We start from the raw sequence: 119980 nt of genomic DNA on the forward strand, positions 1-119980 counted from the left end.
CCTGTTTCGAAGACAAATTGGCAACTGGAATAACCCTGTTATTCTTGCAAACCCAGGCTGCATCTGCACTGCCATATAATGCAGTTTGGAACTGCATTATATGGTCAGCACAGACCCATATAATGCTGTTCAATGCAATTAAACAGCATTATTTGACAGGGTAGATCCAGTCCTAGACTGCAGAGAAGACTAAGACTGTTGAGAATAGCAATTGCTAACATTGCTTCATAAGTTGTCATGGGTGTTACCACTGTCTTGTGTTTGCATGGAAGTAAGGTTGATAGACAATGTCTCGCAACAACAAGCCGTAATAAGGCCTTTCAGAGCTGTCACCTTCTCTTCCTTTATTGGTGAAATACAATGTTACAGATAGAAGCTTCCACTTGACATGTTATGCAGAAGCAGACAGTTGAACAATTACATACCAAGATACTCAAGAAAATCAATTCATTCACTAATAAGCTTTATCTGTTTAACAGTTTAATCCTATACATGTCAACTCAAAAGTAATTCTTATTGAATTCAGAGTGACTAAGTGTCCTTCTACACAGTTATATAACCCAGAATATCAAGGCAGATAATCCACAATATCTGCTTTGAACTGCGTTATCTGAGTCCACACTGCCATATAATCCAGTTCAGTGTGGATTTTATACCGCTGTGTGAAAGGGGCCTAAGGCCCTTCCACACTGCCCCTATATCTCAGGATCCCCAGGTCTTGTTTATCCCAGATTATCTGGCAGTGTAGACTCATATAATCCAGTTTAAAGCAGGTAATCTGGAATCAGATCCTGGGATATAGGGGCAGTGAGGAAGGGGTCTAAGGCCCCTTCTACACAGCTGTATAAAATCCAGATTATCTGCTTTGAACTGGATTATATGACAGTGTGGACTCAGATAATCCAGTTCAAAGCAGATAACCCATGTGGATTATCTGATGTGATATTCTGGATTACATGGTAGTGTAGAAGAGTCCCTAAGACCCCATCTACACTGTCATATAAAATTCAGATTAATTTCCTTTGAACAGAATTATATGAATCTCCACTGCCATCCAGTTCAAAGCAGATAATCTGGATTTTATATGGCAGTGAAGATGGGACCTTAATGTGCATCTTCACCACACACTCCGATATAATTTTTACTGTCATGCCACCATACTATTACTGAGATTTATAGTTTATTGAGGTACAGCCAGCTCTCATATTGGCTGGGGTTATGGACCTAGGACACTTGCAAAGGTGAAAAACTATCTATCTATCTATCTATCTATCTATCTATCTATTTAAATATGGGAGAACATTTCTCTATGAATCTCTAGCGCCCCTTCTACACTGCCATATAAAATCCAGATTATCTGCTTTGAACTAGATTATATGGCAGTGTAGCAGGGCCCTCATATAATCCAGATGAAAGCAGATAATGTTGACTTTGTATTGCAGTGTAGAAGGCGATTTAGGCTGGATCTACACTGCTTTATAAAATCCAGATTATCTGATTTGTATTGTATTATATGGCAGTGTGGAATATGGCCCCTTCTACAGTGCCATATAAACCATATTATCAAAGCACATAATCCACATTATCTGCTTTGAACTGGATTATATGAGTCTACACTGCTATATAATCTGGTTTAGCATACGCTTGCCAGGCAAGGACTCTCAGTGGTTCTCAGCCTGGGGTCCCCAGATGTTTTTGGCCTTACAGAGATCCTAACAGCTGGTAAACTGGCTGGGATTACTGGGAGTTGTAGGCCAAAAACATCTGGGGATCCCAGGTTGAGAACCACTGCCAGTCCTAGCTAAATCATGACAACTTTATCCGTTTTATCTGCTGCTCTGATTTTTAAGAGCTTGCCTTAAGGATGTTAGATTCAGCACCATTCTCAGCCCCCATCTAAGGCTGGATCTACACTGTCCTATATCCCAGGATCTTGATATCGAGCTCTTTTGGGGGGTTCTCCCAGCGAGGGGAGGCCCAAAGGACCGCAAATGGGGTCCTGACCTTGGCGAGCGACCAGCGGAGGCCAATTCAAAAAGACGCAAAAACGTTGAAAATCAATCTCACCAAGGCTGAAGAGGAGATCTGCGACCGAAGTGTTTATTTTTGCGATTCAGCTGAAAAGGATGCGTTACAGGGATGAATCCTCAAGTAAGCATGCAATACAGTGATTTTCAGGCATATTTATACAGTCAGAACAAAGAAATCCTGGTTTGAATCTCCCGCCCGCCTCCTGTCAGTTTCCCTTGTCCTGATTGGCCGGCCCCGGAACAGCTGGGAGGAGGCTTGGCCGCTGGTCCCACCCTCCCTCCAATCGCCGGCCGCTGTCGCCTCTAAAGGGCCAATCGGAGCCCTCAGAGCGCCTCCAGAGATTGTCCAATCAGCGGCCGGGAGGCGGGCTCTGGTTTGACAGCACAGGAGGGCGGAACGCCCGGGAGGCGTTCGCCAGCTGATTGAACACTTATTGTCTCCCCACAGCAGGGGAGACGGCTAGGAGAACAAAGGATTTCCTGGTCTCAATAAAAGATGTGTATAGGCAAAAGAGGGTGGCTATGGGCGATGTCTGGATCTTCAACCTTGCAGGCAAAGGGGTCCTTTGTCACAAGGGAGCATGCACAAACACCGTGATTGATGCAATCAGTCTGGTTTTCCGGCTTCTGGCTGATCAAATCTCTGGCTTTTGTTTGTCTGAACTCTGAAAAACAAAGCCACAGATTTGCCAGTATTTTCCATGCAATGTCAATATGGATGGAGTTCCTTCCAAGGAAATTGAATTTCCTTAACTGTAATCCCCTGGTCGCATACTCTTTTATAGGGTAAAGTTCAAGAGGGGAAAGACAAGGGAGGGGGGAGGCGAAGATACATCTTATTTCATTTCATATTACACATACTTCATACATACATTCTTTTCAGTCCATCATAATTCATAGTTTTCATAGGAAAGATCCCCATCCCAGCAAACTTTATTAGAAAACCCACAGCAATTAATAAAAGCAATCATCAGAGTCTCTGAGGTTTTTCATTCCTTGCAACGAAGGCATGCACCCACAGGCGGGGGCCATGCTTCTCAAGCGGCTGGTTTGGAGTTCATAGGGGAAGTCCGTGGCGCTAGGGCACTAAGTCAATCAGAGAAGGCAGAAAAAGTCCGTGAAAGAATCTGTGAGTGGCGGCAGGCGGGCCAATGTCCCTTGGAGAACTGCATCTCCCAGCCAAGACCTGGGACTCATCTGGCCTCCCTCCCCGGGGCCGCTGCGGCCGGCTGCTGCAAGTCCCAGGCGGCCTGAATTCACGTGGAGCGAGGGCTGCCGCGGAGAAGCGGGGAGCCCCGGTTTGACAATCAGCTGTTCCTCTGCAAGACAGAAGTTCTAAAAACAAAACTAATTTCTTCCCGGGAGGAGCAGCCCAAAGCAGAGAAACTGGGATGGCAGATAGACTTAGAATTAGTCACTGAACAAGCCAAAATTGGAACGGCGGCGATCCGCCATGTTAAGTGTTTAGTGGATAGCGGGGCCCGAAATGGCGGTTTCCTTATCCGCGTTTTGGACGAACGCAGATTCGGGGTCCGGGGAGCACCTGGAGGTGCCCCCCGCGGGCTCACGGCTCTCCGGAGCCCAGAAAGGAGTCTATGGAAACGTTTATGGAGTGCTGAGCCAGGAAGGGATACAAAAGTATCATGTGGAAAGACAAAAGTTTCAAGTTTCAAGTGGTTTATTAGGGAATGATACAAAGTAAGGAGAGGGGAAAGTTAACTGAGGTTTGCAGGCATTCCTGGTCTTGGAGCTGGCGGCTGAGGCACATTCCATCTGCTGGCCTCAAAGTTCGGCCCAGGAACTGCGGAACTCCCTGCTGCAGCTCAGACTAAAGTAAAAGCTGGGCTACCGCCAGCGCCAGCTGTCAAATCCCCACTCGGAGGCGCTGGAGTCCGCAGGAGGCGGCCTCCTACAGCCTCCGCCCACGCACGGTAGCCCACTAACGGCAGCATGGCCATCTGTCTAGACGGATCTGCACGTCCCCTTTTTTGGCAAATTTTGAACAGAGAGGGAATGTGCGACCAGCAGCAGCTCAAGACCAGCAAGAGAACGATAAGACCCAGGAAGACCAGAAAGCCCTTTCTAAGCCATGCCAGTGAAGGAAGCCAGTCTGTCAGAAAACTGAGATCAAAGCCTACTGATTCCTTTATTCCTGCCGCCAAATCGTTCATGCCCTCTATGGCTTTCCTAACTACAGGGGTCCGGTCTGTCAAATTGAAGCAACACATGTGTCGCACACTCTCACAGCCATAGTGATTCTTCAACAAAAGAAAATCAATGGCAGCCCGATTGTCCAACACGGCCTCCCTTAGCTCATGCATTTCAGTAGCTATGGAGGCCAAGGCTTGTGAGGTGTAATTGATGTTCTTGACCAGAGCACAGGCCAGGTGTTTAATGGCCCTGTAGTTCATGGCCGCTGCAACCCCAGGGGTAAACAGGGCCGCTGCCACAAATTGAGGGATGCCCTTAATTACCATAGAGGGATCACAATTTGGGTCCAAGTTTTGTATGGACCTAGCCTCTCGATCTAGGGAGTGTGCCAGCTCCAGATCGCTTTTGGAAGGCAAAAAGATAGACAGCCTGCCCAAGGCACAATTCCCAATGGTGGAATTGGCTGGGAGGTAGCTATAGGCTGTCTGCCCGCACAGGAAGAACCACCCAGGGGGCAACACCAAATGGGCATTCATGTAAGGCAGCACTTCAACGGAAGAACAATTTAAAAGATTTTCTTTTGGCAAATCATGGCACTTCCCCACACACTTGGGGATTTGGAAGCAATGATGGGCATGTGGCTGATGTGCCAATTTAATGACCACCATGCCCGGCTCCCTTTCCCTGACGGCCCTGCCCCACACAGAAATGTCTCTATAGGACATGGCCTTCGATGGGATATTTTGGAAAACTGTAAAATTTCGAAAAATCTCCAGGGGCTCTGGAACCCCTATTAGGCAGGAAGAGAAGATATCAGTGGCTGAGGCCCCACTAGTCAGACAGAAATCGGAAACATTTAAGACTCGGTATGCCAACTGTTGCCAAAAATTAACCTTAGTTGACAACCACTCATACAGTACAGGGCTGGAAGTCATGCATTGGGAAGGGAAAAGCAGGCAAAATAATAGGGGAATAATCATGCTGAAAGGTGTTGGACAGCTCCTCCCCCTAGTGGCCAAATAGACTTACTGTTTGCAGAGAGTGCTGAATTGCTGGACAGCTCCCAGCGGTCCTGATAGAGCAATGGAGAGGCGAAAGCGGCAGAGATGTCTCAAGCGCGCCTGTCAAAATCAGCTGATGGTGAGTTTGACAGCTGTCAGGAGCTGTCAGTGGAACTTCTGAACCCGGAAGTAGGCGGAAAAGGTGGCTTCCCGTGGGGTTATCGGCTTGAAACTTGGTGGGGATCTTTTGGAGGCCCTCCTCGACCAGAGGCACGTCGTCTCCTCCTCCGGGATGTTCTGGAAGGGGGTGGATCGGTGGGCTCAGGAGCCGAAGGGTCTTTCGGCGGCAACCTCCGGAATAGAAGCCGCAGATCCTCCCCTGGCTCTACAGCCCACTGTTCGTCGTCACCTCCTCCCTCAGTGGTCCCCACTTGTGGCTCTGGGGCGAGCTTCAGCCTGGAATGGTGGACCCAGGACCGGATACCCGCTACCTTAGCCGCAGTGTGGGTGGTGAGGAGGATCTGGTGGGGCCCGACCCACTTTTCGGTCAATGCCTCCGGTCGGTACGTACGGACCAGGACCCAATCACCGATAGAGAAGTTGTGGACAGGAGCATCCAAAGGAACAGGAAGATGAGAAAGCAGGTACCTATTCATAGAAGAGAGGATAGAAGTGAGAAGAGACAGTCTCTCCCTGATACTCTCGGATCCCACCTCATGCAAGTGCTCAGCTTTGAGAGGGACCCGGGAGGAAGGGAAAGGCCTACCATAGAGGATCTCAAAAGGGCTCAGCTTCAGGCCCTTCCTTGGAGCAGCCCTGATTCGAGTGAGAGCTAGTGGGAGAGCATCTGGCCAGGGCAGGCTCGCCTGCTGACAGATCTTAGCCAATTGCCTTTTGATGGTCTGGTTCATTCGCTCGACCTTCCCGCTTGCTTCAGGGTGCCAGCTGGTATGCAGGTTCCACTGGATCTGGAGAGCCTGGGCGACCTGCTGGGTGACCTTGGAGACGAAAGATGCTCCGTTATCTGAGGAGAGGCAGATGGGCAATCCGAAACGGGGGATGATGTGGTTGAGCAGGGCATGGCTCACCTCCTTGGCAGCACAGGTGTAGCAAGGGAAGGCCTCAGGCCACCCGCTATAACAGTCCACAAACACCAACAGATATTTGTACTTCCGGCTAGAGGGCAGCTCTGCGAAGTCCACTTGCCACACTTGCCCTGGTTGGAGGCCCGCCTTGAGATGCCCCACTTCTGGCCGCTTCTGGATCTTGGGGTTGTTCTTAAGACAGAGGAGACACCGACGACAAGCCCAAATGGACTGCTGGGCCATGCGAGGGCCGATGAAGAGAGTCCTGAGATGCTCCAGCATAGCATCATGGCCCCAATGGGTGCTCTTGTGGAGGCGCAGGGCCACTTCACGCATAAGGGGATCAGTCAGCAACAGACGGCCTTGGTTGTCCTTCCACCAGCCCTCCTCCTGCTTCAGACCCTCTCCCTTCGCGAACTCATCATCCATGGCTCCATACACGGGGAGAGAGGTCACAGTGGTGTCTGGGATCAAAGCACCAAGGAAGATGGGCTCTCGATTGGCAGCCGCCTTGGCTGCAGCGTCTGCTCTTCGATTCCCCTTAGCTGTGTCCTGGTCCCCGGCCTGGTGCCCCCTGCAGTGGATGACGGCTACTGCAGCAGGCTTGCAGACAGCCTCCAAGAGTCTCAGAATCTCAGCCTGATGCTTCACGGGGCTGGCAGCTGTTGTCAGCAGCCCCCTCTCCTTCCAAATAGCCCCGTGAGCGTGGAGCACATGGAAGGCAAACTTGGAGTCCGTGTAGATGTTGGCAGTCTTTCCCTCGGCCAGCTCCAGGGCTCTGGTGAGGGCGATGAGCTCTGCCTTCTGGGCGGAGGTGCCAGGAGGGAGTGGTTCAGCCTCGATGGTGTCCCAGAGTGTGACCACAGCATACCCGGCTCTCCTTTCGCCCTGATGGCAGCTGCTACTGCCGTCGGTGAAGAACTCAAGCTCAGCATCAGGAAGGGGCTGGTCCTTGAGGTCAGGGCGGCTGGAGTAGACTTCCTCGATGGTGGCGATGCAGTCATGGGGCTCCTGGTCGTCTCCTTCAGCCAAGTCGATGGGCATCAGGGTGGCAGGGTTGAGGCAGTTGGTGGTGGCCAGGGTGAGGTCTCCTTGGTCGATGAGCAGGGCCTGGTAGCGCGTGAGCCGGCCGGCGGACAGCCAGTTGGTCCCCTTGGCATCCAGGACTGCCAAGACGCTGTGGGGAACGTAGACGGTCGTCGGCTGGCCCAACGTCAGCTTCCTGGCCTCCTCAGCAATCAGGGCAGTTGCAGCCACGGCTCTTAGGCAGGCAGGCCACCCAAGGCTGGTGTTGTCTAGGCGCTTGGAAAAGTAGGCAACTGGTCTCTTGGTGCTGCCCAGTGGCTGGGTAAGCACTCCTGCTGCCACCCCCTGGCGTTCATGGACATAGAGGAAGAAGGGCTTGGTCATGTCAGGGAGTCCCAGGGCAGGGGCCGACATCAGGGCTTTCTTGATGGCTTCAAAGGCTGTCCTGCATTCAGCTGACCAGACTAGGAACGTCTCTGGTCCCGATGTCGCCTCATACAGGGGCTTGGCAATCAGTCCAAAGCCCGGAACCCAGATTCTACAAAATGAAGCCATGCCCAAGAAGCCCCTCAGCTGTTTCTTCGTCCTAGGCTCCTTGACCCTGCAGATGGCCTCCTTCCTCTCTGGTCCCAATGCCCTCTGCCCTTGGCTGACGTCAAACCCCAGGTACCTCACAGTGTCCTTGCAGATCTGGGCCTTCTTCTTGGATACCTTGAAGCCGGCTTCCCCCAGGAAATTGAGGAGGCTGATGGTGAGACGTTCACAGGTATCCTTGTCCCCACAGCAAAGCAGCAGGTCGTCAATATACTGCAGCAGGACCCCTTGGTCGCGATCAGGCCACTTCTCCAACTCAGAGGCGAGGCTTTGGCTGAAGATGGTAGGGCTCGACGTGAAGCCTTGGGGCAGAACCTGCCAGCAAAGTTGCACCCGCCTGGCAGTGCCCACATGCTCCCACTCGAATGCAAAGATCTCCTGGCTATCCTTGTGAATAGGGATCGAGAAAAAGGCATCCTTTAAATCCAAAACAGTAAAGCAAGAACAGGAAGGAGGAATAGTAGAGAGTAGAGTGTAAGGATTGGGCACCACAGGGTGCAGATCCACCACTACAGCATTGATGGCCCTCAGGTCCTGAACAAAACGATATTCAGAACCATCACCTTTCCGTACTGGGAGGACTGGGGAGTTGAATGGAGAGGCACACTCCCTCAGCAGAGAGTGCTTTAAGAAATTATCAATAATGGGCTGGAGGCCTTTTCTGGCCTCCATGGGAATCCTATACTGAGGGATCCTAGGGGGAGTGATGTCAGGTTTGAGGGTGATTGAGACAGGGGCAATGTTCTTAGCTCTTCCCGGGACCCCATCTGCCCAAACTATGGGATCCACCTGTTGTAGGACCGCTAGAGGAATCAGATCAGCCTCTGGACTGTGCTGATGGAGAAGGAAGGCCTGAGCTCTCCATCCCTCTTCCTCAGGCACTGCTAGGATGATCTTTTCTGGCCCAAAGGCGACTTGGGCCCTGATTTTACAAAGGATATCCCTGCCCAGAAGGGGGACAGGACACTCTGGCATGTATAAGAACTCGTGAGACAAGGTCCTCCCCCCCACTTCACACTCCATGGGCTTCATGAAGGAACGCTCTGCCTCTTTCCCCGAGACCCCAACTACCTGAGCCTTCCTGTTCCCCAATTCTGTTCCCCTGAACCCCTCTGTGAGCACTGAGTGGGTGGCCCCACAGTCCAGGAGGAAGTCGACAGTCCTCCTCCCAAACTTCAATGGCACAATGGGGTCAGAGGGTGCCAGGGAGATCCTTCTTCCTAGTCACAGGACCCTCTCGTGGGCCCCCCTTTCCCTTCCCTCTGGGCAGTCCCTTCTGATGTGCCCTGTCTTTTTGCACCCATAACACTGGACATCCCTGTAGTCCCTCTGCCTCCCCTGGTTCCGATTTCCCCCATTCTGTCTGTCCCTGTTGTCCCTGTGGTCCCTCCCTCCATCCCTGCCCCTATCCCTGTCTGCCAGAGCAGCCAACATGCAAGTGGCCTGAACCTCAGCCTGTGCCTTCCTGTCATCCTCCTCCTTTTGTGCAGCAGCGTCTTCCCGGTTGTGGAAGACCTTGAAAGCTATGTTGATGAGCTGGGAGATGGGCATTGCCTCCCCTCCCTCAATTTTCTGGAGCTTAAGTTTGATGTCCCTGGTGGACTTCCCAATGAAGAGGGTGTTCAGCATGCGCTGGCTGTCGGGGTCTGTGGGGTCAATGTTGGTCCAGTTCTTGGCCATTCGACACATCCGGTCGTAGAAGTCCGAAGGACTCTCGTCCGGCTTCTGTTGAATGTCAAGAAGCTTGGAGAGGTTCAAGGGGCGAGGGTATACCAGAGGCACACCCACTAGGATATGGCGATGGAAGCTCTTGAGAGCCTTCCTGCCATCTTCCGTGTTGAAATTCCACCCAGGGTCTTCCTTGATAGGAAAAACAGCCTCCCTGTCTTCCCCATCGTCCACCTCCCCCTTCATGGCTTCTGCCTGAGCAGCGGCCAGTAGGCGGCGCTTCTCTTCCTGTGTGAGGAGTGAACCCAGGAGAGTCATGACATCCCCCCATGTGGGGCGATGGGTTAGGAAAATGGTTTTGAGCAGCTCGTACATTTCAGTGGGATCCTGGGAAAGAGGAGCTGTGTTCCTCTTCCAATTGATGAGGTCTGAGGTAGTGAAGGGAACATGCACGAGGAAGGAAGTGCCTCCCGGCCCCACTGTCTCCCTCAAAGGAGCCTGGATGTGAGCAGGGTGGCTACGCAAGCTGCCCTTGGTGATGAGGGGCTCAAAGGGATCCTGAGGGTCTGTGGGGACCCTTGGGGAAGCTGCAGGCGGGGCAGGAGAGGGGATCAGGGGTTGCTCAGGAGGGGGAGGGGCCCTGGGGGCGCCTTGGTGGCAGCAAGGGGAATGGGAAGGTGCTGGGGCACTGATGGCAGGGAGCCTGGGTTGGGGGGCGAGGCAGGGGGCGAGGGGGTCAAGTTCCCTCAGGGAGAGGGGCTCCAGCCGCAGGCTGGGGCACCTTTTAGGGGTCTGAGCGGGAGGCGGGAGAGGATCAAGAGGGGTGCTGTGCCTGGCCGGGGCGAAAGAGGAAGAGGAGGAGGAGGCCGGGCAACTGAGGCTCAGCGAGGGGGTCCTGGAGGAGCTGGGGGGTGAGGACGGGGTAGGAGTGGGGCTGCAGAGAGGGGCAGATGGCAGTGGAGGGTACAAGGGGGTGGAGGCGCTCTGGATGGAGGGCCCAGACTTTGCAGAGGGAGATGTCCCTGCTGGGGAAGATCGGGGCTGGCTGGGTGCCTGGGCTGGGGAGGACAAGAGGGCAGGAATCCCTGGGAGGAGAGATTCTGAAGGAGGGGTTGCAGAGGAGGGCTCAGGAGAGGTTACAGGAGGGGAAAAGGGAAGGCTGGGGCGGTAAGGAGGGGGATAAGCAAGTGTGTCAAGGAGGTCCTCCTCGGGAGGAGGCAAAGGGTCTGGAGGGAGGTTTCCCGGGGGCTGGGGCTTCGTTCCCTTCTCCTTGCATGGGAGGAGTTGGACACGACTGCCCCCTTCCGCCTCCTTCCGGTGCAGGGCGAAAAAACATGAGGCATAGGCTAGCTCGGCCCATTTGGCCCTGGCACAACAGTCCTGCTGGAGCTTCAAGATGAGCTCCGGATCAGTGCTGCCGTGAGGGGGCCACGAAGCTCCGCCTTCCAAGGGCCTGGTGGGCCACTTTCTCATGCTAAATTTCACCATACTGGCCTGCGTCAGCGACCGTGACGCGACACTGTCCCATTCCGCCAGTATCCTTCCCAAAGGTGTTTCTGATGGAACAGTACGATTGACCCCTGAATAACATGCGCCCATCTCTCTTGATAGCCCCACACTGAAGTGGCTAATCAGGGTAGCCCCCCCAACCGCTGGTAGGCTAGAGCCTGAACGGTCCCCTAGCAAGAGAGCCCGAGGCGATCAGCCCTTGGCAGCTAGGCAGTCCGAAAGGGAAGGGCTCCCCTTTCCAGCGTAGCTCCAGCCAAGGCCGCAAAAGCGAGCTGAGTTGCTATTCTGGGCCTCAAACGTGGATGTTCGCTACCTCCCGCCAGGAATTTGTTACCGAGACCTAGAGAATCCCTCCCCAGTGGGCCGACTCCGAAGCTGGTTCAGAAAGCCTAGAATCTCCTCCCACCTGGCAGTCAAGGCAGCCCGCGGTTGGCTTCTTACCCGTCCGGACGTTTTTTCTTCCCCCCTTCTCGCGTCGGTCGCTCCTCTTCCTGGAAGTCCTTAGATCAAGGCTTCCCTGGCGCTCCTTTGTGCTGAAACCCCAGGTCAGGGCTTAGGAGAAGATGGCTGCGGGAGAATTTGTAGTTTTTGGTTAGCTGGTCAAATGGAAGTCCAAATTGGGAGAGGCGCCTCTTTTCCCGAGCCGCTCCTCCGCCGCCACTGGCCCAAAGAATCAGTCCAAGGCGCCTGCTTGAGAATTTAGGCTATAATTTGGTCTGGAACCTCAAGCAGCAGTCCCTTCGTGGTAAAGCCAAATGATATCGAGCTCTTTTGGGGGGTTCTCCCAGCGAGGGGAGGCCCAAAGGACCGCAAATGGGGTCCTGACCTTGGCGAGCGACCAGCGGAGGCCAATTCAAAAAGACGCAAAAACGTTGAAAATCAATCTCACCAAGGCTGAAGAGGAGATCTGCGACCGAAGCGTTTATTTTTGCGATTCAGCTGAAAAGGATGCGTTACAGGGATGAATCCTCAAGTAAGCATGCAGTACAGTGATTTTCAGGCATATTTATACAGTCAGAACAAAGAAATCCTGGTTTGAATCTCCCGCCCGCCTCCTGTCAGTTTCCCTTGTCCTGATTGGCCGGCCCCGGAACAGCTGGGAGGAGGCTTGGCCGCTGGTCCCACCCTCCCTCCAATCGCCGGCCGCTGTCGCCTCTAAAGGGCCAATCGGAGCCCTCAGAGCGCCTCCAGAGATTGTCCAATCAGCGGCCGGGAGGCGGGCTCTGGTTTGACAGCACAGGAGGGCGGAACGCCCGGGAGGCGTTCGCCAGCTGATTGAACACTTATTGTCTCCCCACAGCAGGGGAGACGGCTAGGAGAACAAAGGATTTCCTGGTCTCAATAAAAGATGTGTATAGGCAAAAGAGGGTGGCTATGGGCGATGTCTGGATCTTCAACCTTGCAGGCAAAGGGGTCCTTTGTCACAAGGGAGCATGCACAAACACCGTGATTGATGCAATCAGTCTGGTTTTCCGGCTTCTGGCTGATCAAATCTCTGGCTTTTGTTTGTCTGAACTCTGAAAAACAAAGCCACAGATTTGCCAGTATTTTCCATGCAATGTCAATATGGATGGAGTTCCTTCCAAGGAAATTGAATTTCCTTAACTGTAATCCCCTGGTCGCATACTCTTTTATAGGGTAAAGTTCAAGAGGGGAAAGACAAGGGAGGGGGGAGGCGAAGATACATCTTATTTCATTTCATATTACACATACTTCATACATACATTCTTTTCAGTCCATCATAATTCATAGTTTTCATAGGAAAGATCCCCATCCCAGCAAACTTTATTAGAAAACCCACAGCAATTAATAAAAGCAATCATCAGAGTCTCTGAGGTTTTTCATTCCTTGCAACGAAGGCATGCACCCACAGGCGGGGGCCATGCTTCTCAAGCGGCTGGTTTGGAGTTCATAGGGGAAGTCCGTGGCGCTAGGGCACTAAGTCAATCAGAGAAGGCAGAAAAAGTCCGTGAAAGAATCTGTGAGTGGCGGCAGGCGGGCCAATGTCCCTTGGAGAACTGCATCTCCCAGCCAAGACCTGGGACTCATCTGGCCTCCCTCCCCGGGGCCGCTGCGGCCGGCTGCTGCAAGTCCCAGGCGGCCTGAATTCACGTGGAGCGAGGGCTGCCGCGGAGAAGCGGGGAGCCCCGGTTTGACAATCAGCTGTTCCTCTGCAAGACAGAAGTTCTAAAAACAAAACTAATTTCTTCCCGGGAGGAGCAGCCCAAAGCAGAGAAACTGGGATGGCAGATAGACTTAGAATTAGTCACTGAACAAGCCAAAATTGGAACGGCGGCGATCCGCCATGTTAAGTGTTTAGTGGATAGCGGGGCCCGAAATGGCGGTTTCCTTATCCGCGTTTTGGACGAACGCAGATTCGGGGTCCGGGGAGCACCTGGAGGTGCCCCCCGCGGGCTCACGGCTCTCCGGAGCCCAGAAAGGAGTCTATGGAAACGTTTATGGAGTGCTGAGCCAGGAAGGGATACAAAAGTATCATGTGGAAAGACAAAAGTTTCAAGTTTCAAGTGGTTTATTAGGGAATGATACAAAGTAAGGAGAGGGGAAAGTTAACTGAGGTTTGCAGGCATTCCTGGTCTTGGAGCTGGCGGCTGAGGCACATTCCATCTGCTGGCCTCAAAGTTCGGCCCAGGAACTGCGGAACTCCCTGCTGCAGCTCAGACTAAAGTAAAAGCTGGGCTACCGCCAGCGCCAGCTGTCAATCTGATCCCAGATTATCTGCTTTGAACTGGATTATCTGGCAGTGTAGACTCATTTAGTCCAGTTGAAAGCAGATAACATGCATTCTGAAACTGGATTATATAGTATAGTAGATCCAGCATGGGTTATCTGAGTCCACACTACCAGCCTGAGTCTACAATGAACTTTCTAAATGCAGTTCATTATATGGCTGTGTAGATGCGGCCACAGATCATGTCCAGTGAGGGTTGAAGCCATCAAAACTATTTTCCTATGATTACACAGATTTCTGTTTTTGAAACCCAGTTTAACTAGATGGAGATGTCAGCACTTTTCTTAGAACAGTACAGTAATTATCTGAAAAGCCAAACCATGTCTTGAAATGTTTATTTTAAGAAAACACTTTTCTGTAAAAGATATTATATGAGTATTGATATGGAAGTTAAGGATTTGATGCCTTATTTTTTATCATACCATTTTTCTACAAGAAAAAATAAGACATTTTTATAAATTACAATTCTGGGTTGTTGTAGGTTTTTCCGGGCTATATGGCCATGTTCTGGAGGCAATTTTTCTCCTGACGTCAGCCCTGAAAAACCTACAACAACCCAGTGATCCTGGCCATGAAAGCCTTCGACAATTACAATTCTGCTTTGAGTGAGTGTTGACTATTTAAAGGGTCAGACACAATTATAGCATATCGAGGCATCTCACCATCTTACTGGGACAGTGGACAGGATAATGTCTGACTTTTGGCAACCCTAAAGACAAATCTATCATAGGGGTTTAAAAAAAGATTTGTTCAGTGGAGGTTTGTTTTTGGCCCCTTGTACACTGTCAATTAATCCAGTTTCTGATCCCAGATTATTTGCTTTGAACTGAATTATATTGCAGTGTAGACTCAGATAATGCAGTTTAACTGCATTGAACCCATTATATGAGGCTGAATCACTGCCCTATATCCCAGGATCTGATCCAAGATTATCTGCTTTGAACTGGATTATATGAGTCTACACTGCCAGATAAACTGGGATAAGAAGATAATCTGAGATTGGATCCTCAAATATTGGGCAGTGTAGATCCAGCCTGAGGTGCTGTCTACAGTGCCATATAATTCAGATTATCAAATCGGATAATCCACATGATCTGTTCTGAACTGGATTATATGAGTTTACACGGGAAATCAGAAGACGTGTACTTCTTGGGAGGAGAGCAATGACCAATCTCGATACAATAGTGAAGACTAGAGACATCGCACTGGCGACGAAGATCCGCATAGTTAAAGCAATGGTATTCTCCGTAGGTACGTATGGATGAGAAAGCTGGACCATAAGGAAGGCTCAGCGAAGGAAGATAGACACTTTTGAAATGTGGTTTTGGAGGAAAATTCTGAGAATGTCTTGGACCACAAGAAAATCAAACCAATCCATACTCCAGGAAATAATACCCGACTACTCACTGGAGGGAAGGATATTAGAGGCAAAGATGAAGTACTTTGGCCACATAATGAGAAGACAGAAAAGCTTGGAGAAGACAATGATGCTGGGGGAAATGGAAGGAAAAAGGAAGAGGGGGCCATCCAGGGGCAAGATGGATGGATGGTATTCTTAAAGTGACCGGCTTGACCTTGAAGGAGCTGAGGGGGGCAACGGCTGGCAGGAAGCTCTGGTGTGGGCTGGTCCATGAGGTCACGAAGAGTCGGAAGCAATATAAAATGCCATATAAAATCCAGATTATCTGCTTTGAACTGAATTATATGGCAGTGTTTATTGTTTATTTGTTCAGTCGCTTCCAACTCTTAGTGACCTCATGGATCAGTCCATGCCAGAACTCCCTGTCAGCCGTCGCCACCCCCAGGTCCTCCAAGGTTAAGTCAGTCAATTCTACAGAAGAAACATAATCTGAAATTTTGTTTAATAACATTTCAAAGAAGTGATAACGAGTAACTGTTGAGAACCCACAACATTTTGTGAATGAGAATTTATTATTGTTATTGTCTATATGTGAGATATATTAATTGTATTGTTTTATTTGCTTATTGCTTGTTGTTTTTATTGATGCGTTGTTTGGCTTGGCCTCATGTAAGCCCGCTCCGAGTCCCCTTGGGGAGATGGTGGCGGGGTATAAATAAAGTTTTATTGTTGTTGTTGTTGTTTAATGTTTATTATGGATGTTTTTCTTGATTGAATATATTGATGTTTATTTATATTTTGCCCATGGTGTTGATACAACAATAATCTTACTGTGTAGAATTCATTGTGTAATGCAGTGATAATTGGTTTAGTATTGAACAACTTAACACTTATTTATATACAGATACATAGATATCTGTTGCTTTATATAGTACTAGCCGTCCCCTGCCATGTGCTGCTGTGGCCCAGTCTGGTGATCTGGAAAATAAAATAATGAGAAAGTGTTGGTTTCTAATATATGTAATTTCTTTATGCTTGTGAGTAAACAGTATTTCTTGTTGTTTCTTTGTCAGTGTTGATATGGAGAGTTTGCCTACTCTGGAATATGCAACATATAATTGTCCTTCTTTAGGGGTCCCTTTCAAATCTATGATACTATATCTCTGTGTGTGCATGAATCATATTTGGGCATATGGAATATTCATGCCAAGTTTGGTCCAGATCTATCATTGTTTGAGTCCACAGTGCTCTCTGGATGTAAGTGAACTACATCTCCCAAACTCAAGGTCAATGCTCACCAAACCCTTCTAGTGTTTTCTGTTGGTTGTGGGAGTTCTGTGTGCCACATTTGGTTCAATTCCATCACTGGTGGAGTTCAGAATGCTCTTTGATTGTAGGTGAACTACATATAAATCCCAGCAACTATAACTCCCAAATGACCAAATCAATTTTTTTAGTGGTGGTCACTCCTTGGGTTAGTAGATGTCTTGTGGCCAAATTTGGCGGCAATTCGTGCGGTGCTTTTTGAGTTGTGTTAATACCACAAACCAACATTACATTTTTATTTATATGATGACTAGCTGTCCCCTGCCACGCATTGCTGTGGCCTAGTCTCAGTATATGTTTTTTGTGTGTGTATGTATGTGTATATATGTAGTTTTGTGCATGCATTGTAATGTTATTTTTTTTTAATAAATTGGCTTTTTAATTCCCGTCCACTGTGTTTTTCAGTGTTTTATGTGTGTATATGTGTGTGTATATATTTGTGTATATTTGTATATATGTGGTTTTGTGCATGCGTTGTAATGTATTTTTTAAATTGGCTTTTGAAGTGCCTTCTGCTGTGTATTTCTGTGTTTTTATGAGTGATGGTCACTCATGGACCTGACCGGTGTATTGTGTCCAAATTTGGTATCAATTTGCCCAGTGGTTTTGAGTTTTGTTAATCCCACAAACTAACATTATCTTTTTATTTATATAGACTAGTAGTCCCCTGTTATGTGTTGCTATGGCCCAGGCTGTGTATATGTGTTTTGTGTGTGTGTGTATATGCATGTGTCTATATTTGTATTTATATAGATTAGTGGCCCATATAATGCCCTTCAGTGTAAACTATATTATATAGATCTACACTTACCACATAATGCAGATCCAATGCACTTGCAAATGCTAACATTACAATGCTGAATTTTGCTAGCTATTGGAAAGTGACCACCTTTGCCCTACAGAGGAAAAAAAACTAGGAAAGAAACGCGGAAACTCCTGTTGTACTCTACTTTGCCGTCACTCTACAATATTCTATCTCTATGCAGAAAGAGAAACTTGTTTCCTGCGCTATGGACAGTCCTCCGCCTTTGCGTGACATAATGACGCAGAGGCCAGCTGACCCGACGCGCCCAGTCATGTGACAGCGACGGGGCGCCGTTGTTGTTGTTGTACCCGGAAGCCCACTTCCCTGACGGAGGGGAGGCGGAGGGATGGCGGCGGTGGTGGTGGGGCCCAGGCTGCCCCAGGCGGCTCCTGGCGTGGGGCCGGGGCCTGCGGAGGGGGCCGACGCCCTTTTCGTGGCTCTGAGCGCCGGCTTCACGGCCTTGAGCCACCCGCTGCTCTACGTGAAGCTCCTGGTCCAGGTGGGCAGCATGGGGGCCTCCGGGGTTGCCTGGGAGCGGTTGAGGAGCAGCCAGGCCTCGTAGGTAGACTCCTGGAAGGCGCCTTGAGTCCTTGGGTCTTCTTTGGTGTTGAAGGGGTTTTTCATAGGGCACAATGCCCTTGGATTCCACTTGAACTGCCACGGCTCATTCCTATGGAGTTTTCGCTTTATAAGGTGTCTTATCAAACTGGAGATCCCAGGATTCCATAGCAGTGAGCCAAGGCAGTGGAAGCGGTGTCAAACTCCATTATTTCTACAGTATGGATGAATCCTCCGAGGACCAGTGAGTGTAATTTTGTGCCTTAGGATGCATACACTTGTCTCGAACGAAAGCAGTTTGACACCACGAAAGCAGTTTGACACCACGTTAACTGCCCTGGCTCCATGCTATGGAATGCTGGGAGTTGGGCAAAAGTATGATAGCTGGGACCCTACGCTATTTGCGCAATGCAAATCAGAATTAATATGCACGAGACAGCAGAGCAAGTGAGAGACGCAGCTGCGACAGGATAGCAGTGAAGTAATTTAACTCAGGAGGGGCAGGATAAGGGTGAGGTAATGTAAGAGTATTACCCCCTCCTTTTTGTCCTTTCTTCCATTGCAACGACTCCACCTTAAGAAATGGGGCTACAAAGTGGAATCCACGACATGTGAGTGTGGAGAAGAGCAAACTACAGACCCCCTGCTGCAATGCAACCTGAGCCCTGCCACATGCACAATGGAGGACCTTCTTGCAGCAACACCAGAGGCACTCCCAAGTGGCCAGATACTGGTCAAAGGACATTTAATCAACTACCAAGCTTGCAGACTTTGTGTTCTGTTCGTCTGTTTGTTAAAAAATGCAATGCAACTGTTTGGTCTGCTCCTGACACTATAAATAAATAAATAAATAAATAAACAACTTCACCGCAGCTGCATCTCTCACTCAATGCACTCACTCCTGGACATATTTCCCTAATTCAGACTCGCATTGCGCGAGCAGTGTAGCATTGGGACCCAGCTATCATACTGTTGCCGAGAGTTGTAGTTTGGCGAAGTACTGGCACTTTTTTGGAAGAGAAGGCTAAAGATCTTGGCAGGCTGCAACTCCCAGGGTTCAGTAGCATTGAGCAATTATAATGCTATTGTCCTGATTTAATTGTGTTGACAGCATCCTGTTGGAATCCTGAAATTTGCATTTATGGGTGATCCCTGATCAAATCATGAAGGCTGCTGCCACAACAGCTGATTCACAACAGCAGAATCAACAGCACTATTACTGTTTATTATAAAAGGACCCATAATATTGGGCTACCACTTAGGGTGGGCAAGTTAATGCTTCATAAAAAAAAAGGCACAGGACAAGTAACCCTTATCCAAAAATGCTTAGAACTTGTAGTGTTTTGGATATCGGATGTTTTCAGATTTTGGAATGCCTGCATTTACATAGCCTTGCAACTTCAAAGCCTGGCTGTTGCTTTTGATTAGACGTGTCAGCAAGCTTGCAGGTGTGTATCTTAGCTTACGATTTAAATTTTTTAGGAAGTGCCTTCCTGCTGGTGAATCTTCCAGCTAGTTATTCACAGGCAGTTTATTAACACACAAAAAAGCAGACATTGATATGTATTAAGAAGATTTGCTTGGCTACATAATTCATTTTGGTAGACTCACTTTTTCAGAAATGTTCCAAAGAGATATGAGTAGCAACATCAGATGTGAAACTCATGCAGATGTATTGTTAATTTGAATAGATTATTGTATTTGGTAAAGAATGTATGGTAAGACAGTGCCTGCAAACGAGGATACAATTTCATAAAAGTTTATTTATTTCATGCATTTCTACCCCACCCTTCCCCCCCCCCTCTCAAAGGGGGACTCGGGGCAGCCAAAAGTTTTGGGAGAAATGACTATAGAAGCAATTGAAAAAAAGGAAGCAGCAGTAGCTTCTATAAAGGGCAGGGCTGGGAAACCTGTGACCTTCTAGATCATTAATTTTCAACCTGTGGGTCCCCAGGTGTTTTGGCCTACAACTCCCAGAAATCCCAGCCAGTTTACCAGCTGTTAGGATTTCTGGGAGTTGAAGGCCAAAAACATCTGGGGACCCCAGGTGGAGAACCACTGCTCTAGATGTTGATGGGTTATAAATGGGCCAGAGTTGATGAGAGTTGGAATCAAACAACATCTGAAGTGTTTTTCACCCACAATATAGGATGGAAACATTAATCAAGATTTGGACGAGGAGCAGATTTATTTGCAGAATAAGTTTCTATCTTACTGGTGTTTCTTTTAAAGGTCGGACATGAGCCTCTACCTCCAACTGTTGGGAGAAACATTTTGGGAAGTAAAGTACTTTACCTTCCTGGCTTTTTTACATATGGTGAGCATGCACTAATAATTTCAGTTTTGTCTGTAATCCAATAAGGATAATGCAAAATTCAAATACAGAAGTCAGCAGTAGTAAAGTGCTAATGTGATGCAGATGAATCCGTTATTTTATTAACAAATGTCATTTCTAAGTATAATACTTCTTTTATAAGAATATAAATGGTGCGTGAGGAATAGTCTTTGGAGTGCTCTTGGTTTGAGTTACTGGTGTTACTCTTGCAAGAATCACAAGATTCTAAGGGCCCTTCCACACAGTCATATAACCCAGAATATCAAGACAGATAATCCACAATGTCTTCATAGAACTGGAATATTTGAATCCACACTGCCATATAATCCAATTCAATGTTGATTTTATACAGCTGTGTGGAAGGAGAGTCAGAAAGCAAAAACACAAGTTGTATAGGGTTCCAGGTCTTCTTAATTACATATCCCTTATGGATTTGGTTTTTTTTTTAAAATCCGTACTTGCAAGAATGCAATTCTGTAGTTATTTATTGAGAATAAACTTGTTTGTATGCAACTGAGTTGCTTCACTCCTATGATCCTGGTTTTTGTAAAAGTCCAATAGGCAATTCCCTTTGCCCTCTGTCCTGTTTATTGTGTTCTTTATCTCCATAAGAGGGAGGCCACAAGATCTGTCAAATAATTGTTGATACTTACATGTTTTTTAAAAATGTGTATGTTGCATAAAGCACAGCTTGGGTCCCTGAAATACATATATCCAGTGAGAGTTAAACCCATCAAAACTATTCCATGATTACACAGGTTTCTATTTTTGAGACACCAGTTTAACCCCTTCCACACAGCTGAATAATACCCCACTTATCTGCTTTGAACTGGAATATATGGCAGCATGGACTCAGATAACCCAGTTCAAAGCAGATATTGTGGGATTTTCTGCCTTAACATTCTGGGTTATATGGCTGTGTGGAAGGGCCCTAAGATGAGAATGTTTACACTTTTATTAGCATATTAGTTATTGGATGAAGAGCCAAATCATGCCTTAAAATATTGTATAGGTATTGGTATGGCAATTGCAGATAAGATGCATACAATTTATTTTTGTAAAACAAGAATAATTTATAGGGGCACCTCAGCATCTTTGGGGGAGGGGGTCAGGGGACAGAATTATGAACAATATTCTATTACTTTTTAAGGGATTGCCCTGTGCTATTGATCAGTAAAACTGTATTTGGTATAATGGAACTTTAATTGGGTCTGTATACTATATTCCTTTTAAAAACCATAGTTAATAGAATAAATTGAATAGCTAAACGATAAGGGTTTTTTAATGCAAAATATATTGTAGATGTAAGGATTGCAAAATTGTTGCTCTAACAATTCAACTGTTATATAATTATTATAATAATAGTAACAACAACAACAAATTTATTTTTGTAGCCCACCGCCATCTCCCCGAAGGGACTCAGGGTGGCTTACAAGGGGACAAGCCCAAAAATACGGATTAAAACACACACAACAAAATAAAAAGAAACAAATAAAAGCAACAACATCAGAAAATATACTAAGGATGCATTTGAGTTTTTTCTTTCTGTTGTAAAAACAATGTGGTTTCTGTAAAATTCATCTCAAAACATCTTAAAGTTTATGAGATGAACCCTTTGGGGTGGAAGAAGGCAAGTAAGACAGAATCTTCATGCTGACATAACCCAGTAAAATGTTAACCCTTTAAGGTATTTAATCACTGGTAGATAATATTAGATTTTCTCCCTTTTGAAGTATCTTTGGCCACATCTACACTCTAGAATTAATGCAGTTTGACACCATTCAACTGCCATATCTTTAATTCTGTGGAATTGTGGGGGTTGTAGTTGTATAAGGCCCTTTGCCTCCTCTGCCCAAAGAATGTTGATCCTTCAACAAACTGAACATCCCAAAACCGCCATGGCAGTTAAATGTGGCAGACGGGTATGTATTCTACAGTGCCAGCAAGCAGTCAAAACCTCTGATATTATATGTATTGGTTAAAGTAGATATTTACTCAGCTGAGTGATAGTGATGCTGATGACTGATAACAACGTAATACCACCATCTTTTCTTTCCTAGCCAGACACATTGTGGAAGTGGATGGGAAAAAGGGACTTTTTCGTGGCCTTAGTCCTCGCATTCTCTCTAGCACTTTATCCACCATAAGCCGAGGGCGAGTGAAGAAGGTAAGGTTCAAGCCTGCTCTCCAGGTATCTGTTTTGGATGTTGTTTTTTAAATTAGCTGAACACTTCATTTGAGTGAAGGTTATAGTTATATCCCTGCCTACTGACTTTTGAAAAGGGCTGCACTTCAAATGCTCAAGCACTTACTCTGACTGTGGCGGCTGGTCTGTTTGCCTTTAATCAGACATAGCATATTGTTTTATGTACCCCGAGGTACCGAGTTCCAATAACATCATGGTAAAGGGTGTCCCTCAAATCTTGTTCTTAACTTTGTTTAAAAATAACGTGAACAGTCTTCTGAATCCCTCACATATTTTTGCTACCATCAGATACTGATGGCTCTTCTGGACCACATTTTAAATTAATTAACAAGTCACTATCAGGCTGCTTTAAGAATGTCTTCATGCTTTCAACCACACCAAAATAATGAGGTGCTGATTCTTTCATAGTAATTTTTCATTTCCTGTGAAAGGCTGTTAGCTTGACATTTTTTGGCCTACTTTGCCTCTGACAGTGGGGCTTTGATTTCAGTTTTCTAATCTTTCGTGACAGCTCCTCATTATGGATGGGAGCAGTGCTAGTCTGTCTTCTGCCAAGAGAAGTTGGCGGCCTTCCACTCCATTCCCTCCTGCTGTCTGCAGCAAAGTTCCAAAAGCTCAACATGGTCTGATTTGACAGCAGGCTTCCACCTCCTTCTCTTCTTTGCTTAGAGGAAAAGCTCGTTCATGCTCCTTTACAAGTTGGTGATACATGCTTTTTCATGAGCAGCTATTGCTTTCAACCCAGGGTAATGAACAGAAACCTCATGTATGCTTCCAAGAGGGAACTTCTCAAGGACAGATGCAAATTTCTTCTGTGTTTCATTAGGAGGGAAAATCCTTAGGAGTGAAGGAAACAAAAATGGGATCAGGTATCCAGTATGGATCCATTATTGCCCCAACATTGTTTTCTGCTTTCATCACTATGATTCTACACCTTGTTGATGGGAATCTTCCCATCAGTGCGGAAATCACCTATCGGACAGATGGCAAGCTCTTTAATCCTAGCAGGCTGAAAGCTAAAAGTATGGTAACAACAACTTACGTTATAAAACTCCAGTATGCTGATGATAATGTAATCTGTGCTCATTCAATAGAAGAGCTACAAGCCACTTTAAATCCCTTCAGAGAAGCATATGAAAAGCTTGGACTCTCATTTAACACTAAAAAATGTTGCCCATTTCTGCTACCTAGGCAGCCATTTATCAACAAAAGTCTACATCAAAGATGAAATATAATGCCATCTGAGCTCTGCGGATGCAGCATTTTTTTCAAATTAAGGATCAAGTGTTCAAGAGTCAGGACATTTGTTGGGATTACTTACTTACTTACTTACTTAGGCGATCCCTCGTTGGCCGAGTAGGATAGTCTTCCAGGATCAGAATTCTTGTGAGTCTGTAGGTGGCTGTGGAGCCCTATTCTTGATCTGCATCTTCTTCCGCAGTGAGGGCATTGGTTTCCAGGTGGAAGGCAGTCCCGGTCGGGATTGGCTTGACGCGCCTTCCTCTTGGCACGTTTCTCTCTTTCACCCCCCATTTGTGCCTCTTCAAATTCTGCAGCACTGCTGGTCACAGCTCACCTCCAGCTGAAGCGCTCAAGGGCCAGGGCTTCCCAGTTCTCCGTGTCTATGCCAGAGTTTTTAAGGTTGGCTTTGAGGCCATCTTTAAATCTCTTTTCCTGTCCACCAACATTCCGTTTTCCATTCTTGAGTTCGGAGTAGAGCAACTGCTTTGGGAAAACGATGGTCGGGCATCAGGACAATGTGGCCGGTCCATCAGAGTTGATGGCAGAGGACCATCGCTTCAGTGCTGGTGGTCTTTGCTTCTTCCAGCATGCTGTCGTTTGTCTGCCTGTCTTCCCAAGAGATTTGCAGGATTTTCCGGAGGCAACGCTGATGGAATCATTCCAGGAGTTGCATGTGACGTCTGTAGACAGTCCATGTTTCGCAGGCATATAGCAGGGTTGGGATACCAAGATGCTTGTTTGTTAAGCTATTATCCTTCCAATTCTATTGTATGCGTGCAAAACATGGGCCACCTGAGTCACCTGTTTGGGCTGAAAAATGCGGTATAGAAATAAAGCAAATAAATAAATAAATAAAATGTCATTCTTGACTTCAGGAAAGATTCCATCAGCTTTGCCTTTGAAAAATCCTGCAAATCTCGTGGGAGACAGGAGGACAAAGGTTAGCATTCTGAAAGAAGCAAAAACCACCACCATTGAGGCAATGATTCTTTGCTATCAACTTTGCTGGACTGGTCACTTTGTTTGAATGCCCGAATCACTGCTGTGAAAGACCATGTGGATGCAGAATTGGTCTTCACAGTCATTTATGGACCCACCACCAAGACTACCTTTGGAAGACAGTCATATTTGACCACAAGTGATCACCTGGGGGGGGGGGGGGGACTGAAATGAAAAAGGAAAGCAAAGTTGAACGTGGTTGCTTGAGTTCAAAACATTGCACCCTTTGTGTAGGTCACATATGGTCTAAGTCAGGATATGATCTCTTAGCCTAATCTCACTAAAGGGATTTTATGAAGACATGGGGGAACTATCTTATCCACTCTACTTTAACTTTTTGGGGATTAAGAACAACATATAGACTCAGTTTCCAGCAAGGTTTAAAAGTATTGGTTTTTACTTATAAAGCCCTATACAACTTAAGTCCAGGATATCTGAAAGATTGTCCTTCCCTATGCGAACCTGCCCAAATTTTAAGATCTTCAGGGGTGGGCATTCTCTCTGCCCCATCACAGACTCAACTGAGGAGGACCTGAAAGAGAGCCTTCTCAATGGCTGCTTCCGGGCTGTGGAACTTTGCCAACGAGGCTTGTTTGGCTTCCTCCTTTCTCACTGCCTGCCAGCAAATCAAGATTTTCTCTTTTAAACAGCCTTACATTTTTAATCTAGTTTGGTTAGTATAATGGGTTTTAATGTACTTTTAATTGTGTTAAATTAATATTTTGTTGGATTATATTTATTCTTAATTTTTGTTTTCAATGGGTTTTTTATAGTGATATTGTCTTAATGTATGGTGTGAGTCCCTTTGGGTCCCATATGGGAGAAAAACAAGGCACCAACTTAAATAAATAAAATACAGGTGTTATTACTTTTCATTTCCTCACATCTATATTTATCTGCTATGGTGTTGGGAATATCCACAGTGACAATATCTTAGTGATAGTTCAGGTGTTGTAGTCCATCTAAGTGAAAGGAGGCTAATTTAATCTTTACTTCTTTTTACTTCTCTCTTTTACATCCCAGGCCTTTCCTTTGGAGGATATGGAACATGTTTCTAACAGGGATGATGTGAAAACCTCCCTCCGAAAAGTAGCAAAAGAGGTGACACCTACAGCTTTTTTCTGTTCAGTCTTCTGCTTAGTACTTTTATAAGTATGGTCCTCTGTATTAAAAGATTACTGTTGGAAATACATTTTTTAAATCCCAAAAGCAAGTTCTTGATTTTGCCATTTTACAATGCCACTGTATATAATGGGATATTAGCATCCATAGATTTAGGTATCCATGGGGGAAAACAATTGGAGCTATTTCTCAAAAGCTGATTCACATTGTCCTTTATTGATTTGTTTTATCAGACTTCTCATGAGATGATGATGCAATGTGTATCCCGGTTTATCTCTCATCCCCTGCATGGTGAGTATTACATTCTGTTCTTACTTTGTCCCCTTTTCTAGTTTTCTTCGTTCACTTTAAAATAGTTTTTAGTACAAGATTAGGAAAGATAACTCTAAGCTTGACAGCTTCAGTTTGAACAATTCAATAGTGAGATAATATTTCCAGCAGCAGAAAACAATTTCCCCTCTTTAGGTGTTAAAACTAGGATGAAATATCACTTTCGACTGTTGCTGCAAATGGATAAATTTGCACCTATCTTTTACACAGTTCAGTATACAAATGAAGCAGAGCTCCTTGTGTTAGATCTTCATTTGACAGTTTTTTTCACACCAAGTTGTTTCACATACCTGACACAGTAGGATTTAATTGTAATAATTCATGACACAACTGAATTTAAGTCCTTATGGTTGTCCAAGACTTGATTCTTGCCACATTGATTCCTCACCTTTGGGCAGATACTTTATATTTTGATTAAGGATAGTGCATGGAAAATGGTATCTGCCGGGCTAATAGTATCTGATAGAATGCTAATAGTTCATGCTTAAAAGTGCTGTGTCAATTGATGGGATGGAGTGTTTTTGCAGTTGACTGTGTTTTTCTTTTTTCTGTCTATTGCAGTAATTTCTATGCGCTGTATGGTCCAGTTTGTAGGACGAGAAGTCAAGTACAGGTGAAATTGTCTTGTTATAGTAGAGATGGCTATGAGAAAAGTAGCAAGGAAGCTAAGATCTATTTTTTTTTTTTGCTTAGTATAAACTTTTGCATTCTTAGAGTTTACAATTTTCTTCCCATAGTCCACTGTCTTTATATATAAAATGCATAAATGCTGTGAGCACACAAGCAATCTAGTATTTCTTTGGGCAAATTTAGTATCAATATAATATCAAAATGTGTGGAAAAAGAAACCGGTTTATATCTGCCGGTTCAGTTGTAACCATAGCTTTGCAAAACCCTGAATGGGTGAAGACCACTTATCATAGTGGAGTGTTGGTTATAGCCAGGACAGATTAAAATTGTATTTGGGGGAGTGGAGGGAAGTGATTGTTGTGGAAAAGAAAAAGAATTTGTCCATCCTACTACACTCGACTACTTGCAAATGCAAGAGTTAAATAACTTCGGATGTATTTCAACTGTATGATGTCAACTCTTTTTAGCACACTTTTTACCAGGGGGAAATAAGAATTCGTTGTTTACAGTGTCTTCCTAAAGCTATTTTTTAACTGAATAGATCTTGATTTTTCTTACTGAGACCTCCAGTCGGAACTGCACAAATAGTTTTGTGTTGTCTGTGGCTTATCATTGTAGATTTCAAGAAGTAATGCTTCTGATACCCCTCGTTTCTCTTGCTCTGTGTAGTGGAGTGATAATGCCACTGTTTTCCAGGAAATGTATACTATTATTGTTTCCCATATCAAAACATACTCCTGCTGTTATTTGCTGCAGACTGAAGAGGCATATGACTAATCCCTGGTATCTAAACATGTTCTTTTTTCAACAGGGGTGTATTTAGCTCTATTGGGACAATTTGGAAAGAAGAAGGACTTTGGGGGTTCTTTGCGTACGTGAGTCTATCTGATTCCCTAACAAATCTTATTAAATCTGAACTTTCTCTGTAATCAGTTATCATAAATATGAGAAAATAAATTCTTTTTCAGAATAGTAATTTGCCAGTAGAAAAAGGAGGTTACTCTTTACCTTGCTCATAATTTGAAGATCAGCATTGCTTACATAATCTGTGCTTCTGCCCAACTGGAGACCCTTTTGAGATTCTGAGGCTTTGCATAGAGATACCAGAGTGGGCAGGTATTTACAATCTGCAACCTAACTTGGTCAGCTGCTAGTATCCTCTGTATATCATTTAGAAATGAGAAGAACTCCTGAAATAATTAATCGATCCTGGGATAGCTCCTTGCATTTGTCTGGAAGAAGTACAAGACTTACTGTTTGAGAAAAATAAAATAATTACTAGTGTTCACGTAATCAAAGCAGTGATAAGGAGATTAACAGAACTTATTTTGTCTGTAAATACTTTTTAATAAGTACTAGTTTTTCTGAATTCACTGGGTTGCTGTGAGTTTTCCCAGCTGTATGGCCATGTTCCAGAAGCATTCTCTCCTGACTTTTCCCCCACATCTAAGGCAGGTGTCCTCAGAGGTTGAGGGATCTGTGAAAACTTGGCAAGTAAAGTTTATATATCTGTGAAATCTCCAGGGTGGGAGAATGAACTCTTGTCTGCTTGAAGAAAGTGTGAGTGTTGCAACTGGCAACCTTGATAGCATATTATGGCCTTGCAGCTTCAAATCCTGGCTTGTTAGTGCCTGGGAGAATCCTTTGTTTGGAGGTGTTACCTGGCCCTGATTGATTCGTTTCTGGATTTCCCCTGTTTTTTCAGTGTTGCTCTTTATTTACTGTCTTTAATTTAGAGGGTTTTTTTAAACAAGCAGAGAAGAGTTTTTTCTCTCACCCTGAACATTCCACAGATATAAACCTCACTTGCTTAGTTTCTAACAGACCTCTCAACCTCTGAAGATACCTGCTATAATAGAGAATACTTCTGGAACATGGCCATACAGCCCAGAAAATTCACAGTAACCCGTTTTTCTGGCCATGAAAGCATTTGACCACATATGGCTGAATTCATCTTGACAGCTATTATTTAGCATTACATGAAATGAATTAGTTGTGTTCTTTTGAGTTCTTATAATTTGAGGGTGGGGATTGCTGCAGTGGCTAGAAACAGGGGAAAGCACCAGACTATCTGGTCACACTATGGAACTCTTCTGGGTTGTCAGATTTTTTTTCTCTTAAAACCTTTGAATTATGTGTGATGATTCCATTTGAAACAGACTCTTTCAGGATCATTTTCTAACAGGAGAAAATGGTTAAATGAAAAAGGCTTATTAATACAGTGTGGTGGGTTTTAAAAAACCGTTTCAAATGTGTTTTAGATATTAATGCTTTGACTTAATTGTTAATTTATTTTTTTAAAATGTGTTATTCATATACTCTTACTGTTCTTTGATTTAATATATAGTGTAAGCAGTCTTGGGTCCTGTGCCAGGAGAAAGACAGGATACAAGTTAAATAAATAAAATAAACAACATGTGCTCTTAAGGAAAATGTCATATCATTGTTGCTTGCTAAAAATACTTGTAAAGTTGACTATAGGGCTGATCTAATTTTATAGGGCCTACAAAAAGACTGGAGAGTTCAGAAACTGGAAGAACAGAGATTTTAAAGGTATAGAGGAGGTAACAAATCCATATAAATAGATGAAACATAGAGTTCTGATAGAAGTTATAATTAATAAGAAACAAGTGTGAGCCTTCCAGGTAATTGAGAGTATTGCCATTGAGTTCCACCAGTCCCTATTAGCTTACTAAGCAGTTATCAGGGCTGGAGTGACACAAGACGCAATATAGTAATTTTTTCATTCTTTTCCTGTTGTAAAAGTCTCATGGACTACTCTAATGTTCATGGGACTACCTTTGAAAAATATCTGGAAATGCCAGCTTTTTCTCCAAGGCTACAGACACATATTGACTAGGCCTGGTTACTAGAAGCAAGTAGCCCTCTTCTTAAAACAGTGTGGGGATCAGCAAGTGACCAGAATACAAATCAAATAATTGGAAAAAAGAAGGTGGAGAAGTTCTATTTTTTCTGTAAAAAAATGGGCCAATGACAGATTGTGGCACAAATAATGAAAAAATAGAATAAAGTTTTAAAAGTATATATAGCACATTAAATAGCACCATATCCCCAAAATACATTTTAAAGACACCTTTTTAGAATTTAAAGACCATAGAAAGAACAGATATGCAATATTAAGTGTAACAGACTAAATAAACTGAACCAAAACTAGTTGGAGAAAAATGTTTGAAAGACTTTCTTTGGTCAAAAAGAAATAAAAGCTTAATTGGATGACTGATGAATCACTTCAAACGGTTAAAGATGGACCACAAGCAAAAGTTTAAAAGTGACGGAAACATGGTCAGAATATTGAAAACAACTGTTTAGCAATTTGTGCATAGAGGTGGGGAAATTATTAAATAGAAGCCAACTTGGTGGCGTATAACAGCGACAACATGGAGAAGGCTGTTGTCTTGGTTTGACCATTATCAGAGGCATGTGCATCGTAGACATGAGAGTTTCCCAGTCACCACATCATGTTCTGAAACGCACTGCCAAAGGGAAGCAAAATCAATGTCTTCACATTTGAATCTATCTGAAGCTTTTGTTCAGATAGATTTTTTAACATTTAACTGATTTGCTAGCTGGCTAGACGTGTGTTTACTTTTGTTACTTTGTTTTTAAACTGACTTGTGTGTTGGTATATTACATCTTTACATTTATTTGTAATTTATTGTTGTTAATTTCCTTGATTGCCAGTTTTTTGTGAGAACTTGAATGAATGAATGCTGTAATTTAATACAATGACGCATATAGCCAAAGGCTTTGTATTACCTAAACTTGTGCTGGTCTAGTAGATAAGTGCATGGTGGATGACTTGAATGAATTTTCCACTGAATTTAATTGACCCATTAATGTAATTATTATTCCTTTATTCAAAAGCTTATGGAGCTACTGCTATTGCTGTAACATATAGAATTGAAATTTGGAACCTGTAATCCTTTAAATATACATGCCCATCACCATCAATCCCACGTTATTTGGACTTTGGATGGTGGAAATTGGGGTTGTACAACATAAAGAGGACCACAGGTTATCCACACCTCACTTAAAAGTTTTGAGTTCTCAGTTCACTAACATTTGGGGTGATTTTTTTTGTCTCTCATTGTGGCACAGTAGAGACTTTGAATGATTGGTATCTTTCTTTTTCTATGTGTATGTGGCACATTTGTGGAGTTTGTTTCCAGAAGATACCGAATCCAAAAGTATTGAAATATGAGTTGTAGCTGGCAGCACATTGTTGGCTAGGTGTAGAATATTATGTACAGATCAAAACTTATTAAAATCACTTTGTTACATGGCTTGGAAATTGCATTGTATAGTAAAATAATGCATATTCTCGGCATGTTTTTTTCTCTGAATCCTGTAAACTTTGTTCAGATGGATTTGGTACCTTTTGGAAACGAGTTCCACATTTTATTTATTTATTTAAAGTTCTTATATTCCGCCCTTCTCACCCCGCAGGGGACTCAGGGCGGATTACAGTCAACACATATATGGCAAACATTCAATGCCAGTTTGACAAACAACGTTTAACACACAAATACACCAAGGCTATTTAACTTTGATTTAGTCACCATAACTTAGCATAATCTTTTCACTCCATGTACAGAGTTCATACTTATAGCAAATAAAGGTGTGACTTCTGTCATTTTGTAAATACTTAGAGTTGAATTCAAGAATCTTATTTTATTTGGTCTTTTTCCTTGCTTTCCAGAGGATTGATTCCTCATATCCTAGGTGATGTTATTTTTCTGTGGTGCTGCAATCTTCTTGCTCACCTTATCAACACCTATGCTGTGGATGACAATGTGAGTTCTGATTTTTCTGAATTTACTTAGTTTCTTGCAATAATAACAACAACAACAACAACAACAACTTTATTTATATACCGTTTTATCTTCCCAAAGGGACTCAGAGCGGTTCGCAACAAAGAGGTGGCAAACATTCAATGTCTTGTAGAGTAAGAGCAGACATATGCAACATCCCATAGACAGAGGGCTGCATTGGACACCCAAATTGCCATAAACTTTGCTGAATTGCTGTCTTGATTCTGAAAAAACATATCCCACTATTTCCCTGAAAACTAAAGAGGTTGCTCATCTTTATCTTTGGATGTAGTTGCTGAGACTAATAAGAGTTGGAGTCTAACATTTGAGAGGCCACAAGTTGCCAATACCTGCCATAGCTTAAAATAAGCATGCCTTATTAATATGGTAAATATAATGATGTTAATTCTTTAACAGTGTTTAGCTTGGAGGTAAATTTCCAAAGATGAGCCATTTAGAATGTATTCCCGTGGTGGGACTCTTGGACATATTCTAGCCAGGTCCTTCTACTATGTGCAAATAGCTTCTCTAATTGCCTTCCTATGTGCATTATTAACCTGTAAGAAAATATCAAAAAAGATTCAAATATATTTTGTGGAGCCAATAGTTTTTTTAATGAAGCCTATTTTGTTTTTGACAGAAAATCAAATTTTAAGCCAAGTGGAGTGTGACAAAGATTATTTCCATGGGAGAAATTGTTTGTTTTTTTGTACCCTACAGTTTTCTCAGAACTGAGATCCAAAGTGCCTCACACTTAGAAAGCAATACAATAAAAATGTACAAAAATGTAAATGTTAACTTCAAATTAATTGCAAGTATTATGCCTTACATCAGTCTGAAATGGTGTTGCCAGCTATGTGGCTCACATTCTGACTGGATTTTAATGGATATACCTCTACTAGTTACTTTGTACTTTTTCTAACATTGATGTACTCACCTGTACTCACATAATGCCTCTGATGTCATTGGTTTCAAGACACTTCTGATTTCTTTTCAGTTCAGCCAGGCCTCCGTGATCAGAAGTTACACCAAGTTTGTAATGGGGGTATGTAAGCAGTTGCTTCCATTGGGAAATTTAAGTTCATGGCTCTATATTTGTGCATATCTATGTGTTTGTGCATCTTCCTTGTTCTGTGTACAACAGTGTACATTAGGTTATACCTTTGTATAAGCACTGAATAGCAGCAACTTATTTTGAGAGCGAGCTTCAAATTGAAGCCGTGTACCTTGACTTGGAACATTGATAGGCAGCCTCCAGGCTGACCATCAATACTTACCTGCATCTTGTTTTATAATAAGTATAACTCTTAAAATCTCACCTACCTGAGCTATGTCAGGTGATTTAAAAGAAAGGCATTGATTCTTATATCTGCAAGTTCTATCAATCTGCAAATTGTAGTGGCCTATTAATTATTCTTTAATATTTTCTGATTGATCAAGTGATTCCTCATTGCTTGAGAAAATTCCTTTGCTGTCAAGCCAAAATCAAATAATCCCACAATTAATCAAGTACATGCTGCTATTACAGCTTATCTTTTCTGTATGGAGATCTGTTTTCAGAATACGTAAAGGAATGGGTGGCTTTGATGTTGAATGGCTTTGGTATTGGGTATCTTCCATCCCTTAACTGCAATTTTTTCTGATACTTCTGATCATTATCTTTGGCCTGTTGTATTACTTTCTGTTGTAACTAGAGGTCAAGCATCCTCTGATCCAAAAACTTACCTTGTTGAATTCACAAAACATTACAACCTATTCTAGTTTTCATTCTTTTGTATAAAGTCTTTTTGCTCATTTTTTTGTCTTCCTGTCCTGATTAGCTGAGGTTGCCTGAGCCATTTCTTTGTTTCAGATTGCCGTGAGTGTTCTGACATACCCTTTTCTTCTTGTGGGAGATCTCATGGCAGTGAACAACTGTGGGTATGTGATTTCACTCCTTAATACAATTCAGTTTATAACATGTAGTGAGTTGTTTTCTATACGTCAGTTCATCCCTTAATTTTTCCTGTACTAGAGACTTAACTTTTGCATATAGAAACATGAAAAAGTTATACTTTTCATCACCAGAATAATGAGAATGTGAAGCAAATAATTTTTTCATTGCTGTTCTTGTTAAAAAAATGCTAGAATAAAATGTTATCCATCTGATATAAAACAATCTTGACCAAGTGAGTAACATTTTGCTCATATTTTTGAAGTACATATAGTTTGTACAACACCCACATGGCACATTTTTCAGTTACCTATTACCCTGTTTTAGAACACAAAGCATTCATTTGCAATTGAATAATGATAGCATCTGAGAGCAATAATGATGCATGTTCCTGTCTAAGTCTTGTTTGTTTATCTCCATCAGCTGTGCATTATTTGTATGCTCTCTTTCTTCCTGTTTGTTGTACAGGTTACTTGCTGGCCTTCCTCCATATGCTCCTGTATTTCCCTCTTGGATTCATTGTTGGAAACACCTCAGTGCTCAGGTGAGTAGCAATTTGTAGCCTGAATTGGCATTATCCAGAGAAAAGATGAAAATCTCTGGTTGCTAGCCATGGCCTTTCTTGCTCTGATGGATTTCACAATTGTGTGGTCCCTTTTTTCTGAGTCAGAATGAAAGAAATCATAACTACAGGCAGTCCCTAAGTTACAAACAAGATAGGTTCTGTAGGTTTCTTCTTAAGTTCAGTCAGAACAGGTACATTTTTAAGTATAACTCCAGTCATATATGTATTTATCTATATCTATATTAAAATTGCCCCTGTTCGTGCAGTGGGTTAAAGTGCTGAGCTGCTAAACTTGCTGACCGAAAGGTTGGTGGTTTGTATCTGGGGAGCAGGGTGAGCTCCCACTGTCAGCCCCAGCTTCTGCCAACCTAGCAGTTTGAAAACATGCAAATGTGTGTAGATCAATAGGTACCACTTCTGCGGTAAGGTAACAGCGCTCCATGCAATCATGCTGGCCACATGACCTTGGAGGTGTCTACAGATAATGCCAGCTCTTCGGCTTGGAAATGAAAATGAGCACCACCCCCAGAGTCGGACACAACTAGACTTAATGTCAGGGGAAACCTTAACCATTTTATGTATGTATGTGTGTGGTTGGGGCTCCCATTTCCACAGAGAAGATCCCACTTCTACAAACAGCTATGATCCCTACTGCTGAGGAGCCACCGAAGGCCCTCCTTCCCTCCAAAGACATTGCAGGTTACAGAGAGTGCCGCGAACATGTACTAGAGCCACCAACCCCTACCAGTGTCCTTCATAAGCACAATACTGCCCACCACCATCCAAATGGGCATGCTTTCCTGTGGGGACAATTTCATTCTAGATTTGTGTTTTTCCTCCACCACAGTCATCTCAGTGTTTCTTACTCTCCATTGCATGATCTCACCTATTGCCTTTCCCATAACATTTTGCTATTGATAAGCAATTGAACATACTGTCTTCTGTAGTGTCAGACAGCATTCATATCCAAATAAAGATAAAACTCCTTCCTTTAGACATATCAACACCCTTGATATCTAACCAGTGACGTTGTTCCTAATCAATTCCAAGTATGTTTTTCAGTCCTAAGTTATATGATTTGTGGTTTTCTAGATGTGTGTAAAATAAGAGATAAAAGTAATTAAATACATGATGACCTTAAGATTGCCTTTTCCCACTACTTGAGTCTGCTATTTATTCTAATCCATTTGTAATATGATTGTAGCTAATTTCTTTAATTTTAAATACAATTTTCTAAATTGCACCTTCTCTCTGATTTTACGTTTGTCCTTTTGTCTCCAAACTCTGCTATTACTGCAAATGCTTAGCAGAAATTTTCCTCATTTTACATACTCACAAATCGATACTTTGCAGTCTTTCAGCTTTTATCTCAGATTTGTCAAAGTGCAGACTCAGTACATATGTGTCCAAAGGGACTTTATCCCAGTCCTTCTGCCAACTTAATTTTGGCCAAAAAAAATTCCTATTTTACTCTTTGATGCTGCTGTTTATGGAAAATCAAATGCCATTTGGCCTGGATTCTTCCTTAGGTGCAATTTGCCTTTTCTTACATCATTCCCCCACTCTGAGAATTTGGAGGGGACTGAGAAGCAAAACAATGAAACAATTTTCCAGAGTTCTGAGAGGAATGGAGACAGCACCTGACACTGAGAGTGGCACATCTTTGCCTTAATTTTCTTGATATATATGTCCTAGTATTTGTGTCTTATGTTCCCAGAGTTATTTTCTCCCAACTATTCATCTTCTGAAGTTCAGAAATTCTATCCCCTCTATTAATGTTGGCTTCTTTAAGGGAAAAAAATCTTCAGATTATATTATCAAATGGCAGCGTAAGCCACACAGGTTGCAGCTGGCTTCAGAGAGTGCATTCACTGTATTCTGCTTGTTCTTTCTGTCTGTCCTGCATTGCATACACATGCCTTACTTGATTTGTGCAGCTTTTCTACATGTGGGATGAGTTGGCATATGAACATAATTTATTTCAAAACCTTTCAGGGGGTTTTCCCTCTTGCATACCTCCACTGTTGTGTTCCCTGCTCTTCTCTCAGTCTTTCATCTTGTTTGAATGTCTGTTAAATCCACATAGTGGAATAATGTTTATAGGGTTGCTCTTACTGCAGATCTTATAAACAATATGAAAAACAATATGAAAATATGCAGATCTTATAAACAATATGAAAAACTAGATCAGTACAAAGTTTTTAAAACTTGAAACCAAGGCATAGCGTACTTTCTGAAGATGATGAATTTAGGACTTGTGTCTACAGCTGGATTTTATTTCTGCAAATGGTGTGCCTGCTGATGTCATAGTGTAATCATGTCACATCTGACTTTGTCTATCAGTGAATTGAAACGTGCAAATATTATCCTTATCCAGTAACACAAATGCTTCACAATGGTATGACATCCTCTCCAAGCCATGGGGTTTCATTGTAGCACGAGGGGCCTGTGTGGTTGTTATATTAATTGCTTCATCTGTTATATTACTTGCTTTGTCAGCGCATAGGAGGCTGCTATTCCTGACAAAGACAGGAGAGGGGTGTAGATCCCAGTAAATAGCCCCCCATAACTGTGTCCTCTTGTCTTCCTAGGGACAACTTTTCAGAGGCTCCAGTCTCCTTTTTCGTAGAGCATCTACACCAGCAACTTATCTCGCTGATTAATCTCTTCTGGGAGAAAGGCAAACCTAGACGGTTAGAGGAGAACCCCTAAAAGCTTGATCTGACATTTCTTTTTAAGTTTGAAGTCAACGTTGAAAGAGTGAAAGCATTTTCTCCCAGAAAGTGGGACTGGGTTCATAACTGCACCAGGCTGTCCTAAGTTGCTAGATATTCTTGTCTCTTGAAGGACAGAGGAAGTTTTTCAATATCGGTCAAGCCTTAGGTGAAAAGAAGCCATCTAAAGGGCAAAAGGGTGCAACTTCTCAGAGCTTGCAGATGGTTTCCTGAGATTGGACAATGAGAAGCTCCTCTACAGTTTTCCATGAGCTGTAACCCAGATAAGATCCAAATTGGGTTAATTTATTCTTCCTTGGTGCTATCGTTAGGCAGGCAGGAGAAAAGCTTAAGCTCTATCAGTTTTGGTTCCTACATCATTCGTTACTCAACATGCTAATCCAATTATTATTGGAATATGTTTAGGATTCAGCAAAGAGGGCCACAGAATGGCATTTATAAACTTGCCATTGTGGCATTTATAAACTTTATTAATCTTAACATTTCTGTGCAATCTGTCTTCCACTGTCATTGTTATTCTGAAGGATATTTTCAGATCAGATATTTAACTTGTACAAAGCAACTTTATCTGGGTTTCCAAACAACCCACATTCCTGAGCACTTGAAAAAGATATAGAACACTAAGGGCCAAGGTGAGAGCTAATGTGGAAAAGTTGAAGTGCTTTAAGAGTAAGCTATGTACTGTTCACCTGTCTGATCTTCCAGCTAGAACTGGCATGGTATTTAGTAAAGAAATAACTCTGATTGAGACTAGGATCCAAAGGGAATACTACATGTGTACTGGGGCTTTTATTGCCTCTCTTCCCACACACAAAGCCATTTCTGAAGGCCTTGTGGCATACGTAGCTGCAACTGGAACTGAAAAATCACCAGCTTTTCTGCAAATATGTGGAGATCATTGCTTCTGATTCACCTGCAAAAAGAAGTCAGTTTAGTAAGTTTGAAGTAAGATTATATGTCTGCCAAGAAGTGGAATGTGTCCTCAGTAAATGAATGTGTTTTTGCTGACCTATATTTTATACTGACTCAGTATAAGGCAGCTTTCTAATTTATTGTGTCCATAATAGTTTGGTTGCATTGGATGGCTATTTCTTATCAACTGTTGATAGCTTTGGCTTCCATCTTATCATGTGAATGATATATTCATTGAACCATGATACATTTTTCTAATAGCTACTGTAGAATCTAAATGATCTATTAAAGTCTAGAGCAGAGCTGTCCAAATATTTCGTGTTGGTGACACACTTTGTAGACATGCATCATTTTGTGACACAGTAATTCAGTTTTACTAGCAAACCAGAGGTTAAACTATCCCCTTACAGAAGATACGGATGCATACATAAGTTATAATAACAAAATGTATGGGGACACATGTATATCTCATGAAAATCTTTGGTTTATAGTTTTAAGAATTCATGATTTATTACTTCTTTCACATAGAATCAGAAGTTTTTTGTTACACTTGTGTGACACACCTGCACGGACACACTAACTTTTCATGGTACACAGTTTGGAAAGCTCTGGTCTAGAAGGCTGTGTGGGTTTGCCTTATTTAGCATGAAGAATCTCATTAAATGTAAGGACCAACCCCTGCCCGCAGATTGATGGCTGTGCTGAGACCAAACTCAATAATCATAGTTGGCATGATGCCTTTAATATAGTACCATTTTAGCAAATATGCAGTAGTATTGTATGTTTTTTTAAAATTCTTCCTAGTAAAGTCCCCAACTATTATTATCTTGCCGTCCTGCCTGCTATGCCCATCTTCTTGCCAATGAAGCAAAGGAGGGCTAAGAACTACATAGATTAATGCAGTTAGCCAGATGACTTTGTCTTTGCACCTTTGTATAGTTGAATCATGTGTGTCTCAAAAGTATGAAAATTCCAATTATTGAATTGTGTTAAATATTTTAAAAATACTAACAAGGCTGCAGTTGGAAAAATGTGGTTTGATTTTGTCAAATGCAGCTATATTATTGTTTGTCATCAGGCATCTTAGGGGTTCTTTGTGGAGTGATATTCTTGAAGGACTTTTCATAGCAGTCTGTACCCTGCCTTTGTCAGTAAACTTAGAACAGTTTTATTTTCATCTAGTGTGGCTTTAAATAGAGACATTTTCCTTGTTCAATGCAATGTAGTACTAGTTCTTTGTTTTTATGTGCATGTGTGGATGTCTTACCTGATGATCTCAAATGTATCTGTGTTTGCTTTGTCAGAGCCTGGAATTTTTTCTGGGTTATTTGAATTAATTTTGTAATATTTCATGTAGAGAGGTATGGTACGCCTGCTTTGTGTTTCTGCCCCTTACAATGTACATCCTTGGTTAACCCAGGAAAAAAATCTGTCTGCAGCCTCTTTTACAGGAGGAACTGCAAGAATTCATCAAACAAAATTTGTATTTCTAATGCAGGATTTCAAATCTTTTTGTACTTTTTGTTCTGTCATTTTGGCTGGATGAACTTGTTTTGATGTTTTGGAGATGTCCATGCAGGATTATTGTTCTAGAAGAGGCTCTTGCAGGACTTAGAATATTCTAAGAGTTTCTCCTCATGTTAATGCAGATTTATGTTTAAGATAATACATGGTCTGTCTTATGTAACTATTAATTCTAAGCTGATTTGATTTCATTTTAAAATAAAATTGGCAAGACCTTTTCGGTTGATTTCATATTACGTGTCAGTCTGAGCACTGTAAAACTCTAGCCTTCTTGTATAAAAATAATTATTAGTTTTCAGTCTCTTCATTGTTGCTATGTAGCCAATCTCTCAAAAACTACCCTTTCTGTCAAACTGAAAATGTGGATTCCACACCCAGGTCAGATGCGTGAAAGTTGTATTAAAGCTTGTCTTTGCTTCCTAGCGTTGGTGTCTGGAAACATTCAAAAACTGACATGTTATTATCTTTGCCTTTCTACTTATCTTATTCATGTCCTATATAAGATGTCGCTCCCCCGCCTTCCATTAAATACCATACCTCATAAATTCTGATTTTAGAAGGTGAAGAGCCAGGCCGAACAGATTGTGCAAGAAGGGGTGTTTTTCTTGATATTTTTTCTTGTTTTTTAAAAAACTTTTTTGCCAGTTTCAATTCATTTAATTTGGGAGTCAGCTCATGAAATACCATTTAGTGATATCCTATTTTGTGAAGAGTAAAATTGTGAACAGATAATGTGCTTACTCCACTGCAATCCTTTTCAGGATAAAATTGATCATTTATCTGTACCAGACTAATAAAATTATTTTCAAAAAGTCAAATTGAAGACATGTGTCTTGACTCCTTCCTGAAAACAGAGAGAAGGGGGCCAGTTGCAGTTTTAGAGAGTATGTGAAAATAAGGGCTCTGCAAACAAGGATCATGGTTTTTCTTTATAACCCGCCTTTTCCCCAGAATCAGCACTCAAATAGTAACTTTGGAGAACCTTCAAGAGGTCCTCTCTCCTAATTTGAATAAACAGACATTCCTTCAAATAGCCATGCCCTACACAGTTGGGTTTGCTTTCAAAAAGAAAACCCAAGATCTTGAACTGAGCCTGGAAGACATTCGGCAGTCAGTGTGGTGTTTTTCTTTGGGTACTGGAACGATGCAGTCACCAAACGATTTACACTGGATCCTCCTTCAAGAGAAAACAATTCATGACACATTAAGGAGAGCTGAGTAATATAGTGGCCAACAGCATATTTATTCAGAATTCTGTTAGATGTAGTGTGAGTTGAGCAAGTTCAGTGTAGGCTGGGAAGTCCCGAACTAGGATTTTGTGATATGGACTGATTTTCTTAAAGTCAGGTAACTCTTAAAGTCAGGTAACTCTGACTTCACAATGTATGTGAAGCGCTCCTCATCCGCCAAAGCATTGCAAAAATCCGAGTTATTTATACATTTGTCAGGGATATTGCACTTGTTTCATTGGATGTCACTCATCTGCCTCAAAGCTATGCAAATGTTGGTCAAAGCTATAGTGGCTTCTAATTGACATATACAGGTATCCTGTGGTCATGTTATCCTCAGTCATGTTTTCAGGCTTCTCTGGGCTTATTTTAGACCTTGTGGGTCAAGAGATGTGTTTTGGTTAGTGTTCTTGTGACTTCCAAATCTCACCATAAAAGGTTGTTGCCCTCTTCATCAGAGAATGATGACCTAACCTTTCAGAGTCCCCTTGCTACTATGTGGTCTTACCTGCAAATGATGGTGTGCTGATTCCATGACTGAATGAAACGTCAACCAAGTTTGGGTTGACTAACCATTACCTAAAAAACAGAATGTTACTGCTGAAAGCAAGGTTTTTTTCCTATAGATTTTTTTTAAAATGTTGAAAACAATAAGGATATCAATTTGACAGTATATGGTTCCTAGCGTCAATCCATAGCATCCCTGTTACGGAAACATGAGTAACAGAGTTCTCATCTGAGCTAATGCAGAAAATGCTGAAATAGGTTATTGATGTTCATCTTGGAATTAGACCATGCCAGAGTCAGTTTAAGTAGTAATTTGTTACAATTATAATTTTAATATATTTTCTTTTCTATTTTCTTTTCTAATATATTTTCTATTTTCCTTTAATATATTTTCTTTTCTTGTCCAAAGGCAATTAAAATACTTACTTTTAAAAAGGAATATCAGAAGCTGGAGGTACAAAGCACATCCCTGACCCCCGGTCTTGACCTTCAACATCAGAGAAGCAGCAATATTGACAAACATTTGAGTCATGCAAGGTTCCATCACAGATGAATGAAATTATACCCATATCGCTACAGAAAAGCTAATTACACTGCTGATGTAACTTATTGTGAAGTAGTTAGACATTAGTTATTGAAAAAAAAGAATTAAGTTTTAAAAATAGCGTACTTGCAAGATTTTGATGGTTCCACGTTTATTTCAAATGGAAATGCCCTCAGAGCAGTTTACAAAGTAATAACAGATGATCCTTGCCATCAGATGTACAATCCAGAAAGATAACACAGAAGGAAAGGGGACAGGGACTGAAAAGACTACCTGACCAAAAGCTTTTATCTCAGTAGCATTCGGTAGACCACAGTCAATATTCATAGCATCTGCTTTTCTCAGTGTCCTTTTTGTTTTGGCAATTTAAACTTTCTCTGTTGCAGCAGACAAGATAATCTGTATTAAATCAACTGAAGAAGTGGTCTGCTGGTAATGATTTTACCATACAAATACCCAGAGCATGAATAGGACAACAAAATAGTGAAACCTCAATAGATAATAAGTTAGTGTTTTTTCTCATCCACTGATTAAGATACAAAGTCATCAGATGTATACGGAAGTAAGATTTATATAGAATTAACAATACAAAGCTAACATAGGAAAGGAATCAAATTATGTGTATGAGCTTTTAAATAGTCCTGCAGTGAATGTAGATAGGACATCTGTTTCACAATCATGGGTTCATTTGGTTTTGCTGTAATTGCCATGGAAATTCTTTTCATATGTACACACTTCAGTACTACTCAAAAACTACATCGAGAGGGTTTTCCTACTTTCCAGAATAAGTTTTGGAGATGCACAGGAACCCAGCAGAGGTCCAGCATGAGACTGCCTCACAACTTCTAAAGGTCACTCATAGGGTTGACTTATTATTGAATGAAATTGTTCCATAATAGAGGTTTTCTGGTTGGATCATAAACAAATTGATCATTAAAATACAGTAGGTCTGCTTATTTAGAAGTTATTTAAAAATACCTGGTGTATAAAAAAGTCTTCATGTATTAAAAGGACCATTAAAATAGTGTTCAGAAGCTACTCCATAGCTGGGTTGCTACCACCCAAGGCTTTCTTGCTATGAGTCACCTGCCTTATCTCATTGAGAGATTCAGATCAAAATATATAAAGGAGATCTTAAAATTTGGGTGGACCCATTTGGGAGTGAGAGATTGTGATGATAGCAGATCCAGAGGCCTGTTGACGCCATGAATTAACCAAGCACAGCCCTTGTAAAATTGGGAAGGAAGATGAGAGAAATAGAAATGTTGGCAGTTGAATGGTTAACCGAGTTGTTAGTTGTAGCCAATAGTTAGTCATATTTGGAGTCTGAAGTGGGAGGTGGAGAAGGAAAGGGAGACAGAGAAGATTAGAATTCGTGCAAGATTAGAAATTGACAAAGTGGTGAGCCATCTTAAGGTATGCAGTCATAAAGAGGCCTTTTAAATAAAGAACCCCATTGCTCAAGTTTTTGTGAGTTGTTTCATTTATGGGAATGCCTAAGTTTCAGTCTTAAACCATAATGAACCCTAAAATAATACACATTCTTGTCTTGGGTTTGGTGCTACCTTGGGGTCCCTATAATAAAACCAAGGGAAGGGGTTATAAGAAGGAATAAAGGTAGGAACCCAGCATTAAATAATAAGAGAAGTAGCTAGAAGGAGTTTCCATCATAATGCTGTTTCAGGTAGCCTGGTCCCAAACTCTTGTTATACAGCACATGGCCAAGAAACTGCCCAGGCTAAGATGGGAACACCACTACACAAACTCATTGTTGAAAAGCCAGTTTAGTAATCTGGTTAGACAAGTGAAGGCTTTTTCTGGTTTGGAAGGCTGGAAACACTAAAATAGTACATTAAGTCTATTGAAAGAGGACATGATCAGTCAGCTTGAACTCCAGCTGGTCACATGCCAGTTGTCTCATATTCTTCATGTGAAGTGGTTCTGTTCTGAAGGCTACAAGGAAATTGTTCTTAACATAATTGCTTGATTTTTTTAAGGACTCCAATCAAGAGAGGCTCTACATGCCCCTGTCCCGGTAGCACTCTGCCTTCTGTAGCTTGATACTTTCTGTCCCTTTTCTTTATCCCCATTCATGAGAGGGGCCTTCCATAGTCTACTGAGGGTAAAGTCTCACCTCTCTTTTCCTTCTGTCTCTGTTTCCTTCCTGTTTCATATCTGGTTCTGGCATCTACTTCTATCTTTGTCTTTGAGCACATAACATGCCTTTTGAACACCAAATGGCTTCTCCCTCTGCCTCTTTCTTTCTCCCTCCCCACCTTACAAGCATAATGAAAAATGCTCTTTTGCAGGAAGCTGCAGCCAGGAAGGGTTATATTTTCAGAATTGTTGCTGTGCTTGTGAGGATTCAATGGCTTTTAAAAAGCATCCAAACCCCCCCAAAAGTGGTTTCTAGATTATTTCCAGTCTAGGTGCTAAGGAATTATTTTATTTCAAGTTGATAATTAAGTTGCAAAAGGGCACATATTCAGTGGAAGAGACATGTCAGTCGCTCACAAAAATGGATTAGCTGGTTTGTGGCATTAGATGACCTATTAGCAGCACTTTCATGTTGATAAACTTATCAGCAATTAGTATTTCTCCCACTGACAGCTTCTGTCAATCCATGATGGAAAGGCTCCTGAAGGTGTATCTTAAACAAACAGCAGTCAGTTACAATTTTTAGAATTGAGCAAAGTGACAAGTAGATTCATATTTTTGAAACAGTATTTGGACAAAACCTGAAACAAATGTTTGACGTTTTCCCAGATTTCAAGTTTTGACTTAAGATTTAAACGTGAAATTGAAAACTTACTACTTAAAATCTGAAAATGCTTATTGTAAAATGCCGGTACTAGCTTCTTTTGTGTTGTGGGTTGTTTCTTTATGGCAATGTCAAATGCAAAAGCTGTTACTGTTGATCATCAGATGTGAAAAAGCATTATAAGCCATAGGTTCAGTGCAGAAGGGAGGCAAAAAAAAATACACTCCCTGATCAAACAGTCCCAGTTTAAAAGCAGTTGTGTTTGTCTGGCTTCTTTGGCACAAGATTTATCTTTGCAGTGCTGCAAATAACTGCACCCGTGCAACTGGGGGACTGGCTGAGCCTTTCACTTTCAGATAATATTCAATGCCTCTGACTGGTTGGATGCTAAATCTGTTTTTGTTCTGTAGTTTTGGAACTCAAGCTGCCAAACAAGGATGAAAAAGAAATCCATTGGATTCACATTTCTTAAGAAGATCAATTTCACTCATCTCAAGCCTGACAAAATACATTTTGCCCAGGAAATCTGTACAGTTGTGAGACTGGAAATAAGTTTTTACAGATAATAAGTGTAGGAAAATGTGTGCTTTGGATAAATTGGTGTCTGGCAAATGCGCACAAACATTTGAGCATGAATAAATTGTGGCCTGCAGCCCACGGATACACTTGTTGTTGTTGTTGTTATATTAGACATCCAAATATCCTTACAATTTTAAAAAGTATCATCCATTGCTTCTAAGTTATTGTTTATAATCCTTTGGGTCCCAAAATAGGCACATGGACGCCAATACTCTTTAAATGGCCAATACCCTCTTTCCTCTCCATTTTGAGAACATGAGTGACCATTTTTACTCCCCCACCCCCCAATCATTTTTTCATATGGGATCAGGTTTGGAAAATAGGCTTAGGTGGCCCTCAGACCTTCCAAAATATCCCACCACTTAATTATCCAATTTTAAACTACTGCAAGCATTAAATATGACCAACAATGCAGATACTATGGGAAAGAGAGGAAAAATATATGCAGACAGAAAAAGTCCCAATATCTAATACAGAAAGGATATGGGATGAGAATTCTAGTGAGATTCTGAGAAATCAGCAAAAGGACTAATGAGTTTTCACAGCCCTAATCTTTAATGTATCCTGTGTTGTTTCTAAGTAAACAGCTCTCCTCATTTCAGATCCATGTAAAAGTTATCAAATGCTATTATTTAGTTTAATAACAAACTCATTAGCTGAGTATCAGTTCTTATGTAGCCAAAGTATTACTCTGCACTCAGAAGTGGGAAATGCATAGGTCTGGAGAAGTCCCAATATTTACAAAAGTGTTTGTGTCCACTCCACACTTATGTGTATGTCCACATATCCAAATCTTCAGGAGGAAAAAAGATATGAATCAGGGACTGAACATATTAAATCAAAACAGTGCCTACTGAAGAAAAATAAAAGTGAAGAGTGATACCTGGAAACCTACTAGAGCACTAAACAAGCATTTCACACTGCAGTATTTTGTTGCAGCTCCTGTAAATAGAACAATAATTGCAATTTGCCTAAAGCTTTCCAAGTATTGAAATCAAATGCAAAACTCATATATCCGGCAATATACAATATCTGAATTGACTGGGGAGAATATTTTGGGAGCACACAAGATTCAGCTCCGGCCTAGGTTTTCCTACTCTTATTAGCTTTGCATTCACACTCTGAACAAATGAGGTAAAAGAGTCTTTGTGGGCTTCTGCTCAGTTTAGTGTACAAGACCCAGTCTACAACCTGTGCCATAAGCTGGGAGCCTGTTCTGTTGTGGGGATAGAGTCTGTGAGACATGGCCAGGGATGGCGCACTGCCCTGTGCCAAACAGAGGAGCCATTCTTGAGGCTGTGGAGCACGCCCTTGGCCCTGAGCGATAGGAATGTTTGCTTTTCTCTGCTCCTGTTGTACTGTGCCAGAACAGGCAGCACGTAGACAAGAAGACAGCAGATCCCAGATGGAGAGGGAGGGAGAGAAAGAGGGAAGGAAGGAGGGAGGGGTCAGACGTCACAGTCCCACTGAGCAGCTCTAGCAGCACGACTGGGTTTGGAACAAGCAAACTGTGCCATCACAGAGAGCCTGCTAAGCTGTTGCAGATGCCCCTTGGTTCTTGATAGGAGCTGATTTCCTTTGAGAAAAGAATTTTAAAGCTGGTCATAATTGGTAGCCCAGACCAATGGGAAGTCTGCCAGAGGAAGGAGAGGAGTCACTTGCAATCCAGTTTTACACAAACTAAGAATCCCATATTCAAAATCTGAAATACTCTGATATCCAAAATGATTCACATAGGTGGCTGAGATAGTGGTACCTTTGCTTTATGATGGGTCAGTGTACATGAACTTTGTTTCATGTATAACATTATTAAAATTGTGTGCATAAAATTACATTATAAGATGTGTATGAAACATAAATGCATTTCATGTTTAGATATGGACCCCACATCCAAGATATCTCATTATGAAAATACCAGTATTCCAAAAATTGGGATGGGGGGGGGGGGGATTCAAAAGATGTAAAGGCCTTGGGAATATGACTGATACTTAGTGCAAGGCTCTGTGGTGCCTGACACAATACCCACTGTCCCTATGAAGAGAATAACTTTATCTTGGACTAGCTGTCCCCTGCCACACGTTGCTGTGGCCCAGTCTGTTTATCTGGCAAATAAAGTAATGAGAAAGTGTTGGTTTCTAATATATCTAATTTCTTTCTGCTTGTGGGTAAACAGTATTTCTTGCTGTTTCTTTGTCAGTGTTGATGTGGAGAGTGCCTGGTTTGCCCACCCTGGAACATGGAACGTATAGTTGTCCTTTTTTAAGGGTCCCTTTCAAATCTATGATACTATGTCTCTCTGTGTGAATCAAATCTATCTATCTATCTATCTATCTATCTATCTATCTATCTGTCTATGTCTATGTCTATGGCTGGATGGGTCTTTGTGAGGAGGACTTTGATTACATTTTCTTGCCCTGATGAAGGGAGCTGGAGTGGATGGCCTTAAGTATTTTCTGTTGGTCATGGGGGTTCTGTGTGGGAAGTTTGCCCTGATTCTGTCGTTCGTGGGGTTCAGAATGCTCTTTGATTGCAGGTGAACCATAAATCCCAGTAACTAAAACTCCCAAATGTCAAGGTCTATTTCCCCCAAACTCCATCTGTGTTCATATTTGGGTGTATTGAGTGCTTGTGCCAAGTGTGGTCCAGATCCATCATTGTTTGAGTCTGTAGTGGTCTCTGGATGTAGGTGAACTACAACTCCAAAACTGAAGGTCAATGGCCCACCAAACCCTTCCAATATTTTCTGTTGGTCAGGGGATTCCTGTATGCCAAGTGTGGTTCAATTCCATCGTTGGTGGAGTCCAGAATGCTCTTTGAATATAGGTGACCTATAAATCCCAGCAGTTACAACTCCCAAATGACAAAATCATAATTTTTGAGTGATGGTCACTCCTTGTGTTGTGAGACATTTTTTTGCCAAATTTGGTGTGCTTTCATTCATTGGTTCTTTTGTTTTTAAGGCAGTCATTATGCACAGAGCATTTTTATGGAGGAGACCTCCAAGGGCCATCTAGTCCAGCCCCTTCTGGCATAAGGGAAAAACACAATCAAACCAGTCCTGAGAGATGGCCATTCAGCCTCAGTATAATACTACTACTACTAATAATAATAATAACAACAATAATAGAAGAATCCTAGTATAGAAGAATCCTAGTATAGAAGAGACCTGAAGGGGCCATCCAGACCAGCCCCTTTTGGAAAATGAGAGAAGCACAATCTAACCACTCCTGAGAGATAGCCAGCTTCAGGTTAATAATAAGAATAAGAACAACAACAACAACAACAACAACAACAATAATAATAATAGCAGTCCACTTACATCTGGAGAACACTGTGAACCAACAGAAAGATGGCAAAATTTGAACACGGTGGAGTTTGGGGAAGACCTTGACATTTGGGAGTTGCTTGTTGGGGGGGGGGGGGGCAACAAGCCCTTCGCTCTTTCACCCCACGTAGGACAGAAGGGGAAAGAAGGGAGGGAAAGACAGAAGATAAGGGGAAGCAGGAAACGGAAGGAAGGAAGGAAGGAAGGAAGGAAGGAAGGAAGGAAGGAAGGGGAAGGGTAGGAGGGAGGAGAAACAGAAGGGAAGGAAGGAAAGAACGGGCAGAAGATAACAAAGAAGGAAAGGAAGGACAGAAGATAAGGTGAAGAAGGGAAGAATGGAATGGAAAGGTAGGACAGAAGGGGAAAGAAGGAAAGGGAAGGGAGGGAGGGAGGAAGGAAACAAAGAACAGAAGATAAAGTAAAGGAAGGAAGGAAGGAAGGAAGGAAAGACAGAGGATAAGGGGAAGAAGGGAAGGAAGGAAGGATGGAAGGAAGGAAGGAAGGAAGGAAGGAAGGAAGGAAGGGGGAGGGGAGGGGAGGGGCGGGGAGGGGAGGGGAGGGGAGGGGAGGGAGGAAAAACAAGATAAGGGAAGGAAGGATCAGAGCTCTGTGGCTGCCCCATGAGCTACGGGGAAGCGGGGAGGGGGTGAAAGAGCCGCGCCTGGCCAGGAAGGCGGTGGAGCTCGGGAAGAGAGGCGTGCTGCATTGGAAGGCCGGGCCGGGCTTGGTGCAGGGCCTCTGGGAGACATTGGGGGGAAGGGAGGGAGGGAGGACGCCTGGGCCCAAAACGGCTGTGTGGTGAGGGCCAAATCTCTGGTGACGGAGGGGTCAGAAGCAGGAGTCCTCTCTGCCTGCAACTCCTCCTGGGAAAGGCGGGGAGGCCTCTCCCAGGCGCAGTTGCTACGGCAGGCTCAGCATCAGCAACACGGCGACGGAGTAGAGAAGGCACCTCCTGCTTCTGCTCCCTCGCTCAAAGAGGCCCCTTTGTCTCTGTCGGTCAGTCTGGTGTTTCAGATTTTAAAATTTGGTGGAGCTGTGGCTGGCTCTGGGAGGGCCAGCAGCCATTGCCGTCACAAGTTGCGCCGTGAGACGATGGAGGAGCTCTCTTACATGCATGTGCGCTCCCCCACAGCTGCATGCATGCGCTGTAATGGCTTCTCCTTTTATTAAGGATTTCTAAGTTGTTTTCAGTTTTATTTTATTTTTTATTATTGATGGTCACACCTTGTATGGTGAGGAGTTTTGTTGCCAAATTTGGTGGATATTGGCCCAGCAGTTCTTTTGTTTTTAAGCCACTCATTACGACATGAGCATTTTTATATATATAGATAAAGGATACCCAAACTATATGTTTACTCAAATGCAAGAGCCAGTGTGTTCCATAGGGCTCATTCTTTGATCTAGCCTTGCCCAACCAGGTAGCATACACACACCCAAGATGTGTGACACCAAAAATCTCTATCACAATCAAATTCAATCATCACTGGTTCTTCTGACTTCTGAGAGTTTCAAGGGTAAAAAAAAACTTTGAGGACATTTTGTTAAGGAAGACTGTTCTACTACTTTTGACTTTGATTCATACATGTTCTTTCCTTTGCCATTATGTTAAAAATAGCACATCATATTTTATTTGAGCAAGTACCTTGATCTATTTTTATACTTATGTTGGCTGCCCAGCTGGTCAAAAGTCCTTTTTTAAAATCCCATTTCAATATTTATATCACAATAGGCTAGGTTTTTTTCTTGTTTTCATCATGAAACAAAGACTGTTGTGAATTTTTAATAAATGTATTGATCTGTGAATATGCACAATATGGTGATACAAGGTCTTGACTGCAGTATTATCTCTTGCAGAAATTGTTTTGCACATTATCACAAAATAGAAGTAGCAATATAAATGTCCACCTTCTTCATTCTCACATAATTTCAAAAGTCTTCTTTGGATTTGGAAGCATTACCACAAATTGTGTGCATTTTTCAATGATTTTTTACACACAAGCTTTTTTATGGAAAAAAATTAATTTGGTGTGAAACCTCCTTTTTGTGGGGGGGGGGGATCTGAAAATTTTGCAAAAGAAATTAACAAAATAGGTTGTTTCCTACACAAAAAATGTCTTTATGTGCAACAAAATAAGAGAGGACACAAAAATGAAATTTTCACTCAAAATGTTGCAAAATGCAAAAAGTTTTGCAGAGCTAAGCTGATCATTTTCTAAATGTATTTTTTCATGGTACTTCCTTTCTGGTCAAGATGAGACCATTTGTAACTTGTCTTTCCATCATTAGATGCAAGTAGAATTTGTCCCAGCTGTTGCGCATGATGGTTATAGGCACTGTTGAATTTCTCATGAATATCTGTTTTAAAATAGACTATCATACTGTATCAAGAGGAAAGTAGGCTGAATTAGACTGAGCATGACAGAGGACTAGAAGCAAAGAAAGAAAACTCATTGTACTCCTCATGGTCTCCTGATCCCCCAAACAGCTGAATACATTGCAAATAGCTTCAAAGCATGGCAGCTTCTCATTCTCCATACCCTTTGGATCCCTTGCCCCCCCCCCCCCCAGCCTAAAACCAATCAAAATGACAGAAAATGCAAACTGAAAGAGATACTTTGGATCATTTGTGAATTACATTTGTGACCAATTGCCCACCAAAAATTCAGCAATGCGGTCTGCTGGTCAGAGGGGGACAATTGGGATTTTTTTTCAATAATTGCACATTTTTGAAAGGAAATAAAAAGTAATGAAAGGGCCCAAGATTGAAATAAAGGGAGAAGAATACAATATATGGGGTTTTTTAAATGGGCATTTTCATGCTCTTGGTTCTTACAGCATATGGCTTATATATTGGTGTGCAAAGGACGAGATAATGACTCCAATAAAATAGTGCCAGTATGTTGGGCATCTTTTTAAAGTTTTAGTTGCTAATTTGCTGTGCTTCAGTATAAGCAGCTGCATCTCAAGTTAATTATATTGCAAATGCCTGAAACATAAAAAATGAAGGGAATCCTTTCTTTAAGAAAAGGAAAGAGGCATCCCAAACTGGGATGATTAATGATGACATAAGAAAACAAGGCAATACAACTGGAGAGCACGTAATATAATCAGCAAAAAAACAGGAGACATGTCATAAGATGCTCAGTGGATGAATGATTTATTGATAAAAGGCCAAAAGGCCTATAGCTCTGAGTATGCTGTCAAAGGCCTTCTTCAGGGTTTGTTTGAAATTTAACTTCTGAAATTTTTGGATGTGTAAAGTTTCAGTTCATGAAATTTCTGAAGCTACATTTCAAACATCCCCTGAAAAGGCCTTTGAGAGCAGATAGGGGTGAAATGCATAGGTGCTTTAAAAAATCAATAAATCATTCATTCACTCAGACCCTTCAGATTTGTCTAATGTTTTCTACTGATATAGAAACAAGGCAACAGGAATTGCAATCAGGAACTGAGGGTGTGTGTGTGTGTGTGTCAGGAGCGACTTGAGAAACTGCAAGTCGCTTCTGGTGTGAGAGAATTGGCCGTCTGCAAGGACGTTGCCCAGGGGATGGCCAGATGTTTTGATGTTTTACCATCCTTGTGCTGGAGCTGACAGAGGGAGCTCATCCATGCTCTCCCCGGATTCAAACCTCCAACCAGTCAGTCTTCAGTCCTACCGGCACAAGGGTTTAACCCATTGTGCCACCAGAGGCTCCTTTAACTGAGGGAGTAAAAATCAAACCTTAATCATATGGTCATTTCTGGAAAGCAACGAGAGCTGTATCTATTATAATTTTGCAGATGTGATCCAACAATCCGCATCCAGAGGTGTGGAAATAAGCATTTTCCTCTGTTTGTTTCATTACCAAAACATGTTGTTGTTCGTTTCATTATTCAATTGTTTCAAATCATTTCTCTTCAATTTTTAACTGCATTTTGTGTGGATTTTTCTGCCTTAATTTTCATGATTCCCATTTTATTTTCTCAGAATGCATGTGGCACTTCATTGTTCTGAAAGTGATGGACAGTATTTTCCCCGATGTTTTTAACAGAATGATACAACATCCCAGGCATACAGGACAAATAAACTGGGATTGCCAGAAACCAGCTGGTGTTACTGGAGAAAGGTAGCCTCCATTGTAGAAAAAGTAATGAATGCAGACAGTTGGGGTAATAAAAACAAACCTATTTTTTATTCATGGCACTTGTTTTGTCAAATCCAAACAGAGTTCAACTAAATGAACCTTATTTGGTCCATTCATTCTGAAACAAACACAGTAGCAACATCAGCAGCTGGGTGAGTATATGAATACAATGGAGATGAGCCACAGTTAAACAAAACTGGAAATCCCTTAGTTCAGTTTTGCTAATACAAACACTTTCCCTCGGTTCACAGAAACCAAAGTATAAGAGATATGAAACTGGTTTCAAACAGCTTCTGGTCTAGTCAGATTCCGTTCTAAGAGAAACTTGACTTCTCTTTTACTTTATAAGTATTTTAAGACAATCTATCCTCTGGCATACTTAAATAGGTGGATGACGACGACAATAAATATAATTGTCCTTCAAAAAACAATTCCAATTTCCTCAAGTGTTACAACATAGAGTCAGAGGTGTTTTTCAAATGGATATTCCAAAAACATGAGCCACGCTGCTGGCATTTATTTTAAAGAAAAACATTTGAAAAATATATTACCAAAACCATGGTGCTATAATAAAGAAAGAATATGTGTGCAACGACCAATAATAAATCTAATTCTCTAGAGCTCTGGATTTTTTTCTCTCTTTGAAGACTGATATAAAAACTTGAAGTGTTAATTAGTACTCATTAGCACTTCATTCCCTCAACCTCCCTCCTCCTTAAAAATAGCTGTGTTTTGTTACTCTACCTATCTGTCAAAAAGAGGTGTAATGAACTCATGTTCTATGTCTGTGTAATTTACTGATGCGCTAAAAAACCAAATCAATTTCCAGGTGAAAAATTCTGTTCTTGACCATTTTTTGTATGACTGCCATAGTACCTTGCAACGCTGGGCCTTGTGGAGTTTCGTCACCATGAAATTTGCCTTGAAAAATTGTAATATTAGTGAGCAGAATATGTGGGTGACAATTGCACGGTGGGGGTTATGGAAGACAGTTTATCATTTCTTTTTTTCTTTTTTAGTAAATATTTATTCATTAGTGTATGCAAGTTGTTTCACATTTTAAATGACCCCAATTCAGCAAGTAGAGGGTAAAAGACATCCTATTTTACAGATGGTTGAAGTAGAGTCTGTTTAGTCTACCAACTTCTTCCTCTAGATCAGTGGTTCTCAATCTGTGGGTCCCCAGGTGTTTTGGCCTTCAACTCCCAGAAATCCTAACAATGTGTAAACTGGCTGGGATTTCTGGGAGTTGTAGGCCAAAACATCTGGGGACGACCCACAGGTTGGGAACCACTGCTCTACAGGCACTTCTTTAATGTATGGAGAGGAGGAGGACTAAGACACTTTAACTACTTGGATTCCTGGCCAATCCCACTTGTACTATATGGCTGCCACATTACATTTCAAATGAACACTGGTGCCAGCCATTTTTAACGTAACTGTATTTTAAATTGCTTTTAGAGAATCTGTTGTAATGTTTACTTGTATTTTAGTTAACTACGTCTTATTGGATTGTTTTGTTTTATTTTTCATCACCATGTTTAATTCTTTGTCATCAGCTCACTGTTATTACTGTTGCTTTATTGTGTATTATTTTGATATGTTTGTACTCACCTGAGGCATTGAATGCTTGCCTTTTTGTATATCTAAACCACCCCGAGTCCCTTCAGGGAGAGAGCAGTCTAGAAATAAAGTATTATTATTATTATTATTATTATTATTATTATTTGCTTGGTTCTGAAGGATTACGGGCCCCAACGTCAGCCATTTCCCAAGCATTGGAGGAACCCCATTTGAATGAAGTGCCTTCAATTTTCTCCTTGGCTTAATTGCTTTCTTTCTAGTTGTGGATGAAATCCGCTCTAAGCCATTTGGATAAGATTCAAGAGACAAAAAGCAAGAGTGGGCAGGAGTGGGAAGGTGAAACTACTGGTTTGTTGCAAGAATAAAAGGCACCGTATAAACTAATGCTTTTTTCCCTTATTGATAGAATTGGGAGTCTGCTGAGGCAGAAGGAACATGGAGTTATTCTATTAAAGATTTTAAAAAGAGGAAGCATCTGAGTTTCTCCTCACTGCGTGCAACAGAATGTGATCATGATGGGTGAGATTTTGAAATGCCATTGGAAACAACCTATCTCCGGGGCTGGAAAGCCCATTTGTATTTTTTCAATGTACCGTAGGTTTCTGCAGGAGAATACAAAGGCCTCCACCATCATGGCGTCTCTTCATCTCCTTCATGCAGCAGCCCGGGAAGTTCATGTTGTGGCAGAGGGAGGGGGAAGAAGGGATGTTAAAGCTGGATTTCTGCTTCTGACTTCATCTGTCTTCCCCCCGCCCCACAAAAAACCCCTCTTTTAATTCTCCATTGCTGCAGCAGCCTTTAGAGGGCCACTTATGTTGATCCAGATGTAAGGGAAAGCCTCCCCCTCATCCTCTTGCTCTCCCTTGATTAAATCATTATAATTCTTTAATCTCTCTGAATTGAGTTTCTTCCTTAAAAGCTGCCTGTTCTCTTTGATACACCAAAGCAGTTCTTGTCAGGCTGCCAAAGGAGGCCGGGTGGAGTGTCACACAGCTCAAACTTTTACAAGCTGAGTGAGCAGGAAAACAAGCAAAGGCACACACAGACAGGCACAGAGAGAAAGGAGGAGAGAGCGAGAAAGAAAGAAAGAAAGAAAGAAAGAAAGAACTTGTTCGCTAATGGTGAATTTTCAGGATATTTGCTAAAAAGAATGAAATTTTCGAGTTCTAGTATTATTGTTATTATTTGAAGGGAAGCTTGGCCATAAATATCATTAACTTTTTCCAGCTAACTTGATGGCCAACCTCTATGAAACTTGGAAAGAGAGAGGAAAAAATGACGTCACCACAATCTGGGGGTGCCTTTCGCACTGCCTGTTGGAGCCGAAAGAAAAGAACAGGGCAATAAAACAACGGCTGTCTCTGTCTCCTTCGTTAAACACGGCACTAATTGGATGTTAATTTCTCTTTGCTCTTCTTGCTGTTTGATTGTAAGAACTCTCTCACACACACAATCTCTCCTCCCTCCCTCCCTCCCTCTCCCCCTCTTTCCCTTCCATAACCAGGCTCTTTGCCAGTCACAGGGAGTCTCTACTGTACATTCCCTCCCAATTGTGGGCTCAAACAATTCAGAAGCTGGGCAGTATTAAAAGAGAAGGAGGGGGAGGGAGGGATTGGATTTGGGAGTTTCAAGAAGCTCAACATTTTCCTTTCATTGCCCTGTACAGAGTTCGGTGTATCCCCCCCCCCCCTTTCTCTCCCTTGTGTTCTGTCCAGTCTCCTTGGCAGCATGAAAAAAGAAAATTAACCCAACCACTACCCAGCCCATGTGTTGAAGCAGGCATTTAGGGGAGCCAGTGCAGAGGCAGGAAAGCTGTTGCTGGCTTTGCTGCCCGGGTCACCCTTAGAGGGTGTTTTGTGTTTCTTTGCTTGAATTCTAGAGGGTGCTTCATGCATCAGATTGATCCATAATGTGCCCACACACACACTCACTCACGCATACATAGAGTGGTGCAGTGGAAAGAGGTAAGTTAAGAACAGACTTAAGGGAGAGCAGGGGGAGATTTACCAAGGGAGATGGTGGGTGGGTGGAGAAGAAGAAGAAGAAAGGGAGGGGAAGGAGCGGGAGGAGGCGGTGGAGGGTAGAAATGTGGGAGTAAAGTCCTACCTGGGATCGGTGCCAACTTCCTGCACTGGGCTGCAGACCCGCAGCTTTGAGCAACCCACCAGAGGCGACTTTTCTCTCTTGTCACAATTCCAAGAGGCAAAAAGGAAGGCAACGGGAACAGGTACAACAGATGCAAAGCTGCCTTGTTTTCCAGGGTGCTGGTGGGTAAATTCTCTTCTCTTACCTCCCCCCTTTCACATCCATATTTCAGCCAGCTGTATTTTTAAAGGATTCTTTCAAACAGGGTTGATTGAGGCTTTTCTTTCTTTTTGTATAATTTTCTAAAAAAAAAAAAGGGATAGGGTGAATTTTTCTTGTCAGTATCCCTTCTCCGTTAGGATTAACATGCAGAAGATGCGCCTGTCACTTTGCTTTCTGTCAGTTGCCTGTTCAGGGATGGGAGACGGCTTTGTTCCGTGCTGCCTGGGAAGCTGTGCCAACTCTGACTTGGCAGCCAAGCCAGAGTGGGCAGGGAAAGAACGAGAAGAGACTGAGCGAGAGAATGATTGCCGAGGCTTCCAAAGTGGGAAGTGTCTGTAGGCCCATTTCCGAACGAGGCAGCTATTCACTCTGCCCCTTTTCTTTCTCTGTGTCTCTCGAAGGTTGGCACAGACAAAATGGAAAATGTGCACAGGAGGGAGGGGGCATCGTCTGTTCTTCTCTCTCATCTTTTAGTGGGTTGTTTTGTTTTTTGTTTTTAACAAGCCTCACCTGCCTCGGTCTTAGCTCTAATTCTCAGACTGTAGACGAAGCAATCACAAAAGCAAAATGCTTGTTGCATAACTAAGATGGTTTTCGCTTGGGTCCTTTTTTCCCGCCCTCTATACATTTGGCTGTATTAAAGAACTCGCTTCCAGCATCTCGAGATCATGAAAGTAGGAGCCAAGATTTATTTTATGTGTATACAACATCAGGATGAGAGTGTGGGGAAGAGGGGAAATTAGCCATTTGTTTTAATCTGTTTAGAGAAAAAGCAAGGGGTGTTGTGTTGGTAGTTTTGTCCTTAGCAGGGTTGTTTGTACAAAACTTTTCATGCACTAGCTCCTAAAGAGTCAATGGATTGGGATGGGTTTTTTAAAAGTATTTTTTCAAAGACTGTGTTAATAAAAGGCATCCATCCCCAAGGCACGCTACCCAAGGGTTCCAAGTGCTGGAATTCCTGCCAGCTTCCCTTTGTGCCAGCCTCTTGTCGGCCTTGGCGTCTCATTCGGACGAAGCCTGGCATGCAGGCACCGCCCATTTCTTGGCGCTGAGCTGCTATGAGAAGGAAAAGGGAACGTAAGAGAAGGGGAAAAAGCTGTCTTACTCAAAGTGGCCTTTCTCCGGAAAAAAAATCCTGATGATTGTCCAGATAATCGGAACTAAAGCCAGCGGGTGAGCAACAAAAACCTTCACGGCACATCTCTTTCTGGTACGAAATCAAATGTAGCTCTTTTTTAAAATGTTTGAAAATGCCATGTTATGTGTCCAAATGTTCTGGCACTTGCTACCGCGAAACCCTCGCTTCCTTGCTCTAGCCTACCCGCTTTTTGTATGGCGAAACAAATATTTTCTTTTAAAAGAAAACAAGCAACCCCGATGGTAGATTTTGTTATCTATTTCCTTTGCCCATGCCTAGATCAGGATGATCTTCTGATTCTCAAACCGTTCTGGTTCTAGATTTTGGAAGGGTAGATTTGAAATATTTTTTGGATTTTTGCCATCCTGCGCAGGAGAAAGGAAAGAGTTGAATCATATCAGACTTGCAATTCAACATGGCAGCCCTTGCTAAAAGAGTATGGTTCTGCAATGTTGAAAGACGTGGCAAGAAACATTCCTTTTTGAAGACATGAAATTCGGCAAAGCTGATGTAACAGAAGAACCGGATAATAACAATTCATCACTCTAGGGAATGATTTGGGGAAATTTCATGTGGAGACCTCAAGAATGAGGAAAATTCATTTTAGCATTCTGTAAATGTTAACTAGTTATAAACTGTTCCGTGTTTGTTATTTTGATAAAGATATGTTATTTGTTGCCTTTTTCTTTTTGCTCACCTAACAAAGATTTGCAGCTTGAAAGGTGAGGAAAGAATTATTCTCTGGGTGTTAGATGGATTCTGGTCTCCTTCAGGTTTTAGAGGATGACATCATTACTTGGGAGAAATCCAGATACATCATGATGGTGTCTGGAAAGAGTAAAATGGATGCTTTCTCAAAGTGCCCACCTTGACTTATTTTGAAGGCTTGCCCTTTTGTTAAAGATAGCTTCTTCCTCCATTTGCTATGGGTGTAAACTCTGGTAGACCATAACCCAACAGATCCCCTCCCAATTTACATTGATGGAATGGAGCTCAGGGGCTGGGCCGTGTGTCTGTAAATTTGGCCTCTTTATGTCAAGCTTAATTTAGGCCCCTGTTGCCTATAACAAAAGAATATTGTTTCCCCGTGAGTAATAGATTCCTCTCATCTGTAACTGCTTCTTTGTAAATGTTTTGTTATTAACAAAGGCCCCCAAATGGGTGGCAATTTTTACCCTATGCTCCAGAGGAATAAATAGAAAGAAACATTAACATGGCTTGCTAGATGCATATGCTGAATGCAAAAAAAGAAATCCAGTTCTGAGTGATCCAATAGTGCAGAAACTTCAACTAATGCTCTTATAGACTGCTCCAGGGAACTCCCCAATCTTTCTAAGAATGAGGCCCTTTGCTTCTGTTTCTGGGTCCCTTGCTTTCCATTGTGGTGGAGACAAAGTTCTGGCACTAGCGTTCCTGGCTTCCCACGAGGCTTAGTTTAAGATAAAGATGTATCTTTGTAAAATGGAGACCCATCATCCTCTTTTCTCAGCAGTTCTTTTCTCAGTTAACAGTTCATGTACAAGAACCTGAATTTGAATTGTTAAACATCTCTTTCTCCATGCATCCAATTTGTCCTTTTTAATTTATGTATTCTAAATGCCTCCGTCTTTAAGGATTTAGAAAAATGGACTCTTATTTTGCAATCCGTCCAGTATTTAATTTTGTGAACTAAGGTTAGTGCCACCAGGCTCATAACTTTGCTGTGCATCCACCATTTTGAACCATGATGTCCATGTTCTGCTATCTCTAATGGAAGCAGGAACTACATTGTGTTTTTAATGTCCTCAGTAAATTATGCCAACAACTCTTTCTACAATACCTGAATGTTCACAGGGGTATGTCTATCCAGTATCAAACTGATGACTTTATTTATTATTGATTTAAATGTGTAGAAAGGAAGCTCAGGATGGCATGTGATATTATAGAAGTATTTTTCAACTGGAATGTAGATTTTCCTTGCAATACACATACCCATCACTATGTTATCCTATTCAAAGTCTCTTCAAAGACCAAAACATTATTAAATATCATCTTTAAAACCATACTGACACCACATTTAAATGACAGGAATCTATTTGGATCCATAAAAATTTTGTATGATGGCCTCAACAAGACAAAATATGACTTCACACAACTGGAAGCAAATGTCTGGTTGGAATGTATACTAGCCACAATAGGTATATGTTCAGAGATGCTACACTATTGGTGAGAAATGCAAGTGGGAGATATACAAGTGCAATTCATTTCTGGCTTCCAAAAGTGTCTGCTTAGTAACTGTAGAAGCAGAACTAGACTAGACAGGCCTTTGGTTTGATCTAGAATTACTCTTTGCACGTACTCATGCTCAACATTCCTTTTCTTAAAATAATAATTTAAAGATTTATATTGCACTGAAACACTATTTTGCTGTCACTGTATCTAAATTATATCAAGTGGTGATCACTGAATCCAGTCCAGTTCAGGTAGTGTCAAAACACCAAATACCTCATCACACTAGAGAATGAATCCACTTTAAATCTGGTTGCTGCCTCTTGCAGAATTCTGGGGTTTGTAGTTTAGGGAGGAGCCTTTAACAGCCTTTCTGCCTCCCCAGAATTCTGCAGGAGGCAGAAAGCGGATTTAAAGTGGATTCATTCCCTAGTATGATGAAGTAGTAAGATTGCCTGGGAGGGAAAAGTTACTAGACTTTTTATTTTATTTTTTATTTTATCACTTGATAACAATATGCAAAAAAGCTTGCTTAGGCCCGAAGTGACTGGATTTGATTCCAAATCGTCAGACTTTTCAATTGGTGGAATTCTCATTTCGAATTCCTTTCTTCAAACTATTGCATCATCCTTTCTATTCAGTCATGCATGTGACTTTTTTGCTAGCTTTAAAAGGTTGTTGGTTCAATTTTTCTCTGAATAGTATCCCAGTATGTACATCAAAAATGAGGCAACATTCATCATCACCTGCAGCTGAACCCACACTGAGCCCTTGCCTTGCTGATGAGAGCAGGAATATGGGTTTTCTTTCTTCTCTGTGTGCATTTGTAAGATCTAGAAATGCTGGATAAGTTCATTTACTCTACATTTTAATATGAATTCATTCTTCCTGGACTAGTGTGCAGATGGAGACACAGTTATTGTTTGGATTCTATGTCTCTCCAAATTTTGCAAATATTGTGCACAAAATGTATATTTAAGGGACTATGTATTCAAAAATGCATATATCTTAGGAATTTGTGTGCAAAGCTAAATATATTAAGGAAAGATGCATACAAAATTTATATTTAGAGAGAGTTGGGGAGGGATGTGAATTTTCATGTAGTTTTTTAAAACTACACGACATGGTTTCCAAAGTAGAATTTGGATGCCTCTTCCTCGTATATAACTTATATGCACAATTCTGTTATTGTCATCTTCTTCCATGCCAAAACACTTGCCTATGATTTATTTTTCCCCACTGTGGTTTTATTTCATGTAAAGGCCATTCTTGCAAACCAATTATTTTCTCCCTCTTCTTCTTTACTATGCTTTGTTCCTCTCCATTTTAAATCTTTTTCATATTCCTCTTTTTATATACACACCTTTCCTCCATTTTCTCCAACAGTCTGCCATGGAAACCAGATTTGAGAACCCAAAGTACTCTTTCATTGCTACCATTCAGTTCTTGGAAATATGTGATAGAAAAGAAAGAGTCTGTGAACAAATGGAGAAGGCTGGATAAATCTTTCATACCAGATAATCACTTCCATTTTACAAACATGTTTGTTCACCTCCAAATATGAAACTTGAATAATGATTCGGGATATCTACTGTTATAAAACAAGTTAGCTCAGGTGGAGGAAACACAGCACTCTCTATACTGTCATCTGCTAAAGGTCTGGCACTTTCATATCGATTGATCTTATTAGACTTTCCCTACTCCATTAAGTTAATAGTTATAGATCCTGCCCAGAGGTAGTATAATTCTAGAATTGTAAAAGCCTGTGATTTTCCAGAAAGATACTAACATAGTTCATTAATTCAGAATTAGAGGATTATATTCCAGAATGTAGAAAAGTTCCTTTTTGACTATAGTTCCCAGAAGATTTTAGCTGGAATGTATTATTGATATATTAGCTTGATATATATTCATTTTTGGAAATTGTAGTCCAACAAGTAACTTTTTGAAGTTCTCTTACATTTCCAGTCCTATTTTGTGCTTTAATCTCATTCCTACAGAAAGGCAACATTCAGCATAATTGGAATAGTTCTTTCATTCGCTTCTCAGTGTTACCAAACATCTATGTGAAATATTTCACCACTTTAGTGAACTTGTGCTGGATTTCCCGCAGCTATTGGGAAAGCAATTTTTCTCAGACTGTATCTTCCATAGCTACATTGACTGGAGGATTTTAGTAGATGTACTTCAAAAAAGGTATTTTTTTCTTCTGCATTAAAGGGACACAGCATAGTGTGTAGTACAAGACAACATCTGGAATACATTCCAAGACATATACACACCTGTGGATGCTTGAAAATGTGGGTAATAGAGAACCCTATATTTTGCCTGTACTTGGGCAGAAGCATCATAGAATCACACTGGAAGACCTACTTCCAATTCTAAATACTAATTTAATTATGTTTCATATACACATTAAACACATAGACTGAAAATTATATAATACACTGACTCCCAGAGTTTGCATAGAGCCTTCAGAAAGCAAAGGGGTCACTATCTCAGTCATCCACAAGGACAATTTCAGATTTTGGAGGATTTCGGGCTTTATAATTTTGGAAAATGAATAATTAACTTGTGCCAAGTTTTGAAGGACAAATAGGATATTAATGAATCAATAATGAGAAAAAAATCCTACAAATGACCTAGTCTATATACTGTGCAATATGTCTAAACTTAGAATTCCTACCAATTTATGTGGTCATTTTCCAGACCTTTCAATAGTTGACCAAAGGCAGAGAAACAGACGTCACTTCCTCATTTTGATTCTCAAACCCAGAAACCTGCCATCTCATATAAGTGTCTCACATCTCAGTGACTTAACAGTAGGCCCTTCTGAAAGTTTTTCAAAGCATGTTTTTCAAAGCATGTAGAATGCACAATTTAGCATATAAATATGATATTACAGCACATCTAATGCATTTAGGAGAGGTGGTAACATAACATTTTCGCCTCCAAGCACATCCCATGATATTGACCTACAAAAATCGGTACTACAAAAAGTATCCAAAGTCAAGGTACCACAGAACTCTTGTCACTTTATCCAAGAACCTGACTTCTATAGAGTTAACAATTATCACTAGAGACATACGTTAAGAAGCTGGGCATCTGTTTCAGAACATATTGGATTGATTGAATTTCTGTTTGTTCTGAAAAGAGGAATTGTTACAAATGGTCCTCTCTTTGTACCAATCTTAAAAGATGTTCCAGAGTATACTTTATAAACTTTTTGTTAATTTTCCTTGTTAAAATTTTTATTATTTCAGGTACTATTTCATTATCCGGATGGAGGCCAAAAGAGGGCCTAGACAGAGAAGGATAGTCCATTTGGGAGGGGGGGGGTTGAAGGAGTAAAATCGTTTTCCTGTTATTTTCCTCTCCCATGTCACCATTGTGGAAACAACGCTTGTTTATGAAATGGGAAGTGGAGAGGAGGAATATGCAGCGAAAATGGGGGAAATTGTTTTCCTCCTTCAACTCCCCCCGCCCACCCCTCCCCAGAATAGACTACCCTTCTCTGTCTAGGCCCCCATTTGTAATCTGCCCAGATTACATTTCATTTATTTCATTTATATCCTGCATTTCTCCCAAAACTGGGATTCAAAGAGACTTAGAAAAGTTAAAAACATTTATAAAGGGAGAAGTAAAAAAATCTATTAAATGTAATCATTAAAATACAATTAAACAATGCATAGCATTAAAAAAAAACTTTTAAAGCAAATGCACATGACTTCCCAAAACAGACCTGCCAATTTTTAATAAACATATAAAGGCACTTTGAGATCCATGCTTCTGTTTAGCTATTGCTAAATCAAACAATGACCATCAGGACCAGCCATGTAAATGTTGCTGCCAGAGATGACAAGTCGCAAAGGAAAACAAGCTAATGAAAACAAACAGGAACAATGAAACAAATGAGAGTACAATGAGTACATTCTGAAACAAATGTGACTTTAACAAATTAATGACAAAAAGAAAGATTGAATAATGAAAATATTGTTCAACTCTGTATTTGTTATATGCCTTCAAGTTGAGTCCAACATATATCATAAGGATTTCTTGGCAAGATTTATTCAGATGTGGTTTGTTTGCCTTTGCTGCTTTCCTAGGGTAAAAGAGAGCACGACCTTGTCCAAGGTCACTCGATGGCTGAGTGGTCATTCAAACCCTATTCTATAATCCTAGGCTGGCACTCATACTGCTATAATGCATTGGTTATCTATTAAACCCTTCTTTTAATAATATTGCAAAATGAAAGCTGTTTTTAAGATACTCCTCGCTTTACATTTCATACTATAGAACTGTAAAATGTGTAAATACTATTTGGAAATGATTAAATGGTACTTCATTCCATGCTAAGGAAGAGGGCCAAAGTCACACAACTCAGCCCTACCTGTCTGGCAGAGTAAAATCACAGGTAGTGATTCTGTCAAAGGCTAATCCCTTAAAATGCATAGGATACAGGTTCTACGTACTAGACCATGATAACTGCAATTGGTCTTGCTCCTAATTCGCCCTGTGCAATTCCCTTTGTGTCACTCCTTTATGTCACTGCAAGAAAAGCCAGGCCCACATAAAAGAATCGTAGCTGTAACTTCTGTGAGAAAGAGACAAATCTTGGTACTATTTGTGGCCACTCTTTGTGACAGACACAGAATTTAAAACCCTACTTTTGGAAACTTCAGCCATAAAATAAATTAAAGATAGTTACAATTTGACCATTTGCTTGCACATGTATCAATGAGACAAACTTATTTGGCAGTAAAACGTATTTGTGAATGGCACATTGGAGGCAATAATATACCATTAGTATACATTTAGTTAAGAGCCAGTGTGGTGTAATGGTTTCACTGCTGGACTAGGACACAAGGAGATCTAAGACTGTTTTTAAAAAGTATTAAATCTAGACTGAAGTCTCAAGTCAGGCACGTACTAACAACTACCTCCATATAGCTTAAGAAACCCTTTTTAAAGTTCATATAAAGTAGTATATTTTTATTTCAGTTCAGGCATTTTAAATGGATTGTATGTGAAACATGACCTAAAATTAAGTCAAGAAATGCCCATTATTAGTGCTACTTGAATCATTGTGATTAGGTGTAGAGTTCCTATATGTTGTACTGCTTTGTGTTTGTCTAGCTGATCAATATTAGTTTTTGCTTTCCCTTTATAGATTGTGAAGGCAGCACTTTATTTTGTTGCATTTAATATATCATCTTTTTGACTAATACATGTGATAAACTGAACATTTCAACTAAGTAAATAACTAACGTCTATGCTTAAAACACTGTAGGAAGCATCTTGTTGGTGGTATGTATTGTATAGATGTAGACCTAACAGGTTATGCCACATATATAGAGGGGGGTACTCTGCAGAAGGAGGTATCCAGTACCTCCTTTTACAAGGCCCTCACCCCAACATACATCAACATCTGAATGACATGCTAAGCAGTTTCAGAGGTTGGTTAAGCAGGCCTTGAGAACCAAGGGAAGATGGGAGCCATCATGCAAGAGCAGCTGGAATGAGCCTGGAAGCATCCTTTCAGCTGATGAGAGGACAGGGAGACAGAATACTGTCTAGTAGGCCCTCAAATGTGGTTGCACACCAGGGAAACAGTTGAACGGACTTATGATCTATCAACATGGTGTAGGATCTTGGTCCATGTCTTACCTTAAACATGCTATAATCATTAAGGCACATGTGCTACATATTAACCCCTTGGGGGGAAATGCCCATTTTCCTTTTGATGTGCAAATTGTCTTTCTTGTTTATACACTTTCATATACAGTATTTCAACATATTCTCATATTCAGAATATTAGCATCTCTATGCAAATAATCTTACAGATTGATTGTTTCGACTTTAAAAATGCTGAGCAGAAAAGAGGTTCTATGAGAAAGTTTATCCTTTCTAAATATGACCAGAAGCTCTTCTCAAACCCCAATTAGTCTTTCAATGGCAATTCCCCACTACACCTGTTCTTCATAGCACTTGGGCATTTTCAAAACATGCTAGCTATGTGGACCACAGACCACAATCATGGGGGTTTACATCTGGAAGATGTAAATATAGGAGATGTAAACCACAACTCACATCTAGGAAAACTGGGAAAAACCAATCTTATGGTGATGGTGTCTCATTAAGAGCCTTAGCCTCTAAAATCCAGCATTTCCAAGTACCTTACTAGCCAATGAGTGTGATCACTTGTCTTAAAGAGGAGCAATACACAACCTCTAATTAAAGACAGCAGAAATTGGGATACTGAACTCTTGGGATTAGACCAGCAGCTCTGATTATGACTTGGCTTCTTAATGAATTTTTTCTACATAGTGATTAACAGTACTGTATGAAGGCTAGAGAAAGTGTCCTATTCCACACCATCTCACATACACACATGGGTCCACAAGCAGCTCAGTTATTCCCACCCGCCATCTGGAAAAATATACAGAGAGATAATTTTTCCTGTAGAAAATTGAAAACAAGAGGCTCTACATTTTCTATTTATAATACATTTGAGCTCATAACATTCAAAAGCAGTTATTTAAGCAAAGATCTACCACAGAAGTCAATTGAATTAATCATTATAGGCACCCTCTTTCCTCTTGCTACATTCTTACTGGTTTTCCTTTCAGTACCTTATGTATGATACATTTTTTATGAAAAGATTTGTACTGATTTTTGCTAATCAACTATACTTTGGCTTGTATAGTTTGCTTCCAGTAAGTTTCCTGGAAGGAATTAAGGAAGCTGTTTCAACAATATCTTTGGCCATTTCATCTTTGGATGTGAGAACAAAATGTTAAAGTCGTTTTCTCTCCCTGTTATCCTACAGCATACAAGATTCTCCCTGTCTTCAAATATCATGCACAAGAATTATTCTGTGGAATAAACTTGTTTTCTAATTGGTAAAAAAAAAAAAGTTCGCTGTCCAGAAAACAGTATTTTCTACGCAGGAACCCATTTTGTGCAAACTATTCAGAGGACGAATTTGGGGTGTTGAATATCGGGAGAAAATTGTGCAAAATTCTCACTGATTCTTCCTAAGGGTTCTTAATTATAGGAAAACCTGTTTTTCAGCATGAGATTGAACAATTGAAAACATTATTTCTATCATTACTGCATGCTCTGTGACACACACAACCCTTGTCCACAACTACAAATATACATTTTTGCCACTTAGAAGAAATAATTCACACATTTTTCTCTCCACTATGAGAAACTCCTCAAAAATACACAATTTTCAGAGAATATTCACAAATCAAACAAACTCAATAAGCCTGCATTTTTATAATGAGAAAAAATACTTTGCACAGAAGATAGGAATTTTCTGCACAGGAAGTAAGCTTGTGGTGCACAGAAATCCCCTTTTCTGGACAAAAACAATTTCCCCATGCAGAAAATCCCAATAGTATCCTCCTCCAAAAATCCTACATGGTTGACCACTGGCAAATTTGGACATAAGCTTCAATGGTGAAAAATCTTGACATGTATAGATTTCTCTCATCCAGGTGTCTTGCAAGAATTTATTTTTCATTGAGAAATCATATATTCTTTCCATTCCTATCTTCAACTCATTCCCACCCACCACCCACCCCACCCCACCCCCAAATAATACTGTTTTACCCCCAAAAGAAGACTATCATCTCCTGACTTCCTCCCAAGAGGGATGCAGGGCTGGGTTATAAACTTCAGTGGTCTTGAGAATTTCATCTTTTTTCTTCTTTTTCATTGTGATACACTCATTGGAAGGATATGATAGATTCCATGTCCACTTAACTGCTTAAAAAGTAGCCTTTAATGTTTTCACTAAACCTTTGGTTCTATAGCATCACCTCATCATGTTCTGCCAAGCACCAGTTTTTCTTAAATTAGTATTCCATCTTATACCTATTCTCTGGCACAGTCAAGTAACCTACATTACAGAGTTAATCTGTGCTGCGTTGTCACATTGCTGTGAGGAAACCTGGAGTCTGTTCCCAGAGCAAGTACCTTCTCATTTATAATGAATCTACCATTAGCAATACAAGGTTCTCTCCAGCTGAAGGAAGGTCCTACCAGCAGAATTAAATGAAAAAATAAACAGCAAATTGTGGGGTAATTTGAAAGAATTACTTGATCAAGACTTCCAGAGCATCCTTCACTGAAAGAAACTTATCACAGACCATACCTTTTTAATCCTGTTTTACTAAATTGTAAATTAAAATGTTGCTAAATGAATAAGTTGGTCCTTGATGACATTACATTTACCTCACTGATGATAGTTCCTGCCAAACGCTTATGGCATTCCCAAATATGCAGTGGCTATTGTTATGAGACCACTGTGCATTTTGTTCCTTCTCGTGTGTTTTTTTAAGTTATGTCGATGTGTCTATTAGCATAATCTGTCATACATACTTTGTCTACATCATAGTTGCATTTTTAACATTTTGCCAACAGAATGTGAGCCATTATGAGAACATTCCTTGAAAAATTTCTATGCCTTTTTCAGATAATTCAGAAACACCACTAATGATTTTAAGCCTCCAGCAATAAACACATTCACACACAATATTCTTTCCTTGTAATACTGTCACTTCCAACGTCTGATGATTTCTTCAGCAATTTCTACCCACATTAATTTCATAAATTATTTTATTTTTAGTAATATGCAATGTCCTTGGCACAGTAGCATCCAAACACTTTTCTATTCAGGTGTGTCCATCCAACAATCACATTGGCATTACAGATATTTATTTTCTATTGAGCTCTATAAAGTGTATATGGAACATAAATGAATTCGATGTTTAGATTTGAATCCCACCTCCAAGATATGCCATGATGTTTATAGAAGTTTTTCAAATTTTCTTTAAATTCTGAAATAATATTTAATAATAATTCTGCCTTACAACTCCTGGGCAGGGCGCCACACAGTCTCGCAGTGAGAGTACTTCAATGGCCTAACTGCCCACTGCTGGCCACAGCAACACCTGCGCAAGGCCATAGCAACACCTCTTCAGCCCTGCTGCCTTACAACTCCTGGGCAGGGCGCCTCCATGGCCACACAGCCTTGTGGTGAGAGTACTTCAACGGCCTAGCTGCCCAGCCATAGCAACACCTATTGAATGACTCCTTGTGTCTTACTTGTATTAGATCAAGATCAGAATTAAGTCCAAAGAAAATAAGCACACAAATCTGAAACAATTATATCTTGTAAGCCGCTCTGAGTTCCCTTCAGGGTGAGAAGGGCAGCATATAAATGTAGTAAATAAATAATATTACCCACATTTTCAAGCATTTCAGAGAAGGGGTACTCAATCTGTATCTTTATGTTTAAGCACCCCAGTTCCGAAAGGGGTTCTATGCATAGAAATACTTTCCAGATAATTAAACATTTCTCTTGCTTAGAAACAGTAGGCATAAGATGAATATGTGTTTGATCGCAGATGTTGTCATTCCTCATTACATTGCTTTCAGTAAAATACACATTTCCATTACCACAAATACCTCTGAAGGACTACTTAGCCACAATAATTCTGTTACTGCACATTATCTAAGTCAGATAATAACTCCTTATCTGAATTTCGGAAGGATAATTAGAAGAAGACTTCTTCAACCTTGGACAATTATATTTTTAAAATATAATGTTTCTAGATAGATAGATAGATAGATAGATGCTACTTCAGTGATGCAATAATACAGTGTTCCCTCGCTACTTCACAGTTCGCTTTTAGTGGACTCGCTGTTTTGCAGGTTTTTGAAAATATTAATAAAAATATTAAATATTTATGTCCAGTGGAGGCTGGGGAGGCCAGGGACCCCAGAAGTGTGGCAGCCTGAGGCACTGCAGGGAAGGCCTCTGCGGAGGGCTGAGGAGCCCTTGGGATGGGCTGGGAGGCGGGTAAGGAAACGCGGGTAAGAAAATAATATATAAATTATATAAAATAATGTATAAATATTAAAATTAATATGGTGTCCCTACTTCACGGATTTTCACTTATCGTGGGTGGTCCTGGAACGGAACCCCCACGGTAAGTGAGGGAACACTGTACTCTATACTGGGTTGGGAGGCAAGTACATGGATAAGGTACTAAGTAGCATAAAAGGCTAGCATTACCATGCCTGATTTTGTGCCATTTGGCTGATCTTAGCAATCCGTTTGGGCTGAAAAAAGCACCACAAGGATTTGCACAGTTATTATTATAAATGTCAGGTATGTTAGTGTATCATTCACAAAAGACTACATTTGGCAATTCAAATCAATTAGAGTATCATAGTTTTCTCTAATGTTATGCAAAATATAATATTTCCTGAATAAACTAGCACAAGATCCAGTCCTCACATTAAAACTGCAATTAATGGTGTGATCTTATCTTGGGGGGGGAAAAGAAAAGCAACCTTAGCTAGAGTTTGCTTTATAGGTTTTCTTTCATGTAGCAGGAGAACCGATCTAGAAGCTTTAGTGCCCAGTTGGCTGAAGACCTTCTATTGAGGAGAACCTTACTGTGCCTTTAATGACATTTTTTTTTTGCAGTTTCCTGCTGAGGGAAGGTCAGTAAAGTTTGACACAGCCACGTGGTTTTCATTACCCTGCTTTCTTCCCATTGGGATTTTTTCCACCAAATTTCTGTGTGTGTGTGTGTCTTTTTGGCTAAGATATAAAAGCTGAATCATGCTTCTACTTGTGCCAGCAGAAATCTAGTCCTGGGAAGGATGTGTTTCTCCTTTAAGATCAGCAGATTCAAACTTCCTAAGCAATAACATGCTAGAAACCTCTGAAACCGATCTTTTTTAGGTGTAGTTGTTCTGCCCAACAGCAGCAAGTGATGATAAATATTTCTGGAGCTTTGATGATTCTCTCCTAACTTGAGCTCAAATGCATCTCCTGGCTCCTGTCTCTCCTTTTTTTCACGCTTTTGAGTGAAGCAAAATGGCTGCTGCCTGGCCAACTCATCTTCCGTCAGGAAGGGGAAGAGAAGAGGCTGGGACGTGGCTCTTTTGGGTATCTTCGGCCATATTTGAACTTAATTCTTTCATCTCTGCATGGCACCATCTGTAAGAAAACCGAGAAAAGCTGTGTGGAATAAAACCAGAGTAAGAGACACATGTGGGTAGTTTTGGCACATGCTGGGGGTTGCAAATAAGCTGGGTTGCCAAACTGAGCTACTGTGTATCGGTGTAATGTTACCCGGTACAGCCAGGATTGTGGGACTGTGCCTAGAACCAGCTGGAAAGGTTTGTTTGCAGTATCAAAGGAAACAGTCTTTCTTCTATGTTTCTCCCGTGTTGTATCCTCAATTGTTGTTTGATTAAGCAAATAATTGTATGTGGTGGATCGATACGATCGTACCGGGCCATGCTCAAAGGTAGGAGTTAACATCCCACTTTCTTTCTTATTTTTCATTCCTGGAAATAGGATTTGGTTGTCTTTTAGTTATGGGAATCTTTCTATATCTTTTTTACTACATTGTAGACTCTACATCTGTTGACCATTTTACATATACCTACTTATTTCCCTGAGTTCAAGGCAAATAAATATTCAAACTGTTGTAGTTTGTTGGGTGCCACAGTTTCATAAAAAGAACAGAGATAAAATACTGTAGTAACCTTTGTACATCCTGTAACAAACCATGACAGCAATGACATTTCATGCTATGGCAATATGAAAAACATGGGATAACTTTTTGTTATAATTTCTACGTATTTTAAAATACTCGTGTTTCTCCAGAACTGAAACAGTTCAGTGGTACTTGTGTTTTTTATTATAACTTAGATGTTTCTGTCCTGTGTTATTGAAAAGCTAGTGATCAAAAAGAAGCAGTTCATTGATATTTTATGGATGAATATTTCAAAGACAAAAAACTTTAAGGAGGGGAAGAGAGTGTATCCATGTATATGGATGCATAGATATGTACAAAACATACAGATAATAAATAGCAAACCAATTCTCTACATGGCTTAAAAGGTGGCATGGGATTTGTAGCAGTTTGCCTGTCATCTAGACAGTTGTTTTAAAATTCCATACAGTAAATTCAAAAGGGAATACAAAAAGTGTTTTCTCCATCTCATGTAATTCAAGACATTTATCTGCAGCAGGCAGGGAACATCTAGGCAGCATGGGAGAAAGCAAAGTAGAAAATGAGAATGAAAGATGCTTTATTGTGACAATGAGGCAGATACTAATGTTCTCAACATTACATCTCAAAATTTCTTCTATCTATTGTACAGAAAGATACTTTTTGAGTATTTTTTCTATATGGCTTAAGATGCCCTAGTATTATTAAAATAATAAAAATGTGTGCTTTTCCCATTGCACAAGTTTTGAAAAGTTGAAAGTCTAATTATCCATATTTACTCAAGACTTATGTTCCATTGAATCTAATGCGCATCTCAATTTTCAAAACACTGAAACTCAAAAAAGTATTTACCATGTAACATGAATCTAATTTTGGGAAAGTAATTTAGTCAAAAAAGGTGAGCATTAGAACAGAGTAAATACGGGAGTTCATTAACCACTTTTTTGCAATGTAAATGAGTATGTTACATTTAAAAGTGGGTCGTTTGTACAGATATTATCAAATCTGGAACTACAATTCATGCCTCACCTATGCTGATAGGAACAGTGAAATTGCCATGGATACTTGCAGCTATAACAGTACTTATATGCAATGAAGTCCCATGAAACTCATCTAGGCCTCTTCCACACAGCTGAATAAAATCCCACATTATCTGCTTTGAACTAGAATATATAGCAGTGCGGACTCAGATAACCCAATTCAATGCAGATATTGTGAATTATAATTCCCAGAACACCCCAGACAGTATGTTGGTAAGTGCAACTATCTATCTATCTATCTATCTATCTATCTATCTATCTATCTACTTTTTTTTCCCCCCATGATCCACATTTGCAGTATTTCTTTATGGAAAGCATTATGTGGTCATTCTTAATAAAACGGTATTTGTCTTCTAGTGTGAGAATGTTTACAAGGCTTTTATAAGAAAGAGAATTGGGATGATTCATGTATAGGAGAAGGAATCATGGCAAAATTATGTCTTCTTATTTTTTTTAACCGCCAGAGCAGTTGAATCCATACAAGCAAATGCAAGACAGGGTTTCCCTCCTCTGAATGTCCTCAAACTGAAAATCTATTTAGAAAGAAGAATCAAGCTGTCTTGCCCTAAGGCCAACACGCCTTGCTTCCTGCAGACTATTACCCAGGAAAGAGACAAGATAAGCTGATCTTTGCACTGGCATCTGATTAGATCTTATAGTATCTGATTAGGTCTTATTTTATGGCTATGAACATTGTACTTGTGCACTTGTTGTCCTTACCACATTTCTGCTTAATATGGAATAATGGTAGCAGGATACTTTACACGTGCTTGTTAACACTTTTGTACAAAGGCAAAAAAAAATAGGCATCCATGTCAGTGGGTTTGCTGTTACAATGATTTTCAGCACATCTCTTTGGTTGTGATTCCTCAATGTTGAAAAAAAATAAAAATAAAAATCACTCCTGTACTTATATGCACACAATAGTTAAGATATTAGGTAAACTTTTTAAAAACAACAACAACATAAGTCTCCTAGAGAATACAGTCCAGAAAGTATTCAACATTCAAAGAATGGAAACCACAGCCACAATAATGTGTTTTTTAAAAATTCTTGCAGTGTGATTAAAAACCAGTCGCTTGAACTTAACATTAAATATCCGCGGACCTCCTATAAGCAAATCTAAATGACAAAATGGCTGACTGTCAGCCATTTTGTAGGAATGCAGACAGCTGTCTCAATACGGTGCTTTTGTTTCAGGTTGGTTGTCTCTCAGCGTAGCGATTGCTTTGAAGCACTGAAAAGATTTTAAGAGACGCTGGCACCACTTTTCTCTCGGCAAAATATGCCCAGATCAGTTTGGCAGTGGCTGCCCGGGTTGTGACTGCACAAAAGCCGAAAGCAGCGCCCACGGTTTTTAAAGGAGCTGTTTTACTCTTTGTTTTATACTTTGCCAAACTCTTTTATTAAGCCAAAACAGCACCTGAAGCTTTTTTATTTGTTTTTTTAAACTTGTCTTGAAAACCGTTTGGTTTCGAGGTGAGCTTAGGATCTCACAAAAGCTCGAGTTTGTTTGCATACTAAATAGCTGCCTTGAGTGCATTCAGACTTTCTGGCATTGCCAATGGTCGCATTCTAAGGCATTCAATCAGATATGCTGGTCATGGACAATGGTGCTTTGATACCAAGCCATAGGGAAAGCGCAGCTGCGACATCTTTTGCTCCCCTAGAACTGTGCAGGAAGCCAGGATCCAAAGCACCTGATTTCGTGCAATAATGAGAAAAGTTTTCTTTCTGCTGCTTTGCTTTTAAAAAAAAAAAGTAAAATCTTGAAAACCTTCCCAATCTTTAATGTAGTATTTGCAAACTGTATTGCTCTTACCTTGCCTCACTCTGCTACAACACTTCAACTTTTTAGCTCTGAGTAAAAAAAGAAAATCTTTCTGTGCTCTTTCTGAAGATTCAAACAGATTTTTTTTAAGCCCATGAACATAAAACATGGGCTCTTTTGCAGAAATTCCAGAGGGCATGGAAGCATGGTGATTATTTCTGGCTAAACCTTATCAAACAAATATGTTGCTTAGAGATGAAGGGTGGAGTAAAGAGCTCTCTTGGCCATAAACTGTAATTCTTTCCTGCCAGATCTCCACGAATATATTTACCGAGCTAATATTTTGCATACTCTCCTGTCCTGCTTCTCACTCAGCCAGTTAAATTAAACAATTGAAAGCAATGTATTGTCTAAGGCTTTCACTGGGTTGTTGTGTGTTTTCCAGGCTGTATGGCCATGTCCCAGAAGCATTCTCTCCTGACGTTTCACCTGTATCTATGGCAGGCATCCTCAGAGGTTGTGAGGTCTGTTGGAAACTAGAAAAATGGGGTTTATATATCTATGGAATGTCCAGGGTGGGATTGAAAGCAATATTTTTTTAAGTTGACAGGAGGGAAATTTGGGTTTAAAAAAATTAGCCAGAAGGAAAGCACATCTTTTTTGCACAGTTGAATATAATACTTAATAATAATAATAATAATAATAATAATAATAATAACAACAACAACAAATGAAATCTAGCATATATATCTCATTTGCTGTGACATACTGTGTTTTTGTGTCAATAATAATAATAATAACAATAATAACAACAACAACAACAACTTTATTCTTGTACCCCGCCTCTATCTCCCCGACAGGACGCGGGGCGGCTTACATGAGGACAAACTCGAGATGCAACATAGTTAAATATAATAACAAAATTCATAAAAACATGTCAAACAATATAAAGCAACCACAAAATACAATACATAGTGAACATCTAGCAACCTTCAATGATCCAAATAGTGCATGTACTTAGCCTATACTGTCCAGAATTACAGCAGCTGGGACTTCTTATGTTACAGGTTATGGATCACAGCAGATCAAAAAGAAAGATCAATCTATATGGGCTGGATATCAGAACAATACCCCTGTTCCTAAGTTGCCATCTTTGTTATTAAGTCACTTTTTGAAGATCTAACCCCCTTCTCTCTCTTTCCATATAAACATGAAATATTCCACATGTTCACAAAAACAACTATGCAACTCACTATCTGAGGAAGAGCAAAGGAACTGGGATCATTTGTTATCTATTTATTTAAAGTATTTGTGTACCACTTCACAGCTTACAATTGCAATGAACCAATAAAAATCAATGAAATATGCCCCTTAAAAGCTTTAAAGCAAATTAAAATCAATCCTAGAATCCAGTTTTGAAACAGTTAAAACAATGGTTTCAAACTGAATGCCATTCTGGCAGTCAGCACTGTTTTGGCTGAGTGCCAGAAGCTTAATCAAAGAGATGGAGCAAGCCTAACTTCCTTGCGCAGCGAGTTCCACAGGAAAGGCAGTGCTACAGAGGGCCTTGTTGTGTGTACCTAGCAGCCTAACTCCACAAGGTGTTGAGACACATAATGGGACCTCCTCTGAAGATCTCAAATATCTGGCAGGTTTGTACCTGCCAGGAGTTTTGTTGGATCCAAGTAGGTCTTTCGGTCATGTAGGGTTTTGTAGATCAGCACCAGAACCTACAATGGATCTTGGAAACAAATTGGAATACAGAGCAGTTCTTGCAGGGCCAATGTTATTGCTATATTGATTTTTTTTTTTAATGTACTGCAATTGTATTAGATTCCTTACATTTATACTTCTGTTTTGTGTTGGATTTTATTCAGTCTCTGTGTTCATTCTCTGGGCTTTTGATATCTAACTATGGATGTGCCTTATAGCATTAGAAATGTGAGGTTGGATAATGTCCAGTTATGTGACTTTCTGGTTCTTTTACATACTATAGCTACTATGTCCTGTGTGGTCGCTGTTTTCTACTATGCACGTACTGATGCTGTTAAGGCAGGGTCCTGATTACAGTTGGCACCTCTGGCCCCCATTGTAATATTGTACTAAAAATAGTTCAGCTTCTTGCTGTTGCTATGAGAGTTCGCATGAGTTGCACTTTGCTTCCAAGTACTGCTGCTTGTCCTGTATTGCAATGTTGCTTTAAGGAACAACCAGAGTTTTGTCTAGAGCAGATCTTCTATACTTTTTCCACTTGCAAAACCTTTCCACCCAAGAAATTGTTGTGTGACCCCAAGTACATAGGTATATAAAATAGGTATAAAAATCAAGCAATTATTGATAAGTCAGAATTTCCTAGGCTTGCTAAACAGGTGGTTTTTTTTTCTCTGAAGTGCAATTGAAGCATCTTCTGCAGAGTCTACTGTAAACACTGCACAGCAGATTCATGTAAATGTCTAAGGACCCTTCAACACAGTCATATAACCCAGAATATATCTCCTTCTATGTCCCACCTTGGAGTTTAAGATTTTCTGGGGAGGCCTTGCTCTTGGCCCCGCCTCTGTCTCAAATACGCTTGGTGGGGACAAGGGACAGGGCCTTCTCGGTGGTGGCCCCCTGCCTGTGGAATTCTCTCTCTGGGGAAATTAGGTCACTGTCACCCCTCCTCACCTTTAGAAAGAAGGTAAAAACATGGATGTGGACCAGGCCTTTGGGTATTTAGGCAGAAATGAAAATGACAGTGTTGACAATGGCTTGGCAATGGATTATGGATAAGTTAAATGGAGTACTCAATCACAGAATTCGACTAGATAATGGCCACCAGACTGGTAATAGTTTAGTAGATTGTAAGTATATTGTTTTAATGTTTTAATGTTTTTAACTATTATAATTATTGGTTGTTTGTATTTTATTATGTGGCATTGAATTGTTGCCTACTGGAAGCTGCCCTGAGTCCCCCTCAGAGGGTTGAGAAGAATGTGGTACAAGTGTTCGAAATAAATAAAATAAATATTAAGATAGAAAATCCCACAATATCTGCTGGTTATCCAAGTCTCCATTGACATTTGGCCCGGCCATAAGTTTCAAATGTTGTATGTTATTGTTATTGTGTATTGCTTATGTGTATTTTCTGATTTTGAGTTTATTTTAACTGTTTTGCATTGATTATTTGTTTATTGATGTGCTGTGGGCTTGGCCTCATGTAAGCCGCACCGAGTCCCTTGGGGAGATGGTAGCGGGGTACAAATAAAGATTATTATTATTATTATTATTATTATTATTATTCCTGTTCAAAACAGATAATGTGGGATTTTATTCAGCGGCATAGAAGGGGCCTTAAACAGCCACTAGGTGATATTCAGAAAACTTTTACTGTTCCTGAATTGTTTGCGACCCCAGCATTGAGCTAAGGGGACCCCATTTGGGATCAGAACCCACTGTTTTAGAAGCAGTAATCTAGAGCACTCAATGCTGAGAATAATAGTTTCACAGTGGAAAAAAGCAGGAGTGCAATGAATAATTCTCTTGTTTACTATCTTGTGCAAATATATGGTAAATATATAAAACTATTGCAGCACTAGGGATGGATTGAAAAATAAGCACACTCACTTAAAATGGACAGGTGGCAGCTCTAAAGAGGATTTGTGTAGCCATTGTGTTTAATAACTAACATTTTGGTGAAACTTCTATGATACACAACTTCTTTTTTTTCTTATCTGTAAAGTAAGGATGTTTTGAACCTACTTGTGCATCCTGCCTCTCTGAAATGTTCTGTGGAATGGCACCACTCAGATGCCTGGTCATACTTGAGTTTATTTACCAATATTCCATGCTGAGCATTGGTTGAGGCAAGCACGTAAAACATCACAACAAAGCAAACCTTGCCTCTAGAGAGGCAAATTCATTCGTTCACCGATCTTAGCTCACTCAGCCTCTCTGTCCATCTTGCTCCCTGGCTGTTTTGCTCCCTGGCTGAAAGCTACAGCTTCTGTTGTTTCTTTTCATGCTGAGACCTAGATGACATCATCCTAAATGGAGAGAGGGAAAGAAGCGTTCTCCCCCTTCTGCGTGTCACAAAGCAATCTCCCACCAATTAATTCCCACTGAGAGATATCATCTGACTATATCAGGCGATTCTTGCTCCTTTGCCAATCCAGAGGTGGACAACTGCATTGGTGCTCCAGGCCACTTTCCCCTATAGCCAGATATTTTAAGAGATGGCATTATTTATTTTATTTATTATTTATTTTAATTTAATTTTTAAAATCCAAAAGGCAGAAATTGAAGTAATTCTTAGTTAAATGTAATCAACTTTGTGTAATTTTCTCCTGTTATTAACAAAACCCACCAGTTACACTTTATTATTATTATTATTAAATATCTAATTATATATATATGTATCTTAAATGTACTTGAACTGACTACAGTTAATGTGATATTGATTATTACATTGACTATTGATGCCAAAGCAAAAGGATTAATCATGATATTGATTATGTTATTGACTATTCCACCAACTGTAAAGCAGGACCAGTGCTGCTATTTCACTTATCCGTATCTAACAAATATGTCCTTGGGCTACTAATTTGCTACCAAGCCCAGTTCAAAGTGTTGGTCTTGGCCTATAAAGCCCCAAATGATTCTTATGAGCCAACATAAGATCACCTTGGGAGGCCCTGTTCTCAATCCCACCTCCTTCGCAAGCGTGATTGGTGGAGATGAGAGAGAGGGCCTTCTCAATCGTGGCCCCTTGGCTCTGGAATTTCCTCCCTAGTGACAGCAGGCAGCCCCCACCTCTTCTGTTTTTCAGAAAAAAACTAAAGACCTGGTTGAATAAGAACTATGAGCAAGGATGATGGATGAATGGAACTATACACTTTATATATTTTAATCGGCTTATTGTTCTATGTGTTTTATTTGCTCAACTGCTTTAATTGTTTAAGTTGGCGGGATATGTTTTATTGTTATGTTTTTAAGTGGCATTGAATTTTGCCAGAGTTGTAAGCCACCTAAAGTCCTCTGCGGGGTAAGAAAGGCAGGGTATAAATGAAGCAAACCCTAAATAGAAATTTTCCAGGTCTTTCAGGCAATTCTAAAGAATGTTTCTACTGAAGGCTACCATAGGATCACCCTGGAGGACTGCAATTCTTTACCCTATAGTTCCACCCTGTTATGAACTGTAGTGGTGATCTTATCTAAAATTGTCTTCAATTCTCTTAAACTGCTAAGCCTTTACACACTATACAGTTATAGCACTATGGTTCTATTTTAACTTCCAAGGCAGCATTTCATGGAATTCCAGCATGTGTCCTTTTGTGAAGCATTAAAGCCCTCTGTCTGAGAAGTCTAAATATTCCTCTGTAAACTGAAAATTCCATAGGATGTTGCCACAGCAGCTAAATTGTGCCTTAACTATATACTGTAGAGTCTCACTTATCCAACCTACACTCATCCAACGTTCTGTATTATCTAACGCAGTGTGTCTCCCGCCCGGATCCACAGCTGTTTCAATGAATTGCAATGTTCTGGTGTTAAATTCGTAAATACAGCAATTACTACATAACGTTACTGGATATTGAATTGCTTTTTCTGTCAATTTGTTGTAAAAGATGGTGTTTTAGTATTTAATTTGTAAAATTGTAATTTAAATTGACATTTAATAGGCTTTTACTTAACTCCTCCTTACTATCCAACATTTTCGCTTATCCAACGTTCTGCTGGCCCATTTATATTGGATAATCTTGACTCTACTGTAGTGTGAAAGGGACCTGGAGTCTGAGTTTGTCATCTCCTCAAAATTGTGAAGACTATTGGGATGTGGGGGAGTGAATATCTAACCATGTTGATGCTTCCTATGTTTTGGTTGTGATCCCTATGTTAATATACTAGTTAGCAATAATACTAATTTCTACAGCAGTATCACCTTGCTAATATACTGCACAATCCTGTCATAGTCCACTTAGAACAGAGTAAGACAGCTATGGAATATTCAGTGGCCACATCTTCCCATTTTTCAACCCAATTCCAAACCCCATTTCAAACCAGAAGTGATCAACATGAGGTTTGGCGGATGAGAAACACATTGGGAGGGTTTTTGCAGGTTGCACATGGCCTATCACCTTCCCTCTTCACACACGAATTAAAATAACATCACATTGCATTCAGCTAGCCTTACTCCCAGGTAAATGGAAAAGGGAATGTTGTTCATCCCCTTTTATACCATACACAGCACCCTTGAAGTTATTATTCTCCCCAAAATCAAAGAGATTAATAATGAAGTTGTATGTTAGCTATCATGACAGCTGCATCCATTGGTTGGTAATGAATGCAATAACTCTGAATTAACAAATAAAAGACTACCTATGTAATATGTTCTGTGAGATTTTCCTTCTGGATCACAGTTTTTAATTTAACAAAGAAAAGAGAAAATTGTATTTTAAGTTATGTATTTCCAACTTCAGCTGGCTGCATACCAGATTTACACACATCTTAATGCTGCATACTAGGTTAGTGCTATAATCTATCAAAGTCACCAAAGGCAGCATATTTATTAACCAAATAAATAGGTACAGTGGTCATCTTTCAAAGCTGATTTGGAGGTATTGAAAAAATGCAATTTGCTGCTCTTCACTAATTTTCTTGAAGGAAAGTCATTTTAGCAATACACTTCCAGTTGCAAAAACTACAGAGTTTTTGAAGCCTATTCATACTTCAAGACTTATTCTGAGAAAAAAAACACATGTGGTTGTTTTGCAAAAACTACAGCCACTTTGAGGCTCCTTTATGGAGAGAAAAAGTGGGATATAAATAAACATAAACATAATATCAATGATTATTATAATAATATTTATGCACAGGAAGCCACATATTTTTCTTCACTACTGCATATGAAATGTTCAACAGAGAAAATAGTAGAAATACTATTTTTTCTGCAAAAAAATACTATTTTCTTCACAGAAAATTCTGCAATTGGAAATTTATTTTGCAAAACAATTCACACAATTGATTTACAAAGAAAACATCATTTTCTGCACATAGGTGTTATCTTGCTGTGACCCGCCTAGAACCATGGGGAGAGGTGGGTAAGAAATAAAATTATTATTATTATTATTATTATTATTATTATTATTATTATTATTATTGTACTGCTTTATGCACCAAAACAATCATTTTCTGCATAAATAAAAAATGTACAAATTTTCACAAAATTAGTTCTGAACTGTGAAAAAATAGTCAATTGTTCTTCTCTTCAGGACTTTTCAACATTTAATGCACTGATTCAGGAGTGGGCAATTTGGCTAGCAGAAGTATAATTCCCATACCATCCTCCCCATGGCAGCCCCTTCTCCCTTCCAAACGTTTTTAGGGAATAGGGTAGATTGTGGTGTAAGGGGAAAACTCCTAAAAGCACCTTCTGTGAGTAAACCCTTCTGTCCATAGAAGGCAGATTCTGCTGGATCCAGTCCTTTATGTGCTTGTGTTTTGTTTTTTTACAGCTTTCATCTTTATAGGTGGTCTGTTGTTTTCCTTTCCAATATCATGAACTATTTCTTAAAAGAAAGTCTGTGGAAATTAGAACAAAGCAAATTAGGGATGGATTCTTCTCTGTTTGGGTTTCTCTCCCTTTGCAATTTTTTCTATTTATGGTTCTGTGTGGAAATTTGTATGCATCTTTCAGTGAAATTGTGCTGGGTATACATGTTTCTGCAAGTAATATTCCCAATACTATTTAGATATTAATTTCATTACTATTTGAAAATGTATAGATACTTCCCTCCAATAAATATATTTTGACTGGAGAACTGAATTACCAAATTTTGTGTGAATTTTGTGAAGAATTGAGTTTGCCCCGAGAGGCTAGGATGGTGATCCTGCAAGGCTGGCCTTTCTCTGCCATAGTGTTGGGATTGTGGAACTCGTGTCCAAGGAAAATCATACTAGCTCTGTGCATTTTGAGCCTCTGGCAGGCAGCTGTTTTTATGGTTGCTGGTAGTATTTTAATGATAAAGTGTTTAAAACTAAATTTTAAAAATGATTTCTTTAATTTGTTGGAAGATAATATACTTAAATATCAGATGGGCATTAATAAACTTTACTTTAAAATACAGTGTCAAATTATATAAGTTTACCGTAAAATATAAAATAATTAATGTCTCTTCTAGACAAGGAAACAGCTTGCCTCAATGTGATTGCATTTACTTATATTTCATAATCTTCTCCTTTTTCAGGTTCCACTTCACCAATCTCCTTTTCCTGAAGCCACCAGGCCATCACTGTCCTTCTTAGCTATTACCTTGTCAAGTTGGCCATCTATTATCAACAAAATGATGCTGTCCTTGAGGCTGAGGTAGTAGATTGAATAGTTGTGGAGCCTTATTCTCCCTCTGAGCTAACTATACAATCTACTGTCTTTCCTAAGGAGACAGTAAAGTCATCTGCTGCTATGCAACCATCCTTGCCTGATGCTGGTCTACTTGGATTCAAATCATCTGCTGCAGACAAGAAGACTTTGACGCCCAGCCCAGGATTCTGCACATTGAAAATGCAGCAAGACTTGGCCCTGAAGAGTCAAGAATGCCTCAGAGTTCTAACAGCAGTTGCAAAACATATGAAGCCTCTATCCTGCTTTGTGGAGGTGAGGTAGTAGGTTGTATAGTTTGTGGGAGGGATTACATCCCATTTCAGGTGATAACTATACAGTCTATTGCCTTCCTTAAGGAGCAGCAAATCTGGCTTAGGAAACATGACACACAAAATTTCATGTGGCACAGTCATTTGAATTGTCTCACAAGGATACTGTCTTGCTTCTGTCTTTTAGATCTCTATATCAGTAACCTGGATTGGAGCAGAACCTCCTGGTACTTTGCCCTTCCGCCTCCCAAAATTGTCCTTAGCAATTCTCTCCCACCCAACTGGATTTCTTTGTTATTTCTAATCATTACTGCAGATTATAAGATTGGCCTTTTGCTAAGCAGAGTGCAAGTACAATTATAAAGTAAACTTATGGTAGAGACAGGAGTAATGACTCTTATTCTCTAGAAATTCATTTCTAAAAATGTATTTATTTTCTCCTTCCCTCCCTCCCGCCCTTCCTTTGTCTATCATCCATAGTAAAAGCAACAACATTGTTGATGTTGGTTACCATTTTATTTCCTCAGGATATCTTGTATCATTGTAGACCATTTGGCAGCTTCCATGACTCAAGCAGTCAGGAAAAAGAAAATGGCAGCCATCAAATCAGCATCACTGTGCTGGAGAAAAGTACCATATGCACACTTGCCCTGCCTTGCCTTAGTGATGAACGATCATATTTGGAGAGACAGATGAGATAAGATGAACATGTTCATGTGTGTTTCTCATTGATGGCATTAATTCAATAAGTAATTCAAGCTGAACTTGATGAGACAAAATAAATGCCTCCAAATGGTGTACCATTTAGCTGTCTTACTGTGCTTCTAGATAACACTTTTCTTGTGGAAGCATCTTGTGTTATTCAGATAATAAACTGGTTTTTTCTTTGTTCTTCATACACCTTATCTCTTTCCTTGGTTCAGTTGCCTGTTACCAAACAATATACCACTAACTAGACTCCTAATTATGTCTTACCATTAATTACTCAATTTATCTACATTTGTTAAATATCCTGGAAGATATAAATGCATGAGAATGATTTAAGTAGCTGTTTTGTGGAAGTTTACAAGATAAATTACAAATGCAAAATTACATTTGTGTGCATTTTGTAATCTAACATGAGGAGAACAGCATGGAAGTTTACAATAGACTTTTTTTTTTTTGCCTTGGCAAAAAAATGTTGCTTAATGCTATAGAGCTGCTTGCTCCTGGAACAATAGTATGCTCATTGCCCAAATGTAATGGTGAGTGGAAATTTTCTTGCAGGAGATAGAATAGCACAGTAACAATGCTTGTTCAAGATGTTTGCACATCCTTTCTATGTTTCTTTCTTTCTCCCTAGATGAGAATTTCTTTTCAGTTTCTTTTTATTTTGTTTTACATTTGAGGGTGTTTTTTTTCCATGTCGGAAGCGACTTGAGAAACTGCAAGTCGCTTCTGGTGTGAGAGAATTGGCCGTTTGCAAGGACGTTGCCTAGAAGAAGCCTAGATGTTTTACCATCCTATGGGAGGCTTCTCTCATGTCCCCTCATGAGACGCTTGAGCTGACAGACAGAAGCTCACCCCGTTCCTCAGATTCAAACCACCGATCTTTTGATCTGCAGTCCTGTCACCATAAGCGTTGACCCCATTGCACCACCAGGGGCTCCTTTTGAGATGATACAAAGTAAATACAGTAGAAAGAAGAAAATGGCAAATTTGACCCTGGGAATTTTTGCTAAAATAAATTTTGGGGTGTAAATCCTTGTGTGTCATGTTAGTATTGAATTTGAGTTGCCACCACCTCTTTTTTTCTCATAATATCACCTTTAATATCTAAATGTGCAGCAGTCTTCTTTGTAGAAGTAACTGTGCTTATGAAATTTCACCCATACAAATGGGGGAGAATTTCAGTTCAGTTAATCTCAGAAGAATTTACCAAAAAAAAAAAATGCTAGTGGCATATATGCAAAGAAGAACTTCAAGCTGTTGTTTTTAATGCAAATGTGGGAGACAGCAAAACTGACAGATTTTCATATGTGTGGGTGTGAGTGGGTGTGATGTACCCTGTGGTGCTGGTGAGTGGGAACATTCCTCAAAAAAAATGAAATAAGAAAAGTTGGGGGGTGCAACGATGAGACAGCAGTACAAGGGGACAACTACATAAGATGCTATGACATAAAGTGGAAAAGTGGTCTTTACCTCATTTAAAATATTTAAACAAAATGTATGCCAGAAAACTTTAGGATTATTAAACCTATAGAAGTTTTTAAGGTGGGAAGGGTTGTGGGTCAATAATGTCTTGGTACTATTTTTCAACTGCTTGTGACAATCAATCTTTCTCAGGCATCCTAGTGAAAGGGATTTACACAATCACGAGTGTGCACTTAAGTGCTAAGGAAACTCTGAAAAGCTACTTTTTCCAATGACAAGTACAGCCTCTCAAAGTTGCGTTTTATTTGCAATGAAAGAGTGTTTTCAGCTTTTTGAAAACCTATGTTCTCTATTTGTTCTCTTGTTCAGCAAATAAAAACCATTTCAACATTTCTGCATCTTGGCAAATTTTTAAGACACTGCTTTGAACTGGAATCAAAGGTCATTTTTTAAAAAAATCTGCAACTCTATAGAAGAATATTCTTTGTGTTCTCACAGGCAATGAGAATCACAATCACATGGGACTGCAGTTACTATTCACAGTGCAACAGGCTTGCAGATGATCTATGTGATTTCTGAGCATCATTTGAACAGTTTTTCATTAAAACTCCATAATTTGAAGTCAGTTACCACCACGGATTTTAACACATAACTGTTCCTGTTGCTACTTCTTCTCCATTGAGATTTTTTAATAGACTGATCTGGTTCATATGCAGTGTTTTGTCCCTCACGCAGGTAATAGGGATTTGAAATAATTATGTCAGTTTAACAAAGCCCCAGCATGGGGGTTCATGGGCTGGTTAGCTTAATATCTATGCCAACTAAACTGGTTGAGAAGGCTTGTTGAAGAACAGACAATGTGTCTTCTGCAATGTTAAAGTCTGTCTGTCATTTTAGAGTCCATTGTGTCAACAAGTTCATAGAGATGGATTTCACACAGATCCAGTAGACAATGGAAAACTGCTTGGGAACTGGAAAACTGCTGAAGGTTGTGATATTTGCAGCTACAGTCCTTCTTCTTTTTCAAAAGTATCTAAACAATTTTGTAATCCTGGGCTATTTGCTGGCATAGCCTGAAAATAGCTGCAACTTTTTATTCCTGACTTCCAATGATTTTTTTTTTAAAAAAAACTGAGATATATGATACATGTCTATCTCTTGTTATAGTTCCGGTTGGATTTTTGGGACATCCCCCTATGATAGCTACCGAGTTTGCATGCTAATTGCTGGAGAATTTCAAGATGGACAGTGGGGGAGATAAAGGCAATGGCAATTCCTGTTTCATCCTCCTCTCTCCCCCTTTCTCATTTTATTTTTAGAATTGTAGAATTATATGCCCCATTGAAATAATGACATAACATGTTTTTTGCGGAAATTCTGTAATACTATAATTCTAATAAATAAATAAATAAATAAATAAATAAAAAGTCCCAGAGAAGACCATTTCAAAACATAGACCATGGGCTGCCCACAGCAAAACACACCCCATTGTAAAAAACCTAGTTCAGATCCAAGAAATTGCAAGAAATTGATCCAAGGAAGACTCGAAAAAGAAATGAAAAGACCCAATGGACAGGGAACAAGTGAGTGTCAAGCAATAATAAGGTGTAAGATCTGTCAAAAATAAGAATGCTGCACTGGTAAGAGTTCATATTTCTTTAGACCAGTCTGGAAGAACTGATTGATTATCAGCACATTTCAAAAACCTTTGACACAGTCCCTCACTAAAAACAACAAAACACTGAGTATGGACCTCATTCCATGAGCGGGGTAAAGCAGGGAAAGTGGAAAGAACCGTCTTTGTTCCCTAGTGTTGAGGCCTGTCTTCTGGGATGGCCAGCCATAACATTTCCCCATCTTTCCCACCACTTCTGCTGTCTTAAGACCTTATCACATGACACCCCCCCTTCCCCTGAGCTGTTTTGCCAGCAAGTGTGGCAAAAATAGCAGGTGTCACTTCCCCAATCATATGGAGGAAGCGTTGGTCAACCGGGACAAAATAGGAAAGCTCCAGCATAACACGGGAGCCTTCCCATGTTGATGAAGATGTGTCCTAGGACACTTCCATGCTGGTTTGGGGCAAGGCCTCCACCGGAGGTTGAGGAACATTGTGTGATGGGCTGCATACCCATCCATCTATCAACTGACTGGCAAGCATCCTAGAATGCTTAATTGGTAAGTATGGAGTTGAGTGCTACCTTTCCCATGCACTTTGGAAACGGAGTCCCACAGAATCCCACCGGAAGTGCCCTTACGTCATGTGATGGCCTCCCTGGGACCCAGTTTCTGACACACTTGGAAACAGAGCCCTGAATGCATGGAGTGAGGTCCTAAGTGCCTTCTTATGGATTAGAATTTATTTTAGGCAGGGAGCAGAAAACAGGGATAAAAAGTTCAGCTCTCCAAATAGAAGAAATGAAGTGTAGTTCAATGGAAGGAAATGCAAGTGATAGTCGCTGGGACCACCAAAAACATAGTACATATTTATGCCAAGGTTTTATTCACTTCTAGCATCATTCAAAATCATGGTGAGGGTCAGAGCTTTGCCCACATATCAGTTGATCTTTTCTTGAAGCTAAAATTGTTATTTATTTATTTACAACATTTTCTTTCCTTTCCCTAGAGATATATTTTGACTACACTCTGAAGTTACTTGATGGCACATGTCCTGGTTTCTTCCATGAAATCTTGTTGAGTATGCTATCTATGGTGAATGGATGATGGCTTATTAGAAAAGTAATCCATAGGCAGTTGGGATCTCTAGTACCAGACATAGATCTATGAGTATTTGCAAACTGTAGTTGTAAACCTTAGAGCAACACGCAGGCTCAGAAGTATGATTCAGCTTAAAAAAATGTGCTTGACGAGTTCCCGTCTTGTTTTAAAGATTAATTGTGACTGCTTTTTTGAATCATGACATGATGATCAGAGTTGTAGCCAAATGTCATGCGCTCCTGCTGAGGTGAACACCATGTTCTTGAATAAATACTATACTACTGAGTAATGCTTGATTTTGGTGGAGTTAGGAACTGGACCCTTCAGACTCATTAGTGAGGGAAACCTGAGATAGTGGTTCGATTTCCAAAAGTATTGCAGCTGGGAAAGAGAAACAAATGTCAGCAGTGCAGCACAGATGAGCCCAAATTCAAAGAGAATAGAAGAAATTCTGAGTCATGTAAGCCTATAAGAAAAATGTGGTATTAACTGCATCAAATCATACAATTGTATCCTGCTGCATTGAACAAAAACTTACTGTTTGCTTTCAGTTTCCTAGTCACATAGGAGCATTCAACAAGCAAAAGTTTGCATTCATCATCCCATTGACCTATTGGCCCAGCAAAAAGTTCACTTGAGTTTTATTAACATCGGGTAGTTTTTTGTACCACAGCACTGCATATCAGCTTCAAACTGCAGTATCAGAAAACTTACTGTAATTTAGACCAGGAATCTTAGAGCAGGAATGGAAATTGTATGGGACCTCAAAATCTCCCGGTACAGTCCCCTTGCCTACCATGTGTTCATGTGCCCGCAAGTGGCTAGGAGAAAAATCAGCTTCAAAATGGGCAATCAACCCCAGAAGTCTCCAAGGGATTGGATTGTCCATATTGAAACTATTTATCTATCTCATATCCATCCCCAAACTTTTAGGGGTACCTTTTTTACATTTCCAGTTTCAAGATGGGGAGTAAACCTGTAAAACCAACTCATCACATTGAGAAGGGAAAGCATGGGTGACTATCCCTTTAAGAGTAGAGAATCACCCTTCTTATATTGTCAGCAGTCCCATTTCAAGTTCTGCCTCCTCATCACGCTCACATGTGAAAACATAAGAGCTGGCAAATCATTTATCTTACATTCATCACAAGGTCAGTATTATTGTTTTTAATCAAGAGAAACAACAATATCCAAAAATAAAGAGATACCTTGCCCTGCCCAAAGCCCCTTACATTAAAGGAGACTGACACCAGTTTAAAACCACTTCTTTCCATGGGATCCTATTGTTCTTCCCCAAATGGATACAAGAAATAGTGCTCCAGGTTAAAAATATTTCTTTCTATGGGATCCTATGGTTCTGCATCAAGCCCCATAGGATACTAGAGTCTGCTGATGGTTGAGCAATGAAACAGAATGGAAACTTTTAATGGTTCCCATCCTACCTGTTTTTCAGTTGTAAACATAGGAGTAAAGTGCGAAAAGAGGTAGGAGCTCTGAGCACGATTGCTGGCCCATGTTCAGAGTTCATACCCTTCAGGAAATTTCTGCCTCTTTTCAACCCTGGAACATGTGATCATCGCCATGCTTGAAAAGAGGCTAAAGAGTCTTACAAGGGGGAAATTTCTATTGTGATAAGGTGGAAAGTCTGGTGACATGAAAACTAAAACATGTGGCCTTCCATGTTTGCTCCCCTCTGCCTTAAGAGGATGGATGAGCTTTGGCATTAATAATGAGAAGCCTTTGTTGTGGAAGCTGCTCCCAGCACACAAAAAGATGAACTATTCTGCTCTGTTAGTGCCCACAAAATCACCTACAATTCATCTTCTATCTTTTGCAAGTGGAACCATGCTATAGTTGTGCAGCAGATTCTTCTCAGAGATATAAATGAAGCTTATAAATAAAATAACTATAAGATGGGGAGAAACATAAATATTGTTATTACCTGTTAGTAAGCCTAGCTGTACATTCCTGGTTAGAACAATGCACATAATTTTGCACACCTAGGACTTCATTCCATGCATTCTGGGCTCCATTTCCATGCACTTCAGAAATGGTGTACCACGGAGGCCATCGCATGACATAAGAGCACTTCAGGTGGGACTCTATTTCTGCAGCACATGAAAAGGGATCCCTTAATGCATTTTTAGGAGCAGGATGCTACCCGACTCCAAATGGCTTCAGAAAGACAGGGAAAGGACGTGGGATGGCTGACCATCCCAGAAGATGGCCTCAATGATAGAGAATGAAGTATTTATTATTTATTTTATGTATTTCCTTCACTTCTACCCTGCCCTTCTCCAGCTTTACATAAGCATCAGTGATGCTCTCAACATATACATTCGATTAAAACAGTAAAGCTTGATTAAAACATTATAAAAATCATCAAAAAGTCATTTAACATTCAACTAACACACCACTAAACCCAAGATCCAGCCAAACAAATCCAATGTCTTAATGTCGTAATGTTCAAGTTTCCTTTCCAAGCTGCCATTGTCCTCTGGTCAATGCCTCTACTCAAACGCCTCTAGTCGAAGTAAGATGTTTCCCTCCACTTACTTCCGCTTTGTGGGATGAGTTTCCTTGTGTTGTACTAATCAGGACTTTCACATTGCATAGTTATAGCCTTATGAATCAACTTAACTTGTTCCATCCTCTAGAATGCTGGATTCTGAAGTTTGGAAAAGCACTAGAGCTTTCTGGTTGACAATTCTGAACACCTCTTTCTAATCTTCCAATTCCTGTATCCCATGGCAATTAAAATAGAATCATAGAACTATAATTGTACAGTGTGATAGCCCCTTTCCCCTACCTTTCACCAGGTAAAAGCTGGTCAAGGTGCTCAAACTGCTAGGCATCACCACTGGAAGGTCCATGTGTTTGATAGCCTTTCAACCCGCATTTTCAAATGTGAAAACCAGGCCTCAGAACCAGATCTGCATATGTGGGAAGATTTGTAGAACAGGTGGGCTTTCAATGAATATCCATGAACAACACTAGAGTTATGCAATTTATGGATCCCAGTTGGCAAATTCCCAACTATATTTTGTACCAGCTAATGTTCCAAAAACATTTTTCCAAGGCAGCCTCACATTGAATACATTGAAGTAGAGACCTTCCTGAAGAATGGCTAAATTACAATGAGAACAGGTTTACTAATGTCACTTGCAGTCAGTGTTTCTTGCACTTGTGAATATACTCATGCATTCAGATTGGATGAATGTCACAGATACGTCAGAAAAGTGGTCTGCTATTCTGATCTCCTATGGACGGTCTTGTATTATTCTCCTCCACTCTCACCCTCAATACATTTCTAGGACAAATACTAAATGAAATATTGTTCCTCATGATTTGCTGTGAGGGGGCAGAGTGTAATGGGAAATTTTGAGCAGTAGCTGCTTATAACATAAATCCTGATAGCCATACTCTTTCAGAAATTCAAACATGTAGGCAGCATTGTTAATCAGTAGTTTCATCTTGACCAATAGCAGATCTTTTGCAATCCCAGGAGGCCTTAATTACTCACTCAAGCCAGCATTATAATGGTAATAGTTCGTGACAATATGCAATGGCTTGAAAAACCCATTCTCTTGCTTTCTCCCTAGCAACTATGAGGTTTGGAACTACACTCAGAAGTCGGTAGGATAATAATTAAAGATTATGTCATTGTCCCTACTAATCAAAAGGTCACCCTATTTCTAGCACTGAGATCCCCGAGTCTACCGGAACAGTGAAGGGCAGCAGGATTCTGGAGAAATTTAGGAGAGATCCCTTATAAAGCTCTGATTTTCTGTAATCGTGATTTTATAGCCTGCCATAAGAGTGTGTGGCTGTCCTTTATGTGTTGCTGTGGGATGATCGTTCCCCTCCATCTCACTGTAGACACCAAGCACCTCACACCAGCAATCCAGCTCTGAGCACCACAACTCTCCTGAGTCACAAAAATCCAGCGTGACTCTGAGCTCCATCAGCAGTGACCTTGGTTGGAAGAAAGCAACCTTTCTTTTGAAGTGAATGCAAATGGCTTCATTGGTGCCGGGCTGCATGCAACTGCCTCATCATTTGTGGTCACCATAGTGAGGGCTGTAACCCTAGTCATATACACAATTCCGCCTCTCCAGAGTGTTGCTCTTCCTTCCTATGTGCAGAATGTGTGATTCAGAGATGTATGAAGCCTCTAACACAGAGGGGAGGGGAAACTTGGAGTTGGTCCATGAATGCTAACAAAAGGGTTTGTGTTTGACAGTTTCAGCTGCTATAGCAACATGGCTGTGGATAAAGGGTGTTTGCTGTCCCATCCTGCAACTCTCCGGGCCTCTGATATACAAGTGTGGGCAGAGAGGAGGGGTAAATTAATGTCCATGGCCAATAATAAGGCAGGCAAAGGGGGGATTTCAGCCCCCCTCTCTGGACTCTCAGAAATCTCAAAAGTTTCCATCTCTCCATCTTGTTTGGAATATTCAGCAAACATTCAGAGCTTGGCACTTGTCATCCAAAGACTTTTCAGTAGCTGTCAACATACGGTTGATGCTGAACCATTTGTGTGTGGTTCCCTGAAAAAAAGCAGCAGGCAGACATTACAATGAAGTGGGGAGGGAATAGAGCAGGAACAACATTTTGAGAACGTTTACAGTCTGGGGAGTTTGAGAAGATGCCATTACAAATTCTGACTGCAGCATGTCTCCACTTTGTTAACTGGGGTATGCTTATGCAATTCATCAGGCTTCAGAATGCTCTCATATATTTTAATTGTGACATCCTGCAGTCTGGTCTGGCTGTCATCAGGAACTGTTGCCACCAAAGAGAAAGACAGTTAAACAGCACTGAAATGCTGTTCAACTGAAATGACCTAGCATGCTGAAATAATAATGAGAACTTTATTTTTTATCCGCCTCTCCTCAAGGCTAGAGGTGCATCACAGCATAGCTAAACACACATAATAATCATAAACATTATATGAAATAAACATATTAAAATGTATTTCTACAAATACATGTATACACAGATCAAAGATTAAAATATAGTGAACACAAGACGCATGTATCAAAAATTCATGATTAAAACTAGGGGTTCCTCTAGTTTGGTCTAAAAAAGTGTGAGTCCTTGAAATATAGCTCTTGTCAATTGTTAAACTCTTGTGCTGCTGAACTGCTGACCTGAGGTTGGCAGTTCGAATCCACGAGATGGGGTGAGCTCCCATCTGCAAAGCTCTAGCTCCTGCCAACCTAGCAGTTCAAAACATGCAAATGTGAGTAGATAAATAGGTACCGCTTCATCAGGAAAAGGGCAAAGAGATGCTCCAAGCAATCTTGCTGACCACATGACCAGGAGGTGACACCACAAGCTCCTTGGCTTAAAAATGGAGAAAAGCCACCTCACCAGAGACTAACACTGCCTCCAGAATCCAGAAATGAAAGGAGAAGCCTTTGCCTTTGTTTGTAGGTCTCATTTGTATTTGAGTGTAAAAGCATTGAATGTTTGCCTATGTAAATGCTGTAATCTGCTCTGAGTCCCCTAGGGGAGAAGGGCAGAATATAAATAAAGTGTATTATTATTATTATTATTATTATTATTATTATTATTATTATTATTATTATTGAAACACAACAAGATGAGTCCACAGCAGACACTCTGCTGGCTGTTGAATTGGATCACACATCAGACACTTCCCAAGTGTCTAGGACTGTGTGATGTATCGGCAAATAATGCATGCAGATTCCAGTAAGGTGGCCTTCTGCAACTGGCAGATGGTAATTTTGTCAGCGCGGATTGCGTTTAAGTGCAGGCCAAGGTCTTTAGACACTGCACCCAGTGTGCCGATCACCACTGGAACCACCTTGACTGGTTTATGCCAGAGTCTTTGCAGTTCGATCTTTAAATCCTCATATCATGTCAGCTTTTCCAGTTGTTTCTCTGCAATCCTGCTGTCACCTAGGATTGCGACATTGACGATCCATACTTTGTTTTTTAACATGATTGTGAGGTCAGGAGTGTTGTGCTCCAGAACTCTGTCTGAATTCGGATTATTATTATTATTATTATTATTATTATTATTATTATTCCATTCATTCCATTATTTCATAGGGATGTTTATAGCTATTTCTTCCAAAACCAATGTATGGTTTGTTGAAGGGACCCTGTGGTTTGAATGGCAGATTTTTCTCCTGGGAATTGTTTTTAAATTGTTCTTAGAGGTGTCATGCAAAAGTGTAATTGCAATAATGCATCATAAGTGGAAAGAAAAAATAAAGATGAAAGAAGTTGAAGAGAAAGGGATTTTTTTTTTGTTCTGATCTTTCTTGGAATTTAAAAGAAAAACATTAACTCAAGGTTAGAACCATTTACCTACAAATCCTGGTTTGGATCCCTCCTTGATTAATAATAATCCATTTGAATAAAAAGCGTTTAGAGAAGCATGAATGTTGGACAGTTGGTGATCTTATTGTCTAATAGCTCTTTTCCCCCATTGCTTTTGTTTTGTTTATTAATCTGAAAAAGCATGCTGTTTCTCTTCTGCCATATGATTAGACCACTGCATTTCCAATCTCTCAAGTGTTGCAAAATAACGGGGAAAGGAGATTGTCCCTCAGAACTACTATAAACAGACCCATATAAAAGTAAGCTACACCGTTTTTAAAAATCCATAAAGGAAACATTTATGTTTTCTTTTCAGAATTCTTCTACCACAGAAAATTAACCAATGTAAACTAAGCATTTTGAATCAGCAACAGACGAATGAAAGTATTTGTGCATCTAGTTCAGCGGTTCCCAACCTGTGGGTCCCCAGGTGTTTTGGCTTACAACTCTCAGAAATCCCAGACAGTTTACCAGCTGTTAGGATTTCTGGGACTTGAAGGCCAAAACATCTAGTTTCTAATAGCCAATTCACCACACATTGGCACTCTTCCATATCTCATATGCCGATGATCCCAAGTTCAAGTCCTGACATCTCCCTATGAGGTTAATAAAAGGATCCTGCATGAAATATGAAAAGTTCTTGCCAAACAATGTAGACCGTCAGTACAAGAAAGGGTCAATTTATGTCTCACTCAAAAGACACAGTTCTCCAAGTGCACCTATGCTATTAAGTGAGGTGGGAGATTAGAAAGGGTGAGGCAAGTTGAAGTATTGGCAGAAGAAACTATAACTGGGCTGGATTTTTTTTCTATGAAGATTAGGGGAGCCTGAATATCAAGCAAAAAGTGGGTGCTAGAAACAATATCATACGAAAGCTGACTGGCACAACTTGGGGATCACAGCCAGACACAGTGAAGACATCTGCCCTTGCGCTGTGCTACTCTGCTGCTGAGTACGCATGCCCAGTGTGGAACACATCTCACCACACTAAAACAGTGGATGTGGCTCTTAATTAAACATGTCGCATTATCACGGGGTGTCTGCGCCCTACACCACTGGAGAAATTACACTGCTTAGCCGGTATTGCACCACCTGGCATCTGCTGGGAAGTGGCAGCCAATAGTGAAAGGACCAAGGCAGAGACATCTCCAGCTCATCCCCTGTTTGGGTATCAGCCAGCACGTCAACGACTTAAATCTAGAAATAGTTTCCTAAGATCTACAGAGACACTCACTGGAACACCTCAGCAAGTGAGAGTCCAAAAGTGGCAGGCTCAAACCCAGAACCTCAATCCATGGCTGATACCAAATGAGAAATTCCCCCCTGGGCACACAGAAAACTGGGCAACTTGGAAGGTGCTGAACAGACTGTGCTCTGGCACCACGAGATGCAGAGCCAACCTCAAGAAATGGGGCCACAAAGTGGAATCCACGACATGCGAGTGTGGAGAGGAGCAAACCACTGACCACCTGCTGCAATGCAACCTGAGCCCTGCCACATGCACAATGGAGGACCTTCTTGCAGCAACACCAGAAGCACTTCAAGTGGCCAGATACTGGTCAAAGGGCATTTAATCAACTACCAAACTCACAAATTTTGTATTTTGTCTGTTTGTTTGCTTTGTTCTGTTAGAAATGTAATATAAGTGACTGGTTGCCCTGACATGACAAATAAAATAGGGGAGCAGATGGGAAAGAAAGCAATTGCAGTATTGGCATTGTATGAAGAAAGGGATTTCCTTTCTTGCTTAGAAGGAAATGTTCAGGAGGAAGGAAGAAGCTGGAATCTTAGAGTTTTGGTGTGCCAAGGTGGAGGATTGTAATGGAGGGAGAGAGCAAGTGGGTAATAGTAACACTGTCAAAAGACTAGGCCTGCTAAGCATAAAAAGTAAAAGTAAAGGTTTCCCCTGACATTAAGCCTAGTTGTGTCTGATTCTGAGGGGTGGTGCTCATCTCCATTTCTAAGCCGAAGAGCCAGCGTTATCCATAGACGCCTCCAAGGACATGTGGCCAGCATGACTGCATGGAGCGCCGTTACCTTCCTGCCGGAATGGTACCTATTGATCTACTCACATTCACATGTTTTCAAATTGCTAGGTTGGCAGAAGCTGGGCCTAACAGCGGGACCTCACCCCATTCCCCTGATTTGAACCAGCCACCTTTCAGTCAGCAAGTTCAGCAGCTCAACAATTTAACCTGCTGCGCCACCAGGAGGCATACATAAAAGAGACAAAGAACATTGTAGCCCAGTCAAAAAAAATATACTTCTTACTATTTGCTCTCTGTCTATGTGTGCTTCTCTGAAAAGTTATTGGCATCTAAGGGCAAGCCAACTCACTCCAGCCAAGCTCCCTTTGGAGTCAGCAGCTCCATTTCTGACCCCTCAATAGAGCATTTGCAAGTTTTTTTCAAGCCTGGAAAATATGAGCTCTGATTGTTTTTGCTTTAAAGCCAGTGGTGTGGTAACAAAATTTGTTAAATTTTGATTACACAATAGAACTAATGCAGTTTATTTGCTATAGTTCAATGCTATGGAATCTTGGGACTTGTAGTTTAGTATGGCACCAGTACTCTTTGGTAGAAAAGGCTAAAGACTTTGTAAAATTACAATTTCCATCATCCCACAGCATTGAGCCATGGCAACAAAAGTGGTATTAAACAGCATTAATTCTACAGTGTATGTAGAATAATAGAATCATACAGTTGGAAGATACTACATGGGCCATCTAGTCCAACCCCCTGCCATGCAGGAAAAACACAATCAAAGCTCCCCTGACAGATGGCCATCCCGCCTCTATTTAAAAGCCTTAAAGGAGGAAGCTTCCACCCAAGGAAGAGGTGTAGCTGCACCTCTAAAACTCTCTTTTTACAGAGAAATCAAAAGACGCAAGATCAATACATCTGTCACATTTCTTTGCAATGGTCATCCCCTAAATTCTAAAAGGTTCCTGTTTGTCACTTTGTTTTGTGATTGGTCACTAGAACAGATATGCAGACTTTGCAAGTTTGATTACTGAGACACATATCACAAAGAAAATCCTTTTTCAGGCAGAGCAGGCTAATATGAGAGAATATGCATCATTCTTAATGAAGTTAGCCACAATTCAACATCCCTTGAGTGTAGCATAAATATCCACATGTATTGTACTCCACCAGCACCACACCATCCACATACAGGCAATTGATATTATACAGCACACGTGAATGAATGGGTGTCACGGTGCCATGTGAGAGCTCAATGCACAGTGTACAACTGCAGGGTGCAATGCATAATTGCAATGTGTAAGGTTGCAGCAGGTGCATATCCAAATCTGTTGCTGTCAGAAGAATATTTCTGTTGTTGTAGGGCAAATAATTCACCCTGCATGTGTATGCAACTATAAAAATGTCAACACTTCTGTTCTCAGGGTCCCCAAATTGGCATGGTTTGAATAGAACAAAATCCATGCAACAGTTAAAACACACACGGTTATGTGATCATCTCAGCACATGCCATTTCAGGACATGGGAGAATGGTTACTGGTTACTCTTGGAAAGAAGCATCATTAGGTCTTAAATCTGATTATCTCCATAATATGAATTATCTTAGAGATGATACTAAATTCATCCTGTGGAAGTACAATTTTGATTTGATACGTAACTACAACTGAGGTTCTGATTAATTAAAGAAGCTAAAATCTCTGTAGGCCTGTGCCAGAAATATGTTTGCTCTCTCTGTTCAGTGTGGCTCAGGGGTGTGCATTTGCTTTTCCTGCTTGAAAAAAAGAAACCGTGTGCCCTCATCAGTGCCATCTACCGGCTACAGGTTAGAACAGTTGACGGCAATACGTGACCTCAAAAAACCTCCGCTAGTTATTATACAACTACTCCAATATCATCACAGAGATATTAGCAAAGGAAACCTCGCCCTACTTAATGGAGAATTACCATACACCGAACTCAGAAAGACCCTCAGTAATGCTCTTGCTGAAATACTATGTAATCAGAACAGCAAAGCCCTGTGTTAACATTATGTTATCTCCCAAAGCATAATCCAGGATGCTTATTATTCAATGCAACTGAGAGTGGACCAGTTTTACAATTTCATCAGTATTCAAGCATTATAATTATCATGAGAATCGCCTCCTCTTTCTAATCTTTGAAATTTTACAGGAATAAGTATTTCTCACTTAAGATTCAGCTAATGTTCCCATATTTGTGGGGTGGTATAAAGTAATTTACAGTTAACTCCTGGCCATGTTTACTTGCAAACTATTGATAAGTTCAGTGTGGCTTACTCCCAGTTAAGAGAGTAAAACCCACAGTTAATATCACAGGATACTGCCATGGCACTCACAGTACTATCGAGTTGCTATACTGCAATTGTGCAGTGTGGATATTAGCCATGGCTCTGTATAGAGCCCCTGGTGGCACAGTGGATTAAACCCTTGTGCTGGCAGGACTGAAGACTGACAGGTTGGAGGTTCGGATGTGGGGGTAGCATGGATGAGCTCCCTCTGTCAGCTCCAGCTCCCTATGCGGGGACATGAAAGAAGCCTTCCACAAGGATGATAAAACATCACAAAATCCAGGCATCCCCTAGGCAACGTCCTTGCAGATGGCCAATTCTCTCACACCATATGTGACTCACAGTTTCTCAAGTTGCTCCTGACATGAAAAAAATGACTCTATAGTGTTCCCTCACTTACTGTGGGTGTTACATTCCAGGACCACCCGCAATAAGTGAAAATCCACAAAGTAGGGATGCTATATATGTACTGCTTCCTCCCCCCCCCCCCACACACACACTCACTAGTGGTAGTGGTGGTGGTAGTAATGCTGCGCAGGGGTGGCTCCCGAAAGCCATGGCCCGCCTTCCTTGGGCAGCTCTTCTTCCCTCCAGGGGGCTCCCTTCAGTGGGCAGTGGAGGCTCAGGTGGCGACAAGGAGCCTCCTCCGCTGGGGCTATCTGCTCTGGACTCTGGAAACTTCTGGAGCAGCAGCAGCCGCAGCACCTGCCTTTCCTCCATGTGAGGAGACAGCGGAGGTGTTGTGGGGCCCAAGCAGCAGAGGGAATAATGGGCCAGGTCTGTTGGTGGGAAGAGAGGTGCCTAGGAGGATAAGGAAGGTAAAGAGGGCAAGGAGGCTGAGCCTACACTGCCACTGCCAGGTCCTTTCTGCTCGGATCCAGGCCAAGCAGGGAGCCATCCATCCATCTGGCCCTCCTTCCTCCTCCAGTGTTTCCTTGCTACTTGTATCGTCCATTTTAAATTCACATTTTTTAAAACCCGGGAAACAACGAGTCCGTGAAAAGCGAACTGCAAAGTAGCGAGGGAACACTTTATATAATTGTCCGTCATCTTCTAACTTTCTGCTCTGTTACCTTTAAGCCCATCCTTTCATCCTGATGTCCACAGGCCAACAAAATACCATGTAAACACAAAAATGCTCTTGAATCTGTCCGAAATGATGCATTTTGTTATTCCCTGTCCCAAAACAAAAACAAAACTCTAGGCATTATCATTGGCATGAGGAGCTAGAGGTATTTAACTGTATTTCCGACAATTTAGTGGAAAGGCTCTGGCAGGTTATTATCTATATCTATATATATAATAAAGAAGAGTGTTTGTTTGTATAGGACAGAGGAAGTGCGGCGGAAGTGTATGTGGCAGCGTTCTGATTGGCTGCCGCTGTGGTGCTATTTGCATATGGTCTCTGATTGGGCAGCTTCAATAGGCGCCCCTGGTGGAGAAGAGGGTTCATGGCAGAAACGGGGCATGACAGAAGGAAATTTGCATATGATCTCTGATTGGCCAGCCTCAAATCCAACATTCCGAGATGACAAAGAGAGGAAAGGAAAGGCCAAAGGGGGCTGGGTCAGAACACTACCAATACAGACCGAAATAGGCACACAGAGCCCCCATCACCCACTCGACATCCTACTGCAGTTTGGAGGACGATGAACCATGGATGATGGGACTTGCAGTACCACCACTCACATTCTGAGACCGCTGTTAACCTTATCCAATGACTGATCAGGACCAAACTTCGCACAGAGACCTCTCATGACCCACTTGACGTCCTGGTGTGGTTTGGCCGGGGATGGACCGTGGATTATGGGACTTGCAGTACCAATGCTCAATTCTTCATACCACTGCAACCCTCATCCAATTACCAATAAAAACCAAACTTGGCACACTGAGTCTCCATGACACACTCTACATCCAGGTGCAGTTTGAAGGAGGATGCACCATGGACAATGGGACTTGCAATACCTGCACTCCCTTCCTAAGACCATTACAACTGCCAACGATGATGGATCAGGACCACAATTTACACAGAGAGCCCGTATAACTCACTCTACATCCTGGTGCGGTTTGGAAGAAATTGACAATGGATGATGGGACTTGCAGTCACTTCACTCACTTCCTGGGACCACTGAGACCCTCGCCAATGACTCATCAAGACTAAACTTGGCACATGGAGCTTCAATGACCCACTCTACATCCTGGAGCAGTTTGGAGGACAACAGACCATGGATGATGGGACTTCAAGTACCTCCACTACCCAAGACTGCTGCAACCCTCTTCTAATGACCAATGAAGACCAAAGTTAGCACACAGAGCCCCCATGACCCACTTTACATCCTGCTGCAATTTTAGAGAAGGGTGGACCATGGATGATGGAACTTCCAGTACCTTCACTCACATTCTGAGACCTCTGCAAACCTCATCCAATGACGGATCAAGACCAAACTTGGCACATAGACCTCTCATGACCCACTTTACGTCCTGGTGTTATTTGGAAAACTTTGGAGATGGATGATGGGACTTGCAGTACCTTTGCTCACTTCCTGAGACCACTGAGACCCTCGCCAATGACTAATCAAGACTAAACTTGGCACTCTACATCCTGGTGCAGTTTGGAGGAGGACAGACCATGGATGATGGGACTTCAAGTACCTCCACTCCCTTCCAAAGATTGCTGCAACCCTCTTCTAATGACCAATCAAGACCACACTTGGCACACAGAGCACACAAGACCCACTCTACATCCTGCTGCAGTTTTGGAGGAGGGTTGACCATGGATGATAGGACTTGCAGTACATTTACTCACTTACTGAAACCACTGCAACCCTAATCCAGTGACTGATCAAGACCAAACTTAGCACACAAAGCCCCCATGACCCACTCTACATCTTGGTGCAGTTTGGAGGAGGAGAGACTGTGGATGATGGGACTTCAAGTACCTCCACTCCCTTTCCAAGATTGCTGCAACTCTCATCCAATGACTAATCTAGACCAAACTTAGCACACAGAGCCCCCGTGACCCACTCTAAATCCTGCTGCAGCTTGGAGGAGGGTTGACCATGGATGATGGGACTTGCAGTACCTTCACTCACTTACTGAAACCACTGCCACCCTCATCCAATGACTCATAAAGACCAAATTTGGCACACAGAGCCCCTATGACCCACTCTATATCCTGCTGCTGTTTGGAGGAGGATGGACCATAGATGATGGGACTTCAAGTTCCTTCACTCACTTCCTGAAAACAATGCAGCCATTATCCAATGACCAATAAAGACCAAACTTAGCATACAGAACTGCCATTACCCACTTTCTCTAATAACCCAGGCAGCGCCGGGTCCCCAAGCTAGTATAAAATAAAACAGATTTAAGGCTGAAGTGTTGACCTGTCTTGAGTGTAGCATCACATTGCAACCACACTGTAGCAACATAGCCACTCCCAGATTCTTGAGCATTTCCTGTGTTCTTGGCATGAGCCACAGTGAATATAAGAAGTGGGATGAATTGGCTGCCTAGCTACCTCGAATATGTACCTTTCACCAGGGCCAAATCATGACTGAAGGCACATAGTCTTCACGGATCTTCTCCATTGCCACCATCTGCATTGGGGATGGGGGAAAGAGTAAATGATGGGGATGAGGCAGTGTAGGATGAAATCTTAGGCGTGGATAAACTGCAGCTGCTGGGTGTTTAAATATTTATTTGTAGAATGTTCTAGAATGCCCTGCCCAACAGCTGCAGTTTAGACATGCCTGAGATTTCATCCTACGTTGACCAACCCCATCGGCATTTAGGGTAGCTGCTTCATGTGAACCTAATGAAAGTAAATCCATCTTCATTTCTTCCACGATTTCAAAATTGTGCCACAGAAATACACCCCTCAGCATTTAGCATACATGTATTTTTTTTAAAAGAGTTCATTTTCCAAACCAATGGCTTTTAAAATAGCTTTTATTTTTAGCACCACTTTCCAGGCACATTTAAAATGTGCCTTACAATGCTAACTCATTGTACATTAAAATGTAGCCCCTTCTCAACAACATAAAAAACACCACATTTGCGGATACAATATTCAATTGGCACCTTCAAAATGGATCTGAGCTGGACCAACTGAGGTTTGTCATAAGAGTAACACACCATGCCTGGAATAGAACAATGCACAAATCCATCAGCAATATGGTGAGAAAAAAGTCTTGGTTGTGATGTACAATTGACCTAATTGCCAGCAATTTGGCCATTATTCTTCATAGAGTAAAACCCAGTTCTGTTTGGTCTGATCTTTTGAAGAACTTTCCACACTTTTTCATGTCCAAGATGCATTCTGTGTCATTGTTGACTTAGGTTAAGTAGCTCCAAAATGAGAGAGATTATTATAAAAACATTGCAAATCACACCACAAATTGTTCTCTCTGTGTGCTTTCAAGTCATCTGTCAACCTATGGAGAAGAGTTTCATAGGGTTTTCTTAGGGAATACTTAGATGTGGTTTTGGCAGTTTTACAGACCAATAATATCCTTTTTTGCTAAATGGAAACAGAATGGAAAGGCTATACAGTAGGTAAAAGGCAATGCAAAGCTGAAGAATAACTCCTAGATCTGATTATTTTTCCTGATATGAAATAGAATTGTAACTGCATGAAATAACCTTCACTGAGTCATGAAGAAGTCTCCTTTAGATCCAAGGAAAGGATAGCCATACATAGACACTGGGTGGGAAAGAACTTGGAACCGTTATTTGTCTGAACTACACCTCTCAAAATCCCTTAGGGAGAATGGCTGAGAGCTTCTGGGTAGTGTAGCCCTATAACCTTTCCAAGCAGCATCGATGACTGAATGATAGGAATCAAAGTTGGGCACGAAGTTGGTCTGATGAGCCATTGCTCTGACAAGCATGGGCCTCAGACACACTACACAATGATAGTATTGGGTTGTTGTAGGTTTTTCGGGCTACATGGACATGTTCTAGAAGCATTCTCTCCTGATGTTTCGCCTGCATCTATGGCAGGCATCCTCAGAGGGTTTTCTCATCATTCTGCTCTTTGGAGTATATATTTTTGGCCTGCCATAGATGCTGGCGAAATGTCAGGAGAGAATGCTTCTAGAACATGGTGATATAGCCCAAAAACCCTACAACAACCCAGTGATTCTGGCCATGAAAGCTTTCAACAATACAATGATAGTATTATTATTCTACTTTAATTACCAGGGTGCCATTCTATGAAATCCTGGGGTTTGAAATTTTGTGAGATATTGGAGCTCTCTGGTTGATAATTCAAAATGCCCTCCCTAAATTTCAAGTCCCATGATTCCATATGATGGAACCATGATATTTAAAATGGATTCATGATGCTTTATTTGTGTAATGTAAGTGGGCCCCTGGTGTATAGGATGGGACAGAATTATTTCTACATAGCCATTTCAGGCAACTACAGAACCAACACAGGCTGGTTCTGAAATGCCAGCAGCAAGAGGAAAAGCCAGCATGCCATAGTGAGAGAGGGATAAAGCTATTGTCTGATTTTGGGATACAAGTGAGAGCAACTATATTATTTAGCACCTACAATTTTATCACTGCCGCTGAATCTAATTAATATTTCCTAGCACTCTCTCCAATGAACCTTCCATGAGTGGTCCATCAAGAACTGCTGTTGCTGCTATCACAATAGATGTAGTTATACCTGCAGTTGTAATGAAGAATATAAAGTTAGTAAATTGGGAAAGATGTGGGATTTTTTAAAACTGAAACTGAACTCTCAGAAGTGCCCCCAGTCACCATGACCAACACCCTATTGGCTGAAGAATTCTAGGTGTAGTATAGTAGTCCAAAAAGTAGGTTTCCTAAATCTGAAAAATCAATGGCCTGGGGAAAAAACCAGAAAAAAATGGGGAAAACTTTTTTTTTTCCAAAGCCATTTTTTTCCAGAAAAATAGAAAGTGCGTAGAATATGTTATTTTCCAATGATAAATTATACAGCTATGACATGGTATTCAAGCTATATAGCACAAAGACCTTAATGAAAGAGTTCTGAGACTTTTTGTTTCTACACACTTATGATCGGTTTTTCTGGGGGAAATGGCTTTGGAAAGAAATGGGACAAAACTGTTTTTTTCCCCCCTAGTTTTTCCGTTTTCCCTCCAAGCATTCCCATTTCTACTCTCCAGGTAAAAATCTCTAACATTCCAGCATTGTCATGTCACTGAATAAACTGTTGGAATGCTTAGCCAAGATGATAGTAATTAGTCATTAACCCTTTAGATCAGGCATGGGTACACTTTGGCCCTCCAGGTGTTTTGGACTTCAACTCCCATCATTCCTAACAGGTGGTAGGCTGTTAGGAATGATGGAAGTTGAAGTCCAACACACCTGGAGGGCCGAAGTTTGCCAATGCCTGATATAGATCCTCTGTATAACTCTATGGTCAATCCCCAGTAGAAGCTGACTACAGAATTGCTTTGGGGAACCTGGAGATTCTTAGAGAGTACATCAAAACAAATCCACAAATAAATCCACAAAAGTCAGATTTCCAGTTATCTTATAAACCTACAACTTTGTATTTCAGGCCAAAAAAATGTACTCCAAAGAGCAGAATGATGAAAAAAATCACTGGTATCTCAGAAAATATGAGGACAAATTATGTAGCAGTCTCAGAAGAGAATGCTGTGCATAATGGGAGTGAATAATAAGGAAAGAGGGGTAAACAACAAGAAAGAATGGCTGTTTGAACAGATGGGCGTCTGTGAATCTTTCCTGGGTGGCTCCATCAGTAGATCTTCAGTAACACTGCCACCTGCTTTGATATTTTGAAAAAAGAAGAAGAGGAAAAATCAGCTGAGGAGAAACGGACTTTTTCTGGTTCCATGCAGATCCAGTACAATGGAAAGAAAGAGTGTGCGTCATGCAAGATACCTGCGCACAACTAAAGAGAGATCAAGTCTAACTCACGTCCCAATTATGAATGCAAGATAATGCAGACAGGCCCTCTGAGGATCAAGAGATAGAATTAGCGAGAAAGTAATGCAGCAAGCAGATCAGCTCTTCAGATAGAGATTTGGAGAAAGGGCCAAGAATCACTAAGACAGTTATTTGGTCTAAATAATGTAACATAAGGGGGAGAAATCTGGAACAACTCATTCAACACACACAATCCATCTCCCACACAAATATCTGAGGCTTGTGCACACCATCATTTATTTATTGGCAGATGCAGCTCATGCATATTATGTTTTTACACAGACTCACATCAGTCTCTCCAATCAGTCATTCACTTCCTCTGATGGGCAGGTTACCTCAGCCTGCAGGACTGGGCATGAACAATTATGTTATAAACCTACAACTTTGTGTTTTAGGTTTAAAAAAACAGGTCCATCATTTGGAACAAATTAAAGAGAGTAACACAGTCTATATTACTAAAACTACTTATAAGATTCAGTTTCATATGATCTATGACACTTCAGACCAGGAATGGATTGACAAGTAGAAGCTCCAGTATAGGGATGGACTTTCCCGTTGGTTATTGGTTTGATGTTTTGATGTTTTGCTTTTATATTTTGTAATAATGTTGTTGTTTATATATTTTAATGAGCTATATTTTAACCATGTTGATCGGGCTCAGCCCTATATAAGCCGCCCTGAGTCCCTTTGGGGAGATGGAGGCGGGTACAAAAATAAAATTATTATTTCTGGTTCCCAAACCACAGCCAAGTTGGAAAAACAGAGGAGTGATACACAAACACAATCCTACTAACAACTATGGCATCTGCAATAATATGGATAATTGTGAACATTTCTACTCATCACAGGTGAGTTCTTGGTAGTGTGGGGCTCCATGACAGTGTTCTAGATCTGGATTCTGACCCCCTGTAAAGCTCATGTGAAAATAAAATAGGAAAAAAGGTCAGACATGCACCACATTCCTGGTTATTGAAAAACATTGGGGTCTTTAAAAAGAAACCACATCACTTAACACATACATCTTTGAGCATCGTTGGAAGCCCCATTGTTTTGGTGAAGTTTGAACCACAGTTTGCCAAGTGTTCAAAGCCTTAGGCATGCTACAATGCTATTCCCAGCAGACTGGAACCCTCACAAAAGTGCAGAAAAGAAAACATGCATGCCTGCACATGGGCACACATGCACATCCATGCACCAAAGTTGAAGAACTCTCCTTATAAATACCTTTAATTACATACACTGCTATAAAGAGTTGAGCCAGTAAGGCCTAGCTTTCCTAAGTGCATTCCCCCAAGTGTGCCCACACCAGCTGCACTTGCTATGTCTCTGCCACCGGGGAAGGGAGGAAAAACAAGGAGCGTAGGGGTATCGGAAAGTCAGCTCTTTCAGGGCAACCTTTATTTCTTCATGATGGGCAATTTGTTTACATCCAAGACAGGGCAGGCAGACAGAGACTGAATCTGCCTTACCTGCAGAGGACTGAATGGCATTGCTTTGTCTTTTTATAGCTTTGGCATAGGCTGACAAACGATGGCTTGCAGGTTTTTTAGAGATGGGGGGAAGCTTAGGGTCCGAGGGAGGCTTAGGGAAGGATAGAGGTCTGGGATATGAGGGAGGCTTAGCAACAGAAGGTGGTTTGGGGATGGGTGGCTGTTTGGGAATGGACGGCGGTTTGGATGGTGGTTTAGGAGTGGAGGGCAATTTGGGGGTAGAATGTACTGGTTTCTCCATGGTAGGTTTGGGTGTGATTAAACCATCAGATGAAGGAATATCTGTATGGGTATCTTGCTGAGTTTGTAGGGAGGTAGGACTAGGAGTTAAGTCCTCTAGGCCTCCTGTAGTCACCAAAGGGGGAACGGTCCCATCTGCGTTTGCCTGAAGTTCTGGAGATTTTGTAAGGTCCACGTCTAAAGCTGACTCTTGGGAAGTGGTTGGCCCTCCTGCCGTTGGAGTATCAGATCCTGTTTCTATCCCAGTTTGCGTACTTTCTGGTGTTTCTGGTGATGAGCCTTTTGTGGTGTCTTCAGGAGCTAGGGTTTCACTCAAGGTGGGTCCAGGAGATGCAGTAGTTTCCTCATCAGCACTGGATTCTGGTAACAAAAAAGTTAGCAGCAAAATCAGCTTGCACACACCCATACAGCCACAACCTATTTCCAGAAGGCCATGCAGAAGAACAATTTGATCTTTTACTTTCATGAGCCACATTTCTGTGGTAATCACAGGGTTGGCCCTATTATGAGACAGAGTGAGGTCATTGTCTCAAAGGCTGCAGGTTTTGGATGCTTTTAAAGGGCACCAAGTTCTCAACTACCTTATTTATTTACAACTTGGGCTTGGTGACCACTTGAATTTTCTGCCACAGGTTCAAAAGGGTCTGTGGCTCAGCTTTAGTAAGTGATATCACAGTCAAAATATAAGGAACGGACAGTTGAGAGGGCCTGTCTCAGATAAAGAACCAGTAATAGTCAGACAGGGGCAAATTATTGTTGTTAATTTAATTTAACCATAAAGGATATGCCATTTGATTTGTCTGCCAAAAGAAAAGAGACCAGATCAAGTGTAGCTTAATCTTCAGAGTATTATTTTATTATTATGCTTTCAAATAATTTCACACTTTTAAAAATGAAAGGACATTTTAAGAGGACCATTATGTTTTAACATTTTATTATCCTTTTTTAGTATTTTCTTGTTTAAGCACTTGTGTAAGCTATCTTGTTTCCCCAGCCAAAAGAAAGGTGGGATAGAAATAAAATAAATAAGAAATTGGTCTATAAATATTGTAGAACAAAACTGGAAGAGAACACGGCTCTTCCTATCATACCAGTATGTATTCACACCTTTATTTATTTGGGCCATTCCTGGAGTCACTCAAAGTTGGAAGTTTGCTATCCCTTACACATCATACGTCTAGTCCATGGGAATAGCGTGCAAATAAGGATCTTGCTGCCTCACCTGCTTTTACATGAGAACTTCTCTAGTTCCAGACACTTACCGCAGAGAGCATCCTTACATGAATAACCTTCTGGACACATGGAACATGGCTCGCCTTCCTTGTATGGTTTACGTCCTTTTACATTCCCCCTAAAAATTAAAATTACTCAAATTGACTCAAACAAATAAGGCATTTTGTTGAGCAAAACTCTTCCAGGTAACTGTATTAGTGCATGGCTAAAGAGGCTAGAATACTAGATACTTATTACCATTATGCACTGAGATTCTAGAACAGGCATGGGAAAACTTTGTCCCTCCAGGTGGTTTGGACTTCAACTCCCACAATTCCTAGCTTCAGGCCCCATCCTTTTTCCCCTCAGCTGCTAAAGAGACATGAAGGAGATAAGACACTTTTGCCTGTTACACTTGAATCAGCAGCATTGCTGAGCTAAACAAACATTTAGTTTGACCTGACTGAAAATCAATTCAATTGGAACATGAATGGGTCTTTCATGTTTAGGGTAGGGTAAAGTAGGATAGGGTAAGATAGGTTAGGGTAGGGCAGGGTAAGGCAGGAAAGGCACTTACGGGGGTTCATAGTTGCAGACTACTAAATGCATATCGGTGTCATTGACAACTTCCAGGGTCTCACAAAAAACCGTTCCGCAGCCAACACGCTCGGTGTTTGCCCAAACCACCTAAAGCAGCAGGAAAAAAAGAGAAGAAAAACAGCTTGCTGAAGATGACTCTGCATTTACATGGATACCATGCATCTTCTCATTTATTCCTGAAAATCCAAACATTTCTCTCATAAGATGGCATTTCTTTAGCTTTTTTTTTTCACGCTGTCTCTGTTTCTTAGATAATATTCTTAGACAGGGTATTTTTTTATTTAGCTTCAATTGACAGTGCTGTCCCAACCATTAGGCAAAGTGAGGAAGCTACCCCAGACACAAGATTATATCTTGGAGGATTCACAGAAAGAAGAGATGAAGGAAACATCCCTAAGAGTATTAGTATTAGAGGGGTCAGGATAGGTAGACACTGAGGAAGAGCACTTCATGTCACTCAAACTATCTAACCCAGTGGTTCTCAACCTGTGGGTCCCCAGGTGTTTTGGCCTACAACTCCCTGAAATGCCAGCCAGTTTACCAGCTGTCAGGATTTCTGGGAGTTGAAGGCCAAAACATCTGGGGACCCACAGGTTGAGAACCACTCATCTAGCCCAAATACTATTGCCCATTGTGGGACATTCTTTACTCTTCAGTGCTAAGTGTTGTTGCATTGCCAACATAAACTAAGTCAGCATTGACAAAGTATAGTCCAGTGGTTCCCAACCTTTGGTCCTCCCATTGTTTTGGACTTCAACTTCCAGAAATCCCAACCAGCTTACCAGCTGTTAGAAACTGTGGGAGCTGAAGTCCAAAACACCCAGAGGACCAAAGGTTGGAAACCACTGGTATAGTCAAACACTAGAACCAATGTGGTAAAATGGTTTGAGTGTTGGACTCCCCATTCAGCCATTGAAACTCACTCATTCAGCCTCAGAGGAAGGCAAAGACAAAACTCTACTAAACAAATTGTGCCATGACAGGTTTGACTTAGGGTCGCCATACACTGGAAATGACTTGAAAGAACATAACAGCAAATAGTCAACACATCTGGAGGGTAATGAGAGTGGAAAGACTGTCTTGTGCAATTTAGGTAAGTGAACATTTCATTTCATGTATACCAACTATGTGTACACACACATTTCTTTATAAAGGAAAAATCCCCACTGACAGGAGGAGCAATAGTGGCGTCAGGAGATCTTTACGAGGAAAGTAACAATGTGCATAAAAATTATATATTGCAGAACTACAAGCTGAACATCATTACCTCCCTTGACATAGCCTGGAAATCAGTGGTGGCAAATGACTCCCATGTCAGCAGGATGATAAATCCACTCCAGGTTTTAGAGTAAACTTTAAAATAGCTATCAGTGCTGAAACTAACATAGAGAATTGGGTTCAGCACTTTGTAAGGCTTCTTTAAAATTTGAACCAGAACCTAGAGTGGATTCACCACCCTATTTATTATTTATTTATTTATTTATTTATTTATTTACTATATTTGTATACCGCCCTTCTCAGCCCGCAGGCGACCCTAGTGGATAATTCTAGGATTATCCAGATGTGCTCCCTAAGAAACTATGAAAGTAAAATTTCTACTGAAGCCAGAACGTATGGAGATCAAACCAAAACATTGTAAAATTTCTAAGCATAGAATCTGCTGCATAATTTTGTTCTGTCAACCATCAATGAAGCACACACAGCAGTACACATCATTTCCTAGACATTGCTTGAGGTTTTTATGAGCTGCCTTAGGAGAAAGAAGACCTATAAACCAAATAAATAAATATTTGGATACCTGTGTATAGTGACCACACATCTGTCCTTCTTCACATGTTAATGTAGTCATGTTATAATACTGGTATTCATCATACCAACTTTCCACTATTGTCTTCACATCTAGGTCTCCAGACATAGCAAAGAGATTCTCGCCTCGCCGGCCCCTCTCCTTGTTGTGTTCCCAAATGCATTTTGTTGCATAGTCTTTGGCAATGGCTTCCAATTCTGTATCCCAGCTCTGAAATCACAACCAGAATGTCATCAGCACACAGAAGGGTTTTTCACACAAGCCAACGAGGGAAGTTAATACTCAGCATTTGAAAATAAACTCCCCGGCCTGCATAGCAACTGGCAGGCCTGGTGTTTCGTCCAGGACAAGCAAGTGGTTGCCATCACAATGAAAAATGTGGCTCAAGATTTGAAAGTTTTTCCAGCTTCATCTGTAAATCATTTGCACCTTGGAAGTAAAATATTACCCATCCTAGTCAGCTATTAGCAATCTTTGAATGCCACCAGTGGAGCAGCAAACATCATCCACTTTTATGAACTTTTTCCAGATTCATCTGTAAATCATTTGCACTTTGGAAGTAAAATATTACCTATCCCAGCCAGCTATTAGTTAGCTTTGTATCCCGTCAATGAAGTAGAAAATGTGGTCTATTTAGTTTGAACTTTAAAGGAGCTAACCAAAGTTCTGAATGTATTTAAAGGCTCGAATTCATGATTCTGGATAGTTCAGACTACAACCCAAAGAGAACACACTGCCCAATGACATGGAAATTACCAGCTCCCATTAGGTCTAGGAAAGATTATCCCTGCATTAAAGAACACATTGTTGTAGAAAAAGGTTTCATGTTCCTTGGTAGAATGGGACCTCTGGAGTAGCAGAGCATGGAAATATAGCATCCCCCATCCCAATTTATACTCAGTGATCTTTGAAAGAAATCAGTGCTTGTAAACCTCAACTGTTTTTTCCAAAAATAAAAACAGTGGATGTTGAGTACTAAAACCCCTTGGATGCTTTTGTAAATTCCAACCAAAGGAAAAAATCTATCTGCAAACTAGTATGCAACATCAGTATGCAGTGAATATACTCCAGCATGAAAAGTCAGTGTATGATACGTTGGATTATACATGTATGTAACAGTCAGCCTTCCATTTCTGTGAGTCTGACTTTTACAGATTTGATTAAAATGTTCTCCCTGGGAATCTCTAGATCCTCTGGTGTGACTTAATGGACAACCTCTGTGGAAACTTGGCCACAGAGTCACATTGGAAGACCTAGAGATTTCTAGAAAGATGTTCTAATAGGTTTTTCAAGTGTTTTTTTATTTGCATTTCCTCCCACTTTTGTCCTGAACCTAGCAGAGCCAGAGGACTGACAGTCTTTATATAAGAATATATGCAAAAATACAAGTAGCTAACCCCAAGACTCAAATATGCAAAATGAGTTGGTTTAAAAGTTAATAACCAATCTGTGTGGACATTCAAAAATTCTGAATTGACTATTTTCTACTATAGGCGAGTGACTAGATTTTAAAGGATTTGGGGGGGGGGGGGGACAAGCCCTCTTGGTATGGAGTGAATTAGCACATCCAAGAAGAAAGGAAGGCAGAAGTAGCATGAACCCAATGGTCCTGTGAGCTAGCTTACTAGATCCAGGAAGCATTCCCCCCCCCCCTCTTTTTTTTAATTGTGGAGAAGCATTTCAAAATGCTTCCTACATGTTGTAAGCTAGCACATTGCAGAGACAGCTACAGTCCAGAACTCACAGCCTGCCACCTCATTTGGCACATACTCATTAGTTTTTATCTAATGGTTCTGAAGCCAGTAGCAAAGCCCTCCCTCTTTCAACCATGCGGAAAAGGAATGGATAGTAAATGCGCATAACTCCTCCCTGTTGTGAAAATAAAGGCATGCCCAGTTTAACAGCTGTGTTTGGCCAGAGCCAATGCAAACATCTGGAAAGCTTGTTACTTAACAGAGACCAACAGCTGCTTGCCAACGGATCCCTCCAGTGTAGTGAATATGATAGACAAGGCTCGTCTTATCCAGCTGTGTTTCTTGGTCTCCTTTTGCAGCAGTTGCTAAGCAAGAAGAGGCAATGGCTTTCATATAGGGAGAGCATTCAAGAACTTTGTAGTACAAAACCCAAGGTTTTTTTTTAAAGGGAGCTTCCAGGGCTTGACTCCCTGTCCAAAACAATCAAGCAAAGGCACCAAACTTTGACTAACAGGTTCGGAGGCCCACGTGCAAAGAAGCCTTCCTGAAGTTTGCCACTTGGCTGCATGAACACAGAGTGGTGTCATCTATTTAGTCAGGAGGAAGAATGCCTTTGCTTTGAAGGAGGTGCAGGAAACTGTTCTGGTTCCAATCAACTTCCAGGCATAAGATTCACTATTGAGCTAGACACTATCAGCATCCCCGGGGTAAGTTTCCCACTTCGTTCTGGTTATGGCATTGTACAGGGCTTTCCACAGCTATACACAGATGATCAAAAGTGTTTGCAAACTTAGTGGAGTCTGCAAAAAAAGTGCAACGGAGTGCAACATGCAATGGAGAAGGGAAACACATAGCCCTCATTGTTATACGACTGCTTGCTTGCTTGCTTATTTATTTATTTATTTATTTAGAGTATTTGTATTTGTATCCCATCCTTCTCAACCCCCGAAGGGGGACTTGGGATGGCTCACAATTGGCAATCACTAGATGCCGAGAAGAAATAGAGCACGACAATTAACATGCAATAAAAATACATTAAAAATATTGGCCCTTAAAATATTAACACAACCAAGTCTGGTTGTTCCCAGCACACCTTCTTATTGGCTGGTCCTACTAGGGTCATATTGCCAGGTTTTCAAAACAGCAACGAGAGACAGTCAAAATGTATGGTATACAGGATTGACACTCAAGAAGTAGCTACCAACATATGTTTGTTCTATCTAAATGTCAAAATGAAAGTATTGATTTGGAGTCAAGAGGATTCACCTGAGAAATGGAGCAACCACCCAAGGCAGAGACTTTCTGTTGAGCCATTTGCTGATGATGTATCTCATCTCCTTCCAGAATTTATATTGTGGTACATGACACATCTTCCAAAACCTTTTGAGGTAGAGGAAGAACTCTAGAAAGGGTTATATGGATTAGCTGTCCCTGTAACCCTCTCAGGGTCCATATACACTGCAGAATTAATGCAGTTTAACACAACTTTAACTGCTATGGCTAAAGGCTATACAGTCATGGCGGTTGTAGTTTACCAGATCTTTAGTCTTCTTTGCCAAAGAGTGCAAAATATGATTAACAGATCTACAGACTGTCATGATAATGCTCATTCTGTTTCCTTAAAACTCTGTCCCTTCCATGTAGCAGGGGGAAAGTGAACTTAAAATGGGTAGCATGTAATGTTATGCAACAGGAACAATCACCAAAGGTTTTGATTTGTTTTGTTGTTGTTTTCATGTCAAGAGTGACTTAAGAAACTGCAAGTCGCTTCTGGTATGAGAGAATTGACATTGCCCAGGGGATGGTGAGATGTTTGATGTTTTACCATCCTTGTGGGAGGCTTCTCTAATGTCCCTGCATGGGGAGTTGGAGCTGACAGAAGGAGCTCAATCCGCTCTCCCCAGATTCAAACCTCTGACCTGTCGGTCAGCAGTCCTGCTGGCACAAGGGTTTAAACCATTGCACCATCGGGGACTCCATCACCAAAGGTGAGAGTCCCACTTCTATGCCAGTTTGCCACCTCCATGCCACAAAGCCCTTAGACCACATTGTGGCATCCTACAGTCCTCAGTGTGTTATGTGCACTTGAATTGCAAGTGCAGGGAGAGGTGCACCTACAGCAGGGCTTCTAAACCTATGGAAAGATTTCAGGGCATCTGTGAGCTTGAAATGGAAAAAAAACTTATTATCTTTATTTTCTCTTACCTCCGACTGTAATCTAGCCTTTCCTACATTATGAATATATGCAATGAATGACAGTAGGATTCATTTCATATCATGTTATAGTTGTTGCATATTGCAAAAAATCTCTCACGCTCATCCATACTTTGAAATTGCAGTAACTGTCAAACCCAATGCTAGATCACACAACATTGCAGTCCTGCTTAAAGACATGCTGATGTTGAGTGTCATAAATTATCTGCTGCTACATTCTGAGAAGAGGTCTGTGGTTTTCACCTGACTGGCAAAAGGATCTATGGAACAAAAGAGGTTAACAACCCCTGCCTTACAGCAACTTTACCAGGCTCTCCTGCACCAATTAAACCCATTTAATCCTGCAGTGTATAAATTCCCCTCCTTACTAAAGAAATCTATTAAAAATCACCTTTGTCTCTGCATGTGCTTAAAGTGCCTCTGAGTAGCAACAGGTTCAAGACATAGAACCCATAATTCTCTCCCTGTAGAATAGAAACATCCCTTTCTATAAGCTCTGGGAGTGGTTGAAATAGCAGATCTAGTTTGAGTTTATTATTCCCTTTTTATGATGCAAAACCAGAATCCTCATACAACAGCTGTGTTTCTTGTTCCATTAAATATACCATAGTTTGGCAAGCATCACTCAATGTATATAACTGTTTCCATGGCAACCAGTTCTGCTGACCCAAACAAAAAGTGAAAAGTGTGACTTCAGAAAGGGAATTAGTAACAGGAGAACCATGGAAGTATAGCTCCTGATCTGTGAAAAATAAGCCTTGTGCTGTTGGAAGTAACTTTACAGCATACATATTTGGAGCAAAGTAGCTAAGGCCATGCAGAACATTGGCAAAAGGAATGATGGAACAATGGTCTAGTCTAGCAGCCAAAGTTATTGCTATTTATTCATCACAGTGATTTCTACACCCACCTAGATTGAACCAAAATGTCTGTCAAAGAAGCTCCTTTTTCATCACCCCTTGCTATGCCTGCCCACTCTCTTTTCACCCCTGTCCTCTGTCAAGACAGAATTCATTATCTACATCTGCACTGCAAACATGGTGAAGGCTTGGAGAAGCAACCTTCTGGTGCCAAGTTGCAGAAGCATAGCTGCAGTAAACAGTCCAATAAAGCCTTGAGCTGGGAAAGAATGGGATTTTACCACAACTGATCCTACTGAAGCTATGCATGGTCGACTAACACAGCAAGGTAAATAGCAGCTTCCCCAGAATCTCTTACTGAGTGTGTGTGAAGAGCAAAATGGAAAAGGGAGAAGCAGATGAGTCCACTTCTTCAGCTGCTTCTGAACAGCAGTCTGGGCATCAAAATAGAAATCGTAAGAAAAATCAAAGCTGATGAAAAGGGAGAAAAACATCCCCGGATGCATTTTAGAAAATGTTTCTAAGTGCTCTCTAGAATATTCAAAATGTTTTTGTTTAGAATAATAGTATCATAGAGTTGGAAGAGACCTCATGGACCATGCAGTTCAGCCCACTGCCGAGAAACAGGAAAATTGCAATCAAAGCACCCCTGACAGATGGCCATCCAGCCTCTTTTTAAAAGCCTCCAAAGAAGGTACCTCCACCATACTCCAGGGATAGAGTTCCACTGCTGAACAAGTCTCACAGTCAGGAAGTTCTTCCTGATGTTCAGGTGGAATCTCCTTTCCTGTAGTTTGAAGCCATTGTTCCACATCCTAGTGGAACAATGCCCCGGAGTATGGTGGAGGTACCTTCTTTGGAGGCTTTTAAAAAGAGGCTGGATGGCCATCTGTCAGGGGTGCTTTGATTGCAATTTTCCTGTTTCTCAGCAGTGGAAAACAACTTTGCTCCCTCATCCCTATGACTTCCACTCAGATATTTATACATGGCCATGACGTCTCCTCTCAGCCTTCTCTTCTGCAGGCTAAACATGCCCAGCTGTTTGTTCTCCAGACCCTTGTGCCCTCTTCTGGACACATTCCAGCTTGTCAACATCTCCCTTCAATCGTGGTGCCCAAAATTGGACACAGTATTGGCTGTCTCTCCCAACTTGATGTTGTCTGCAAACTTGATGGTCATGCCTTCTAAACCTTCATCTAAGGCATGAATAAATTGTTTAGATGATGCAAGGCTTTTTTGACCTGGCTGTTTCATTTCACAAGTACATACTATTTGTTCTTAATAAAACCTTTGCTGAACCATTGAATTGCATTTCCTTTTTCTGAGAGGAATTTATTCCTATTATTTCCATGTTGTTTCTGCCTCTGGTAACAAATATTATGTTGAAGAAGATCTGCTTTGTTATAGGTATATCTGTAATTTATTTGAACTTGCAGCATTTGGCTCATGTCTCCACAGTATTGCAAGGAAGGTTTTTGCCCATAGATCCCTCACTGTTGACTCCAATCACTAGCAGAAGCTCTGCTTTATCTCTAACCTAGCTATTCACCAAGTCAGAAAGTACAAGAAGCAGGGCTTTTAAAGGAATTGTACCAATATTTTGAAATTCTATCACCATGTACTTTACTCACTGACTACAGCAACTTATCTAACACATAAGGCAGAAGTGTAGTCTGAGTTGCAAAGGTTAAAACAAACAAAACACACAAATCCTTTTCTCTTTGTCCTCATAAATTAGTCCCCTATTTGCATCTGTTTCCAAATTGCCATATTTATTCAAGTATAATGCACCAATGAATGTAATGCACACTTCAATCTGGAAGGTGTGCAGTACAAAAAAAAAAAAGATTTGCTGTCAAATGTAATGCAAGGCAGTGGTGGCCACGAAAAGGCTGATGGAAACCTGTGCCACTCTGTTTCCCATCAACCTATTAGTGGCCATCATCAGCTTTCCACCAGCCCTTTCACAACCACCACTGCCTCTCCCTCCTCTGTCCCCAGCTGGGATCTCTTGCCCAACAGTGCAGGTTGGTTTAGGTGCGCAATTCTAATATAAATTAAATATAATCCACACCTCAATTTTAGTGATGTAATTTAGCCAATAAATGTGAGTGTTAGACTCAAGTAAATATGGAAATTTACTTCTGTTTTGTTTCCCCCTTTACCCCCCAAAAATAAAGTGAATCCTTTTTACTTTTTCATCTCACTCAAGCTGGTCCAAAGCTCTCCATCAGTCTCCAGCTGAAAGAAGCAGAAGTCAGTATTTTAAAACAGGTAAGCTCAGCAGCAGCCACTCGCTGTCTCAGCTCAACCAGCTGAGCTGCACCACTCTATCACACCTTCATCATTAAAACAGCTACCTACAATGCCGGTAACAGTGGCTGTTTTTGGCCTCCAATGCAACGTGAACAGGCAGGCAGAGCAAATATGCCCAATTGTTTCTAAAGGACACTGTGGAAAACTCTTAACACTGCAACCAGGATGAAATATTACAAGAGTGAAAACAAAAGAAGACCATGTATAAATACGTGAGGGGAAGTCATAGGGAGGAGGGAGCAAGCTTGTTTTCTGCTGCCCTGGAGACCAGGACATGGAACAATGGCTTCAAACCAAAATAAAGGAGATTCCACCTCAAAATTAGAAAGAACTTCCTGACTGTGAGAGCTGTTCAGCAGTGGAACTCTCTGCCCCGGAGTGTGGTGGAGGCGCTTTCTTTGGAGGCTTGTAAGCAGAGGCTGGATAGCCATCTCTTGGGGTGCTTTGATTGCACTTTTCCTGCTTCTTGGCAGGGGGTTGGACTGGATGGCCCAAGAGGTCTCTTCCAACTCTATGATTCTATGATTCTAAGACTGTGGATGAGAGGTGGGAGTAGAGTGTAGTACAGTTATAGCATTGTGATTGACTCATTCGTAAATCATTGAATTAACCAGTTCCCCACCTTTCTCCTAATTTGGGGCTCAAAAGGACTTCGAATATTGGTTAAAACAAAATACAGCTGGAACAATACATAGCACAAGTTTGGAAACCGCTAAAGCAACAGTCTGATGAAAACAGTAAGACGAGTCAAAAACATATTCAAAACATAACACTATGTAACAAAATTTGAACAGTTTTCTATTCCTAGTTTGAAAGTGTTGTTTCCTGATTAATTGGGCAGTACTTACTTTGAAAGTAGTTTTTATACTCCATAAACTTTGTTTTTGTGGCTGCCACAAACAATAGCAAAATGTGCTGCAGGATGTCCCACAAAAACAAAGTTTGTGCAGTTTGATGTATTGTCGAAGGCAGTTGAAACATTCACACCTAGCTCCAGCAGAGAAGAGTCCTTTGTCTCACCCTGGTTATTCCACAGATATATAAACCCTTTTGCCTAGTTACAACCGACCTCACTACCTCTGAGGATGCTTGCCATAGATGCAGGTGAAACGTCAGGAGAGAATGCCTCTAGACCATGGCCATATAGCCCGAAAAAACCTACAACAACCCTTGTGCAGTTTACTAAACCTTTCCCATGATTTATGATAGAACCAATTAGGAAATGACATTTATAACACAGGAACAAAAATGTGTTACATAGTGTAATAAAAGATACAGCACACTTCATTAAAAAAGTCATTCACTTCCAGTTCTAGAGAGAGAGGACATGTTATAAATAAAATTGCTTTGAATGTGATGTTCCTGCTTCTTGGCAGGGGGTTGGACTGGATGGCCAACGAGGTCTCTTCCAACTCTATGATTCTATGATTCTATGAAAGTGGTATTATTAAAAGCCAAAGCCCTGTTCAGATAAAATGATCCTGGGGGGAAAAAGACAGCAAACAGGGAGCCAACTGAGAGATGCATGGGAGATGGTTTCCCAGCCTCGGAGCAGCCACTAAGAAGGCTCTTTCCAATGTCCTCCCTAGAAGAGCCTGTGAAAGCCCCCATCCAAGACTGTGAAGGTCAGGCACACTCATATGGATAAATATGGGCTTTCAAATATTCGGTGATCAGACAAGCACTATGAACAGATGTCTAAGACAACTGCATAATGAAATTGCACACAAGATTTCGATGGTAATTGTTTCGGAAGGAGGAGGAGAGGAAATCAAAATGAATTAGCAATGTCAAACTGCTCTTGGTGAGCCAATTTCCCTGCAACGGTAGCAAAACCTAAACAAAAGAGGTCTGCCTTGTATCCCCTGCAGCTAATGAATTGCACATGTCCCACCATATCTTCCAAAATAACAAAGCACTGCCCCATTGCCTCCACCTGTACAGCCCAAATGATCCTGGGATGAGAACTGGGATCCAAGAAGTTGTGTATTCTTCTTATACAAATAAGAGTGGGAGGGATGAGAAGAATAGGAACATGCCCAAGTTTATAGAGCAGCTCAGCCAGGATCCAAAGTCCTGTAGCCAAGACCACACCGCTTTCTTTGACTTAATAATCATAGGCTAATTCACAACAGGATGTTGATAAAATTGGGATAATCCTTTCCACTTAAAGATCCCAGAAAAACACTTAGTGCAAACATCTCAAGAGAGCCCAAGGGGTTAGCTAACCTCTAAAGTTACGCACATACATTCCTATTGGCTATAACAAGTATTTATCTGGCATCATGCACGAGTAAGCATTAAGCAGGTTTGCAGACACCATCTACCTGGATTCAGTTAGATCTCAAAAGACTCAGATACCTTTGCCTCATCAGTTTGATGCAGATGCTTCACAGAAAGGAAGGTGGAAGAGGGACTTTATGAAACACAAAAGAAGTTGCTGTTTCAATAGAAAGGTCCTTCGCAAATTAGGATCAGAAGACCCCCTGCATTCCCACATTGCAGCCGCATCCAGGGCTACTACCCACCTCTCACTTACCATTTTCAACATATCTGCTGCTGGAGGTGAGACCTTCGACCGGTACT

General features: G+C 41.1%; 2 protein-coding genes and 2 long non-coding RNA genes across 4 annotated transcripts in view; 2 read left to right on the forward strand and 2 right to left on the reverse strand.

The window, feature by feature from the left end:
- The first annotated feature begins 17551 nt into the window (after window positions 1-17551).
- Window positions 17552-40045, forward strand: MTCH1 (mitochondrial carrier 1). The gene is made up of 12 exons (XM_060773161.2): window positions 17552-17803; window positions 20095-20179; window positions 22258-22364; window positions 25668-25745; window positions 26000-26057; window positions 26658-26709; window positions 27538-27597; window positions 31447-31540; window positions 32556-32603; window positions 33411-33478; window positions 33960-34035; window positions 36648-40045. Exons 1-12 carry the CDS (start codon window positions 17651-17653, stop codon window positions 36717-36719), a joined length of 951 nt encoding a protein of 316 aa, XP_060629144.2. The 5' UTR covers window positions 17552-17650; the 3' UTR covers window positions 36720-40045.
- A 92-nt stretch (window positions 40046-40137) lies between these two features.
- Window positions 40138-56587, reverse strand: LOC132773728 (uncharacterized). The gene is made up of 3 exons (XR_009631340.2): window positions 55987-56587; window positions 40965-41035; window positions 40138-40404 (listed from the first exon to the last, which is right to left on the reverse strand). It is a non-coding gene; the product is annotated as an uncharacterized lncRNA (long non-coding RNA).
- A 623-nt stretch (window positions 56588-57210) lies between these two features.
- Window positions 57211-83419, forward strand: LOC132773726 (uncharacterized). Its single transcript, XR_009631339.2, has 3 exons — window positions 57211-57397; window positions 82119-82525; window positions 83049-83419. It is a non-coding gene; the product is annotated as an uncharacterized lncRNA (long non-coding RNA).
- Window positions 83420-104707: 21288 nt separating this feature from the next.
- Window positions 104708-119980, reverse strand: part of PI16 (peptidase inhibitor 16) — a 15690-nt gene continuing 417 nt past the window's right edge. Inside the window, exons 1-5 of the mRNA XM_060773160.2 lie at window positions 119934-119980; window positions 110302-110520; window positions 108481-108590; window positions 107954-108042; window positions 104708-107051 (exon numbers count right to left, since the gene is read on the reverse strand). The exon at window positions 119934-119980 is cut by the window's right edge and continues 417 nt beyond it. Of these exons, the coding sequence (XP_060629143.2) occupies window positions 106204-107051; window positions 107954-108042; window positions 108481-108590; window positions 110302-110520; window positions 119934-119980 (1313 nt within the window). The 3' untranslated portion in view covers window positions 104708-106203. The remainder of the gene's footprint in view (window positions 107052-107953; window positions 108043-108480; window positions 108591-110301; window positions 110521-119933) is intronic.

The sequence above is a fragment of the Anolis sagrei genome, chromosome 4 (genome assembly GCF_037176765.1).
Source record: "Anolis sagrei isolate rAnoSag1 chromosome 4, rAnoSag1.mat, whole genome shotgun sequence".
NCBI lineage: Eukaryota > Metazoa > Chordata > Lepidosauria > Squamata > Dactyloidae > Anolis > Anolis sagrei.

What these genes read in the sequence shown, in the direction of transcription:
- MTCH1 (XM_060773161.2), top strand. Translation starts at nt 17,651, where the DNA reads ATGGCGGCGGTGGTGGTGGGGCCCAGGCTGCCCCAGGCGGCTCCTGGC. An exon ending in GCCGAGGGCGAGTGAAGAAG is followed by an intron (nt 22,365 to 25,667) that starts GTAAGGTTCAAG and finishes TTTACATCCCAG; the next exon opens with GCCTTTCCTTTGGAGGATAT. An exon ending in TATCTCTCATCCCCTGCATG is followed by an intron (nt 26,058 to 26,657) that starts GTGAGTATTACA and finishes TGTCTATTGCAG; the next exon opens with TAATTTCTATGCGCTGTATG.